This window comes from Pipistrellus hanaki, assembly GCF_964339955.1.
Source record: "Pipistrellus hanaki genome assembly, chromosome: 1".
Taxonomy (NCBI): Eukaryota; Metazoa; Chordata; class Mammalia; order Chiroptera; family Vespertilionidae; genus Pipistrellus; species Pipistrellus hanaki.
This window is the reverse complement of record NC_140503.1, coordinates 184,545,955-184,690,133: the sequence shown is the minus strand read 5'-3', so window position 1 is coordinate 184,690,133 and position 144,179 is coordinate 184,545,955. Positions and strand designations below refer to the sequence as shown.

The following is a 144,179-nucleotide window of genomic DNA, read 5'->3' as shown; positions in this document are numbered from 1 at the left end:
TAATCCCATGACCTATTATTTAGTTTAAAAATGTCTTAGAATTTGTTACTCAATTTTCCTTTTTCCATTTGGTAAATTTTCCTCTTACAAAACGAATTCATACTATCACACACTGCCTCTTTAATAAATATTTGTCTATATGTATTTAAGAAAAAGTAAATTCTGAAAATAGAAGATAAATTATTAAAAAAAAAAAAAGGGTGTTTAGTACAGTTAGATCCTATCACTGAGTCCCCGTTCCTTGAAAAGCACTTACAATTTGCATAAAATAAGTAAATGAGTAGAGTATATTTTCTACTAAAAGCTAAACTATGATAGAATATAGTTATTCTTTTGTGCCTGACAAACATAAGGTTTTTTCTCCTCATATTCACGAAGCACCACATTTTTCATCTAATAAAGTGAAAGTTTGCCGAAACTGGATTGTTTCAATGGATAGAGCGTCGGTCTGCAGACTGAAAGGTCCCAGGTTCAATTCTGGTCAAGGGCATGTACCTTGGTTGCGGGCACATCCCCAGTCGGGGGTGTGCAGGAGGCAGTTAATCGATGTCTCTTTCTCATCGATGTTTCTAACTCTCTATCCTTCTCCCTTCCTCTCTGTAAAAAAATCAATAAAATATATAAAATATATAAAAAAAATAAATAAATTAAGTGAAAGTTCTGGTAAAATGCAAATAGAGTTAGAAGGAATTAAATAATGAAGGAATACATTTAAGTATAGTGAATATTTTAGTGACACACTACTTCCAAGTTTGCAAACATTCCCTCAGTGAACTAGAAACCCCATTCTCTGACCACAATTTATTGACTCAAGGTATATGCATTGGACCCAACTTTGTTCAAGCGTATTTTTCCTGTGATTAGATACTGGAATAGCTGCTAATGAGCTCTGCCCCCCCCCCCCCACTGTTTCTTTATTCCTAAAATTCTAAGCTATTTTAATAACTTTTCCACTTACCTTAACAGTTTAGTTTCATTTGCTTTTATTTTACATAGAAAGTAATGCTAATTGACATCTGATAGCATAATTTACATTGGTCTGGATGCTAAAGTTGAACTTAACAACGTAAAAATAGTTAAAAGATACATGATCAGGAAACACATAAAACATTCACAGGCAGCGGAGATAATGAACTAAAACATACATCTATGAACGAAGAACAAAAGGTGATAAATATGTAGAGAGGAGAAAAACGATCCAGGTTACAACTGAGAATCAATCCCGAAGACAGCCGTGTTTAATTAAATAAGAAGTGGTAATTAATGTTAAAAAAGAAAAATGAATCTGGAGTGGAGTAAAATCTGAGTAGGCAGAGTGAATGCACTGTGATAGGAGAAAAACAGTGAAAGTAGTTAAACACATTTGCTATATATAAATTCATTAAAAGGATAAAAATTTTAGAAGATTATAGATAGAAAAGTAGTTACATAAGAACCAAATTCAGTTTAGGTTTTTTATAAGTAAAAGAGAGGAGTCTTGATGGAATAATAGAAGAAATTTTTAAGAAATCATATGCAATTTTATAACATTTTCAGATGCTTAGGAATCACATAAATTTTAAAAGATGATTCCATAAAAGTATACTAAAACTATGTGGAAATTAATAAAAATTAATGATTCTGAAATAAATACTAAACATTCTACTTATGTACACATACACTTGTAACATTGGGTAATAACTAAAATACAATAAATAAATAAATAAATACCACTGATAAATGTAATTGTAAAGATTCTTATAAGATAGTAACCTTATAGATGTAATTTTTCTTCCTTAGTTGATTTAATATAGAATTGCATAAAACAGTAATTAAGTTAAAATGATGGGCACATACTTAGGTGGGTGTAGAAACAATTAATGAGAGGGCAGGGCGGGGAGAGGATGAGCTCCCGACTCCGCCCCACAGGGCGGAGTTATCCTTAGCCCTCACCCAACCAATCAGGGTTAGCCGAGGCAGTGACATCACCACCAACCGGAGTAAAACCCCTGGATTGGGTGAAATTTGCGCTCTCTTCCTCCACGCTGCCGGCGTGAGTGGGAAGAGCCCATGCTAGCATGGAGAAGGCTCTTTTGTTTATTGCATCGGACTCGGCTCCCTGGTGGTAGTTAATTGCAGTAACTAGATGCCTAGAATATGGCAGGCTAAACTGTATTATATGTGTTAAGAATAAGCAGTAATGAACAAAGATCTCAAGGATTAATTTATTCTCATTTGTCAGATGAAAAAGTATGTAATGCTTACACTTAAAAAAACTTATTTTAACTCAGTGATGCAGTATTTTTTTGAAGTCAGTCTTTCTGAAGTAATGTTTAATGTAACATGTGAAACTTGTATATTTGATCTGTTTTGTTTTACTTTGCATTGTAAGTTTGAATTTGGGATTGTACCTGCATCTTGTTTTTTGTTTAAACTGTGGGAATCATTTTTGGTTTCAGTCATGTGCGTCTACTTGATAGGTTTAAGTAGACTTCATCACAAAGGTTTATAATTTATTTAGAATTGTGTGAAAACAATTATTTGTATGATTTAACCCCCCGAGACTGCTTGGATAATTTTCACCGATGTTCTGCGGGGGGGAATAGAGGGGGCTTAGAAATGCAGATAAATCTGTATCTGTAGGAAAAATGTGGCATTTTAAATTTCAAGCGGCTGGAGGCCTGGGAACAGGTGCTGGACCTGCTCCCTCCTCCCTTGCCTTTTCTTTAAAATTTGAGGAATGGTTATGTATTTTTAGAAGATAAGATTTTTATAAAAGTTATAAAGAGAATGTCCTGACAGGTTAGCTAGGAGAGGCAAGCCTGTTAGTTTCCTGATGGGCATTGGGGCACCTTATTTAGTCTTGAGAGGGCCAATAGGACTCATACATCAGCCCAGGAAGCCACCGGACAAACTGCCTGTTTTCCTTGGACATCAAGAAGGACTGTGGTCCTCGGAAGGAACACGTACTGGGGGAATGCAGCTGTTGAACTGGTCCAAAGTGGAACAATGGGCCTTTGAGGAGCTAAAGAAGGCTCTCATCTCAACAGCTGCCCTAGCCCTTCCACCTCTACGTGAGTGAGGTAAGAGGCATTGCCAAAGGGGTTCTCACTCAGACTCTAGGTCCCTGGAAGAGACCTGTTGCCTATCTGTCTAAGAGACTGAACCCTGTGGCAGCAGGGTGGCCAGCGTGCTTCCAGGCAGTGGCCACCACAACATTGCTGGTGAAAGAGGCAGATAAGCAGACTCTGGGCCAGGAGCTAACCTGGATGGGCCAGGCTTTTCTCCTGGACCAGCCCTGTGTCTGGATTCATAAGACTCTGGCCATCAACCCTGCCAGTCTGCTTCCAGATGATGATGGAGGAACCCTTTCATGACTGCACAGAGGTAACAGACGACAAGGTACTGTTCACAGATGGGAGTAGTTACGTTCAGGATGGGACCTGATATGCAGGGGCAGTGGTAGTCACCCTGGACCACACCATTTGGGCACAGCTCCAGAACTTTTGGCCTTAATCCAGGCCCTTTGATGGAGACACTGTGCCATCCACAGAGAAAAGAGGGTTACCAACTGCAACCGGAAGGAATCGGCTGAACAGAAGCAAACCCCTGACAGACCAGATGAGTGGTGGACCCTCCAGATGACAAGACTGTTGGTCCCAGAGGCTCTAGGTTAGAGTTGCCCAGTGACACCAAGTTACCCACTTAAGTGTCACCAAGACTTCTGAACTTCTGTGAGGCAGAGTTGCTAGAAGTACTGTCTGTGCACAGGTAAATGCTAAGCAAGGTAAGGGGGTCCCCCTGGGAATTCGGGTCCTAGGGAACTTCCCCAGGAGAGCATTGGTAGGTGGATTTCAGAGATTAGACCACCAGCATTAAGGTCTAGTTTTTGTAGACACTTCAGATTAGGTTGAAGTATACCCCACTAAGACAAAATCTACCTCTATAGTAGTCAAGAGATTACTCCAGGAGATTATACCTAGAGTCAGCTGCCAGTATCAGATAACAGCCCCACCTTGGTAGCTAAGGTATCTCAGAGTATAGCTCTAGCCTTAGGACAGGAAAGTGAGACTCTGGAAAAAGGGTTTAACTAAATGTGTCCTAGAATCGGTGAAAATTGGACCAACCCCCTGTCCTTTGCCCTCTTGAGGGCCAGGTGTACCCCTTACTGGGACAAGTTTCCTCTTTTTTGGGAGGGGATCATGTATGGTAACCATTCCCTTGCTCAAGTCCTTACAGGCTCTGCAGTTTGCTTGTTCCAGATGCACTGCCAGTGCCCACCGCAGACCCTGTAGCCCCAGAACTCAATGTGGGTAAAGAAATTCACTGCCCAAGGACTCAAAGGGACACTGCACTGTTATCCTGAGCACACCCACTGCTGTTGAAGTAAATGGCACCCAGACCTGTCTACATGACTCCCAGCTCCTGCATGGCCTGGATCCTGGCAACTACAGGCCAGGAGGAGAACTGATGCCTGCAGGAGAGGAACTGGATTTCAGTGAGGACAATACTGATGGGAACTGTGGTACTAAGGGTCTGGGTAACTGTATTTGTTGTTTATGCTGAAAGGAAGTAGGCTGAGTCAATGATTTGACTAGGCACATTAGACAAGGGGGGAATGAGAGGGCAGGGTGGGGCGAAGATGAGCTCCCGACTCCGCCCCACAGGGCGGAGTTATCCCTAGCCCTCACCCAACCAATCAGGGTTAGCCGAGGCAGTGACATCACCACCGACTGGAGTAAAATCCCTGGACTTTACGCTCTCTTCCACCATGCTGCCTAAGTGAGTGGGAGGAGCCCATGCTAGCATGGAGAAGGCTCTTTTGTTTATTGCATCGGACTCGGCTCCCTGGTGGTCCTTGGGGGTCACCAAGTCTGGGCATAACATTAACATGATAAGAAAAAATTTGAGGCATCTGTCCTGGCACCCACCACAATTGGTGGTGCCCCAGGGGCTCCAGAAAAACGGAAGTTACAATACAAGTTACCCAGAAGTCTCACAGATATGTTATCTTAGTGAAAAGAAAATCCCTATTTGTAACAAACTGCTGTTTGGAATTTTCTGCTGTTATTCTTAGATAAAATATTGCTTTCTAGTCTGCATTAGCCTGTTTGAAGAATGATGATAAAATTTGCTGTCTGACCTTGCAGGTCAAGACTAGGTATGCCCATAAATTTATCTGTGTTTGTTTTCAAGGACAGCAGCAAGATAACCACTAATTGCACAGAGAGCTGGCTCCTTTATAAAAAGGGAAGCTCTGCTTGTACCTTTGCTTAGAATTTGAACTCATTTTCTCTAAGCCCATCGCGAGATGAATAAACTAGGTCTCTCCAAACTCTCCTTCTGCATTGTTTGATTGTTCGGGAACTCTGCAACATTAGAGGAAAAAAGGCAAATGGGCTCAGTAAAGAAAATCTAAGTTGATCTTTGTCAGGGAAAATATCAGCCTAGGACATGACTACCCACTATAACCTGTTTGTAGTTTAAATATTTAATTTTCAAACCATCTTTTGTGGTCATTTTAGGTCTCTGAGTTTGCAAGACTGCCACACAGACCTCCCCTGAGCTTGTCAGGTTAGCGTGTGGCTCTTTTCGTCCACATACATGAATATTCAGAAGCTGATAAACTTGACCCAAGTTCTAACTTCAATACTTCTTTGAATATATTTTTATAATCCACAGAATTATTTTTTATTAGAGACGTACATTTGAGCAACGCTTTGGGTATAAAATTCTAGGTTCATTGATATTTATTTCCTTTAATGCTTCACACGATCTGCCCCACAGTCTTCTGGCATATGTTCCCCTTGAAAAGAGAAGACTTTGAAAAGTTTGATGACAGCTGTGTTCAGATTGATGGACTACATTTAAGACAGCACAAGAAGCTGCAAGGCGACAGTTATGGAGAACAAGTGGGGATGGACTTTCTGTGAGCGCTTACCCTGCCATGTCCTTAAAGAAGAGATTTCAAAGAATGCTACAAGTTGTTGGAGGGATGTCAGTGAAATGAAGATGAGGTCCAGAACTGAGGAATTCAGTGATGAGAGTACAAGAAGACAAATACTTAACTATGTTTTTTATGAATATAGTGAAACAGGAAATTTTAGGGGTGAAGAAAATAGGTTTTAGGAAATTTGGGAAATTAAGGGACCATGGAAGAGACACAGGGCTGCAGAGCAGCAGAAGGTATATTTCCATAGAATAGGGGAGCTGAAAAGCTGCAACAGGTACATTTCCATAGAATGAGGGAGCTGGGAACAGCAAAAGGTCTATATTTACAAAATAAAGAGGAGGAAGCCCTTCATCCAGAAGGAGAAGAAGAAAGCCCAAAGGGAATAGGAAAACAATAAGGAAGTAGACCTGTGAGCCTACAGTTCCTATAGCAGCCCAGTCCAAGGGAATAGTGACCAATCAGAGGGGATAGCAAGGCACCAGGATCTGCAACCTTTTAAGCCACAGGGAAAAGGAACTCAATGGGACCCTTTCCCCCTTCCCATTTGGGAGTCCATTCTGTGGGACCCTTCCCCCTCCCTACGTGGGAGTCTGTACTTGTTATTTAATAAATTTCCACTTCTGCTATACCATCTTCTGTCCATGGATTCATTCTTCGACTCTGGCAGACAAAGAATCTAAGTTCCAGTTCAAAAATTCCCTTTTAATAGCATTTATTGTATTTTTTTTACTAGCTATGTTGCTTTCCCCCCCTTCTCCCTTAACTCTTCTACATCAATTTCCCAATTAGAAATTAGAGCTTTTTTGAGGGAAAAAGACTAAAAATAGAAGTGTTTTGTTAATAACTCTTATTTTCTGCAATATTTCCTGACTTTCCTAAGGCAATCATACAGAGTTAGCTTCCTGATTAAATCAGAGGAAGAAAAAGAGAAATATGAATTAAAAGTTATAGAATTTAATATCTTAAAGTAACATTCCCTCTGATAATAATCAACAATTATTGTCTTATTACTTAAAGACTATCTTTGAGCAGATAATTTTAATCCATAGGGTAGTGACATGAATTGAAAAAGAAGAAGTTATCAGGTTAAATGTATGATACAGTGTTCACTGGAATTAAGAGTAAATTGTTGCAAATTAAATGATATGGATGGTATTAAAAATGGTTAAGGATTTTAATGAGTGAACATTAGATGCAATACATTTAGGGTAATTCATAGGAAGGTATCCTTTAAATCCATAATAATATGTTTAATTCTATACTACAGGCAGCTGAGAGGCATTGTAAAAATGTTTGTTAAAAATGACTAAAGTGTTAAAAGACTGTTATTAAAAATGTATTATTATTATGTTTAGAGCAGATCTTAGAGTCAGCTCCTTTAAAAATAAAAATAAAAGAAATCTAAACTAAAAAAAATAAGGTAATAAAAAAAGAACCCATGTGATAGGAGGATTTTTAAAAATAGTACATAGCTATCAAGGAGATAGTGACACTGCCCTTGTTAGATAGTTAAGTATTCTCATTGTTCTGGCACAGATACCAGGGATCTTGGTTAGACCCATCAAATGACTGAGGAGGTGGAAAGAGAGCAGACAGCCTCAAATCGTGACCTACAAACTTGGGAAGCTCACACCCTCCCCGCATCAGCAAGATGAAGAGAACAGGTTGCGAAGGGCCAGCGAGCCCTATCATTTTTGTCATAGCAATTGTCACTGCAAAGATAACTCTGGATGGGATGACTCAGAATGCTCATCATTTAATCACAAGCAAAGCTAGGAACCACTTAGAAAGAAAGCTACAGGCAATTTTTCTTTCTGAGAGAACTTTGCAGGAGAATAGAGACATCCTTCAGTTGCATAACCTACTCTGAAAGTGTTAATACCAGGCAAAGCTCTTAATGTTATGCCATCATTGTAATACTTCAGGATTAACAATGAGTTCATAAACCCAATTTGATATTTGGAACATTTTTAATGGAATTTACTTTTAAGAGCCAGCTTAATGATATGATAAAGGCTGAAACATTCAGAAGGGAAATGACATTGTTTTTCATTTTTTGTCAGTAAAGTTCTTTAGTCTTTGTTACTAAATGAAACAATAGCAATCACCAGGAAATTGAAATTATTAACTGATCATTGTTAGCAAAATAATTTTAGGCTACTCTCATTTGCTTATTATTCTATATAATAAAAAGCTAAATGCAAAGAGACCAAATGGCAGGACAACCAGAACAACCAAACATCTGGTTGCTATGATGTGTGCTGACCACCAGGGGGTGTGTGTGGAACAATGCAGGCATCAGCCATGGTGGGATGATGGAGCAGGTCAGAGGAGTGCCAGACCAAGGTGGGCGATGGTCACTGCCATCAGGGTGAGCCTCTGGTGGTTACTGAAAATTATTTGTTCCTACATGCCATGGTCCCACCCAGCACTTGCACTTACTGCTGGTGCTGGCCCTGCTCACACCCACTGCCAACACTAGAGCTGCTGCTTGCACCCACTGCTGGTGCCCAATGCCAGTCCCAATCACTCTGTGCCATCAGCAGGTGCAATCAGTGGCTGCCGGTCCTGATCACCCCTGAGGGCTTCTCCACCTCCCCCCTGCTCCTGAGGGGTGATCAGGGCAGCAGCCTCTGCTTGCACCCACTGCTGGCACCAGCCCCAATAGCTCAACTCCTTTAGTGGGTATGAACGGGGTCGGCACCATCAGCATGTGGAGTGGATATGGCGGGAATGGGGCTGCTGGTAGACAAGGGACTGGAGGCGACAGGGGACTGGGTGACATGGTGGGAGAGGCCGTGTGGAGGCACAGAGGATGGGCTGAGACCCGCCCCTATGCCTATCATAGCCTCGAGGCCCATAGTTCCTTTCAAGGTGCACAAATTCATGCCTGGGCCCCTAGTATTTAGACAAAATTCTGACCCAAGATAAGTTTACAGAACTGATCTCACTTTTCAAATATCTCTGATATAGGCTCATTATATAATATTAAGAAGTAAATAACATAACTGACTCCTCTTTGTACCATTTCTATGGATGACAATAGGCTTATTACTCCCTACTCCCGTTAAGTACATACCTTCCAGATGATAGTCTCCAGTGTCCTAATAGGTTACCACTTGAACTTATTATATCAATGCCACATGTACCTAAAATGTGTGGTAGATCATTTCATGACAATATAAAAATAGTCATCTATGTGAATAATTGGGATGGTAAGTAACCTCCCTTCTTGTGTCAGTGTCATCATCTGTCAAATGGGCCTAACAATAGCACTATAATCAACTGTGAGCTTAAATTAGTTAACACAAGTAAAAAAACTTAAAATGTCTGAAACATAATACTCACTCAATAAATCAAAGACATAATGATTTTCATTATTGTAATTTGTAAAAAAACAAAACAAAAAATATGGGTTTTATTATTTTTAAAATTATATCCTTATTGAGTTCAGAGAGGAAGAGAGAGGGAAAGAGAGATAGAAACAGCAATGATGAGAGAGAGTCGTTGATCGGCTGCCTCCTGCACAGCCCACACTTGGGATCAAGCCAATAACCTGGTTTGTGCCCTGACTGGGAATTGAACCATGAACTCCTGGTTTATAGGTCAACAATCAATCACTGAGTCACTGAGTTGAGTGGGCAATATGTAGGTTTTATATCTCTGGGACAAGATTCCAGAATTTCAGATAATTGTGAGATTTTATATAGTATGTACCACAACCATTCATCTGCATTGAAGCAGATTATTTTAAAGGAGATTTATTTCTAAATATAAATATAATTCTACTTTGAGGTATGCACTATTAAGTATTAGTCAGAAGTTCAAAATAACGAGTGGAATTCAGAACCAAATATCAGAAATCACAGATTGTAAAAGTGACAGAAATTAGATCAGGAGAATGAAAACATTGGAGATTTTCCTGTGATGAACCCTTACAAAGGTTGGAAAACTTTTGATGGAAGCACATATTTAACTAGGTTGTGAGCCCTGGGTAACATGTTCCGGACTGTGCATGAGGAGATGTGAATTCTGGTCCTGACTCCCTTTCTTTATTGTAGCCCATGGACTGTGAATTCTGTTTTAGATGTTTCTTGGTGCTGATATACATGCCAAGACAGGCAGTGCAAGTGAAAGTGCTTTAAAAGGAAGGTTTCCCTGTCTCTCTAATATTTTCAGAACTCCTGCTTCTTTTACCCTTGCCACTACCTTCACGGTGGGGTTCAGGATCTGAAGGAGGGCCTATGCACAAATGAAAATGCTATGTAAGAAATATGAATTTAGAAGGCATTGGGGTCAGGAGGAGCCTCTTTCTTGAAGAGACACCTTTGAGACTGGGTCCTCTCTGGTTTTTATTCAGTTTTAGGTAAACATCTTACCCTCTAGCAATGCATACAGGCATATCAAAGGTAAAGTTTAGTTAACAGTTAAAGGATTATTAGGTTTGGAAATTGCCTTCAGCCACCATTATCTCAACAATCAGTGCTTAGCTTAAGCTCTGCTAATGCCTATGGTCCATTGGCTTCTGTTCCTAGGTGCACTGATGGTATTGGCCAGCGGTGGATCCCTCAACCCTCTTTTCAGATACTGCAAAAAAAAAAAAAAAAGCTTTATTAATATTTATAAAAAGAATCACTATGTCCTTATCAATGGTGATGTTTTGTAGTGGCAATATTAAGTGAAACCTGTTTTGTTTGCTTAACAATTTTTAATATGACAAATACAGAGGTTATTCTGACAAATTATACAATATAAATATCACATTCCATGTTATATGCAATGTAAAAATTTGGCATTTGTTAAGTGCATAAAATCAACTTATATCTCTAGAATGATAAAACTTCAGGATAGAAAATAAATTTGGGAATGGGGAGTGACTAGACTAATGTCATTTCAAAATTAGATCTTTGATATATTATTTATCCATGAAAGCATTAGAAATTTATTAAGTGCCTGCTAAATGTCAGCCATTGTTTTAAATATAGTCAATAGAATAGTGAACTAGACAAAGTCTTGTTCTCTGGATGTGTTCTAAACTTTTATTAATAAACTAGAGGCCTGGTTCACAAAATTCATACACTCAAAGGTGCAGGGCATCCCTCAGCCCGGCCTCCACCCTCTTGTAGTCGGGGAACCCTAGTGGATGTCTGACTGATGGCTTAGTTGAGGAGCAGGCCTAAGCCATAATTTGGACATCCTTAATACTGCCACAGAGGCAGGAGAGTCTCCTGCCACCATCACTATGCTCACCAGCTGTGTGTGTAGCTTCTTGCTGAGCGGCATTCCCCTGGTGGGATTTGACCAAAACCAGCTCTCTGACATCCCCTTACGGGTCCCAGATTGTGAGAAGGTGCATGCCAGGCCAAGGGACCCCACTGGTGCACGATCAGGCAGGGAGAGACACAGGAGGTTGGCCAGCTGGATGGGACCTGGGGAGGACTCCAAGGTTTGTCTGGGCCCTTGCTTAGTCCCTATCAACTGGACCCCAGCAGCAAGCTAACCTACCAGTTGGAGTATCTTCCCCCTGGTGGTCAGTGCACATCATAGTGACTGGTCAACTGGTTGACTGTCCCTGGTGATCAGTGCATGTCATAGTCAGCAGTTGAGTGGCCTTAGCATATCATTAGTATATTACTCTTTGATTGGTTGAATGGCCAATCAATTGACCAGACACTTAGCATATTATGCTTTTATTATAGGATAACTTAGCATTTTCAGTGGGATGAATAGATAGTAAGGAAGCTTCCTGTGACATAACTGCTGAGTAAGGGCAGGTGTAATGGTACATTTCCAGATGGAAGTCTCCAGGATTCCCACTGAACTGCTTTAAGTGATGAAGAAGTTGTTGATTCAGCAGCTCAACAATGCCTTCCTGTGTGATGTCACCACTATTGACTTTATCCTTCCTTAGTAGCAACATGTCTTGTGACAGCTTAGTTTTCACATTGAGGATAAGTATTGAAACAAACATAGCTTATTTTCAAATCTAATGAGCTATAGTGCTAATACCATTTGTTTATAATTGTTAATAACCAGTTGGCAGCATATATTTATATTATATGTTAATTTGCACAAGTTAACAAGGTATAGTTCCATACTTATATAAAGTATAGTTGAAATAGATAATATTATAATTAATAACATTTATTGTGGTACCTTTATGTGGAACATACAATGTTTGTACTCTGTATGTGTTTGTGTGCATGTAATTTTACTTAATCCCTACAACAACCTTGCTATATATAATGGAATTGAGGTGTGAAATGTTTTATTATATGTATTCAAGTCCCATGATTAAAACTAGAATGACTGCCTGGCCAATGTGGTTTGGCGATTGAGTATTGACCTATAAACCACGAGGTTGTGGTTCCACTCTGGGTCAGGACACATACCCAGGATGCAGGCTGGGTCCTCAGTGGGAGGCTTGTAGGAGGCAGCTAATCAATGATTCTCTCTCCCATTGATGCTTCTATCTCTCTCTTCCTCTCCCTTCCTTTCTGAAATCAATATATATACATATATATATGGAATAACTATTCAATTTCAATGTGATGCAAAGACCATGTAATAAAATAAAAATGCATAGACTTCCCATAGATAGAGAGTGGGAGAAATTTTGTTTTGTCTTCTAAGATCTAACTTCATATTTTTTATCAGTTATTCCTGTCTAAGTAATTGTGTGTCATGTCTACAAGGTACCCTCAAAAAAACATTTGACAATAAATATAAAATGCATGCTTGACAACAGCCAAAGTAAATCCATCAAAGAAAGAAAATTAAAATAAAACCACCTCTTCTTAAAAAATAGATTTTTAAAGAAAAAGATATTTGTTACAATTGCCTTATTTATTTTGCCATACAATGTGGTCAATGACTAGAAAATGCATGCTAGAAATGATTACTTTTTGTCATGCCTCAAGGTTAAGTGTTGTCAATAGTTCTCTGCTTTATTTTTCAAGATCGTGTTTTCTGCTAGCAGTAAAAGAAAAAAAAATTAATAGAGAACAGCTTCACTTCCTTCCTTCTTTTAAGTTTACAGTAAATAATTTAGCATGATTCCCTATGGCATACACTGTTGGCAATGTAATAATCCAGAGGAAAACTGTTGATTCATGGGTCTGCGGATACATTACTCTGTGTTTAATTTCAATAAAAGTAATAGTGTACGCCAGATGCTGTGAGGCAGAAAACCTTTCCAAAAACCAATGAAGGAGAGAATGTTTGTAATGATTTCCCTTGACAGGCCATGTTGGAACATCTGAAAAGTTTACAAGAAAAATAGGAATCCAGGATAGACCCTGACCTGGAAAAATTCCAAAAATTCATGTTGAATGGATTGCAATGCACTATAAATAGATCATGACTAAATATTGAGCAAGGAGCTATTCCTAGGAAGTAAACAGTGCATATCAGTAAGCACTGCAGAGAGCATACGTTACTATACCTCTATAAATGGAACTTTTAAAACAAGGGCTATTAAAGAGTGCATATTTAAAAAAATGAATATGTTACATAATGATTATTTTAACCTCTCTAAGTACATTCCTAATTAATTTTTTTCTTTCAAAAAATAAATTTATGAAAACACAAAAGAAAGGCTTTTACATTGGGTCAATACATTTGATTTTTCAGGAATCAAAAAATACAATATTAGCTCAGCTGGCATTGCTCAGTGGTTGAGTGTCGAACTATGAACCAGGAGGTCACAGTCCGATTCTCTGTCAGGCACATGCCCAGATTGTGGGCTCAATCCTGGGGCATAAAGAGGCAGCCAAACAATGATTCTCTCTCACCATGGATGTTTCTATCCCTCTCCATTCCTCGCTGAAATGAATAAAAATATAATTTAAAAAAGAGAAAAATGAACATTAATTTGCTCATTTAAAATATGGCTAAACCCTTAAATTTCTGTTTGATTTTTTCAGGGTGGGTTGAGACCCGGGAAAAGGAACAAAGAACAAATCTTTTATATTTTAATATCTTACTTCAATATACAAGCAGTAAACAAAGTATATCATAGTTATTTAAATATGTTAAATATTCATTTTGAAATTATTCAAAAGCTGATTTTATGACGAAAATTATTAATCCAACTATGAAAAAAAGAGAAACAAGGCACTAGTCACTTATTTTGATTAGGTGCCCTTTTCTCAAAAAAGGAGTCTCCAATCAGTAGTGACTTTAATATTAACAATAATCAACATTCAACTGAATTTCCTAATTTTAGATACTCATCAAATTATTTCTATTATTAACTAAAACTAAGAAGTCAATTGAAAACTATCTTTAAAAGATATATTTTGATCACTGTTATTTTAAAAGAGCAGTTAAAACAGGAAAGAATCTACAGTTGGCTAAAATTTAATAAAATACTTGAAAACAGTATTGGAGGGCAATTTTCCATTCATAGAGAGAGTTAACATTTCAATTGTTTTATATTTAAATAGCATATTAACAAATAAAATAGGATGACTAGATATAAATGGATACAACTCACTGGATATCTTTTGTAGGTGCTAAAACGTTTTGTAATTGTAAATCTGCACTTGATGTCACTGCAAAAAGTAATTATTTAAAGATTTGGAAAATTCTTCTTATCAGTGATAGGAATGCTTTGTCCAAATTCCTATGCAAAGCTTTCAGGTTTAAATCCTGTGTACTAGCACACCCACTGCTTCCTGCTTATCAAGTTTATTCTTTTTTTGTGAATGCTGTGTATAACAGGACTGGAATTTAAGGAGATTTCTGTGGTGGAGATAAACTGATAATTTTCTTTTATTTTGTTCATGGCATGGCACCAACGGAGATGTTTCTCCTAACCTATTTACTCAAAGAAATACAGCTTTCTGGGGAAGATAATGCCAAGTTGCGATATGAAGGACGAATTAGACTGGGTGAAATGGACGTGTGTTAGAAAGTGAGGATAACAGGGGGAAGGGTGTTTCTGAAATAAGGTGTGTTGAGGTCAGTAAGATATATAAAACACACAAACATTATTAAGTATAAAATGTAAAGTATAATAAACGCTAAAGTACAATCAAACAGCATTTTGCATAACTTATTTTAAAAACAGGAATATGCTTATACACAGGATTAAGTTGCAGTTTAGGGCACTCCATGAGCAGGACAGCTGTTGAAAGTGGAAGAACAAGACTGGAAAACCAGCCACAGACAACAGCAGAAGCCTCACAACTTTTAATAATCCAGGTGAGAGTTTGAAATTAAGCAGTTAGGATTGGATTGGAAAGAGATAGAAGCCTTTGTAATAGTATATGTATATACTAGCTACCGTATTTTTCGGACCATAAGACGCACCGGACCATAAGACGCACCAGTTTTTAGAGAAGGGAAATGAAGAAAAAAAGATTCTGAAACAAATAGTGTCCTAAAATATTTTATGTGCATTAAAACCGAACATCACAGTCATAAACACATGTAATCAACCCTGTAAAGTAAACAGCAGCATTTAGAACCATTTTAGAGCCGGGCAAGCACACAGAGACCACACAGAGCCGGGCAAGTAAAAAAACTTTTTTTTTAAAGTATATGTGTAGGCTATATTTGGACCATAAGACGCAGGGACTTTTTCCCTCCACTTCTGGGGGGGAAAAGTGCGTCTTATGGTCCGAAAAATACGGGGTATATATATATATATATATATATATATATATATATATATATATATCCTATATAATAAAAGGCTAATATGCAAATTGACCAAACGGCAGAACGACGGGTCACTATGATGTGCACTGACCACCAAGGTGCAGACTCTCAATGCAGTAGCTGCCCCCTGGTGGTCAGCCAGAAGCCAGGTTCAAGGCTGGAGAGCTCAGTGGTGGTGGAGGGAGCCTCTCCTGCCTCCATGGAAGTCAGACATCACCCTGGGGCTCCCAGACTGCAAGAGGGCACAGGCCAGCCTGAGGGATCCCCTTCAAGTACATAATTTCATGCACTGGGCCTCTAATCTACACTAATAAAAGAGGAATATGCAAATTACTGTCACTCCGCTACACTACCAACCAATCAGAGTGAGTATGTAAATTAACCTGAAACCGTGGCGGTAGCTCCGCCCCCCCTGCTCAGGGCCCGTGGTGGGGGTAAGAGAAGTTGGGTGCCTGCGCTTGAGGCTGGCTGCAGCCCCGGAGATGGAGAAACTGCCTGCCCCATGATCCCAGGCCACAGACAACAGCAGAAGCCTCACATCCACCTGCCCCACATCATGGGGGAGACTGAGAAACAAGGCCTCAGTGCCTGAATCTGGGTGTAGCCCAGGAGATGAAGAAGCTGCCTGCCCCGTGATCCCTGGCTGCAGACAGCTGGAAAAGTCACCCACACTGCATCCCAGGGAAGATGGAAAAGCCACCTGCCTATGGTCCAGGCGCCAGCACCTGAGGCTGGCTATGACCTGGTAGATGGAGAAGCTGCCCACCCCACAGTCCTGGGCACAAGCACCTGCAGCTGGTTGTGGCCCTGGAGACAGAGAAGCAGCCCATCCCTTGGTCCTTGGAGACAGCACTTGCGGCTGCAGCCCAGGTGAAGCTACCTGCCCACCATCCCCTGCTGCTGCAGCTGGCCTGGGTGCCTACAGCTGACTAGAGGTAGGGAAGCCTGGATCCCAGGTACCTGTGGTCCGCTGGAGGAGGGAATCCTGGATCCTGGATGCAGGGCTGAGGCAGAGGTGGTTAGGGGCAATCAAACCAGCAGGAGAGCAGTTGGGACAATCAGGCTGGCAGGCAGAAGAAGTTAGAGGCAATCAAGCAGGCAGGTGAGTGGTTAGGAGCCAGTAGTTCTGGATTGTGAGAGGGATGTCTGATTGTCGGTTATCCCCTGAGATGGGGATTGGAGAGGGTGCAGGCTGGGCTGAGGGACACCCTTAGCCCCTACCCCTATGCATCAATTTCATGCACTGGGCCACTAATATATATATATAATCAGTAGCAGTTGTGGATTATTTTTACCTCTGTGAAATGTATTCCAGAATAAGAATGGTACCCAATTCTTAATTTGCACAGTTAGATAGTGACAAGTAAATATAGGTGAAAGAGTAGAAATACAATTATTTAATTGCATGGAAAATGTAATTATTTACTAACATTTAGTAATATATGCAGCAAAAAGAAGACATGTTTCTTTGACTTATGGAGTCAGAATTACACTTTTCTAGGCACATTAGGTATAATTTTTTGAGTGATCATATTCTATACTGAATAAAAAGAAACATAATACTAAACCTCAGAAGAAACAATACATTTTCATACACTTACTCTTTTAAGTGTATTGTGTTTGTGCTTATAGCACTGTATTTTTCCTTTTTAATTAAATACAATATATTATATTTATTAATTTCTTTATGCTGTCTTAAAACAATTTAACATATATCACAGAGGTATTCTTAAATGGTAGCAGAGAATAAGCAATAAAAAAAGAAAATTTAAATAAACTAGGCAAAGAAATTTGGAGAAAATTAGAATTATGCCTAGGTATTTCTGTTTCCCAGGTTCTAACTTTTTTCCAACCCAATCAAGAATTTTTTCCAACTTATATTTTGTTATTTTCCCAAATTGGGTCTTTTACTTGTTTGTATAAGTTGGCACTGCTTTTGACTAACAACACTGCTGGGAAGAAGATATTTGAAGACATTTTTATAGCTTACCTCAAAGCACCTTGAATTATGAGGACTTTCTTATCAAATTTGTTAAGTATTCTGAAGTAATCTCACCAGGGAATGCAGTCTTTTTGTTCTCAAAATATTCAATTTTGTCTCTATAAAGGAACATCCTTAGTAAGCACTTGATCTCACTGCCATTGATTGCCATGGAATTTGAAAGTTATTTTTTATGAGATACTTTGGTCCTCCCATACCATATCCATATCCCAAATAAAGAAAACATCCTTTTAGGTCTTCCACACATCAAGGCAACTAAGGAGCTATAAAAAAAAGAAGGTGTTCTAGGAGATATGTAGGTGCACCTTTAGAACGTCAGACATCATTCTCCAGGTCGCAATGTCACAATGACATTAAGCAATTTGTCCAAGGTCACACATTGTCATATCAAATAATGAAACTCATACTCAGCCTTTTTTCTTCTAGAGCTCAAATTCTTACCATTATACTGGCTGCCTTGAGTTTATTATGTGTAACATTATTTTCATGAGCAGCATAAAAATTAATGGGGTTAAAATATATTATTTGAAAACACTAACCATCGTGTCATCCTCTTAAAGATTAACATTGATCACTATGCTAATATACAAAAAGCCAGGGCCATCACAACCTAGACAACTGGACAGGTGACCAAACACAGGCTGCATGGGCAACAAGGCTGGCAAGGGGGTTGATGAGGGACAACCAAATGACTGAACAGCAAGCTGCTTGGGGTGACCAGGTCGGCAGGGGCGTTAGTGAGAGATGACCAAATGCCTGAACAGCAGGCTGTGTGGGGTGACCAAATGCCAAGGCCAGCAGGGGCAACAGTTGTGGACAACCAGGCCTGCAGTGGGGGACAATCGGGGGTGACTAGGCCTGAAAGGGGGGGGGGCAGTAAAGGATGACCATGTCAGCTGGGGGGCAGTTGGGGGCAACCAGGTTAGTGGGGGGTGGAGGGAGCAGTTAGGGGTGATCAGGCTGACAGGCAGAGGCAGTTAGGCATGATCAGACTGGTGGTGGGGGGGAGTTAGGGGCAATCAGGCAGGTAGGCAGGTGAGCAATTAGGAGCCAGCAGTCCCCAATTGTGAGAAGGATTTCTGACTGATGGTTTAGGCCCAGTCTCGGGGATTGGGCCTAAACTGGCAGTTGGACATCCAATGAGGGGTCCCAGATTGGAGAGGGTGCAGGCTGGGCTGAGGGCTCCCCTCCCCTGTGCACAAATTTTATGCACCAGGCCTCTAGTTGTATTATAACCTAGCAATCTCTGAGGATACCACTTGTCTTGTGACTGTCCTTAGGCATAGATTTTTCCATTTCCTCTTCCTTCATGCTACTGGACCAGTATTTGGATCAGCTTCTTCCTTCTCCAGTCTTGCTTCTAGGTCATTCTTCCTCCATTTTCTATAAAAATACAGGTTAAGTTTTATCAATAGTGTATATACCACCTCACATGCCTAACTTTTTTAGTCATTTACTGATTTGGGGGGCAATTTTTATGAATTCAGCATTTAGAAAAGTAATATTTTGTCTGTCTGATTTCAGCCACCTGTGGTCATTCTTTGGTATTGGTCACTACATAATCACTGCAGCCTTCAAAAGTGGAATTTTAAACATCCCATTCTCTACCCCTAACATGCCACCTCACTCTCTTTATACATCAACTCCTATAATATAACCCTTTGAATATATAGTATGTTTAATGTATCATATTATTTCTCTTTTCCATGCCTGTATTCTCACTTCCTATTTGTAAAACTTCATGGACATTACCTGGAAAAATCCAAATCTTAATATATCCTACACTTGTGTGCCTAAGTCTACACAATACTGACAGTGATTGGAGAAAAATTGCAACCATACTGGTCAGTCTTATTTAAAAAATCTATTTGGATTGATTTCAGAGAGAAAAGGAGAGAGAGAAAATCATAATGATGTGAGAATAATTGATTAACTGCCTCCTGCATGCCCCCTAGTAGGGAGTTGAGCCCACAACCTCTGAGCATGTGCCCTGACTGAGAACCAAACCATGATGTCCAGGTTCATTGATTGAGGCTCAAACACTGAGCCACACCAGCTGGGCTGATCAGTCTTATTTTAAAATCATGATATTCAACTTCACATAATCCCTAATTGTATAACTAGTCCTACCTTTTTCACTCTCTAACTTCTCTTGGAGTTTTAAAACTATTGTTTAATACTATGACACTCAGCTGATGGTCTTGCTTTTTGTCACTTTAAAATTTATAAATGTAATTAGAATGTAACCTATAAGAACAACTGCCCCATCTGCTTTTATCCCCGCCTGTATAGTCTGCCTTCATTTACCAACTGAATAAGGTAATATTGTGCCCGTCATCCACCAATCTCTCCACTTGGGCACTGGAGGCCGTTTCTCCGTGCCTGTTTAGGGGGATAGCTTTAGCAATTCTCTGCTGACCCCATGATCAAATTTTCAGTGTTTAAATCATTCCCATAAGCATAAAAACATTCTGAAAATTCTTCTCAAAACACAAACCTCTTTTTATTCCATATACACATTCAGCTACTGCCCAATTTCTCTTTCCCTTATAGCAAAATTTCTTCAAAGGCTATATATGGCTTCTCATGCCAAATCCTCTCTTGCCTCCTTTCTGAAACATATAACTTTGCAAAAGAGCTCTTTTCAAGGATAAAAATGGGCCCAGCTGGCATGGTTAAGTGGTTCAGCATCCACCTATGAACCAGGAGGTCATGGTTTGACTTCAGATCAGGGTACAGGCCCAGGTTATGGGCTCTATCCTCAGGGTGGGGGCATGCAGGAGGCAGGCAATCAATGATTCTCTCTCATCATTGATGTTTCTATCTCTCTCTCCCTTTTCCTTTCTCTCTGAAATAAATAAAAATATATTTGAAAAAATTAAAATGATCCCAAGTTGATCAATACAATGGCAAATTCAAAGGTGCACTAAATGTGCTCAATTTGTAGGAGTTAGCCTCTTCCTCTTCTTTGATGCTCTTTTTCTTTGTCTCCTTTTTATTTTTAAATTAACTACCAGGATCTACTGATATTACTCTTATCTATTTTTCTCAGTTTTAGATACTGGTTTCTGACCTCTAACTTTGGAATATTCCAGGCACTAGTGCTGGGATCTCCCCATATGTGTCTACACTGAGTAATTAAGAGTACTCACCGCAGATGATGATAGTGTCCAGACAAAAGCCTTTTTATTTTTTTTATTTTTTTAAATATATTTTATTGATTTTTTACAGAGAGGAAGAGAGAGAGATAGAGATCTAGAAACATCAATGAGAGAGAGACATCAATCAGCTGCCTCCTGCACACCCCCTACTGGGGATGTGCCCGCAATCAATGTACATACTCTTGACCGGAATCAAACCTGGGACCTTTCAGTCCTCAAACCGACGCTCTATCCACTGAGCCAAACTGGTTTTGGTGACAAAAGCCTTTTAAATACTGTCTATATACTGAAAATGTCCAGATATAGATCTCAAATCCAGAGGTCTACCTTTGAGGTTCAAACTCAAATATTTAACTACTGTCTACGTGGACTTAAATATTTTCTGCACATTTTAAGCACATGTCCAAAATGAAAACCTGCTCTCCTCTTCATGTCTTCATTTCAGTAAATAACTCTTTCCAGTTGCATCCAATTGTCAGCATACCCAATAGGCATTCCCCTGAAAATATATCCCATCTCACCGAACCTGGTTTGGCTTGGTGGATAGAGTGTTGGTCTGCAGACCGAAAGTCCTAAGTTTGATTCTGGTCAAGGGCAAGTACCTTATTGCGGGCACATCCCCAGTAGGAGGTGTGCAGGAGGCAGTTGATCGATGTTTCTCTCTCATCGATGTTTCTAACTATTCCTTCCCCTTCCTCTCTGGGAAAAATTATATATATATATATATATATATATATATATATATATATATCTCCCATCTGCAGCACAAGTGTCCATCAGTAGATGAATGGATAAAAAACTATGGTACATTTAAACAATGGAATCCTACTCTATTGTAAAAAGAAATAAAAATTTACTGTTTGTGACAGCATGGGTGACCTGGAGAATATTATGCTAAGCAAAATTAGCCAGTCAGAGAATGACAAGTATCACACAATCTCACTCATTTGTGGAATCTAATGAACAAAAAGAAACTGATGAACAACAAAGATCCAGACAATAGTATATTCAAGAGGAGAGGCAGGTGTAGGGTGGAGGGGGTCAGTGGAAAAAAAAAACAACAACAAGTGGGACATCTGTAATACTTTCAACAATAAAAAAGAATAATTAAAAAAAAAACACCTGAGAACATCTGTTTTGTTACATCAGCAATAAACAAATCTACCTTTCACAGTGATCTTTTTGAAAACACTGACTGTTATAAAATAGGAGAGGTGACACTGCACAGCAGGGAAATGAAACTTCTCTCACTAATTAAATGTAATGCAAGGCAACCACATATCCATTTTTTTTTCAACCCTTAATAATACAATGCACTTGTCAGGCACTTTACCAGGCGATGTGGTTGCAACAATAATATAAACATGCTAAATACTTGCAAAAACATATGGTTTTCTGAGATATTTGTACCAGAGTAGGAAGCAATTTTAACCCAAAATGATCTATATTATAAAAACTGATAGTATAGCAATACACATAGAAGCAATCGACATTTTCAGGAGGAAATGACTTTCAAGTTGCCATGTAGAAAAAAACCATAATGTTAGTATGCTAAAAATGAGGAAGGAAATAAGACACCTGTACTGAAAGTGAAGGTGTCCCCCAAAATAAAGTTTTTGAACATGCATGTAGCTTAGGAGACAAGGACTTTTGAGAGATTAATGTAAAGAGTAAGCGGGACTCTTATGTGTTCCCCAAACTATTTTAGATTTGTGTTTTACCCTGGGAGCAATGATCTGCCTCTTACGGATTAAGTAATGGAATGATGTTATTAAGTTTGTATTTATAAAACACTAGAGCCCCAGTGCATGTTTTCTTGCACTGGGAGAGGGTGGTTCCTCAGCCCGGCCTGCACCCTCTTGCAGTCCCAGAACACTTGAAGAATGTCTACCTGCTGGCTTAGCAGACATCCCTCAGGGGTCTTAGTGCTGCCACGAGGTGGAAGAGCCTCCCACCAAAGCTGCTGTGCTCACCAGCTGTGAGCCCAGCTTCTGGCTGAGCGGTGCTCCCCCTAAGGGAGCTCCCCCTTGGGGGGGCGAGGGGGCAACTCCTGTATTCAGCGTCTGCCCACTGGTGGCCAGTGCACATCATTGCGACCGGTTGTTCCACCGTTCACTTGATTTGCATATTAGCCTTTTATTATATAGGATTGTTCTGGCTGTCATGTACACATTAACCTTCAACCCATTTTCCCTTGGAATATTAGGCAAAAAGCATATAATATTTTGCTAAATGACTAAAATAATATGTTTATTAATCATCTCCTGTGTTTTGTCCCTGTCACTGTAGCCACAGCCTGGAACAAAGCTGGCATGGCCCATGCCCTTGTAAGTTACTGCATTTGATAAGATATTCTAAAAGATGTCCACCCTGCTGCTGTAAAATGGTAAGTCTCTTTCACAAAAATGATAGCAAAAACAGAGAGAATCATCACCAGCTGATTGATCTATCTTACAGTTTGTTTCTTTTTTAACTTAAATGTAAGAAAGCAAAGTAATGCATCCCAGTTATATGCCTTTGCATTGAACCCATGTTTCTGGGCATATTAAATATAAACCCACATAAAATGTTAACACAAACCAAATACCATTTATGCATCCATGTTGGGCATGCTGAACAACATCTCCTTCCAGACACACTTCAAATGTCAAACACCTCTGGAATAATAATTCATGAGACAGAATAGTGTTATGATCTCCTGTAAATATCGGGAGCTCAAAAATATCATTAGAGTACATAGGTGACTTTCAGCAAGCTAGTATTTGATGTGATTCAGGTAAATAATTTAGTCTTTTTATAACAAATAACCAATCATGTGCCATGTATATTAGGAGTGCCTATATAGCAATGAACAAATAAAAATGATTGGAGATACATCTCTGTTTTATAAATAGCTATCTTCAATTTCAGACTGCTATGAAATAATTAAAACTCTGTAGGTCTTTACAGATATGACCAAAAATACAAAGTGATATTGGACAATTATTAACTTGTGTTATAAACTGTTTTTACACTTAAAGGGGACCCTTAATAAGTGGCAAGAATATGGATATTAAGTAACCTTATTAAACAATTGCTGTGTAATGATGCTGGCATGTGAAACATCTCCCATAAGCCAAACTGCATTTATCACTTTTTAAAAGGAGCCAGCGATGATGCTCTTTGATTTATAAATTAGCATTGATGGATTTGGAAAGCATAATAAATAAGGTGGACTCATAAAGAGAAACTATGTTAAATTTTACACTTAATTACACACATTGTACTGTATCACCTACCTTTAAAATGGTACCGTTCTGTCTTGTATTCAGTATCACGGGAGAAGTGTTTATCTTGTGTGACAATTCAAGTCACTAGAATGACCTACTTATAATGTTCAATATACACTCCCAGAGGCACAGGCGCTTGCTTATCAGCTGACCTGTTCTAAGAAGGACTAAATGTACCTCTCTGGGATCTGCCCATCTTTTTTGTTTGTTTTTCTAAAACTTTTATTTCCATTTTGACATTGCCCTTACTGAATGCTAGTGTCTAATTCTTTCCTTGATATTCCAGAAAACTACACGTCACTTTTCTGGCCTCAATAACACTAATAAAATGTGAGCATTTTGAGGACACAGAGTGTAGGTTATTGCTCACAGTGTTGTCGCTAGCACCAAGGTGAATAATGCATGTTTATTACTATCTTAATTGTATCAGTGAGATAAACTGTATTATAATAGTAATTACTGTCCTTAAAATACTCACCAGCTATCTTGTAACAGAGGAAAAAGGACACAGCAAAGTAGGTCACCCACATTTGATTGGTCAGAAGAAATCACATGGCTATTTCTGAATTTAACATGGTATAGATATATTACTTCCTTACCAAGAGGGGCCTTACAAGCAGCAAATCAAAGTAGCTGATTGACAGTGATGCAGTCTACTACAATGATTGATAATGTTATTTTTTAGAGCCTCAATTGGGAAAAAAAATACATGGGGTTGTGGCTCACAAATACTGTTTGGTTTTTGGTCTGCTTGATGTACCTTTCCCAATGTCTTCTTTCATTTCTGTTAGTAAATCTTATTGAGTTTGTGTGTTTATCGTGGAAATATCCTCTACATGTTTTATTGCATTTTTCTTAGATGTTTATTTATATATTTTTTTGCTTTTGTAATTTAATTTTTGAAACTTTTCATTTGTTATTTGCTTTCAGGTAGAAATTAAATTTGTTTTCACATACTGACATAGTGTTCAGACACCTTGTTAATGCATTAGTTAGTTCTGATTTTTATATGTAGATCAGTTATAACATTTCAACATTCAAAATTACAAACAATGAAAGTAATATATTTTTCAAATTCTTACATTATTTATTTTTCTTGTTTTACAGTAAGAGATAGAACTTTGATTGGATGTCAAACAAAAATGGTGATAGCACCTACTCTTAACACACTCACAAGATGAAATGGGTAGTCTTTATCATGACGTATGATATCATTAGTCATCATCTAAATATATCTTTTCTGCTTCTCTTTGACAAGAGTTTCATTTATTTTTAAAACAAGAGAGGATTTTCTCCCCTCAATGACAGGTTCATATAAATTGTCTCTTTAATTCTGCTAATATTTTAAGCTACAGCATTCATGGAGAACAGAAGCATGTTACACTGTTCCCTGTGTATACTGCTGGATCAGATTAATACAAGTTATAAAGGTATTTTGAGATTTCATTCATTGGTGAGACTTATCATGTCCATTTGTCATATATTCCTAGGAATATTTTTACACCTGAATAAGTTAGTGTCATAAAACAAATTGAAGGGCATTGTTCTTTCTGTATTCTCTGAAAGGATTTGGTTAATTTTTGTATTTTAAAAAACAATATGTATTTTAATTAAATATATAGTAGAATGCAGTCATGTTGACACCAAAGTCTGGAATTATTTTTTTGTGTATGTGTAAAAACTTGGAATTATAGCTCAGATTTCTTTGATAGTGTATTGTGTTGAATAGACAAAGAGATATAGCCATCCTAGAACCCGTGAATGCAATCTTAGAGATAAGTTCTTTACTGATGTAATTAAGTTAAGGATCTTGAGATAATTCTGGATTTTTGTGAGAGGGATAAATCAAATGACAACTCCTCTTATAAGATAAACACAGAGGGAAGACAGATGGAGACCAGAAGGCTGCCTGCAAATGGGGGCAGCGATTGGAGTCTTGCAGCCTGTATCCAAGGAACATCTGTACCAACTGGAAGGTGGAAGAGGTAAGAAAGAATTCTACCCAAGAGTCTTATGAGGGAGTGTTGCCCTACTAACACCTTAGTGGATTCTGGAATTCAGAACAGTGAGAAAATAAACTACTGTTGTTTAAGCCACTATGTTTGTGGCAATTTGTTATGGCAGCCATAATACATCAATATGAATAAATACAGAAGTCTTTATATTTTCTATTTCAACTGATATCAGTTTTAGTGAATTTTCTTTTCTATGTGATACCACATAGAGTGTACTGTTTAGCACATTTATATGCACTAGCTCATTTGCTCTTCAGTTCAAATAGTTTAAATGAATATGGTAAGTAATACCATAATTCCTGCTAGAGAGTACAGGGGACTGAAATCCAATAAGGCTAAGTAACAGGACCATGGGGATCAGTCAGGCAACAAAGTGTATGATAGTTATGGTCCCCATGATTTCAAATACAATACCTTTCCTACCATATTGTGTAACTGAAATATATATACACATTTGAATCATATATGAGTGTTTATCCCAATAAATGCCAGCAGTATGGGAGAGCAGCAGGTCATCCACAAAAATCTGTTCTGCACCCCACCATAAACCAGCTGCTTATATTGGGTAGAAGGACAAAGATTACATTGTGAAGTAGGCAAAAGTGTATGCCAAATGGACAGTTTACAGGTAATGTGGGCTGGAGATTTGCAAAGGCCTGTGGGTATGCAAAGGCTGGCAATATGAAAAGGGCTGGGGGTCTTCAAAGGACTGGTATATTTGGTTCTTAATCTTCCCAGGATAATAGGTGGCTTCAGGATAAGGAGGATGGACCACTTTTGCAGGTGTGCTCCTAGGTCCCATGTGCAACTCCCAGCCAGGTTAGAAAGTGACAGAGCATGTGTGGGGGACACTCTGTGCTGTTCACCAGATCTTTAGCCCCAGTGCAGCCATCCTGCTGGCTACTGTGAGGGTTTGTAACTGAAATATTTTAATGGCTGTAATGTTTCAGGAGACAATTCTGAATGAATGGATTTTTATTGCATAAAAATTGTGTATAAGAAAAATTGCTTTTTATGCAGTACTCCTCAGCAACTAATTATATACATTTCACCTACCACTTTTCTCTGTAGCAGAAGTATCTGTTGCAAAACATCAGAAATTCTCATATACAAGATGTATTTTTCTTAATAAAATGTGTGCAGCTGCATAAAATCTTACCCTGTAGAGATTTCTGAATTAATGGCATAATAGCAGATATTAAAAGCTATGTTGGTGAGCCCTGAAGTCTCTCAGAAAGTTGTTTGTTCAGAGTTCAACATTCTTTTGTCAAAGAAGCTAATTTGGTGGAATACAGAAAAATGCAAGCAGCATCTTACATTGTGTTTTATCTTGTTCTTATAATTTCTTATATTATACCATATCGTACTATTCTGTCACAAAATATATGAGTGTGTGTATGTGTATTTGTTGCAATTCAACATTAATACTCTCTCATCTGATCTAATAAAGAGGGAATGTGTTAATTGATTGCCCTGCCTTCAAAGATGGTGGCACCCACAGCCAATAAGGTGGGAATATGCTAATTGACTACCACACCCTCATAGATGACAGTGCCCACAGGCACAAGATGGTGACACCCAGTGCTCTCAGGCCCCAGCTGCCCAGGACTGGCCCAAGGCTCAGATACCCAGGGCTAGCTGAGGCTTGCACTGCCAGCAGTGGCAGCAGCAGAGATGAGATGGGGCGTTGCCTTCCCCTCATTGCCAAGTTGCCTCCCACCCCTGAGGGCTCCCAGACTGTGAGAGGGGGCAGGCCGCATTGAGGGACCCCCCTCCAGTGCATGAATTTTCATGTACTGGGTTTATAGTATTTTTATAAGAATATAACGGAAGAGTATTTAATAAAATGTATTATTGTGATAGCAATCTATATGCTAAAAATCAAATCAGCAGCTACATATGAATTTGAAGAATCCCTTATATAGCATTAAGTTAATCATGAAGGGTTGTATGTGAATCAATCATCTAATAATAGTTAGAAAGAGGCTAGGCTTTAAATTCTCGCAAGAACAAGGCCTGGACATTGGTAGAAAATAGCATAAAGAGTATGTGGCAGCCTCGCTGGTTTCACTCAGTGGTTAGAGCATTGGCCTGTGGACTAAAGGGTCCTGGGTTTGATTCCAGTCAAGGGCTCATGCCTCATTAACTGGTTCGACCTCCTGAAGAGGCATGCAGGAGGCAGCCAATCAATTATTCTCTCTCATCATTGATGTTCCTCTTTCTCCCTCTTCCCTCCTTTCTGAAAAATTAAAATTTTTTTAAATGTGTGGCATATTTTATCAATAAACAATGTTTCATAAAGAGTAGCCCAAAGTTATTTTTTTGAAAAAAAAAATACACCTTGAAATCAGATTTTTAAAATGAAGTAGTTTGAGTTTGGTGTGCCAATAAATATATGTAATAATATACCAAAACATAAGCAATATGTAGAATTAAATGCAACAGAAAAAAAGATATGAAAGCATCAAAAACAGTAATGAATCTAGTTCTAATACTATATGAGTGCTGGATCTTCATTGAGTGCATAATAAATCACAAACTTTAGTTAAAAGGCATACATAAACACTTGAAAATAAAAATAGAAATTATGTTTATCTGTTTCAATACAAAGGTTCATAAAAGTATCATAGAATTAAGGTTCATAAAAGTATCATAAAAGTATCATAGATACTTGAAACATATATAATTTTATTAACCAACATAACCAGAATATATTTAATTAAAAACAATTTAAAGATAATTTATAAACTAATAATATTGATAAAATGCATATAATAGATAATATAGGAACAAATATTATTTAAATTTGGCATTCTTAGAGAGTAAAAATGCTTTCAGAACTCATGGGAAACACGTGATACCTTCTTCTATGACAGTAGACTTTCTATGGAGAAAGCACAAGTAAAAGTAGATTCTTATTCATTTTCTTTACAGCAATCAGTTCCTTATGAATTAAAACAAATGCTTTAGAGCCTTTTAAACAATTAATGAAGTAAAGAAACATATCTACTGATATTTGTTAAACAGCATTTAAAAACAGATAAAATTATGCATATGTATATAAACAATTTATAATGCTTTAAAAAAATTCTCTACAAAATTACAAAAACAAAATCAGCCCTAGCTTGTGTTCCTCAGTGGATAGAGCATTAGCCTGTGGACTGAAGGGTCCAGGGTTCAATTCTGGTCAAGGGCACATACCTCTGTTACAGGCTAGAACCCTGGCTGTGGTGCATGTGGGAGACAACCAATTGATGAGTCCTCTCACATTGATGTTTCTTTCTCTCTATCTCTCCCCTTTTCTTCCACTCTTTCTAAAAATCAATTGAAAAATATCATTGGGTCCTAGCTAGTTTTGCTCAGTGGATAGAGCATCTGCATGCAGACTGAAGGATCCCAGGTTCGATTCTAGTCAATGGCACATGCCTGGGTTGCAGGCTCAATCCCCAGTATAGGAGGGAGCTGACCAATGACTTTCTCATCACTGATGTTTCTATCTCTTTCTCCCTCTTCCTTCCTTTCTGAAATCAATAAAAATGTATTTTAAAAATAAATAAATAAATGGCTTATTTATTTAAAAAAGAAAATAGAAAAATATCATTGGATGAGGATTAACACCAAAAAAAAGTCACATCACATAGGAAGAAATATTTGTGATGCATATAATTGACAAATGTATCTAGATATTTAAGGCCGAAAATAAATAGGCAAAAATACCATAAACCATACATATAATCAACATCTAAAAAAATTTGCAAAGCAACTCCTGAAAGATAAATACACATATGCAAATACAAATGCTTAATCTCAGTTCTAATAAAGAAATGGAAGAAAGACATTTCCTACAAAATCACAGAAACAAAAACAAAATCTGAAGGAGCGAAGTTAACATAAAAATGTTTCAGATGATATTGCTGTTTCTTGGATTTATGTTTTATTCTAAATAACAGTGAGCAATGAAACTAATAGATTGGCAAAATAAATAAATAAATAAAGTGTCCAATAACATTAATAGTGTGAGGATATATAGATTGTTCTAACAAATTAGACACCAATTTGATAATATTACCTAATAAGAGACAAACATGTAAATTGACCGTACCTGTGCTATGCCCATAGCCAATCAGAGTGAGTATGCAAATTAGAAGGACAAAGATTATGGCCACATAGCTGCTCCATGTGTGGAATAGCCAGGTGGGTCAAGGCGCCTGCTATGAGAGGGAGGGCAGGGGGTGAAGGGATCTATAGGAGTGGAATGCCACAGTGAAGACAAGACTGCTGACTCCAAAGTCTGCAGCAAAGACGAAGATGGCAGACTCTGGCCAGAGAAAGGCCTGGGTCCCTGGTGCTAGATGAAAACTGGTGCTGGAAGCCAAGGGAAGGAAGGCCTATTACATGAATATCTTTGTGCAATGGACCTCTAGTATATGATAAAACTGAAATTATTGTTCCACAGGTCAAAGGTTTTTTTTTTAGGTATTACCTTTAAAATAATATTTAAACCATTTCTGAGGAAATGGCAATGTGTCACAAAATATTTTAAAATAATTTTAGATAATCTTATGTCTATTCATAAGATTGTTGCTGGAATATATTTGTTTCCTATAGTTTAGTAATAAAAATCTTATACTCTGAAATTAAATGTCTCAGTTTAAATGTAAGCTTTAATCTTTGCTCATTTAACATTTTTATACTAATTTCTTCATCTTCAAAATAATACTATTTTGTTAGTATATTTATTATACCTATGCTAAAGATTGGTTTTTAGCAGTTAGTAAAATTATCCATGTAATGGGCTTCTCACAAGGGTTAGCATATAGTGATTGCTAAAGTTTGAATTCAGTCATTATTATTACTGTTCTTTTAATTTTCAAATATATTCTAAGTTTGTGCTAGCACTGGTGACATAGATCTTACCCTCACTATAATTCTTATTCTTATCTTCCAGGATAAACACAGAAATTAATGAACAATTGAAGGATGTGATGAGTGCTAGGATAGAGAATTATAGGATGCTTCAGGAACATACACAATGTGGACAAATTCTTGATCTGAGAAAGTTTTATGTCTAATTTGACACTTAAAAGATGAATAAAAATTCATGGTAAAAGGATAGGTAAACTCTTTCACAGAGAGGGTACATTAAATAAAAAGGCTGTATGATGAAAGACCACATAACAGTGAAAGACTGAAGAAGTTTAGCATTTTATGAATGTAGAGAGGAAGGGAGAAAATAGGCAGAGATGAGACTAAAAGGAAATCAGAGGCTACAACAAGAGGGATAGCGAAAGCCTTTTAGTATTGTGAATTGATCACAAGATCACTGAAACAACATCCAAGCTGTTTACTAGGCTGTTGAATATGGTCAGTTTTACATCATAAAGATGATTTGGATTTTGAATTGAGACTGGGTTTGTGAAAACACGTCTTCAGGCCAGGAGACTAGTTTGAAGCTGATAAAGGAAGGTAGCTGTTTTTGAGAGAGAAAAGGAAGGAAGACTAAAAAAGACTTGTGGTTGACCTTGAGGATATAACAGAAGATGAAATTAAGGATAGTGCCTGAAATTCTGACTGGGACAATGAATAAGTTTAGGATTATTGCTTTTTAAAATAAAATAGTTTTGTTAGTATATTTATTATTTTACACTAATAAAGTCAGTTATTCTGTATTTGTAATAGAATATTCTGGGTTTTTAAAAAAATATATTTTATTGATTTCTACAGAGAGGAAGGGAGAGGGACAGAGAGCTAGAAACATCGATGAGAGAGCTTCATCGATCAGCTGCCTCTTGCACACCCCCTACTGAGGATGTGCCCGCAACCAAGGTACATGCCCTTGACCGGAATCGAACCCAGGACCTTTTGGTCCCCAAGCCCACGCTCTATCCATTGAGCCAAACCGGTTTCGGCTGTAATGGAATATTCTATATATCAATATATTCTGCAATTATTCTGTATATGTAACAACAATCCACCTCCTGCTATTCATGCATTCCTTATGGCTAGAGTGTGTATTGGACCTAATGACTAAACTCTAAAGAGTAGAATTTGGCAAAACCTTAGATGTCACTTTAAGAGGCACCAAGCAAAGCCAGGCCCAGAAGCCTGATTTACCGAAACTTTGAGATAATGATTGCTTGTTAGTTTAAAGTAAATTTGGGCCTAATATGTTACATAATAGAAATACACCATAGAGACACAGATTATAAAATACTGATAAAAGGAAAGTCCAGCCGTAACTGGCTTGGCTCAGTGAATAGAGCATTGGCCTGCAGACTGAAAGGTCCCTGGTTTGATTCCAGGCAAGGGCATGTAACTTGGTTGTGGTCACATCCCCAGTAAGGGGTGTGCAGGAGGCAGCTGATTGATGTTTTTCTCTCATCAATGTTTCTGACTCTCTGTCCCGCTCTCTTCCTCTCTGTAAAAATCAATAAAATATATTTAAAAAAAATTTAATTAAAAAAAAAGGAAAGTCCGTAAGTAGCAGCTAAATCACAAATGAAATAATATAAATATATTTATTTTAAGGGAAGATACTTGAATCTTCAGAATTACAGGGCCTACAAAATGTCATGAAAGAAGGGGAAAGACACATATGTAGTCACACGTTAGCATATGACCTCCTTATTGGCTGTGGGTGCCACTATCTTTGCGACAGCATGAGGGTCAATTGGCATATTCCCTCTTTATTAGATAGGATTGGCAACCAATAGGTTTAAGAAAAAGCTCAATTCTTCATAATGTTCAAATCATGAAAGTTTTTGCATTTTATTGATATACTCATAAGCCTATAATATCTTCCCTCTCTTACTTCACCTGGTATAATTTTTGTAATTCAGTTTTAATTTATGGGTTGACTCCATAAAACAACAGAAAAGACCCAGAAATATCTAGCCTCTGCAGAATATCCATGGACTATTTTTTTATTGCAGATGGCTTGATGATAGTCTATAACTAAGACTTTAGTTTACTGGCTTCAAAGTGACCAAGGCTGATAGATCTATGTTTATGTGCAAACTTGTGTGGATGTGAGCTCTTTTCCATATAATGACTTACATGTGTGTTATTGTTTTTGAAGACTTGGAACCCTTTGGAGCTCATATTCCTATCGTTCGGTAGCAAAGCTGCGGGAAGTCTCTGGTATGACAGAGCTCAACAGGCAGTGAGGAAAAACAATAAGTTAATGAAATGAGAACCAACCGAGGAAAAAAAAAAGTTCATCTGTAATGACTTGAGAATATTTAAGGCCCACAGTACAAGTTTCCCAATGGATATCTTCTCAGTAACAGGAGTTCATTTGTTAGTTCAAGAAATAAAAATGTGTCTATACCTGATCTGTAGCTGGCCAGCAACCACATGACATTCTTGGTGCATTTAAGTAAAGCAAACTGCATTAATTTGCCATTGTTATAGTAACAAATTACTATGAACATATTGTGTTAGAAGATCAACAAATTTCTTATATTTCTGGGGGTCTGATATTCAAAATTAATTTAATTGGGTTTAGGTTAATATGTTGGCATGACTAGTTCTGACTGGAGGCTCTAGATAAGAAAGTTTCCTTATTCTTTTCAACTTCAAGAAGCCTCCAGAGGCCAACTTCTAGATGCACATAGAGGTCACACCCCTTGACCTATGACCCTTTCTTTGCATCACTCCAACTTCTTGCTTTAGTTATTCCATTCCCTATCACTCTGATCTCCTGTCTCTCTTCATTGAGGAGCCTCATGATTATACCAAGCCTACCCAGATAATGCAGAATAATTGCTCCATCTCAAGGTTTTTAACATAATATACCAAAGGTTCCATGAATACCCTTTAGGAAGATATTTTTCAGATTACCAAGTCCACAATTATGAATGATTTTACTGCTCTTATTTAAAATTTAAAAAAGCTTGCAATATAATTCGTTGCTAATAGTATGAACTTAAAGAATTCAGGTATGGTTTTAGTGAGTGTATTTATTGGTATAATAATTTTTATTTACAATTTAAAAAATATAGGAAAGTTGAACACATGCATATATTATGACCCAACAGTTTAATTCCCAGTTGCATATTCTATTACAGCTCTTGAACAATGTGCACCAAGAGAAATTCACATAACTTCTCATAGCATAACAGTGAAACAACTTGAACTAAAAGCCTTTTAACTATCATAGACAAATAAATTTTAGTCAACTCACAAGATGAAATACTGCCAACTCTGAGAATGAATAAACTACTACTGCATTAGGCAACATGGACTAATCTTAGAAGTATTGTATAAACCAAAAAAAAGTGGATAAAGATGATTATTTCTGAAAAGATCAAAAGCAAACAATACTAAGCATCTTTTTTGTTTTTTTGTTAGGCATTCGTAAAAATGTGGTAAGTTATTTTAAAAATACTGGAATTAAAAAATTAGGGTTTTTTGCGGAATAGGCATGTTGTCAGATGTGAGGAGTGTTATAAAAGAGGAGTAAGGGGTTTTCTTCAATGGTGTGAGCAATTTAGGTGAATATTGCACAAATATACATATGTGTTGCCTACAGCCACTAGCTACCTCTAGCCATTTAAAATCAGAGTCCTGGTCATACTAAGCATATTTAAGTGTTGAATAGCTACATGATGCTAGTTGGACCAAACTGATACAGAACATTGCCATAAATGCAGAAAGTTATATTAGATGACACCATGTGCTGTGTAGCTTATGTGTCCATTAAATAGATTTTTCTACATCATGTATGATATAAATCTTTTTAAATTAGCTATCTTTTAGCCTGGTAATCCATTTATTTGCATCTAATTTGAAGAAATACTATGAAGCACAGACATTTCTGCACAAACATGATAACTGCAACATTATTTATGTAAAAATAAAAACCTAAGTATCTAATCATAGGAAAATGTAAGGCAATTATGGAACTTCAAAACATCATAATTTGGCCCAGCCAGTGTGGCTAAATGGTTGAGCATCGACCTATAAACCAGGAGGTCATGGTTCAATTCACATATAGGGCACATGCCCAAGTTGTAGATTGGACCTCCAGCAGGGTGTATCAATGATGTTTCTATCTTCCTCTCTGAAACCAATAAAAATATATTGTAAAAATCATAATTTGTAGTAAATAAAAAAATCTATTTAATGACTTGAGAAAACTTCTGAAATAAGTCCTAAGTTTAAAATAAGGATACAGAAAAAAATGATTTGTTGTATTCTCAACTATGAAAAACAGAATAAAAAGCAAGTTGGGAGAAAAAAACAGCAACACAAATTATATTAATAACATGAAAACAAACAACATCATATTGCTTTGGATGTTTCAATTGCTTTATGTAAATTCAACACTGTAATTCTCACAAGAACACAATTTCATAGTTACCATTTTTATCTCATTTTTACAGATAATGAATATGAAGCATAGATGAATTATAAAACTTGCCTGAGGTCACAGAGTTGACAAGTGTCAGAGCTGGAATAAAAATTCAGTAATTTTGGCAATTAACCTCAAAACGTGCTGCTATTTTGTAATGCATGTGTGTGTGTGTGTGTGTGTGTGTGTGTGTTTTTAAATTTTGCTTTTAGGTGTGTGTGTGTGTGTGTGTGTGTGTGTGTGTGTTTAAATTTTGCTTTTAGGTGTGTGTGTGTGTGTGTGCATTAATGTGCATGCACATGAAACATGTGGCTGCATGTAGTTGATGCTGTCTACACAATTAATTTAGGGGGGAAATATATAAGATTACATAACAGTTTATTTTTGATTATTATTTTGATAGTATCCAATTTTTTACCATTATAAGGAGCACTGTTATGAAAACTCCTATACATGAATTTGGAGGTCACATGTTTGCATTTTGTTCAGTATAATCCTGGAGTAAAATTCCGAGTTTGTAGGGTATGCATATGCCCAGCTTTAATAGACAGTGACAGATGGAAGTGCTACAGGAGTAATAATGGTTAAAATGCTACCGACATTTAATGATAGTTGCAGTTGCTCTACATTTCACTAAAAATTGGTATTGCTCTGTTTTAATTTGTATTTCCCTGCACCCAATAAAACTGAGTGTCTTCTCATATATTTATTGGTCATTTGGGTATTCTTGTTTAAGAATTGCCTGAGAAGACTTTGCCTTTTTCAGTGTCTTTGATATGCATTGGTAGAAATTCTATATGCATATATGCTGGATATATATTTTTCATCATTTAAATTAGTACATATGTCTTCTATAATACTTTATACCTTGCCTTTTTTTCTCTCTGTGTGTTATATTTTGATAAACAAAAGTTCTTACTAAAATATCATCTAAATCATAATTTTTAAAAGAGACCTTTGTCTCCTTCATGGTCAACAATTTATATCTTCATATTTTTTTTCAAAGAGTTTTCTTGTTTCTTTTTCACTTTTAGATTTGAAATTAATCTGGAAAAAACACACCCTTTCCCCCTTCATAATGCAAACTCTATTGATAGCAAATACTCTCAGTTATCATTTATTTGAAAATGTCTTTGTCTTACATTCATTGTAAAAAGATGTCTTTACTGGCCCTCAGCTCCTAGGATGGCAGTTATATTTTTTGTGATTTAATTTATTATTTCATCAATTTAATGATTCATTTCATGTTTTCCTGGTTTTATGTTTCAGGAAAATAAACCATTTCTTACTCTTCTAATTTTTGCACCCAAAATATGTTTTTTCTCTGGTTGCTTCTAAGATTTCTACTTTGTCCCTGTTCTTCAAGAGTTTGACCAGGTTATACATAGATATGGCTTTATTTGTATTTATTTTTCATGGGGTTTGCTGAGCTTTCTGAATCTGTGCTTTGATGTATGTCTGTTTTATGTTTAGAAACATCTCAGACCTGATAACTTCAAATATTACTCTTACCCTAATCTCCTTTTGTTTTCTGAAACTCTCATTACACATCACTTACATTTCAATGTGCCCCAATTTCTTTTTATATGCTTGCTTTGTGTTACCTTCCTACCTATTTCTCTGCTACATTTTAGATATTTTCTATTGATGCGAATTCCAGGTTACTAAATCTGTATGGTATAGGGTCTAATCTGCATAATGAACACAAATATGCACCTACCAGTTTCTCCTTTAAGCAATTAATTGTTGTTCCACATGTCTACAGACAAGTAGTACCATCAGTACCTGCAGGCCTGACCCAGCTGCAAAGAGCTGCCCTCCTACAGAGAACACCTTTCCTGGGCAGCCTGTAACCAATGCCCGAGGAGGGGGCTACAATGTTTCCCCGAAAATAAGACATCCTCCGAAAATAAGACCTAGCGCATGGAAAGATAAGACATCCCCTGAAAATAAGACCTAGCGCAACTTTGGGAGAAAAAATTAATATAAGACACTGTCTTATTTTCGGGGAAATAGGGTATGTTCCCGGATGAGACTATTGTGCTCCAGGCTTCCCCACTGATTTCAACTCTTTGCAAGGCCTGCATGGCAAATCGCTTTGTCACTGTTGCCAATTCTGCTTCTCCCGCTCCATTCCACAGGTGTGGATGCCTCATACATACTCTTTCTACAAATCACTCTCTGAGCAGCTTATTTATTCAAAATCAATCTATGAGCAGTTATATTTGGTGTTCAGAGAAAGCATATTCTAGTGATGGTTTGGAGATGGATTATTTACTGCCAACTTGGCAATAGGGACTACATCATTAACAGTGGATGGAACCCGGGAAGCCCCTGGAATAATAAAGCATTCCAATGGTTAAAAGCCACTAGTGGTAAACCATAATGGCACACACTAAGGTAGAAAATGCACCAGTAGGAGAATCATTGGCTGCTTGAGAAGTAAAAGGTGAAGAATAACTATGCACACAATGATGTTTGAATTGATATTAGTAGATATTAACACTCTGCAAAAGATCATGAAAACTAGAAGACAATAACAGTCTATGGAAAGCCAAGGAAAGAAGCCAGAAGGCTTTTCCACCAGGTTAGAAAGAGATCCTGTCTTCCGCAATAGGTCAGAGCTAAGCACCAGTCCCAGGACTTACTACAGGGGTGGTATTACACAGAAGGTTAAACATGCAACCAAAGTGAGCTCTCTCTTTGGGCCAGGGTCTCTTTAGCGGTAAAAATGGGACTCTGACATTTGGAATGGAACATCTGGCCAATTTTGGAAAACATCTTAACCCATACACATCTCTTTTAACCTTTGACCCTAGGAAAATGGCCCATTTCTTCCTATTAAAAGCTAGCACACCCAATGTTCTTTAAGACAGTCCAGAGGCCTCTGACACGCATGGCAGCATGTACTTCTCTCAGGATGTACCCATCACTCCCCTCCAAGATACGGATCTATAACTATGGTTAATTAACAACACAACCCAACCAAGATCATTCAGAACTTGATAAGGGAGGAAAAGAGAGTATCCTCAAAAGAGCTGAGGAATTAACCAGAGTATATTCTCTGAAGTCCTGAGACAGCATATGTATGAATAGCTTCCAAAGATTTTTGAACAAGGGGATAGAACATAAGTTTGGATAGGAGAGAGCTTATTGATTTGGGAATACTACATTGAAATACATTTTAGCACCATGATGAGAGCTTCAGAAGATGGTTGAACTAGCCGCTAGAATGACTCCTAGAAAGTATGAAGAGAAATGAGCCTGTTGAGCACAGGCAAAATATCAGAATTACTATGTCAGATAAGAGAGGAAGAGATTAAAAAAGGCTTCAGGACATGGTCCTACTGGAGTATGTATATAACACATTATGTTTCACGGTTAAGGCTCAAAATTCACCAACACCATAAAGAATTGTGAGATACCCTGGACATTTACTGAAACAGTAATGAACAGCTGCCTTGGGTCAAAACTGAAGGTAAGAGAAGTTGTTGCATGACTAGACTTACTACTAACAATAGAGAAGACAGGACCCTGAACAACAGAAAACAGGTGGTAGTACTCAAATGCCAGCACCACGCGTACACAATAGTCATGTGTCATGGGATCAAATGGCAATCCAAGCAAAACGGACCCACAGAGATGGTTAATACCAGATGGTGTCACAGAGGCCAGCCAACAAGAGTACTGCTCAGCTTTTGCCATCAGAAGAAAACAAGGACCAATGACCAGGAGACGAAGGACCATTATCCCAGTTAAAGAGTCACACCCCTTGCCCAGGTTTTAGGTGCGAGCCAGTTTTCAGACCAGAAGTCCCTGTGCTACAGAAGAGGTTGGAATTCCCAGCAAGCCTGCTGGGTGGCTTTTTACATGACTGTATGCAGTGGTCAAAATCCATAGAATTGTACACCTGAAAAAGGTGCATTTTACTGTGTATAAAACACATTATAATGAAACTTTATTCCCTACCCCATGAGAGCAATCTTTTAAAATTGCTCAGTGGCTACTCATTACTTTTGATTTGCTCATTTGCATTCTTTGCACACTGCTTTCCCTCTTTTAGTTAATCTTGTAACATTCTTTGTCTGTGCTCACGGTTCCTGTCACCCTGGCCCTTCAAAGGGCCTGGCCTTCCCCACAGGGTTTATGTATTGCTGATTCACTCCTAATGGCCTATAGCAGCAATTTAAGCATCGCATACTTTAAAGTAGTCTTTCCTAACCTCCAAAATGTGAACAAATTTCTTTGTTATAAGGTTTCAGTGAATCATACATCTTTCATATAGAGCATTTACTGTGGCATATACTAAAATATTCACAAGTATGATTGCATTTATTGATGCTTTTCTTCCAAGGTAACCTATAAAATTATTTAGTGCAGGGGTTCATTTGCTTCTCAATACCTTTTCATCTCCAGAACTTAGCATCTTATCCAGCACATACTATATGTTGAATAAATATGGCTCAAATTTCAGAAAAAAACATAGATTTTCATCTGATGATTTTCTATTTTCATTTAAAAAAGGTTTTGGGAATTATTTATTCTTTTATATATGTTCCTGTGAATATTTTAATGGTGTCAAATTTACTGGGAACTCCTATATCTTGCTATGTTAATCCATCAGTAAAAAAGGGATTTTTAAAGTAAATTGATCTGCAATAACCAAAAATTCCCTGCTTGTACTTACTTCACAAGAATCATAGGGTCAAATGAAATATTAAGTTGGCATCTAATCTACCTTGAGTCTTAAAGCACAATCAAATATAAAGTAAGTCGTTGCAACTTGAACTATTGGGTCGGCAGCTAAGTAATTGCGGATTTTTTAAAGAAAATCAAAGACAATTTTTTCATGGAACTAAATAACTTTATTCTTTAATGTATTGCCCATTTTGATCAATGACCTTTTGCCATCTTTCAGGCAGCATCATAATCCCACGTTCAAAAAACTTCTGTTTTTTATTAGCAAAAAACTGAATCAGGTACGATTTGACATCATCATCATTATTGAAATTTTTACCATTCAAGGAGTTTTGTAAAGATCGAAACAAAAAGTAATCAGATGGTGCAAGGTCTGGACTATATGGTGGATGTGGCAAAACATCCCAACCAAGCTCCATTAATTTTTGCCGAGTGACCAAAGATGTGTGTGGCCTTGCATTGTCATGATGGAATACAACACCTTTTCGATTTGTCAATTCGGGCCACTTTTCTTCAACTGCATTGTTTAATTTCATTAGTTGTTCAATGTAGACATCAGAATTGATCGTTCGGTTGGGTGGTAAGAGTTCAAAGTAGACAATTCCTTTGTAATCCCACCAAACTGATAACAAAACCTTCTTTTGATGAATATCAGCTTTTGATGTTGTTTGAGTTGGTTCACCTGGCCTGCTCCACGATCTTTTCCGCTTGATATTGTTGTAAACAACCCATTTTTCATCGCCAGTTATCAGTCGTTTTAAAAATGGATCATTTTCATTACGTTTCTTTAGCAAATCGCAGCTGCTAATGCGTTGCATTAACTGTGATTCTTTCAGTTCGTGAGGAACCCATGTATCGAGTTTTTGAACATAGCCAAGTTGTTTTAAGTGATTTTCAATGCATGTATGTGATACATGAAGCTTCTCTGCAATCTCACGTGTTGTACTGTGACAGTCCGAATTGATTATTGCTTTGATTAGGGCGTCATCAACTTCAACTGGACAACCAGAGCGTCTTTCATCTTTGAGTGAAAAATTACCAGAACGAAATTTGGCAAACCAATTTTGACACTGCCGTTCTTTTAAGGCTTCGTCACCATAAACAGCACATAACTTTTTATGAGCTTGTGATGCGTTTTTCCCTTGCGGAAATAAAAAAGCAAAATATGACGAAAATGTTCCTTTTGATTTTCCATTTTTCAACGAACGCCAAATAAAAACTACAAAACAGATCAAAAAACTTTTTTTACTGATTAACAGCTGAATAGCCAACTATCAAATACAAAATGTGTTTTACATTTGTACTATGTCTGCAAACCTAAAAATTCAACTGAAGCCATATATGTGTGAAACCCGCAATTACTTAGTTGCCGACCCAATATTTATGAAATCCAGCCACTTTAGATGTAGAATAATTGTTATTTTAAAATCTTTATAGAATTAGCTATGGCCAACCTAGGTATAGTTCAGGGAATCAGTGTTTCCCAAAGTGTGGTACGCGTACCCCCAGGGGTACGGGAAGAGTTTGGTGGGGGTACGCGTTGCACCGGAGTTTGGTGGGGATATGCACTGCACCGTGCTTAGCTGCACCTAATTCTACGTTCTCATGAGTACGAGGGGTACTCAGCGTTACGAAAATTATAGAAGGGTACACATATGTCAAAAGTTTGGGAAACACTGGTAGATAAACAAAACACTAAACGACAATTTCTGAAAACATTCACCATTGTCTATGTTTTTAGATCCTTCATTTGGTTTAAGCTGATTTCATCTTCTATGTTTCTCATAGCACAAAACCTAGATGTTTCAAACTGTTATCTGCTCCATCCCATGGATTTTTTTAATGTCCATTGTTATCTTTATACCTGCAAATGTGGGTGTGTTTATATTTTGACAAATAAAATGTTCATATTTTATTGTCATAGAAACCTTAAGTAATTCTTATCAATAAAAAAGGAAATTGATAAAAGGCAAAATGAAAATATACATCACAGTGACTTAATGATTATCAAAATTTATGTGTAGTAATCTGGCTTTAAGTTACTGAATTGTTCATGAGTAATCACCAATAAATGAGACTAGAAATGTGTGTGATACAAAATTTATGTTCAAAGTGCTGAGATGAAACAAGCTTCCTTTTAAAATTTAAAATTTCTTTCATGGTGGGTATCATATAAATCAAGTTTTATATGTGATATATATATGCCTCAGGGGGGGGAGAAAAGACAATACATAAGTAATAATTTGTGTCATTATCCCCTGGGTACCATCTTACTCTCTGATTTCCTGTGCTCACAGCGTGATAGATATATAAATTCTACATGTAGACTAAGAAAGAATAAATCTTTAACTTAGAGGTTGAGCAGATGACTAAGGAAATAACCAGGCATGTCTTTCACATATCAAAACCTCTCTCCAATGTTTATTTAGAAAGAAAATTAAATTATAGGGTAATATGCTTCTTAAGCACATGTAGATCTCTGGATCAATAGTCAACATATTAAGTCTTTTTTTTTTTTCCTCTCATTACTATTATTCAACACATTTCAAATTGTTACCTTGAATTGTTAGATTCAATTGTTTATGATAAAGTGATGAATTCAAATTAGTTGAGATAATTACTTTCTTATAACAAGATGTCAAAATAAATGAGTTTCCATTCTAACATTACCACCAGGGTATGTTGCACAGTACACAAATTTTTTAAGAAGGCTGACTTGCAAACTTCCATCTACATCTACAACCTCAAAGAGCTAGATTTTAACGTCATTATTAAAGGGAACTTTGCTGGGTCTCTATATTCACAATAGCTAGCATAATAAAGGTTTAATAATTACTTTTTATATTAATCAGTAAAAACGACAGAGTAACAACTGGCATAACCAAAAGTGTGACTGAATGAAAAACTTAATAACTAAAGAAAAACAAAAGCTGCATTGAAAAGTAACACAAGTTACGGAAGGATTATGAAATTTTTTAGCAATTCCGTAACTTAAAATCCCTTTGGCAAAACATGAGTTTTGAACAAAATGTGTCAAAGAAAAAATTATCTAATGTTAATCATCCCCAAACAAGCGAAAGATTCTGAATTATTTCTTGAATCTAGGATAAATATTCTAGCAATTTGATTTGATAATTAAAGGAAAAATAAAAACAGAAATATGGAAATTTGGAAAAATTCAGGATACAGTGTCTTGGATTAAAGTATCACTCACTATTATTCTATCTATCCAGCTGCCATCTTTCCATCTGTTCAGGTAGTCACACATATAACATAAATGAAGAAGAAAGCAAAATCATATGATGCTTGTCTCTGGGAAATGAGATTAGTTATTATTTATTTCATTATAGTATTGACTATTTTTCAAGGTATATAAAATTAAAGTGTATTGCTTTAGAATCATAAGAAGTGCTCACAGTTTTCTCACATAAAAGAAGTCAATAACAACATTTAAAAATCAGATTATTTTTATAATATAGAAAAAAGTAGGCATATGCTGAAGGGATAAACAACCCCAGGAAGAGTTGACAAAAGAAGAATCAAAATCCCATAAAATTTGACTAAAAAGTCATATTTCATCTTATTATCATAAATGAATCAGCAGTGACATATTCTTTTCTAAACTAGGAACATAAACATTTTCCAAGGTAAGCATGCAAAAGGAAATTGTGATATGAGCACCAAAACTTGTCATAGCTCACAGACAAAGTTTGATATGGGGAGATAAGATAGAAATGTATCTTATTCAACCACAATTTCATGTGTTTAAATATTTTCAACCTGTGTTTATGCCTCACACAAAGACAAGAAGTGTAGCTGAGTGTGTCTGGTTCAGGGTGCCTCACAAGGTTGTGAGATAGCTATTGTGTAGGACTACAGTTTCTGAAGATTTGACTGGGATGAAAAATCTACTCCAATCTCACTCACCTGGATATTGTCAGGGGACTTGAGAGTCATCATGTGAGCCTATTCACTGGGCTTACAGCAACATGGGAACTGGGTCTCCTCAGAGATAGTGACCTAAGAAAGAAAAAGAGAGTACATATAATAGAAACAGATGTCACAGTGTCTTTCATAACCTTAATAGAGGCCTGGCGCACATATTCATGTACTGGCAGGGTCCCTTAGCCTGATCTGTGGGGATTGGGCCAAAACCAGCTCTCTGACATCCCCTGAGGGGGTCCCAGATTTTGAGAGGGTGCAGGTCAGGCTGAGGGGGCCCACTAGTGCACAATTGGAACTGGGGATGGACCATAGAAGGGCTCCAGGGCATGTCTGGCCCATCTTGCCCAGTCCTGATCAGCCAGACCCCAGCAGCAAGCTAACCTACCAGTCGAAGCATTTGCCCCCTGGTGGTCAGTGTGCATAATAGTGACTATTCCAATGGTCAAACGAATGGTCAGACACTTAGCATATTAGGCTTTATTATATAGGATCTTTGAGATGACATACTATCACTTCTACAAAAGTTTACTGGTCACCCAGATCCACCCTGATACAATGAGGGAAGGGATCACACAGGGTCTGAAATACAAAATGCAGGATCATCAGGACTATTTGGAGGCTGGCTACCTCACTGCTCAGTGTTTGCTCCTTGTGTCCCTGCTTATGTTAAAAATCAGATGTAATTTAAGAGGTGGGGAGTCAATGGGGAGATAAGGATACATATGTAATACCTTTATCAATAAAGAAAAAGTTTAAAAATATTGAATTTTTAAAAATCAGTTGCAATTTAAAATGCTAAGCATGTCTTTTCTTATGACTTTGTAGAATGTATAAGACTCATTTCATGATGAGTTTGGGATGTGTGGTCATTTGTTGTCCCAAGGTCAGTCAAGCCGTCTCTATCAGGAACAAGTAGTATATCAGGAGTTGACTTACTAAAGCACTGAATTTTCTGCAGCAGATGTATTGCACTTGCTTCAGAATCCTAATGTTTTCAATTATGATTATCCAATTAATCTTGTCTTGCAATCTATATAATGTCTGTTTTCACCACTGAAACCACCAAAGCTAACATATCTGCCAGATTCCATGGTCCAAAGGGCCTAGCGGCTTGCATCACAGCCTAGACCTGCTACAGAACAACTTTATCCTCTGCTGCACTCACAGCTTTTGTAAGGCCATTATATAGGCCAGAAGATCTATCTCTAGGTTTGTGATATACTTTCTTCAGAGCTCACAGAGGCCTTCAGGAACTGAGCTTCTCTCCTTATGGTGGATGACACACAATGCAATGATCTGTCTTTTAATTTCGAGGAGATCTTCCAGTATGCCCCCTGACAACTTGCCCCCTAAATATGCTATGACTATATCTTCTACCATCGTATTTTTTGAGGGAAAATGTATTCAAGTTGTCTCCTTAGTTCATAGGTTTCCAGATTGAATGAAATATATATATTTGTGAGCTGAACTTAAAAAATAAATTGAGGATTGACAGAACCTGAACCTAAAAAGCCTTTGATAGGATTCTGTAATGAGATAGAACTTGTGTGGTCTGTGAGAGTGGATAAATTAATTTGCATGTAGGTAAGAGCATGCATCATTTTGGGGGGTCTGAAGGCAGACTTTAGTGGTCAGGGTTTAACATGGCCCCTGCCTAAATCTTTTGTGTAGTCCCTTGTCACATTAAATAAGGCTAACCTGTTCAACTACTAGGATATTGTACAAATGATGATATGTGTATTTTGAGGCTAGGCCATTGATAACAGTGTGTGTTTTTCCCCCTTACCCTTTTAAATGTGAAACCTCCTGCCCACAGCCAGAGAGGAACTGAAGCCTTATGCCAATTGCCACAGGAGTGACCCATTTTTGTTGCAGATCCTTCAATCCCAGTCAGGCCTTCATAAGATAGTAACTCTGGCCAGCATCCTAACTGTAACCTTTTGAGAGATGCTGAGACAGAACAATGCAGCTATTACACTTCTGAATTCCTGATCCACAAATCTTGAAAACAATACACTTGCTGTTTAAAGCTGCTAAGTTGTTCAACATCAGTAGTTAACTAATAGAGCCACCTAAACCCAGCCTGGAAAGGAAATCAATAGACTTTACATTCAGATGGACAATCTGTAATGCTTGGCAGCGCATCTAATTCTGAGAGTGATCTAGAATTCAGCAAGTGTCACTATATATCAATATATATTGATTGAAGACTCTCCAAGTAAGTTTATAAGCTATGTGATCTACTGCCATTATATGTTAATTAAATCAGATCTAAAGTCAGAATTGTTTTCTTGAGAGATCCCCCTCCTCCCACCCCTTCCATGGAATAGAGATAAGCAATAAAGTTGCTTTTTATACATAGAATTTCTAGGAACTAAACATGAAGAGTAAGTTGAATTTCAAAGTTTCCTCTTTCTTTCTTTCTTCCTTTCTTCCTCCAGGACAGAGAGAGAGAAAAGGAAAATTAACTCTCCAAACAACTGGATGTGAAAAATATAGGCTTAGACTTTAAGGCCAACTTAAAAAAAAAATTTTTTTTTAATCACGCCTACTAGCAATGCCATGTATACTACTGAAATACCATTAATTTTTTACAAATGTTCAGTGGAAAATTAATTTGAACATGTAATTATGCAGATTCTTTCATACTGGTGAGAATATTGCTACATCATGTAATGGAGTCACAAAGTATTATAATTTTTTATAGACAGATCCCTGAAGGTGAGTTCAAATCTTTCAAAATTTCTTTGTAGGTTAAATCTGTACCTTGTATTCTTATTTTCTTTCTTTACAAAATGACACACATCATTAAAAAAAAAAAGACTTCTATCTTTTGTTTAAAGGCAAAGAAATTATATAACTAAAATTTAATGCAAAACTGTTTGGGAAAGATTGGGGATTTTTAAATAAGCATTATCAGCAGGCCCAGAACACAGTAGAGAGTCATCTGTTGTTTGTTTACATTTATACAACTAAAGCTCAAGTTTCCCACCTTTCCCTCATTTTCAGTTGAAGCAACAAAACACGAGAGAAGAACACATATGACCTATAACCGACACATTCCAAAACAATGAGCTAGCCCATCTGTGTGATGAGGGTTAGGACTTCAACGTATCTTTCTGGTGGACACACTTCAGTCCATAATAAGCACTCTACTTTTATTTTTTTCTGTTAAAGAAAAATAATTTAACCTGCAAATATATATATATATATATATATATATATATATATATCCACAAGACTGAACGACCAAACAACCAAACTTTCAACCAGTTGCTATGACATGCACTGAACACGAGAGGGAAGACGCTAGATGCAGGAGCTGTCCCCTGGTGGTCAGTGTACTCCCACAGTGGAGTGACAAGCTTACTGAGCCGTGGCAGTGGCAGGCCAAAAGGGCCGGGATAAGTAGGAGCAACATGGTGCCCAGCCGCGGATGGGGCTCCTCCCTGGCTGCCTGCCACTTCACAAACTACTACATCCCATAGGGGTCCTGGTTTGTGAGAGAGTACAGTCCAAGATGAGCAACCCTACCTGGGCATGAATTTGTGCACCAGGCCTCTAGTAAGTCATATATTTGCACTATATAATAGGTCCCTTCTCACGATAGCACCAACAGCTAGCTGTGATTTGTGAAAGAACATAATTTATGGTTATATCTAACAGTAAGAATATACAAATTGGGGTGCATATGTGAATTTGAAATAATTTTATTTAATTATTTCACTTTTATGTAAAACGAAGTCTTCTAAAATTTCACAAGTCACTCTTCTTACTGCCTAGGCCCAGACTAGAGATGAAGTAGGTGTAACTTAAATAATGTTAAAACATGTTTTGAAGACCATAATTTAACAATATGAAGACATTATTACTTTTCCTAAATAACATTTAATGTGGATGGCATACTTAGTAAATTGCCACAATCTATACTAATAATAGCCTAGGTGGTCATCCCGCCATCACAAAAAGGCTGTGTGTGCAGTGGGTGTGACAAATCATAAACTTATATATAGCAACCTCACCATGCAGAAAGACAATAAATGAGTGCTTCTGCCCTTTTACATGAGTTTAGTGATGAAGTCTTATCTCTCCTTCCTGTCCAGTGATAATGTAAAGCAAGGTTTAGTCTACAGCAGGAATGAGATTAAATGATTTGTCCAATACTCCATAACATGATTCTGTCAAAGTTTCCAGTTTTCTTATCAAGGTTGTCTTTATAATAATTCTTCCAATATTCTATTTACTTCCTGCCAGACTTGTCATAATTCAACAGGGATATATTGCCTACAAGGTAAATATAGAATTTGACATAAATAAAATCATTCGAAGCAATTGACCTTTCACTTTACTTCAAATACCATCCTGTCTCTTTCCTAGTACTCTGAAAAACATGGATTATCAAGCACAGGATTATTACATATGAGTAAAGTCTCAACCAGAGAACCTGAGGTTTAGTTCTGAGTTTTCCTCAACTAAGTACCTATGTAACATTAAACAAATCATGCAACTTTATGGATTTTTATTTTTTAAGTGTTACCTATAGACATTGATCAATAATCTCTAGAATTTCATTAAGTACCAACATTCTTTGTTAAGGGGAATGTTGATTTACGTAAGGGAATAAAAAAAAAAAACTTTGGGGATGATGGACATATTATTTTAATTGTTATGATGGTTTCACGGTGTTTCTTTTTGTTTTGATTGGGAAATTATGTTCAGAGACTGATTTGTGTTTGGCAGCCATTTATTAACACTAGAGGCCCAGAGCATGAAAATTCATGCACTGGAGGGAGGTCCTTCAGCCTGGCCTGGCCCCTCTCACAGTCTTGGAGCCCTCAGGGGTGGAAGACGACCTGGCATTTAGGGGAAGGTGATGCCCCATCACACTTCTGCTGTTGCCACTGCCGGCAGTGCAAGCCTCGGCCGGCCCTGGTTACCTGTGCCTTGGGCTGGCCCTAGGCAGCTGGGCGTCTAAGGGGACTGGGGTAATCCAGAGGCAGGTGTGTGGGGCGGGCCTGGCCTTGTCACATGCCTATTGCCCTGGCAGGACTAAGGGGACTGGATGCCGCCATCTTGTGGCTGTGGGTGCCACCATATTTGAGGGTGGACAGTCAATTAGCATATTCCCACTTTATTGGCAGTGGGCTCCACCATTTTTGCGACAGCATGAGGGTCAATTAGCATATCCTCTGTTTATTAGATAAGATTGGTTTTAAGAATATCCTACTACATAGGATAATGTCTCTTAAGCCAAATTAATAACATGCTCCAAACAAATGACAGATTAATCACACTATTTTTTCAGGCAAGGAGAGATGAAAGGAACAAATTCAAAATGTAGGTTTAGGTGCACTTTTTCAATGTGTTTGATTTCTCAGGAGACTTGTCTTTACCAACCCCGAGCTGATTTTCAGCTGCCAGTGCATAAAGAAGTCCATTGTTGCTAGAGCACACGTTGCTAGGGAACAAAGGTGCTGGTGTAGTGGGCAGGCTAAGCAGCTGGGAGGATTAACTCTCCAGGGATTTTTGCCTGGCTTGCAATTGCCTACAAGGGGTGCCTCCCCAAAGCAGAAACAGATGCCCCTTCTCTTTCTGTGACTGCAGCATAAGTCCAGATTAGGAGCAAGTGTCTCAAGATCTTCCAAGAGCTGTTTATGTTAGCAAAGCATCACCTTGTCCAGACAAAAATTTGAATAGTTCTCACCATCTCTCAGGACTTATAGTCTAAATGCCCCATTGCCATAGTTACGTCTTCACATATTATTCATAAACTGACAGCGGGGCCTCAAGGCAGATGAGTTGCTGAGTGCTTATCAAAGGCAACAGAGGAGATGAGATCCTGATACAACTTACTTCATTCTTATATCAGAACAACTGCTCTTCCATAAATAACTTTTTTGTTTTTGTCACAAACAAGTAAATCAAATTTAAAAATACACACACACACACACACACACACACACACATATATATATATATATATATATATATATATATATATATTTTTTTTTTTTCATTGATTTCAGAGAGGAAGGGAGAATAGGAGAGAGAGAGATAGAAACATCAATGATGAGAGAGAATCATTGATTGGCTGACTCCTGCACACCTTCCTACTAGGGATGGAACCCAGAACGCAGGCATGTGCCCTTGACTGGAATTGATCCCCCGACCTTTCAAGTCCGCAGGCTGATGATGCTCTATCCACTGAGCAAAACCAGCAATGGATAAAATTTTTACTTACATCATATGCAAGTAGATTTGAAACAAAATTAAATCAACACTCAGCACACAGGAATATACATATGCCAAACACTATTACATTGTACATTTTAAACATTATGTGATTTGTTGTGCACACATTAGGCTTCATTGAAACTGTTTTTTAAAAAGACTTAAAGGGGCATGCTACCCTGTTTCCCCGAAAATAAGAGTGTCTTATATTAATTTTTTCTCCCAAAGTTGCGCTAGCTCTTATTTTCAGGGGATGTCTTATCTTTCCATGTGCTAGGTCTTATTTTCGGAGGATGTCTTATTTTCGGGGAAACACTGTATTAATGAATAGTTAGCACACCCTCAACCTGCCTGTATTCAATGCTGAGGCAATGCTTTAAGGAATGTGTTTCTGAGAGGGCCACGGGAACCATGGAGAAAGCTCATTCTGATGGTAGGAGGCTTTATTACAGACTGAGCCCAGCTCCTTAATAGTTACAGAGGTGATGGAATCCAGAAACCATAGAGGTGAAGTGGTAGCAGTTAATTATCAAAAGAAATACAGGTGTAAGGAGAGGTGAAGGTGGTAGCAACTAGGAAGTTCTCACTGACAGAAACATATTGTAATAGTTAAAAGAAAAGCACATGTACATATGGTAGCCCTCTCAAAAGACCATACTCATCGGCAGCCAGGCAATGTAGAATCAAATACCATTTTGAGTAAGGAGAAGGGAGTAGGGTCTGGGTTTCAAAGAAAAAGACAATTCAAAGAAAGATAAAAGAGTAAATGTTTGATATGCAAATATTTGCCATGCCATGTAGATAAGTCTTTCTGATATAAAGAGTTATTTCTGGTAATAGCTCTCTTCTTGGTACAGATCCCTACTTAAATTCTTTTTTTTTTAATAGATTTTTTTGCAGAGAGGAAGGGAGAGGCACAGAGAGTTAGAAACATTGATGAGAGAGAACATCAATCAGCTGCCTCCTGCACACCCCGACTGGGGAAGTGCCCACAAACCAAGGTACATACCATTGACCGGAATCAAACCTGGGACCCTTGAGTCCGTAGGCCAAAGCTCTATCCACTGAGCCAATTGATTAGGGATAATTAAATTCTTTTAGGCTGTGAAAGGGGAGGTAAAAAGCTCTCTCTGAGTCTGGCTCGGGTTGATTGTCTTCAGCTTAAAATCATCCACATGCCAAAGTGGCACATTCTGAGGTAAGGAATTCTGCTGCTCGTCAGCTAGTTAGGCGACTGGGGAAAGCACCATGATAGAAACACTAAACAACAATTAGACAGAATGACTTTGCCAATGAATATAATCCAGTTTATGTCCCTGGCCGCTCCAAGGCCCGCACAATGGGCCCTAGAAGCCATGGTGGCAGAGTTGGAGTAAGGCATAAATCCAACAATATATAAGACACATAACCATAGCAACTGATCCATGTACTTTCCCTACTGAATGTCCAACCTGACAGCCAGAGACACCAATGTGGCACCATCCATCAGAGAAGCAAACTATTACTCTGTAGCAAATTGATTGCATTTTTTTCCATCTACCTTGGAAGGGACAGTGATTTAATTTTGGCAAAAACTGGCTTTTTCTTTTCTTTCCAATAAGGCCTCAGACAGCACCACTCTTTGAGAATTACAGAATGTTTAATGCAATGACATGGAATTAATACCTTAGAACAATGAACCCACCTTACAACAAGGGTTACGTAGTGTGGGGCACAGTTCTATATGGGATCCATTGTTTTGACCATATATCTCATCACCAGAAACCTTGGGAGTGATAAAGTGATAAAACGGCTGTTGAAAGGTACACATTATATGACTTGACACAACGTTGTGACCCCATGCCCTAGAATGTTAAAGCACCTTAAATTAATGTTATATTGTCCTATTTCTGCAATAAATAGAATGAATGGTCCAGAAACCACAGGTAGAAATGCAAGGGAATCTGCTTACCATCACTCCAGGGATCCACTTGGAGAATTTTTAATGCCTGTCTCCAAAACCCTATCAGTTTAGAGGTTCTTGTCCTTAGAAGGAAGTGCTTCTACTAGGGGGAATAGTTAATTACCTTAAATTTTGAACTATTGCAACTGGTTTGTCACTTTAGTGTTTTGATATCAGAGGCAAAAGGCAGGGAGAGAAGCCCCTTTCCTAGAAGATGCAATTTACCCATTTCTTTAGGAAAACTTAGGCCAGGCCTCATGTGCAACGGAGAGAGATCAGCTTAAACTTGGCAACAGGTGATCCATCAAGGTCACCTTGGCACTCCCTTGACCTCCTATTTTAATATTAAATACACAAATACCACACCTTGGAAATCAGGCATGTGGCTGACTACTTATTATATAGAAGTGTAAGTTAATAAATTTGTATTTCTTTAAGCCAACAAGCTTGTGGTGATTTGTTACTGCATCAATAGTAAACTAATATACCACCTATTTCTAATTTATTCTGTAGAGATACTATTTTTTGATGTTTTTAAAGTGTCTGTGTTGTTTATGCTACCTAGGTGATGGCTGAATAATTTTATTTTAGTATAAAAAAGCAGTGACAATGTATTCTGTGACTCTTAACTGCATACCTATGAAAAGTATCAGCATCTAGGATAAGGATCATTGTTAGTAAAAAATCCTTTCCTTTTCCTTTTTTTTTATTTTTTAAATTACAACTTTGCTTATGACACAAAATGAAACAATTATGTTTACTTTAGCAATGATCTCCCTTTAGATCAAAATATTATAGTTATTGCTAAAATTTGCCCAGCAGCTTTGGCAAACCTCTACTATGTGGCTTAGCAACCACACTTCCAGATATTTATCCATGATACACAAATGTATATGTTCATTAAAAGGCATGTATAAGCATGTTAATAGCAATTATTTTTAAATAATAGCTTAAAAATGGAAATAAACCAAATGTGAAACCAATGGATACTGAATAAACAAATTGTATTGTATTCATATAATGCATTTCAGCAAAAAAAAAGGGGGGGTGGAAAGCACTTAGTACTCTTGCAACAAAATAGGTGAAACTAAAAAAGTAATTTGTTGAGCAAAACCTCACACACTTACATAAATGTATACATACAAGCAAAGATATACTGTTACTTAATATATATTAAATAACAGTATATGTTATTTATATATAACATATATATAAATAACACACACATATATAAGTAAATAACAGTATATATATTGGTTTCTATTTTATATATATAATATATATATATTATATATATAAAATAGAAAACAAAAAAATTGATGGTATAAATTAAGTGATTTCCTAAATGAAGAAGAGGTATATTGAAAAGTAGGGTGAGGGAACTTTTTGATTTGATTGAAATGTTCTATATTTGTTTGGGTAATGATTACACCATTACAATGGTATATAAAATAGCTGAATTTTGTGGCACTGAGTGATTAAGACAATGAATTTTATTATATGTAAATTTTACTCCTCTTAAAATGATAAGTCTTGGGGACAGTGACTGGTAGAAGTCAAAGAATAGAGATTGAGGGACAGATAATATTGTTCATCTTGGTTGGTAAGGGTTACACTATGTGTTACTTTGTGAAAGTCTTTTTGTTTGTTTACTTTTGTACCATTTTCTATACATGTGTTACATCTCAACATATTCTCTTAAAAAGTTAAAAAAATAAAATGTAGCCAGATGGTAACTAGAGATATTTTTTTAAATATTAAAATGTCTTGAAATAAAATGTAGACTCCTATTGTACAATTAAAAAGAATTTTAAAATAGTTACACATTTATAATAGGTACCTTAATCAATGATCTAAGACTTCGGTTTTCATTGCAATGACAATATTTTAAGAAATAGTAAAAAGACACATAAACACCAAGATTCAGATTTCTCGTGTGTTATAAAGAAAGATTGTAGAATGAACTGGTATGAATAATTATAGGATTGGTAAGGTCAAATGAGATCACACATATAAAAATTGTTAGAAAATTGTAATGCACAATGTAAAGTAAGGTCTTTCTCATCAATGAAAATGGAAAGATTCTTGTTTAACAGGGAAGATCATCAAATTTCCACCCAACACCACTCAAGACTGTCAGTGAAAATAGCACTAGCCATGCTGGCCTATTTCCCATTCATCTGAGAAAAAGGAGGATTTGGGGTTCTGGGTATAGACTGAAACCAATGTGCAAATTAGACTGACATTGAGTATTGGGCCTCCTAGAAACAGTAACAGCTGACAGCCAAATCATATCTGTCTACTGAAATTAGTCTTACCCAGAGTCTGTGATTAGGGACAAGGCTTTCTCTCAAATCACTGACTCTCTTACACTCTCACATTTTATTCTTATATATGTAAATTACTATTCATCATCACTACTTTTTATCACTATTATCATTCACAGAATACCTCATTTTACAGATGCTTTTCATGGATTACATCATTTCATTTGCATAATTTCATCCAGGGTGACAATAATTAATTTTTCTTAAATTTGTCTTATCCATTAGAGTTAGACTGACTCAATGTTGTTACCAATGACATTTTGGGATGGATAATTGTTGGGGAGGCAAGTATCCTGTGGTTGTAGACTGACTAGCAGCATCTGTAGCCTGACTCACTGGATGTTAGTTGCATTTTACCCAGTTTGTGACAAGCAGTAATGTTGTCACATTATTGCTAAATGTCTCCAGAGTAGAGAGGATGCAAATTAACATCTCACCCTTCGCCTTAGGAACTACTGATATTCATCAAAGTAACCACAACCTACTGCCAATTAGGTTTTATGAAAAGTCCATTTTACTTTTAGTCAAAAGATCTGGGCTTGATTCCCGACTTTGAAATTACAGAAGTTGAGTCACCAGGACAAATTATATAATTAGGTCCTAACTTCATTTGACTATAAAGTGATAATAAGAAATAAACATATCATACCTTTCATGATTGACTGTTACTTTTCAGTCTTAATATAAAAATTTCTTCACATGCTTTCATTCTACTACTTAAAGTAAACATTTACTTATAACTTTAAAATAAATCACAATATTTATTCTCTTTTTGAAACATTGCCCAATAACAATACACTTGTTTATTTCTTTGCTTGTTCACTTGCTATGTTAACATCAAACTCACTATAATGTTAACTCCATGGTAACCGCTTTTTGTCCAGTGTCTCCTTATAAACGAAAAGGTAGCTACATGGGAAAATGCTCAATATATATATTTAGTGTGTAATGGTTTATTGCAGTAATTTATGAGAAAGCACCAGAATAGTTCTTACTGCATTGCTGCTGTTCACTAAATTACATTTCCTTCTTCTCTTGTGTTATAAAGAAACACGTGTTCCAAAAACTATTTCTCTGTTTCAGGACCATTACGTTACAATCTGGAATAGGATATATGTTCGTCAGAATAATGGCTCCCTGAAGAGACCCATATTCTTATCCTCGGAACCAGTGAAAATATCCCCATGCATAGCAAAAGAGACTTTGCCGATGTGATTAAATTAAGGGCCTTGAAGTGGGAAGATTATCATAGATTATTTGCATCAATCAAATCTCACCACAAGGACCATTAAGAAAAAAAAAAAAGAGGACAGCAGAAATGAACCCCCAGACATATGGCAACATGGGAGGAGCTCAATCCAAAATTTCTGGCTCTGAAAATGTCGGAAGGGGCCAGTAGCAAAGAGCGTGGGTGACCTTGAGAAGCAGGCGAGGCAAGAGAATGTCTTCTCTTAGTGACAAGCCGTTCAGCTTGATTTTGTCCCACTGAGAGCCATTTTGGACTTCTGACCTCCAGAACTGCCACAATATAAATGCGTGTTACTTCAAGATGCCCAAACTGTGACAATGTGTTGTAGCAGTGAGAGAAAACGAATAGAAGAAGATACCCTGCATATATGTTTGGTTAGCTTTAACTTTTCTCTCCTGCCCTTTAACAGAAAACATATATTTCTTTATTTATAACCTACTTGGATAGACTATTTTACCCATTTAAGTCAATAAATATAATTGAGCAACTGTTATGTACCCTCATTCACTAATCACAGAGAATATCAAATATATACGACGGCCCTTTGTGTTTACACATTTTGACTGGGTGAAAAGAAAGAGGGACAGGAATAGGCACTAAAAGAGATAAGCACTGTCAGATACAATAACAGAAATGTGCTTAAAGCTCCATAGGGGCTTGTAACTCCTGTCTGGGACATTCTTTTAGAGAAAATAGATACAGACTGGCTCTCCTTTTAGTACATCCTTCTCAAGCTCATTGAAAAGCTGAGCAAAATCTATTCATAGAATTTTAAATTGACTCACACCATACAAGGAAAAGAAACATCTCTTTTCAAGAGACATTAAACCTACTTTCCTTAATAGAGAAACCAAGATTAAAAGAGGTGGGAAATGATGAGAATGACCTTTTTATTCTTAATCACACAAATAAATCAGTGCACTGCTGATGAATTCATTAATTTTGATTAAACACAGAAGTCATTTGAATTAATTCAGTAATCACCATCAAGAAGAGATGCTTTAGAGCTTGATATTGAGTCGTCCCTCTAATTTGCACTTTGACCCAGTCTCAAGGAAATCACAAGATCTTCAAGTGAGCAGATTTTATACCAGGAAGCATCAAGTTATGGAGTTGAACAAAAAAGACCTGTAGATTATAATGAGGCCATGACCTGCCCCAATAATGATAGCATCAAGGTTAGCCTAGTTTATGACAGGACTAGGGGTTTCTTATTGCAGTTAACAGGGAGAGAAAGAGACAGAAACATCAATGATGAGAGAGAATCATTGATAGGCTGCTTCCTGCATGCCTCCCCAGTGGGATTGAGCGCACAACTGGGTATGTACCCTTAACTTGGAATCAAACTGTGACCTACTGGTTTACAGATAGATGCTCAACCGTTGAACCACTGGCTGAGCTAATATATTATATTCTTAATTAGAATTAGAATTAATTCAAAATAAAGTATTAAAATATTGGGTAAAACTCTTGAATAAGATGTAAAAGGTTAAATGAAATCTAGAAAAAAGAAAAATTATATTTAAGAAAATATAACTTTAATTTAAAAAATATAAGCCTATAGTAAAAAGGAGAAATATCTTAAAATAGAATTAAGCAAAAAGAGAACTAATGACATGGAAAGTCTATTCAAAGACATTTCTTGGAGTGCAAAGCATAAAGTCAAAAAGGTTGAAAGTATAAAATAAAAGATAAATGACAAAGGATAGTATGAGCTTTAATACACTTAAAAGCATAATCCCAGAATAATAGAATACAGAGACTGTGAAAAAGGCAATATTTGAAGGGAGATGTTTCCATAAATGAAGCTAGATTTCAATTTATAGTTTCAGGAAGTACAATAAGCTCCAAAAAAGTACAAATAAAATTAAATCCATTGTAAGTCACATAGTAATACAACTATAGAATGCAAAATCAAAGATATCTTAAGATCAAGAATGTATAAACAGTTTACCCATAAATAAGTCAATGAAAAAATTAATAGCAACAGTGAAAGCTAGACGATAGTAGGATAATATCATCATAAGTTTGAAAGAGAAGATAATTCTAACATTAAACATTAAAATTCTGAAGTGATCTGTTGATTAGGTATAAATCACTTAATCCTTGAAAAAAAAGGAGAATGAGAGAAAATTAAGTGAGTTTTGACCTCAGATATGCTACTAGTCTTTTTTTCCTGTTCATAACAGACATCTTGATCTTGCCTGAGTCCTAGAATATAAGTTGTTAGTTTTTTTTGGTATACTGAATTTTCCCAATTTATATATATTTAACCTTAAATCTTCCTTCAAAATAGATATCAGAATTTTCTCTATTATTCTAGTCCATCCTCTTTATTTTTTTAATTTTTAATTTTTAAAAATATATTTTATTGATTTTTTTTTACAGAGAGAAAGAGAGAGGGATAGAGAGTTAGAAACATTGATGACAGAGAAACATTGATCAGCTGCCTCCTGCACACCCCCGATTGGGGATGTGCCCGCAACCAAAGTACATGCCTTTGAATGGGCCCTTTCAGTTCACAGGCTAACGCCCTGTCTACTGAACCAAATTTGTTTCAGTTCCATCCTCTTTTAAAAGGTGACAAGTAGAACATATTTGGTTAATTTTTGGCATAAGAGATCATACTTTTTCAATGTAGACTAAGCTTCTTCAGAAATAGAGAAATGATTCATAGAGTTTTATGGACATATTTCTGTAGATAAGAACTACAAAAACACTACCAAAGAATGTCAAAGAAATAAACATGACTACTTGTACACAGTGTCCTTTTTATTTAACATAATGACACATAAAGTTTTAATGCTATAATATTTCTCAGTTAGCTCTTTCCTAGTTTCTCAAATTTGTCCTAAGATTTGCCTTTAGCAAACACACGTAATTTCTAGTATATATATATTTCATAATGACTTTTCCAATTTGAAGGAAAAAAACATTTTTTCTTGGAATTTTTAAGTAGCCTTTTTAAAGTATCTCCTGTTCTAAAAGTTATTTCAATAAAGAAACATAATGATAAAAAGTAAAACTATGTAAACTACATTTTAACAATGAATTATATATTCACAAAAATGAAAGCTTCCAAATTAGCTAACGTTAGCAAATTAAGCGTATTTTTCCTATCAGTCAGCAATGAAATTTCAAACCTCTTAGTAAGATTTTACTATACACAGAATAAGTTTCAGTAATAATATTTTACCAGAATGTGCTTTGAGCTCAAGATCACAAGATCTCTGGCCTTTAAAGAGCTCAAATATCTGAGACAATTGAACATATGACGCCTTAGAATGCGCACAGATAGAGCCCTGTGGATGCAGTGTGCCCAGGCTGCCTTCCTCTTAAGGTGGCCTGTCTCCCTCTTGTTCGGCAAGATGATTGACACAGATGACACAACTGCAATTTCCCCCTTTAAATTGGATTTATACAGAAAGACTTTTTTCTATTCCCCAACAGAGATATTGCCAAGTAGCAAGCATGGAAATATTTTCCTTACACAGTTCAAGATAAAGACTAAAGATCACATTATACATTATTTTTCCCTTTTAAAAATAGCCTAGTGAGAATAGATAATGGCTTTAGTCTGTCATGCTCTGACATATTTTAATTCTATCTTTTCAACTGACACATTTTAATTATATTTGCACACAGATGAGAGAAGAAAATAGCAAATGCCCAAAGAATCTCCTTTAGCTAGGTTTATGGAATTTTCAACACTCACTACCCACATAACCCTTCTTCAGAAAAATGGCCAAATATAAAATTTAGCTATAAACTTACTGATAGCCATAACAAAAAGCAAATGAATGTCATACATTTCTCATTAGGGAAATTAAATTGCTGGGGAAACATCTTTTTAATAGGACTTTAATTTAATTTTCTTGTTGTCATTAACATTTTTAGAAATGATTTTTATTGATTTTTATTTAGGGAGAGAAGAAGGGAGAGGGAGAGACAGAAACATAGATGTGAGAGTTAAACATGTATTGGCTATCTGCTGTATGCCCCTCCCCGCTCAGGGGATTGAGCTTCACAGACTGGGCATACGTCCTGTCTGGGAATCGAACCTGCAACCTTTAGGAACATGGAACAATACCCAACCAACTGAGCCACACTGTCCAGGGCATGGGGATATTTTCTTATGCTCCTTTTGTAAGAATTTTTTTTTCCTCAGTAGGTTATAGAACTGTTTGCTCTGTAAAGAAAACTGTGTAGATTGACATTTTTCTATAAAAGCTACACATTTGTGGAGAGTTAAAAAAATAAGAGTTTAAAACACAGTATCAAAATATGTAACACATGAGGGTGTTTTGGGGTTTAAAATTATTTTGACAAGTGATCTGGAGCAGTTTTATCTTTGACATTCCAATTAAAATATTTGTAAGGACTGAGGAAAAATGTGAATAAAAATGACTATGGCACTGAAAACTAAGAAAAATAGATAACGAGTAAACATGACAAAAGGAAAGCAGGACTTTAATTTTAATATTCACTGAAATAGGATTTAAGGCAAAAAAAATTGTCTGTGAAACAAGGATCACTTTACATTAATAAATGTTACAATCCAAAATGAAGACATAATGGTCATGGTCATTTATACACTAATAGCAGAGTAGTTATCTTTGGCACACGCTATCAATCTGTTAGATCAAGTACATTTAAAAACTCAGTTAAGTCTTGTTTTAAAGGATTCAGATAAAAATTTAAATGAAAGAAAGCATACATGGCATATGTACTATTTTTAAATAGTTGAAGGATGAGATATGAAATCTGAATGGCCTTTGTACAGTTGAAGTACAGAGTGAGATAAAGACAGAGTTCTTCAGTTGTTGAAGATCTTATTAGAGGCTTTAATTTGACTATATAGACACTTAGCAGGAAAATTGACATTTGAGGGACATTCACGCAGAGCTACATAGGGTGGATAAAAGAAGACAAAGGGGTAAAGAAAATAAAAAAGATTCTATGGCAGTGTTGCTTTAATGAATAGTGAAGGCCGATACTGGGTTATAGAATATCTGGAAGTTACTGTAAAGAAATCAATGATAGGTTGCCATGGACTACAGAAGAGTATGCAGAAAGTATTATAATCAATGGGAAATTGAGATAAAATTTTGGTTCATAATTAGACTATCTATACTAGGGGTTCCCATCAATCAGAGAAGGGGCCAAAATCTAAAATCCAGCCTAAATCGCGGGCCGAATGGTTTACTGAATAGTCATAAACTGACAATGTCATAAACTGACAGCGAAGTGCAGTGATGACAGTGTGGTGTGGGCCACATTGCAAGGCCTGGAGGGCTGGATTTGGCCCGCGGGCCTTGTGTTTGACACATGTGATTTATACTAATAAAAAGAGAAACATGCAAATAGACCATCACTTTGCAATGCCCACCAGCTAATCAGGAGTGAGTATGCAAATTAATCCAAGAAAGATGGGGGCAGCCCTGGCCACAAGCCACTCTGGGCAGCTCCCATGCAGGTATGGAGTGGCCAGGCAGGGTGGGATGCCTGCTATGAGGGGGAGGGCTGGGGGCAGAGGGATCTACAGGAATGGCACTCCAGCTGGAGCAAAGCCTGAAGTCTTGGCTTGAGCATAAGCCTGGGTCCTAGGTGCTGGAGGAAAACTGGAGCCAGCAGCCAGGGGAAGGAAGGCCTATTGCACAAATCTTCATGCAACAGGCCTCTAGTCTATGTATATAAAAGCCTAAGCAACCATTACTACCGTTATGGCCAGAATGACTGGAATAACAAGAACAACTGGTCGACCAGTCACTGTGATGCACACTGACTGACCACCAGGGGGCAGGTGCTCAATGAAGGAGCTGCCTCCTGGTGGTCAGTGCACTCCCATAGAGGGAGCGCCACTCAGCCAGAAGCCAGGTTCATGGCTAGCAAGCATATCGGCGGTGGCGGGAGCCTCTCCCACCTCCACAGCAGCATTAAGGAGCAGCAAGTGTTGAGAGGTGAGCAGCAAGCAGCAGGAGCCACTCCCACCTCCGTGGCAGCACTAAGAAGAGCTGAGCACCAACCACCATGCCAAGCTGGGTGACACTAGGCCTGGCTAAAGCTCCTCCCCTGCTGCCTGCTGCTTCGTGCACTGCTACATCCCTCCAGGGATGTTGTTCTGCCAGTTTTGGCTTGCTTCTCCCAGGCATGGGCCAAAACCACCAGTTCAACATCCCCTGAGGGGTCCCGTAGTCCAGGCTGACACACCCCAAACGGTGCATCAATCCATGCACTGGGCCTCTAGTTTTATTATAATCAGCTCCAGCCAGCCTCAGTTCTGATATCTACAGATCCTGAAACATCTATGTCTGATTGATATTTCCATTCGAAATTATGCAAAAATGAGAAATGAATCTGGCTAGTAAATTCTTCAGAGTCCAGTTTATTTGGCTGTTAGAAAACCACATTATGCACAATGAAAAGCAATTCTTATAACTTGCCATTGCTATTTTTCACCAATTATCCTGTGGGCATAGACTGAAATTTATGTATTTATTCTAAATAAAAACATGAGATATGAGATGTTATTTTAATTATTTTAAACTATGAATTACTAATTCTTATGCAAGCAAAAGCAAATATTCATGTAAGTAAAATTAATTTATTTGATGAATTAAAACTTCTTTTTGTGTTCTTGGATAATATTGTCTTACATAGTTTTTTTCAAGTAGTTAAAATTTTTTTATAAGGAAAAATAAACAAGTGTGAAAGACACAATTTTCTGTCCTTGTGTTTAAAAACAAATCAGTTTCCAATATAATAAAGTAAATTATGTGTATAAATGTTCTTGACTATAATTTTTCTCCAATCACTTACAAAATATTTTTTTAAAGATTTACATAATGACTAAAAAGATAACTCTAGCTGTATGTGAGCTGTGTTCCTGGTTTTATTTTGTTGACTTTATTTGACTTTATTTTTCGGTTACTGAAACTGAGCACCTTGATATTCAGGACAAGCAGCCAACTTGCTTTTAATTTGATATGCTGATAACCCCTAAAATAAACACACAGGAAAACGGCCCATTATCAAATGATCTGACAAAAGCATTGATTTAAAAATGTTACTTGTACCTATTCAAGAAAGAAGCATGTATCCAGGTACTATGACACGATAAACAGGTTTAAACCAAAAGACACAAAGAATCGTTGTTTTTAATGGCTAAAAGTCATTTACTTCTAAGAATTTTTCAGACAATGTACTAAGTTCATTTCAGTTATTTCCACATTGATTTTTCATAACAATCACATTAAAGTAGTGCTATTATAACAGCCATTTTACAGATAAGTAAAATGGAATTCAGAGGGCTTAAGTAAATGGCCCATAGTGGCACATGATCAGTTCAGGTGGAGCCAGAATTCAAACTAAGTTTACTCCTGAGTCTGTATAGATACTTAATGCCAAAACGGGAAATCACAGATCCATCCAACGAATTATTAAACCAATAGCAGCATTGGAATACCAAAAAGGTATGCTTATACAATGGTAAATATGGCTTTGGGATGTACTATGTTTACAGTGATAGTAGTAGATACTGGCCATCAGCCATTCTTCTCAAGCTGACATACCTAATACAAGTAAACCAGTAAGTACTTGATCCAATTCCATTTTTTAGACTTGATTTCATGTGAGATTATTCAGAAGCATTGTATTAAAATTTGATAATATCTAAAATGGCTTAAATTGCTAACCTTGTGAGCAGAAACAAACAACCTATTGCACAGTCATAAGACTCTACATTCACACTCTTTAAACCGAAGTAAGAAAATCTGTTCTTTGTTTCACACATCACTTATATTTGTAAGTTAAGTAAGAGGACAGTTATTATATTTGCACATATATATGTACAAAGAATATTCACTGCATACCAATTCTAATAAATGAGTAATTGACAAAATAAGATATAATTAGATTGGAAGGTATAGAAAGCAAAATATTTGCAAACAGCAAAATTATTTGTTGAGGGGTTACGTTGTTTTAGACTTTCCATTTTGGAAATATTAAATATGTTTCCTTACTAAAAACCCACTTTTCTCTGTAGTAACATGACAATACCGCACACCATTTGTTCTTGTAATTTGCACTCGGTAATTATTTATCTGTTGTCTACTATATGCAGCATAGACATTTATCTCACAATATTCAGCTGTGCAAGATAATAAGGCCAGCTATTTTTGTAATTTTGTAATAAAACAATGATATTTACTAATGTGGATCATGAAGACTTCTGTTTCTACAGAAATAAAAATGATAGGAATTCGGGATGCCAAGACACACATCTCCAAAAGGAGAAGCATTATTAAAGGTCAATCAATCTCCAAAAAGCAGCCAAAAAAAAAAAAAAATTTAGGTGTGTACCACCTGCCAGAGTCCAATGATCCCAGGGTGCAGTGCTGGCTGACTGCTTTAATGCAGTCATGAAGAAGAAACAGTGAGGAGAGAGAACCAAGCCCCCAAAATGAAATGTAGTTGGTCATCTTTTAGTGAAGAGAGAGGCAGGTCACATGCAAGTATTTAAAATGACAAGATAATTAAGATGGAAATAGGTATTTGTTTCATTCATTTTGAGCAAATGTAGATCAAATACTAAAGTAAAAGTCAAATTCTCCCACTAATAAAATGTGAGGCAAGAATTATTTGTATCTGATCATTATAAATTTCCTCTTTTGGGTAAGAGTTTAAAAAGAGGATGGAGAAGAAGAAAAAAGCCAGGAACTAATTCTCCAGAATTTCCTCACACGTAATGAGAAATAAAACTTTTAATCTACAATAAACTAAGAAAGAAAAATAGGGGAAGAAAAAAAAAATAGAAAATTCTCCTAAATCTATGTAGTACACTGAGATTTATTTAAATCTCAGTGTACTACATAGATTTTGTTTTCCTAAAAGGAAATCACTGAGATTTATTTAAATCTCAGTGATTTCCTTTTAGGAAAACAAAATATTTTACCAATTTCACACGTTCTATTGATTGGCTACTGATTTATTGCTTTCAAACATGTGATTTATAGTAATAGGCTATCATAAAATATGCCTAAAAGTCAGGTTACCAAAATAAATTCTAATCTTGTACACTAAGAAAATATGTTCATGTTTTATTTATTGACCAGAGGCCCAGTGCATGAAGTTTGTACAAGGTAGGCCCTCCTTTCCCTGGCTCCCAACACCAGCTTCCCTCTGGCACCTGGAACTTGGGCTTCCCTCCCAGCCCTGGCTTCGTCCAGAATGTTGTCCGGAAGGATATCCAGAAGGACTTTGGGTCTAGTTACACTTTTATTATTATAGAGGCCCGGTGCACACAATTCATTCATGAGGGGCAATTCTTTTTGGCATTGACATGTTGAAAGATGATGTGAAGAACCTGACACCATGCCTGATGAGTAGCATGTCCAGTTCTGTGAGATTTGATGGTTGTGGAAACAGCTGCATGATGGCTCTTTTAACTTCCTCCCACAAATGCTCAATTCGATTGAGATCTGGGGATTGTGGGGGCCACCTAAGCAAGGTAAAGTCTCCCTCATGTTCTTGAAACCACTCCTGCACAATACGAGCACTGTGGCATGGTGCATTGTCTTGTTGGAAGAAGCCATCTCCATTGGGATATGCCAACATCATGAAAGGATGAACTTGATCAGCAGTGATACTTAGGTATGTTGTACTATTCAGACCTTGTTACACATGAAATAAAGGGCCCAGATTATGCCAGGAAAACATGACCCAAATCATAACTTTGCCCACACCAGCTTGAAGGGTTGTACTCATACATCTGGGGTGCAGGCTTTCATGCTGTTTCCACGAAATTCTCACTCTGCCATCTGCATGATGCAACTGGAAATGTGATTCATTTGACCACATGACTTTTTTGCAATGCTTGACTTTCCAATCGTTGTGTTCCTGTGCAAATTGGAGATGTTTTATCTTGGTAGCAGCAGACAGCAAAGGTGTTCAAACAGGCCCTCTGCTTCCATATCACATATGCTGCAGTGTACGGCTAATTTTCCTATAAATGTCAGGTGGTCATAGTAATTGGGCCACTCAGTGTGTGTGTGTGTGTGTGTGTGTGTGTGTGTGTGTGTGTGTGTTTAGGCCAGCAGGGGAGAGAAGTTAGGGATATATATATATATATATATATATATATATATATATTCTGTAAATAATATATTTTTTATTTCAGAGATAAATGAAGAGGAAGAGAGAAATAAAAACATCAATGATGAGATTCATTGACCAGCTGCTGCCCCCTACATGTCTCATCCACCCTCAACTATTGAACCATGTCCACCAGTCAAAACTTCAGCTTTTTATATGATACTAGAAGTTGGGTGCACAAAATTTGTGCATGAGTCCCTCACCCTGCCTTGAACTCTCTTGGGGGATATTTGACTGCTGGTTTAGGCCAGGGACCACTGGCTCCTAACAACTTGCCTGCCTGCCTGATTGTACCTAACCCCTCTCCATGACTCACTAATCAACCTAACTGCTCACATGTCTGTCTAATCGCCCCTAATGCCTTCCTGATGGCCCCTAACTGCTCGCCTATCAGCCTGATCCCCCTAACTTCTCTCCCCTGCTGGCCTAATGGCCCCTAACTGCCTCTGCCTTGGCCCGGCTACCATGGCTTTGTCAGAAAGGACATCCAGAAGGTCATCCAGAAGATACCCTGTCTAATTACCATATTACCCTTAATAGTATAGATTTAACTTTGAATCATTTAACTTTATTGCAGATGTATTTTCATTTCTGAAATTCAGGTGCACATCATTCTCCTAATGTTCATGCTTATAGTAGCTTTCATATCTTACAGAGAGGCCATGTATGTAGACAAATGTTTTTTCAGTGTAATAAACTATGCATGAGGCAGCTGTTGCTCACTGACCTCCTGCTATCTTTTTCACTCCTACTGACACCTTCATCTCTCAAAATACATGCAAAACAGTAGCAAAAATAGCATGTGAATTTTGCCATTTGCCTTTTGGAGGTTGGATTTATATTCCTGACCTGCTTTACATTTAAAATAATTTATACATACAAACTAATCTTTCTCTCTCTCATGCTACTGCACATCTTAGCATTATAATGGCCAGATGATTTGCAGGATTTTCAGCAGACCTGGGAATAAGGGGATAATAACTTCGTTCAATTAAATTCAAAAATAGATCCCAAGAACCTGCATATCATAATTGTTGAACCTGTTAGATGTGTAATTATTTTGACCTGCTGCACCAAATAGCATCCCACCAGTCCACTTGATTATGTATTATTACATGCCAATTTTTAGAGTGTGGTCCCACTGTCCTGTTAATGCATTTCTCAGAACCATAAAAAGCCTTAATATATGCTGACTGTTAATGAATCAACAGAATGGTTTCCATGGCAGCCTAGCTTCTAAAGCAAACCTTGTAAATACGTCTTTGGAAAATGTTTACTGGTATGCACTGCAACGTGTTTAAAATTTTTGACACACTGTCTATGATGTGAGAAGGAGTGGAAGAATTTATTTATTTGAGATTTAAATAAAGGCTCTATTTCCAAATGGTTAGATTTTATTCATGGTTGAGTAGATGATTTGCAACTATATCAGACAGAGGCTTTATAAAATATTTGTGTAATATACCATCTTACTCTGAATAAAAAATTAGTTCATATTTTTGTGGGATTGGGTTTATGAAGTAATTAATTTTGTGGAGGATAAAATTGACCATTATTCAAATTATATTTCTATTTATTTATCAACCCCTGATCTTCCTGGCACCTTTGGTTTTCGTATGGCAATCAGGGGAAGATATTGCAGAATGCCTTATTTTCTTTTCACAGCAAGAGTATGAGTTATATATATTCTTGTCATCCATTTTATGAAAACTAGTTTCTAGCTGGAGTACACACAAAATCATGTATTTGATATTAACTATTTCTTAAGTTATGTTATGGTAGTACCAAGACTTGTGCTATGATAATTGGTATGTCTTCCAGGTGAATGTTAAGTGCATGCATACATTAAATTTTCATAAAACCAGCTGTTCACCCTCATTCTTCTCTCCAGCCAGGCTTAGCAAAAGCACTTGGACTATGAAGAGGAACAAAAGTACATTATTTTGGCTTCTTACCCAGACTACAGAGTTAATTCTGGGCTAATTCAAGCTTCTGCAGGAAATCCGTAAGAATTTTCTAGATTGAACCACTTTTAGTCTTACTTATGTTTCAGCAAATCTATTTCACTAAAGAGTGAATATTAATACATTTATTTAATAAAATCATTACTGCTATGAATTTATAGCAAAATTCATTGTAGAGATAACTTATAGATTAATACTAAAATATCCCATCAACTCCTATGTATTCCATTTGACTCATTCCATTATTCATATTAAACTGAGGAATGAGCATCCTTAATATTCAGATAGTAATGCTTCATAAGACACAACACAGTGTTGAACCTGGCTATTTGAAGAGATCAATGTGATTGCCAAAATCTAATATAGCCCAGAATTAACTCTGTAGCTTTCTCTACATCAGCTTTCTTACATTCATACTAAAAAGAAATAAAAAAGTATCAGACTTTACTTGACTTTCATGATCCATTATCCTTATAGTGACCAAGTAGAAAATAACTTGAATGACCAAAGTAAGATAAGTATTGAGGTGGGTAATTTTATCTAATAATAATTTGTGAACAGTCTTTAACTCACTCAAAATATTCAGTTTAATTGAAGGAAAAATCCCATTAAATTTATTTTCTGCACCCTAATTTTTCACATGCAATTATCCTCTTATTTCCTTCTTAGAATCTTAACAAAAAAATTATAAAATCAGGGTGAGGGGAGCATCAGGTTGTGAGAGCATGTAAACGCAGCTGTGCTCTGATTCTCTATTTGGTATTGGGTTCCTCATATCTGTATGCTAAAGAATTATGACAAATGCTACGATAACTAAATTGATGACATTCGATCTCTTCACTTCTTTGATAACTCTTACTGCTAAGAATGGAGAATATAAGCTGTGTTTAAGCATTTTGCAGTATTGTTTAAGACAGACATATCATCAAGAATCTGTATATGTTTAAGGTTCTTTTATTTCTATTATTTGCATTATAAACTACTTACAAACTATAAACTTGGGAAACATTTCATTGTTACATTTCTTAAAGTAATGTTAGTTTCTTAGAATGACAAAGAACTGTATATTTGCCGAAGCCGGTTTGGCTCAGTGGATAGAGCGTCGGCCTGCAGACTGAAAGGTTCCAGGTTTGATTCTGGTCTAGGGCATGTACCTTGGTTGCGGGCACATCCCCAGCAGGGGGTGTGCAAGAGGCAGCTGATTGATGATCCTATCTCATCAATGTTTCTGACTCTCTATCCATCCCTCTCTTTTTCTCTCTGTGAAAAATCAATAAAATATATTTTAAAAAAAGAACTGTATATTCACATCTACCCATGTATAAAATAGTAAATGTTATTATAGGTGATGAGTACTAATGAAAAGACCAATTGTGACCAGTGCTGCGTCAGAAATGATTGCCAAAGGGAAGGGAGTAGGGGAATGTAGAAGAGGGAAAGCAGGGAGAAATGGTGATCGAAAGAAACTTGGAAATATCCATTCAGTTTCTTACTTTGATTGTCTCTTTAAAGTACTACCTCAAAGTTTGATTGATTTCTATCAATTTTTAACTTATAGTAACTTGAGGATTTGCAAATAAAGAAGAATCACATAAAACGCATCACGTGCTCACAGGATTGGTACAGGTTACTAATCCAGCCCTATGAAACCTTCATTGAGGTTTCTTAAATTTTCAACAAGTTGTATTTCATACAGGAAATTGGTTCAAAGTTAAGAATGATTTTTTAAGAACATAGAAGTATATTTTATGCACAACAGACCAGAAAACATCTTAATCTGCCAACAGTGATAATTACCAGTATATGATCGGGAACCTGTTATTAGCTATAAACCCTGGAGTAATATTTCAGTTAATAAAGAACAACCATAGGACATCAGCACAATGAGGCTCATATTTCAATAGAGCAGTAAAGCATGCAACATGCATAGATTCTAAGAAATTATAGTGTCAACAATCATCTATTTTATGAGTGACAGTGATAGAAGTATTACCTTTTCTGTTTTATGTGTCAGGGAGATCCCTGTAGTAAAACATTATTCTCAATTCCATATCTATGCATGTAAAAATTCTCTTTGTATAGAAAATTTCCAAAGAAACCGTAAGATCTAAGCATTTCTGCACTTATTTATGTCTTCAAGTGATATTGGTAGGTTAGACAAGCATGATTTCCTTCGCAGGAAAAGTTCTGCAATCCTTCAAATAGCAGGCTTACTGAAGTAGACAGGGATCCAAATCTCATTATACATTCCTCAGCCTGTCATTTAAGGACATGATGTGTACTGGGCTATAGTTCCCCAGGGCGTCTCTTCAGTTTTTCATTTAAAATAATTCAATTCACTCCAAAGCAATTTAATATGTATTTATTAAATTTTTAACAAGTTTTAATGGCAATTTGTCTGACACTGCTCAAGTTGGGTTCTCTTGAGCCTATTATTGAGCAAGAACAAATGATGCAAAGGGTACATAGGGATAAGGATAGATGTGAACAGAAGTAACTCCCTGGTACCTCACAAGGTCCTCAAGGATACAGAGTGGAAACCAGCCAGGTACCGAGGCCACATCAGTATTCAGTCTCAGAGATCTCCCTACAGATATCTGAGGCAGCCCCGAAATAACTACTTTCCATTTTTTATTTCTACCATATGCGGGTTTCCACCATTTAGAAAAAAAAAATGCTTCTAAGTTGCTGGTGAATTTATAGCAATATGGCAGAGTAAAAACTTCAGTTGCAGAATTTACAAAATTCTGGATTCAGTCCCAAATTAGCCACATTTGTTCACTGTAATCTTGTGGTAGATTTCTTAGGGCATTGTCGCACTTTCAGATTGGTGGTTTTTGTGTGTGTGTGTGTGTGTGTGTGTGTGTGTGTGTGTTTAAGTCTATCTTTATTGTTAAAAGTATTTAAGTTGTCCTCTTTTTGTTCCCCATTGTTCTTCACCTCACTCCCATCTCCCCTAGGTCTTCACTGCATTATGGTCTGTTTCCATGGGTTATGCATACTAGTATAAGCATAGAAATTCTTTGGTTATCACTAAGTTACATGCATTAAATCCTCTGTCTTTTTGATAGCTCATTTCTTTTTATCACTCAGTAGTATTCATTCAATTAATATACCACAGTTTATCCACACACTCATTGGGGTATATCTTGCTTACTTCCTGCTTGGGGAAATTATGAATAAAACCGCTATAAACACTCACAAGTAGTCTTTTTTGTGGAGACACATTTTTAAGTCCTTTGGATAAATACCTCAGGAGCATATATATAATTGTTTTTTAAAGAGGAATGGAGAGGGACAGAGAGTTAGAAACATTGATGAGAGAGAAGCATCGCTCAGCTGCTTCCTGCAAACCACACCTTGGGAATATGACTGCAATCAAGGGAATATGCCCTTGACCAGAATTGAACCTGGGAACCTTGAGTCTGAAGGCTCTCTCTATCCACTGAGCCAAACCAGTCGGGGCCCAGTGAGCACTTTTGAATCACATGCTAAGAATATGTATTGCTTTCTAAGGAACTGCCAAACTGTCTTCTAAAGTGGCCATATCAGTTTGCGTTTCTACAGGAATGAGTGTGAATTTCTGTTGTTACATATCTTTGCCAGGTTGCGGAATGTCGGAACATCATTACACATGCTCATTTGCCATCTGTGTTTCTTAATAGGGGAGGTGTATGTCCAAATATTCTCCCAGTTTTTAGTTGGATTGTTGGTTTTTGCATTGTTGAATATTAAGAGTTCTTTGTAGCCTGGCTGGCATGGCTCAGTAGTTGAGCATTGTCCTATGAACCAGGAGGTTACAGTTCAATTCCAGGTCAGGGCACATGCACGGGTTGTGGGCCAGATCCCTGTGTGGGGCGTGCAGAAGGCAGCCCATCAGTGATTGTCTCTCATCATTGATGTTTCTATTTCTCTCTCCTTTTCCCTTCCTGTCCGAAAGAAATAAAAATATATCCAAAAATAAAAAGAGAGTTCTTCGTATATTTTGGAAACAAGTTTTTATTTAACCAGATATGTGCTTTGCAAAAGATACACCCTCCCTCCAATTCTGTGGCTTATCATTTTATTCCCTTATCAGAATTGTTCCCACAGCAAAAGTTTTCACTTTAATAAAGTCCACTTATTTCTTTCATTGATCTTGCTTTTGGTGTTTTATCAAAAACACATTGCTAAATATTGGTTCACCTAGATTTCTCCTCTTTCAGAAATGTTTACATTGCTACCAGCAGTGCATGAGCGTTTGCTTTTCTCCACATCCTTTCCGGAACTGGTTATTTCTTGCTTTATTGCTTTCCATGTCTGGACAGGGAACACCTAGCCTGGGTTTATGGAAGACAGAATAGTAGGAAGCCTAATTTCCTATTTCTATGCATGAATATCTAGATCTTGTTCTACAATTGTACCTCACATAGGACCCTTGCATATCTTTGCATATATTTGCATTAAAAATAGTGTCCAACATGGATAGATATAGATAGACTAGAGGCCTAGTGCACAAAATCTTGCACTCGGGGGGTTGAGGGGAGTAAGGGGGCCTTCAGCCTGGATTGCGAGAGGGTCCAGGCCAGGCTGAAGGACCCCATTGGTGCATGATCGGGGCTGGGGAGGGGTGCAGGAGGTTGGCTAGCTGGGGAGGGACCAAGAGAGGGCTCTGGTGCATGCCTGTCCCATCTAGCTCAGCCCCAATTGGCCGGACCCCAGCAACAAGCTAATCTACTGGTGAAAGCATGTTCCCCCTGGTGGTCAGTGTATGTTATTGCAACAGGTCGACCAGTTAATTGTCTGCCTCCTGGTGGTCAGTGCACATCATAGCGAGCAGTTGAGTGGCCTTAGCATATTATGCTTTGATTGGTTGAATATGTGACCAGACAACCAGACCTTTAGCATATTAGGCTTTTATTAAATAGGATGGATAGATATAGATAGATAGATAAATAGATAGATAGATAGATAGATAGATAGATAGATAGACGGTAAAGATAGAAAGATCTATCTATATCCTATTTCCCCTAATGTCATTTTACCCAGATCTACTTAACTGATTAAGTTCTATACATCCTAGGAGACTCAGAATAAAAACTTACTATCTCATGGGCATTGCAATATATTCTAGAAACCTTCACTGTTACCCTTCTGACCCTGACACTGCCTCATTACTTCAACTGATGTTTGCAAAGCTCTATAATATTTTTTCATACATTTAAAACATTATCTTTATCTCTGTTTTACACTCTTCCCCACCAGAGTAATAGCTTTTTAATGACAATATTAAAAGGGACAGGCACCAAATAAGTACTCGATTTTTTGAAGTATAATACTTTTTCCAACACATGCTACTCTCTACACTGAGTCATCTATTATGTTCACATCTGTTTTAGTACTTTCTTATATATAACTTTTTATTATCATCTAAACATTTTATATTTTAGTCTTTTTAAAAAATATATTTTTATTGATTTCAGAGAGGAAGGGAAAGGGGGAGAGAGAAAGAAACATCAATGATAAGAGAGAATCCATTGATCAGCCACCTCCTGCATGCCAATCACTGGGGATTGAGCCCCTGATGCAGGCATGTGCCCCTAACTGGAATCAAACCTGAAACTTAGGACCCTTCTATCCACTAAGCAAAACAAGCCAAGGCTATATTTTAGTCTTTTATACAATAAGAATACAAGCTCTTGAGGTCAGGAATTTAACTCTTACTAGTATGTTCCACACAGGTGTTCAGTGTGTAAATATTAATGGGAAAACTTTCAATTATTTCATATATATATATGAAATATATGAAAACCATATATATATATATATATATATATATATATATATATATATATATATATGGTTTAAATTAAAAAAAAATATTGCATTATAAAAAGGGAAATGAGCTATCTATGTAATCAATTACATGAACCAAGCATAAATATAGACATATTAAGTAGCTTTTAATTTTTGGAATTTTTTTGTTTTGTTTTAAATCTCATGGACTAGTTGTGTGTTTGATAACTAGAGAAGGAAGCAGGTTGATTAAAGGAGTGAATTTGATGTAGTAGATTAGTGTATGATTTTTCTCTTTATTCCTTCCTTGTTATAGAATTACATCCGACTCTCTTTCCAAGTGATGTTGCAGCCATTCCCCCAAGAGCAGGCAGGATACTGTTCCTCCTGCAATTGCTGTCGGACTTGCACCTATCTGAAGGCAGTCCCACAGCTTGGGTAATGGAGATTTTATCCTTTATTGCCAACTAGACACACATCACTTCAAATTTTCTGTCCCCTTTTCAAAGGCATGCTTCAATGATTTTTTTTCTCCATCTCATACAGTATTGTGTGTGTGTTGCTCTTTATTTGATCATATCAAGCGATATACAAACACTAAACCTGTTAATTTGAAAAAAAGATAAAAGGGATTTAAAAGTCTTACACTACTAATTTACAGAAAATGAAACCCCATGAATAAAATGATATAAAAAGACAATTCCTCTAATAAATAAAAATAACACATTCAGCCCACAGTGATATACCCTCAAGCAGAATGACATAGATACATATCAAGGGTTGAGTTTTAGGTGACAAAGCAGTAAGCAGCATGAACTTGTGGGAATGAAAACTGGCACAACTATTTTGTAGAGCACTTTAATAGGATGTAGCAAATTTTACGAGCATTTGAAGCATGACCCAACAAATCCGCTCCACATCCAAACATACAAACGGGTTCAAAATAGATTTTTTTCAGAATGTTAATGGCAGAATTGTTTATAGAAGTAGAGAGTTTGAAATATTCTATGTGTTTCTAATGAGAACAGTTAAGTAATATGCATTTAATATATACTATAGAATGATATGTGGCAGTAGCAGTTTGAAACAATGAATAAATAAAAATTTAGACTAATGTAGACAGATCTTTAAAATATAGTGTCAAGTGAAAAGTTAACATGGAAAACAATCTAGTGCATAATGCAATGTATATATATAGAGAGAAGCAGCATACACACAATCAGGTTAAAACTTACAGATTCTAGAGCCAGATAATATATCTGGGTATAACTTCCTGCTAGCTGTGTGACCTTGGAAAAATCACATAACCTCTCTGTGCCTCAGTTTCCTCAGTTGTAAACACAGGCAATACTACTGCTTACATCAAAACATTGTTGTCAGATTTAAATGAGTTACTATGTAAAACACTTTTAAGAGCGCTTGACTCATATTAAGAGCTACATAATTCTATAAATATTATTTATTTAAAAATGCATTCAAAACATATACATACATCCCAAATACATATATTTTTAAGAAGACCTATGTATTTTTCTGATGATATATACAAGTAAGAACATGTGTAAGGGCAGGAAATCTGTAAAAAATAAAATGTGGAGAATAAATAAAAGATAATATAAAATATGAGAGAGGACTTGCAAAAACTGATGGCAGTCTAATGAATGGAAGAGCATGATAAACAAAACTATCCTCAGTGGAGATTGAATCTAATCTAAAATTAGTCTATTTATCTTATGCACTGATTTAACTTCAACTGTGTCCAGGCTTTTTCAGGACAACCTGGTACAATTCCTTGGAATTCAATTTTTGCACAAATCTTTAGCAGCAAAATTCACATTAGATTATGTGTATAGAAAATGGTATCTTAAAACCTTATAGGAAATCATATAAAGAGACTCCATCAGAACTCAGTGTTCCTCAATCTCACCGCAACAATATGTACACACAAACTTGTGATTGAAAATAAATTATTTTCTGGTTTGTATAAAAGGAAAGGGAAATTGAGTTTGCCCTGCTGGAGTGTCAACCTCTACTATTTTTTTAATAGCTTTATCCCTCACACATAGGAGCACGCCTGACGTTTAGCCGATTCTCAATTATTTGTTTAGTTAATCAACCTATATTATAACCAGATATATTCACTCCTCTCTCGTGGGTGAATTTTCCTTGCATATTTAAGATCTAGCTCTCTCGCAGTAAGTACTTCACCAATAATATACGTAATCATAGTGATTGATGATCCCTTTCTTTCCATGCCTGCGCTGAGTTGCTCAATTAATGAAGCCTGACAGGTGCAGATGCTGCTGCTCTCTGTCCCAGGGCCCAGGAAAATGACCCAAGGGCATATTAGAAGCCTTTGGATGCAGTAGGCAGAGCCAGCATCTTGTTTTCTGTTTTAAGCCCATTGTCTAAATGAATTAAGTGAGGCCCCAGGCCTGGACTGTGTTGCTCCCCACCCCTCCTCTCTTCAATGTGTGTGAAGTCAGTGTAGCAGGAGTTCTGCAATAGCATTTTGATTTTGCCCTGATTTCATCCTGAATTTGTTAGGAGGTATAACAGCTTGTTGAACCCTCATCCACTTCTTTTTCATGATTCAGAAGACCCGACTCACTATGACCTCGGGGGGACTCAATATTGCCACCCCCTCACTGGTACGTAGAGACTCCTATGACGGGCGCCACCTCCCAGACCAGTGTCCTCAGACAGTCAGTGGATGTAAATCACACCAAAGCTCACTGCATGTCTGTGGGGCAGGGTTCTTGTTCCTTGTCCTGTCAGTTTCTCACATCTCGGCCAGGTCAATTCCCAAGCCACTTTCTGCTTCCTGCAGGCCTGACTTCCCATACGGATTTGTGATTGGACATCTGCATGCTGACATGACAAATTGTGTAAACATGTTTGCTGAAGTTTTCTTTTCAATTATCCAAGAGGAGCAGTACCAACAGAACTCTGGTTAATTAAAAGAGAACATATGTCAACGGATATGTTTATGTCTTGATCTATAATTTTAACAAGCAGCTTTTTTTATCCCCAGTATCTGAAGGAGATAAAACTTCAGAGATTCTTCCCATTAAAAGTAACTTCAATGATATATAGAAAAAAATGTTGTTTTGTACTATGTAAAATATGTCAATATTCATAGTATCTTTATCTTCCTATACATTTATTAAAATTTTTGAAAAATGGTTTTGAAATTTTCTCATGGCATAAATTTGATTTAGTAATTAAATATACCGCATAATCCTTCAAAATATATCAGTTAATAATTGTGGAATGATAGCAATGATGAAAATAAGATAGTAATAATAGGTTTTAATACTTAAATATTATATCTTAGGATCAATAGAAAGTATCTTAATTCTCTCACGGTAGAGAGTAGCACCACAAACCACACTGAGTTGCTACGAGAATTGAATTTGGCACATATTAAGTGCTCAACACATGTTACATATGATTAACAATATATACTCTGTTGCTATACAATCCTATCTAATAAAAGATAATATGCAAATTAACCATCACTCCATCACAAAGATGGCAGTGTCCATAGCCATAATATGGCAACACCCAGTCCTCTCAGCCATGTTGGAGTCTCCCAGTCCTAGCGGGGTGGCTCCTGAGAGCAGGCAGCATGAGCAGCCTGGCAGAATGCTTGCTTCATGGCCGTGGTGATGAGGCCAGCATTCCTCGCCTGGCCATGGAGGGCCTTTGGGCAGTGGGAGTGGAGCAGCCAGGCCCCACAGCTACTGGTGCAAATATTTATGCACAGGGCTATAGTGTAAAATAAAATATTCAGCATAGCTTTAGATTAAAATATCGAAGCAAAACTCTGTAAAGTAAGGGTAACTGTATTCAGGGATTACATTATTGATAAAAGTAGAGGAGATATTTTTAGCTTCCTATGGGTTTTCCTTGAAGCTGGCTGGTCTAAATAGTTCTTTTATCTTTAAAGACACTAATTAGGGCTTTAGAGTTGACATTTCATAACAAGATCTCCTGACATCTCCTGTGGTGGAGATTACTGCTGCTCAGAAAACACAATGCCCATCGTGTTATGCCAGGGAGGAAAACAGCGAGACACACCCTTCCCCATGTTGGATGGGTTAATGCAGTTAGCTCCTTTATTCAAAACCAAGGTCAGCATTTCAGTAAGTAAGACAGACTTGTGTTAGTGTTTGTTTTTCTATGACTTTGACAGCTATAAGTAGTCTCTTGTGTATTGACATTAGTTACATAGCCTTGTTTTGTGCACACAAATTGAAGGTTTGTTTTATGCACCCCTTGTTTATTTAACGTATATTGTGAATTATTCTGCCACCATAATATCTACGAAATCATACTGTTTGCTGTTTACAGAGCACTTGTTATCTCAAGATTAAAAATTCGTTCTCAGGCAACTCCTGGGAAGTAGGAACATTTCTATGGAATAGTACACCCTATATTTATAAATGACATTTCAAAAAATACGTAGTCCTTTTGAATTCCATTCTTGAGAGAATAAACGTTAAATGGAAATTCAACAGGTTATTTGAATGGTTTTAGTTTCACTTTATCAAAGCCACATCTGTATGTCTAGTTGGAGTGCATGGTGAATTTAGAAGAGATTATTTTGTTCAGATCCCCAGTATTTAATACAAGACTTTTGCTTTTCCATAGTCATTTCAATTGTTGCTGTCATACAAATGCTTAGCGATTGTATATTGAGACTAATAGAGAATAGAGAGAGCTCTGAATTGGGAACTTTAAGTGCATTTACCTTATATATTAATATACAGTCATCTAGGTTGGTGAAACAACATAGTTCACTACTCAAAAAAAGTTAGATTTTTTTTTTTTTAGTAATATCAAGAAAAGTAACAAGTTGTAAAACAAAGCAAACTTCTTTCAAAATAATTACATTTTATAATTAATTTAGATCAAACTGCCAAAGAGCATAGATTCTGCTGTCACATCATCTGTGTAATAATTCTTTTTTTTAAATATTTTTTTATTGATTTCAGAGAGGACGGGAGAGGAAGAAAGATAGAAACATCAATGATGAGAGTGATTCATTGGTTGGCTGCCTTTTACATGCCCCCCACTGGGGATGAAGCCCACAACCTTGGCATGTGCCCTTGACTGAAATTGAACCCTGGACCCTTTAGTCAGCAGCCCTACACTCTATCCACTGAGCCAAATCACCTGGGGATGGTTTAGTATTCTAACTGCCACTGAAAATTGTTTAAGTTCCCTGAGCATTAGGTTCCATGTATCTAAAATATGGATAATAACAGAAGCCGATTGGATAGGCATTTATGAAGATTAAGTGTGTTAATATAGTTAAAGCATAAGGAAGACTGATAGTATGCAATAAACACTTAAAACATTCTTAATTTTCTTAATATAAAAATTCAATATAAAGAACAAAGTAAGATACATGTTTGTAATAAGTATGGTTATACCATTTTTTCATAAATATATTAGAAATAATTAAAATAGATCAACAGGGAAAAGACATAAATAGATCATTTAAGAAGAAGGACATGTTATTTAGGAGAAGGGTAAACTTCATTGATAAACAAAATAATATCTACTAAAAAATTGAAATATATCTTTAATGTTTTAAATTTGCATGGATAATGGGCAAATATAAGAATTTTAGAGGCCTGGTGCACTAAATCTGTGCACTCATGGGGTCCCTCAGCCCACCTGCACCCTCTTGCAGCCTGCAAGCCCTTGGGGGGTGTCCAATTGCTGGCGTAGGTCTGCTTCCCAGGGGAGTGAGCCTAAGCTGGCAGTCAGACAGCCTTAGCATCCATGGCAGGCAGGAGAGTCTCCCATCATCACTAACTGTGCTCACCAGCCCTAAGACCAGTTCAGGGCATCTGGTTGAATAGCGCTCCCCCTGTGGGAGCACACTGACCAGCAGGGGACAGATCCACCATCAAGCATCTGCCCCCTGGTGGTCAGTACATGCATAGTGACCAATTGTTGCACCCTTTGGTCAATTTGCATATTAACCTTTTATTAAATAGAATTATGCCAGAAATTCATACTTAAAGGACATTTTTGCATAATGCTATTGGTAGTGTAAATTTGTATAAGCATTTTGAAAATGAATTTTGCAATATCTATAACTGAGTATTAAAATTATCCTATTATTTGACCTAAAAATTACATTTTTAGATTTTTCTTTTAGGCTAAAAAGCTTTAGGCAAAATTATACTACAACATACCCTGTAATTGTAAATGTTTGGAAAAAATATGAAAGTACAAAATTAACTATTAAGTATGTTAATTTAATTTTAATTATCAAAATACATTTTGTAAAATAGAACATACACTATGCTTAAGTTTAATTTTTAATTTAAAATTCAATGTAGGATATGTGATATGATCACAGTTATGTAAAACAAGCAAAAAAGTACACATAGTTAAAAGGCTGAAAGAAATACATCAAAATATAATTAAAGGCTATTGTAGATAAATAAAAATGTATATATTACTTATATATTTCTAAATGTCTTATGTTTTATAAGTTGAGAAAATACTTATATAAAATAAAAATATACTTATAAAATAAAATAAAAATTCAGAAACTTTTAAATATTGCCTCTGTTTAAAAAAAATATATTTTATTTTGATTTCAGAGAGGAAGGGAGAGGGGAAGAGAGCTATAAACATCAATGATGAGAAAGAATCATCAATCAGCTGCTTTGTGCACACCCCACACTGGGGATGGAGCCCATAACCTGGGTATATGCCTTGACCTGGAATTGAACCATGACCTCCTGGTTTATAGATTGACCACTGAACCACCCAGGCCAAGCCTAAAATATTTTCAAACAAAAGAATAATTCATAAATATTTATGTTACTAAAAAAAAAAACACACATTGAAATAAAGTCAATGCTAGAAGAAATATTCAGATTTCATTGTAATTTTGTATATTTCTAACGATAAAATATAACACCAAAATATCACTTCACTGATTGAAAAACGCTTTGTATTCAATTTTATCAGTCACCATGGATTCCATGTAAATATATTAATTTTAACTTTATTTATTTATTCAATTATTTTTTTCCATTTATTTTATAGAGCATGAAGTTGAAGTTAAGAATAGTAATATGATTTGCCTTTGGTAACTTTGTAAAGCTGGAACCATGGGGTATTTGACATTTAATGCAGGTGTCTTACTGTATACTCTGCAGAGTACCTCTCCTCTCTTATTTGTGGGAATTGAAGGGACAAACAACCGGTAAAATTATCCAAGTAGCTTTGTTATTTATTTAACAAGTGTTTATTGAGCCTAACTTGCACTAGATTGTGTGATAAATACTGATACTAAAAAGCAATTCATTCCTAAATCTATAAATCTTGAAGTGATTAGGGTGACAATCATATAAACAAATATGGAAAATGTCATCTTGGAACTATGTCACAAATACATCCAAGAAAACTCATCTTGGAAGGGTGTGCCAAGTGCAATAAAATAATCTGCTAATTATGTATTTACTTAAAAATCCTAGCAACCAAATAAATTCAAGGACAAGTGAGAGATCTTCCTTACAGTAGGATGCTAACTAATAATTATCAAAATAACAATGGAGATAGAAAAATCACTATTCCACAAGAAACATAAAAATAAATTTAGGCAAGAATAATCTCTTCAAGAGTGTTTTAGTCTACATTACCTGTGCCTTAATACTTTATAAATGAATAATAATTGTAATTTTAACCTACACAAATTTAAAAGAATAAGGTTTTATAGAAAAGTTTAATAAAAGTGTAAATAGAATGTTGATTGTTTTCTTTTTCCCAAAAAGAAACTATTTTTTAATTAGTGGTGTGACAGAAAGAATCCTTAGCGACATTTTGACCCATTATCTAAGTTCGGTTATTTTTTCTCCATCTCTCTCTCTAATCTTCACAGTCATTAACTCTTTTCTTGATGAATTCTAATGTACCATATGTTCTTTTCCAATTTTCTTTTTTGTATCATTTCAGCAAACTGCAGCTAACATCAAAGTATAAGGCTGATTGTTTTATCTACACACTTTATATTATTTCTTTTCTATAGTTGTTTTGTTTACATATTGTATTACTGACCATCTATCGTATGGTACTTTATAGATACTTTAACTATTTAAAAATTTTATTGAGAAAAACTGGCAATGTTGATGGAGGCAAAAAAAAAAAAAGAAAAGCTGAGTCCAATGTATGTGTTTGTTTGTTTGCTTGCTTTCAAGTTTTTTGGTGGCTTATGAAAGAAATCATACTTAGGTTGCATTCAATTGGAATAAGAATGAACACAAAACAAGATTCCTCAAGCACTCTGTGATTATCACAGGCGGGTTGATTATTTATATTTTTTTCCGTTTATTAGATAAATCTAAGTTTGTTTCCTGGGAGGAAGAAAACAGGGTAAGAATGGGGGGAGAAAAGGGGGAGGGGTCAGGTGCTTGTATGCTTCCCAGAAAGAAAGCACCTACTATTTTAGTCTCGTTTCATTAGTTACTGCTCTCTTTGATCCTGAGGACGATTTGGCTTCATTTTATTACTTTGTTAAGTTACTTTAGAGAGTATGTTTAATGTGTGGTATCTCAGTAATTTAGAAATAAGGTATTGTTCTAAAACAGTATCATTTGAAATATCCACGACATTTATAATGTTTTTCATTGAGATTCACCATTCCTAGTGTTGCTGTAACTTGATTGCCCATTTATTTTGCTTTTTTGTTTGTTTGTTTGTTTGTTTTTTGTTAATTCTCATCTGAGGATATCTCCATTGATTTTTAGAGAGTAGAAAGGAAGGGGAGAGACAGAGAGAGAAACATCAATGTGAGAGAAACACATGGATTGGTTGCCACTCCGACCAGGGCCTGGGATCGATCCTACAACTGAGGTTACATGCCCTTCACCAGAATTGAACCCGGGTCTGGGACCCTTCAGTCCATGGGCTGACACTCTATCCACTGAACCAAATGGTAGGGGCATTTATTTCGCTTTTTATAGAGGTAACCCATTTGTCTTATTCTTCTTAAGATCAAGCCATGAAAAAAGAAACCACACATTCACATGTTCACGTGCAACACACACACACACGCACACACACACACACACACACACACACACTAGTCAGGCTAATCTAAGTTCAAGTCTTACTCTGCCATTTACCAACAGCATGTCCTAAAAAAATAATTCTCTTCTCCAAATCTTTAGTACCTCATTTAAAAATTACAACATAGGGAGACTGCAGGAATTAAATGAAATAATGTATCAAGTATTGTCACTATTGAAGCACATGTTGACAATGAATTTTCTTCTCTGACATGGCTCTATTTCCTCACCTTGCCCCTGTCCCTAGCCAGGAATTTTTCAATAGCAGAACTGTAGCATCCTAAAGTTATTTAATATGCTTTTCAAGCTGATTGTGAATACAATGAAATTTTCTTGTGGAAAATGAGATTACAGGGGGAGACGGTGTAAGATTAAAGGATTCAACTTGATATTGGTTTTTATAAATTGCAAAAACACTATGTATGAAAACTCTTAGTACACGCTCTCGTTACTTTACTTGGTTTGCAATTTCTTTAGTAATGTTAAAATTGCCTGAAGAAAATAATTTATAAATTCTCTTCTGAAACTTATTTTTCTTGAAATATTAAAAGTATACTTGTATATGAGCACATCTATATTACTGAAGTTCCTGAGCTAACAATATTGTTTGAAATTGTCCTGCTATGATTTGTCATATGGTACATGCAGCCTGCGGAAATGCAAATGTAGCTTCGGGGAAGACTCCGTGAAGCTACAGCCTTGTGATCTCTGTGAAGTATTGCTGATCACAACCCTCCTACATTATCATTTCAAAAGATCTTGGCAATAAGCAGCCAGCAATATTCTGTGTCAGCCATTGGCACTGTGATTGCTGAATCCGATTTGCTAGAATTTTATGTAAGATGCATTACCAACACCATTAAAATGTATTGCCTATACCTATGCAGCAGGTCTATAGTTTTCTCAGTTCTCCTTTTTATTTTTCAGATTTTGAAATAACATTTTTTTGATAAGTCAAATTGAAACTCTTTCAAAGCTTATTTCTAGTGTATTTCTTGAAATGTAAGATAATTCCTTTTTATATTTCTCTGGATCCAGTGTCTTGCTCCTTGATTTATACTGTTGTTATAATAGGGAAAACTTTCTCATCAATCACATATGTTCCATGCTGGCTTGTTACCATTGTGTAACTGTACAAAGTATTCTCAGATGTCTCAAGTCTTTCTCTATTTCATGTTTTATCTTCCTTACATTTCCAACTTTGATTGCACAAGCTATCTTTTTTAATTCTCACCTCTTTTAACAGTGATTTTTCTCTTTTACTTTTTAATTGTTTACCTGTTTTTAGCAATTCAACTCATGTAGGTTGTTTTTCTTTTCTAGTTTTTCTTGCATTTGAATGAGTTTTAAGTCACCCCATTTCCACTTTTCTAATCAATACTGATTGTATTAAATGTTGCCTATTTTTCTGATTAAGTATATATTGTGCCCCACACTTTAAAATACATTTTTGTACAATTGTTGCATTGTGATTATGATATAATTATGATTGTTTTCTTTTGAATCATTATTTCAATGATTCTCTTAAATAATAGCTATTGGCTTCCTCTTCTGTGGTGTCTAATTCAGGCCTTTGACTTTCTGAGATTCACAACAAACAGGAAAGACAATCAATATGTATAAATATATTTATAGAAGTTACTAATATATAAGTGCTACAAAGTGAATAAGTGGGGCTCAGATCTGTTAGATATGGAGGTCACAGAATAATTGTGGAGGTTCCATGTTTAGAGAGGAGTCAGAGGATGCCTCCTTAGGCTACATAAAAACTTAGATCTAAAATAGAGAAAGAAAGGACCAACCAATCAAATTGCAGGGGAAAGAATAGTCTAAGGAGAAATAATAAGTGCCAAGGTTCTTAGTTGTGAATACCTGAGAGTCTTTGTCTTGAAGAGGCACTAGACAAACTTGTAGATGTTGGCAAGGCCTGTTACTGCAGGACTTTCTAGGAAATGAGTAACTGAACTAATTTAAATTAACAAACAAACGTCAAACTTCTATGAAAGTTAGAAGTATAGATTTAATTTAAGAGTTCAGTAGAAATAATGAAGACGTCATTCTCTAGCTCACAGTGGAGATAGACAGAAATAAATCCTGAAAGTAGAAACAACGGGTATGTAGCAGATACATGTTTTCCCAGAAAATAGAAACATATATTTAAATACCTTACCAACCCACCAGTCTGAAGTAGACGGCTTCAGAAATTGTATATTTAGGTAATGTACTTGGTTTAGAAGGCATTTAAATTAAAGGATGAGTATATATCCCTACGTTCGTGTAGTTCACATTTATTCAGAATAATTGAAGGATGCTATAATAGGCATATATAGGTGATAGTATTATTACCACTAAAGAATCCTGAGTCCCTTCACTCAGAGTTCTGTAACTTCTAAAGAAGAAAAGTTGCAACAGTTACTATTACTGCTTAAAGTACCCCAAAAGCTACTGCATGAAATAATAATGTTAATATGCTCACACTGTTTGTAGATTGACTTTGGGTTGTGCATACACTATGCAATATATAGATGATGTCTCACAAAATTGCACCCTTGAAACAAAATTTAATTAACCGATGTCATCCCAATCAATTTACTTTAAAAATGAATCTTGATATGGCACAATGGGAATGGCTTGTCTTAACCCTACCGCATCTGGGTCTTCAGCAGGAAAAGAGTAGAGGGCTAGAAATGATTCAATGCCTGAGGACTGAAGTTTTCTGGTCTCATCTTCAGTCCCAGGTTGAGTAGTTTTGCTACTGGTTGTCAGCTGGGACTTTAGCTATTCGAATAGCTAGAAACCAGCATATGATTTCTCCATGCAGTTTCACTGGTTGGCCTCTAATAGGCTTATTCACAGCATACAGGCTAGGTTACAGGACCGAGTACCCCAAGAGAGCCAGGCAAAGGTTGTATTACCCCCTAGGCTCTAACATTGGGTTGCTCACACTATCTTCACCAGAATCACAAGCTAGCCCCTTTTAGAGGAATAACGTTAAGTCCTACTTCTTAACTGGAAGAAGGTCAAAATCAAATTGTAAAAAGATCACGTCTGTTGGGAAATGCTGCATCCATTTCTGGAAAACACAATCAACTATGCAACTGATTCAATAAATAATGGAACTCTGGAATTACGATTTGATTCACATACTTTCAAAGAGCCAGTCATATCTTTACTTCATTGAAATGTATCTCTTTAAATGTTATTTTAATTTTCATCTGGATCGTTTAAGGAACGCAGGTCATGGTTGAAAACGACACCATTTAAAGACGATTAGAAACATACATTTTTCCAAGATAGCAGAAAAACATTTCAACTTACTAACTTTTCCTATCATGAATCACAAAATGAATCAGCTTTACAGTAGGCAGTCAGCACTGCTCAATAAGCTAATCAATGAACTAAGGCTTGAGCATATGCTATAACATTCCCCTAAGATATTTTAAGCCCAACAAAATAGTTCTAGCAGATGCGCACCAAATATTTTTAATGCAACAATAAGATCCATAACAGAAATACTTTTTTGCAAACCCTTTGGATTCTTGACTGTCTACTTTCATTGCTGTTCAACTAATCTGTCAGGTTATATTAAAGAATAGATCTGAAAAAAATTGAGAATCCTATAATATGATTGCTATTTCAAAGTTATGTATTATTGGCAAAGGTTACAAAATTGATGAAAATATTGAATTATAACTTCCATGTAGATTGACACCAATGCATTCTTCATCTACCATATGCTCACTACTAGAGATTAAGAAACAGAAGGTGTATGAGATTCACATTCAACTAGGCGTACATGTCTGCCAGTAATAATTTGCTACAGGGAAGTCATGCAACTATTATTTTCTTCTCTTTGCTTCTTTTAATGTTTGCAATAAGCCTGCACAGTGCCTTAAAGAATAGAATGTTACTGTTTTTAAAACTATAAATACATGAAAATTTGGAGTCCAAGGCTTATATGGGAAATTGGCAATGACATAATAACCCTTATTGTTCCTATACATTGACTTTTGCACCTCCAGGTCTTAGATCTGAATTCCAGAAAGAGGGGGAAGGCCAAAAGCTGACAGGTCTCAAGACCTATTGCAGTATAGGTCCTAGTATAGGTCGTAAGAAGAAAAAGAAAAGCTTGCTAGAAAGAATACCCAGTTACTTTCGTACGTCTAATTAATGAGAATTTAATCAAATTTAATCAAATTTAATCAGGTTGAAATTATAAGAAAGATTTGGAAGACAGATATTTATTTTCTTCTTTTGCTTCTATAGTAGAAATAGACCAGGGGATAAAGGGACTACAAATAGATATATACATTTTTAAGCACCTTCTTCAGTGTCTGCTGAACATCCTAGAGTCAGTGCATTTATTATCCTCCATATTTTACCATTGAGACAAATAAAGGTTGGGGATGGTTAAGTAGATCCCCCAATGCCATATAGACCTAAGCAAAAAGCTGGGCATCTGAATTCAGAGTCACATTGTCTTTCTTTCTTTCTTTCTTTCTTTCTTTCTTTCTTTCTTTCTTTCTTTCTTTCTTTCTTTCTTTTTAAAATATTTTTGTTGATTTTTTACAGAGATAAAGAGAGAGGGATAGAGACTTAGAAACATCCATGTGAGAGAATCATCGATCAGCTGCCTCCTGCACACCTCCTCCTGGGGATGTGCCCGCAACCAAGGTACGTGCCCTTGACCGGAATCAAACGCAGGACCTTTCAGTCTGCAGGCTGACACTCTATCCATTGAGCCAAACCGGTTTTGGCCAGAGTCACATTTTCAACTGCTCTAAAATGCTTTGTATTATGGCCTTGGGTCAAAAGTCATTATTTCAAGAAATCTCCCTTTCATGTGCTTTGCCATTCCCATAAACATCAGAGGCCAATATAAACAGTTTGGGTGCATCTAAGAGATGCTAACTTTACATAAAAGTTATCTTTGATAAATCTTTTGAAGTATATATATTAGCTCCAAGTTTTAAATTAAAAACAAAACAAAATACCAAGGCTTCTAAATTTAAGTAATTTATCTACAGCCACCCCAAAATAAGGGAGAGCTAGGATTTGATTCCAATTCTGCATAATTTTAAAACTTTCTCCCTCATTTTTGCTATACAAAGCTTGTAATTTTCATAACTATAATGGTTATTCCTCATGCCATCCTTCTATGCTCAGTCTGCAAAGAAGACTGTAGAGGTAATTACAGTAGATCCTTGAACAACACAAGGGCTAGAGGCTTCAATCACCACATAGTTGAAATCTGCATATAACTTTTTATTTTATTTCTTTATTGATTAAGGTATTATATATGTGTTCTTATCCCTCCCACCACTTCCACTGATGCCCTCACCTTCCTGGTCTCTGTGTTCATTGGTTATGCTTATATGCATGCATACAAGTCCTTTGGTTGATCTCTCCCCTTTACACCTACTCTTCCTTCATCCCCTCTGAGGTTTGAAGGTCTGATTGATGCTTCTCTGTCTCTGGGTCTGTTTTTGTTCATCAGATTATATTATTCATTATATTTCATAAATGAGTGATCATATGATATTTATTTTAATCTGACTGGCTTATTTAACTTAGTATAATGCTCTCCAATTCCATCCATGCAGTTGCAAATGGTAAGAATTCTTTTTTTTTTTTTATCACAGTGTAGTATTCCATTGTGTAGATGTACCACAGTTTTTTATATAACTTTTACCTTTCCCAACACTTAGCCTTCCTTCAACCTCTTTCTCCCAACTCCCCACCCCCACCTTCCTCTGAAATACATCAATATGTTCCACGCTTCTATGTCTCTGCATCTATTTGTTCATCAGTTTATTTTGTTCAGTATCCATGGAAGGGCCATTTAGATATTTATAATATCACTAGAGGCCCGTTGCATGAAGATTATTACAATATGCCTTCCTTCCCCTGGCTGTTGACACTGGTTTTCCTCCAGCACCTGGGACCCAGGTCTTCGCTCTGGCTGCCACCTTCCATATTTGCTCCAGCCAGAGCCTTCAGTCTTCGCTCTGTGTGCCACTCCTGTAGCTCCCTTTGCCCAGTACCCTCCCCCTCATAACAGGCATCCTGCCCCGCATCTGCATGCATGTTGCCCAAAGGCTTTAAGTGGCTGGGGGGCAGGGCCATAAACATCTTTTTGGGTTAATTTGCATACTCACTACTGATTGGCTGGTGGGTGTCATGAAGTGATTTTCAATTTGCATATTTCTCTTTTATTAGTGTAGTTTAGCAGGCCATACAAAATTATCAACCTAAAAATTAGCCTGCTGCAATTGGTCAAACATTTAATTAACTCACCCCTAATGCCTTGGCTGGGGCCAGAGCAAATGATTTTGCAGACATGATACAGACATTTCCCACCCCTGCTGTGGTGAGAATATATTTTCCTATCTTCATTACTCATCCTTGAAGAGATAAAGTAAGGGAAGATGGGAGAGATTAGTTGTGCAGTAAAAATATTCAAAATTTTTCATATATGCCAAAGACCCAGAGTTTATGTTATAAACGAAATTTATAGGCAAAGAAGTTGAACTTGCGATATGGTATGTTGTATAAATCACCCTTGCTCTCTGCTGTCTTCTTATTTGTCAGATTGAATTGCTTACTATTGGTCACTCTTATGCCATAGGTTTTGCTACTTGCCAGCTGAGATTATCAATATAAAAATGCTTGTATTGTTCAGCAATATGCTAATATTAATGATTACTATTAATGCAAAGTGAGGTTTTCATTGTTTAAAATTTTTTTAAGTCAGAATAAATAATTAAAATTTTAGCATAGTAATTTGAAGGTGAAAAGCTAAAAAATCAAAATTAAAATTCTAAATCTTAGTGTTAATGTAAGAACATTGTAGCAGTATATTTAATTTAGTGTTCAGAAACTTGGTTATGTAAATATTGATTATCATTTCAAAAGTTACCTATTGCATAGTATTATCTTAAAGAGCTTTCCTGTATTATTCAGTGTGAAATTTTTAACAAACTATGTTTTGTGACTATTTGAAATGTAAATTTTGAAAAGTAAAATGCATATACTGAGATGCAGAGGGAAAGTACATGAGCAATGTGCAAGGCAAATTAAATATTTATCCCAATAAAATTACTCAGAAAGCCCTGCTCAGATTTTAATACTGTAAAAAATTTTAAAAACAATATTTTATATTGAAACAAACAAGTTTAATGAAGAAACATACTTTAGGCTGTCTCAAGGGGAAGAATATTAAAATATTTTAAAATTTGCATTTATTACTATTTTTGCTTAAAGTGCATGTCCATGTTAATGTTCATTTATAAAACATTTATAATAATCTTTGTACTATGTCCCTTTGTTTTAGTCTTTTTTTTCTCCACTGACCCCCTCTACCCTGCCCCGCCCCTCCAAGGTTTTCACCAGACTATTGTCTTTGTCCATGGGCTATTGCACATGTGTCAAACACAAGGCTCGCGGGCCAAATCCAGCCCGCCAGGCCTTGCAATGTGGCCCGCACTGCGCTGTCATCACTGCACTCCGCTGTCAGTTTATGACATTGTCAGTTTATGACTGTTCAGTAAACCATTCGGCCCGCGATTGAGGCTGGATTTTAGATTTTGGCCCCTTCTCTGATTGAGTTCGACACCCCTAGGCTATTGCTATCCTACCTAATAAAAGAGTTATATGAAAATTAACCATCACTCTGCTACACCTACCAGTCACACCCACCAGCCAATCAGAGCAAGTATGCAAATAAACCCAACCAAGATGGCAACAGCCACAGAGAGAAGGAGGGAGGCTTGGGTTTCCAAGGCAATGGAGGAAACCAAACTTTCCGCCTGCCTTTGCTGGCCTAAACCTCCACTCAAGGCTACAAAGTTTCAATTATAAAAGGTAAACAAATCCAAACAGAAATAGTGGTAGTCAGGAAGCTGGAAAGAATGGGAAGCTGGGTTGTCCTTGGCAATGGAGAAAGCAAAGTTTTCCACACACCTTGGCTGGACCAAGCCTCCACTTAAAGCTACAAATTTCAATTATAGAAGATACATAAATTCCAACAGAAATGGCTGCCGACCATGGAGTAAGCAGGAGGCTTCGCCCCACAAAGTTCCAATTGTAGAAGATAAATAAATTCCAAATACCAGGGCCTCCACTTGGGTCACCAGGGGGTGTAACTGGCCTGCAAACCACCATAAGCCCCTTGCCCAGGCAGCCCAATGTCCCAAGAGAACCCCTAACCTGATCTGGGACATTCTTCAGGGCAATCCAGCTGGCCCCACCCATGCACCAGGCCTCTATCCTATCTAATAAAAGAGTAATATGTAGATTGATCATCACTCCAACATACAAGATGGCTGCCCCCTGTGGTCAAAGATCCTGCCTCCATATGGACAGAAGATGGCCACCACAAGATGGTCAGCAGGGGAGGGCAGTTGAGAGGGACCAGGCCTGCAAGGGAGGGCAGTTGGAGGTGATCAACCCTGCAGAGGAGGGCAGTTAGGGGTGACCAGGCCAGCAAAGGAGGAAAGTTGGGAGCAAACAGGCTGGCAGGGGAGCAGTTAGACATCAATTAGGCTGGCATGGGAGTGGTTAGGGGGTGATCAGGCTGGCAGGCAGAAGCAGTTAGGGGCAATCAGGAAGGCAGGCAGGCGAACAGTTGGGAGCCAACAATCCTGGATTGTGTGAGGGATCCAAGATTGGAGAGGGTGCAGGCTGGGGAGGAAACCCCACCAATGCACAAATTTTGTGCACTGGACCTCTAGTATGCATATAATTTCCCTGGTTAATTTCTCCCCTCCCAATCCCCTCTGAAATTCATCAGTCTGTTCTATGCTTCTATGTCTCTAGATATATTTTGTTTATCAGTTTATTTTGTTCACTAGATTCCATATATAAGTGATATCATGATTATCACAAATATGCAAATTAAATGACAAAGAGATATAACCTCACACCTGTCAAAATGGCTATCCTCAACAAATGATAAGTGAGGATGTGGAGAAAAGGGAACTTTAGTATAGTGTTGGTAGTGCAACCATTGTAGAAACAGTATAGAGTTTCCTCAAAATATTAAAAATGGAATTCCCATTTGACCCAGCAATCTTACTTCTAGGAATATATCCTAAGAAACCTGAAACACCAATCAGAAAGAATATGTGTACTCCTATGTTCATAGCAATGCAATTTTATCATTGCTAAGTGCCCATAAGGAGATGAATTGATAAAACAATTGTGTTACATTTACACAATGTGATATATTTACACCTCTGTAAAAAAAGGAATTCTTACCATTTGCAGCAGCATGGAAAGTGCCAGAAAGTAAATATTTAGGCTTGATTTCTGTTGCACCTACTCAGCTCTAACATTATAGTGCGGAAGCAGCTAGACATATGCAAGTGAAACGGTGCCTTTGTTCTGATAACCACAGCTGTGGCCATACGGTATCAATTCTCTTTCTAAAAAAGTTAATACTTAGCTTTTTCTGTCTGGCTTACTTTGCTTAGCATGATATAAAAAAATCCACCCACATTGTAAAAAATGGCAGCATTTCATCTTATGGCTGAGTAGTACTCCATAATATATATGTACCACACCATCTTTATCCAATCATCTATCAAAGGGTACTTTGGTTATTTCCATTTTTCGGCCACCGTGAATAATACTTCCATGAACAATCTTTGTGAATAAATGTTTTCAAATTTTTCTGGTAAATATTGAGCAGAAGGGCTTCTGGGTCAAATGGTAACTATGTTCTTAATTTTTTCGAGGAGATTCCATACTGTTTTCCATGGTGTCTGTACCAGTCTACATTCCCACCAGCAGTGAGTAAAGGTTCCTTTTTCCTAACATCTCCAACACTTGTTATTACATGTATTGTTGATAATAGCCATTCTAACAAGTGTGAGCTGGTATGATTTCACTCATATGAGGGATATAAAACTGAAAGCAACAAATAAACACAGAAGAAAAACAAACAAAAACTGATAGACACCGATAACAGTATGGTGATTACCAGAGGGAAAGGTGTGAAAGGTAGTTCATTATATTTAAATGTTAAAGATGATATGCTGAGACAAGAATTGACATTGGGTGGTGGGCACATAATACAATACGGAGATGTGCCATTGAACTCTACACGTTAAACCTATATAGTTTTATGAACCAATGTCCTCCCAATAAAATTAATTTTTAAAAGTCAATATTGTATTATATTTTATTGGACAGCAGGGATAAATTTTCAGAACACTTTAAGTACATGTTTAAAATGTTTGAGCTAAAATTAAGTTTATATTGCAAATAAGGTGATAACGATTATGCTCTTACTGAATAATGTAGCGTTTCTGTGCTTTACACAGAATTGAGTAGGTTGTTTATTTAGCCCTAAATTTATATTTTGTGAAGGAAACCTATTCTACCATTGGAATATGAAGAATCCCTTTGTCATCAGAGTACTTTGGTGTAATTGAAAGAGAATGATCTTAACAGCTAAAGGGACTTTAATTTCCAGTTACAGCTATATGAGCATAAAGAATGCACCTAATATACTGTGTCTTGGTTTATCCAACTGTTAAATAGGCACTTTTGCTTTGAAGAGTAAATTATTAATATACTAGAGTCTTGCTGCATGAAATTCATGTACTTGAGGGGTTCCCTCAGCCTGAACTGTGCCCTCTCACAGTCCAGGAGCATGCAGGGAATGGGCTTATGCTATCAGTCGGACATCCTTATCACTGCTGCACTCACCAGCCATGAGCACTGCTTCTGGCTGAGCAGCACTTCCCCTTTTGGAGCGCACTGACCACCAGGGGGTAACTCCTACATTGAGCGCCTGCCCCCTGGTGGTCAGTGCACAACATAACGACTGGTTGTTCTGCCAGTTGGTCAATTTGCATCCCCTTTTATTATATGGGATGATGCAGTTAAAGTTCCAGTAACATGGCAGGTGCTCAAGAAACATTAACTCTCCCTCCATATTCTTCAGCTTTCTATGAAAACAGCATTGGACTTGAAAGAAACACATTTTTCTGATAGTGTGCTTTGGTGGCAGAGAAGGGAGACCTAAAAGGTGGAGGAAGAAGACAGCCTTGATCCTTATTTTCTGATTCTTAATTTTCCTTCACTAACTTTGTTGAAATGAAATCAGATGTCTTCATAATGCAGGAGATTTGGAATGGCCTGAGTATTAATCCTGGCTGATATATAGTGCCCTCAGCAACTCACCTGGGGAAGAGTATCTGACAGTTTAAATTAGGATAAAACCATAGATTATGAGAAATGCATAGTCTTCGCAGTGAAAATCATTCATAAACTTAACTATCTTTGCCCAACCTTCTATAGTTCAATTTATGTTCAGAACTATCTGACAAAAACAAATTCTACATTTATTTTTATAATTGGAAAATTGTGAAATAACTGATCAAAAGTCTAATGCTAAAATGATGATTATATACTAAGAATAAAAGAACATATCTGTGTGAAACTATTAAAAGACAATTTAAGAGAGCATAACCCTTTATTTCATAACAAGTCACTGAATTTATTTTGTACTTATAATCATGAAATTACAGAACACTTTGAACATTTGAGATAACTTTGTCACATTTACAAAATGCTCCTAGAAGGATGAGGCAGAAGCGGACCACATACCCATTGCAATAACAAGCCATAGAACTTTATTCTATGAAGCATCTATGTAAATTCAGTGAACACAAACAACTGTTATTACAGTGATTTATTAAGACCCAAAATATATCCATTTAGGTGAACCATTTCTTAAAAGTCTGTTGGTTAGCCCTTTCTCCTCAACTGCATTGTAGATTCTTCTTAGCCATTCACAGACTCAAAGGTTGGATATATATTTCATCGCCCAACAATAAAAATGTATTTATTTTGAGACAAATATTTCAAAAATAGTTTGAGTCAGAAATCAAATCCTGGATTTGTCTGGTTCCACAGCAGCCCATTTCTATTCACAGTTCTGTTTCTTCCCTCTCTTTGTCTAAACACACCCTTCACCCCTCAGTTAGAAAGAAAAAAAAAAATATTTTAAGAAAAAGACCTTTAATAAGTAACATTACTTAAAAAAAATAAGAACTGCCTTATGATTTTACTTTAGGATATTATTTTTTTCTTTATCTCTAATGTGGGAAAATCTAACATCAATAGAAAAAAAATAAGCATTTGATTAACAATACTCAAAGTAACATCCAAGATTGTAATTATATCCAGAATTTCCTCGCTGTGGTCTAGTGTCTAGTATACATAGATGTGTACAATACAGGACCTCCTCTCCCCTCAGACACTCCAGGTTACTCTGTTAAAATTCTCTATTGATCACAGCTTCATGTCATTTATACTTTCTTATTCAGGGGTGGTCTTTCCTCCTTCTCCATTGAACTCTATCACCAGAGTACTGACCTTCATCCTCTCTTAACCTCATATGGAGCTTCCTAACCAGCTTTTCTTACTCCAAACCTCACACACTGATAAAATGAAACTTCTGCAGTATCTCTGTGGCTATTTTGTACTTAGGCATCTTCATGAACTCTTCAAATGTCTGGTATTACCCAACGTCCTCAAGATCATATTCTTGTCTCTCTACCATAGGCCTCTTTCTAGCATCATCTTTGATCATCTCCATACAAGTCTTAACCTCCAATAAACCTTAACCTTAAAATAAAATTTTTATTTAAGCCCATGCTTCTGTTTCTTTATCCAAGCTGTTTACTCAACTGGAAAGTGTGAGCTCTGTTAACTTCACCTATTGACATATTGATTCCTGAGCTCCCATCTCTAAACACATATCCTCCAAGAAACTTTCCCTACGATCTCTTCCTTAAATTGTAAAATCATCTGATTACATGTTCCTTGAGAGTTCATCTTTATATATTCCCTACTGTATCTATGTATCTTATACATAAAAAAACAATTACATAATATCTGAATTAGGTTATGTCACTTTCAAAATGCAAACACAAACACGGCAGAACTGACCTTACATTTCTAGAGCAATATGGCCAATAGTGTTTGGAAACTCCATTTGGAAAGGTATTTTGCTTTGTTTTTGTATTCTTTTGTTTTTATAGAGACTTAGAAAGGATTCTGTGATGTTGCAGTGTCTTCTCAAGGGCTTCCTAGCAATGAAAAACGGTGATGATCAATAGAAATATTATACAAGTATGCCTGGACTTTGGGTTGTATGACATTGAGGAGTGACATGAATTTGATGATGTAAAGTAAAACGCTATTAGCTTGGTCAAAAATTATTTTCTTCATGTTTTGGGTGAGATAAATGCTCAATCATTAAACACCCATTATATCACTTCAACTCTAGCACTATCATGCATGAAATAATCGCAAATGTGGTATTTTGCTACAGGAAATTTAGTGAGTCAAAACAGTCACTGGTATAAAACTTCAATAATTTTATATGTATGTGTTCATTTATTATGTGATTATTAAATTTCCTTCTATATAATCAACATACAAGATGCAAGTACTCTTAACTATTTTTTTTTAATGCTAAATCATTGGCAAGCATGCTGCCCTCATTTTGGCCTTGCTCTTAAGCAAATATATAGCATATTTTATGGCTATATATTGATGTCAGAATATGGGAACACATTAAAGAAAAAAAGAAAGTCTGGTGTTTGCCCATTTATTTACACAAATTTACTTTGCTTTAAATTAGAGTTCATCCATTTAAAAAAAAAAACTCCTCTATAAAATATATCTTTAACTTAAAACAAATCCAATAAATTGCAGAATTCCTATTTAAAATAAAACTTTGTATTTAGACGGATTTACTAAGGAATGTGTCCCTTTCTTTAGTAAATCCCCAGATAATCTTGTGACTTTTGTTTGTTTGTTCGTTCTTTTCAGAAACTATTTGGTATTTTAGGAATTAATTTCAAGTGAGCCTAAGTTTATCTATGCAGTTGAAGAATAAAGTATTATCATGTAATTGCAAATCCAAGAGAATAAAGGTGGCAATATTCCTTCTCAGAATGTATAGATCCTGGTCACTGTTTTATATGGTAGTCCATATGAATTAACTTTTCCCCAAATGATTCTAGATCCTTCTGCTCATTATTCTTCCCACCCTCAGTTTCCAATTTTTTTAGGCTGGTGTTAAAAACATTTAAAGTAGCTAAAGAACACAAATTCCAGAATACAATAAAAAAGATTCTTAAACAATTATCTCTCAAATGGCAAAACATTTTAAAGAGAAAAGAATAAGAATTCCATTGCAGTTCCTTTGAAAATAAGCTCTACACGATTTCTTGTGAAAGGAATTGAATTGCACTTTTGACTTTTTATTCTCACTTTTAGGAACAGGATATGTATACCTCTGTTTCTGATGTACGGGTTTACATAAAACTGCACAAAGTACCACTGGCCTTGAAAACAAAGTGGTTGTTTGATGGTATGTACAATGAACGGATATAGAAAAACATCTTTTACTATTTTTATCAATTTTATTTCCTCTTGTAAATATTGCCAACATTCAAAGCCAGGTTCATGGAACACCAATGAGAAAATCAAAGCTACTTATACTAAGCATGTTTAAGTATTTTAAAATATAATCATGCTCAGACAGACTTGGAAAAAACAATCCCAGAATTAACTTTGCCACCATGATAATGAGCAAGTTGGAGCCAAAAAAACTGTATTCCCTTTGAAAATGCATTTCAAATGAATGGCTATCATACATTTGAATGAAGTGTTCTATTCTTCATGGGTACTTTTTTATTTAACTCTAAATTAATGTTCACCTTAAGGATATCTGTAAACACTGGATGTTATACAAATGAATGCATGAATAACTTGTAAATGGTTATATTACATGGCCAAAGTTTAATTTGGCTCTCCATTCAAAACAAGCAGTGTCGGTGGATATTTGGGCATTATTGTTCAATTTATGCTTTTTTTTTTTTTTCCAGAAGTAAATAAGCATAGTAAACATTCAAACATATCTGGGGAGCACACAATGACATACATTTAGATTTTTAATAACTATACTCTAAAAACATAAGTATAACATGACTGACCCTTACTCATGTATTTATTAACCATGTGAAGGAGGCATTGTATTAAAAACTAGAATGTCAACTGTACAGGCGATAGCTTCATCCACTTAACAAGATAGGCCTTTATCAAAACACTTCATCCTGATAGTTGCTCTTGGCAATGGAAAGAATTCTTAACTTTTATCTCCAAGACCACTCTGGAGATTTTCTAGAAAATTCGGTGATAATGAATGAATACAGGTTTTTCATAAACAATTGATATGCCAAACTAGTTACAATATTATAAAGATTAAAGCCTACGGTTAACTCCCTCTTAACAAAAGACATGTTTGGAAGCTATTAACCAGCAGGCTTTACATTAGAGTGAAACGTTCTTTGCTCCTGTGTCTAGTAATTGAGAGCCTCCACACTCAAGCTCCTTAGAGGTGCTTCTAACAGTACTCCACCTGTAACCTGGCTTTTGGGCCTGCTACCATCTCCTAGAAGAGAAGATTATAGAGAATCATAACAAATTTGTAAAACTGGCAGTGTCCAAATTTAGGAGATGGGAAAGGCAATATATGAAAATTCCTAAAACAGTGTTTCCAAAACTTTTCTAGTCTGAAAAATGATAGTAGTTCATATTTAAGACCATGCCCTCAATATGAACTGTTGCTCAATTTGCTAGGTAATAATTCTTTAACCACAAAGCACAGTTCCGCAGTGTTTTTGTTAATTTAGGGAATGTAACATTTGCAGAGCATACAAAAAAAAAAAATCAATTCTTTCTCCATTTAATTCCAGGGTTGGGAGAGCTAAATATTTCAGTGTTAATTCCTTTTACTACATGAATGCTAAGAAACAGAGCATAAAATGATTGAAGGTAACACTCTTATATTTTTTACCTTGTATTTTAAAAAGATGACTTTGGTGGTTCCCATCCTAGTTTGTAAATTATCAAAAAATTCTATATAATCTTATTAACGAATGTCACCTCAATAAATTTAAGTTAAAAAAAAAACCCAACACAATAAATGTAACTAGAGTTTTATTTAATACTGTGTCAGGAAATAGACTTCACTAAAACAGATAAAAAAATGGCCTTTTAATTATGTAAAATGGGAATGTTGTTATTTAATTAATAAAGAATTTATAAATAAGTTAATTTCTTCCTTGGAGTCAAACATCTTGAAAACAAATCCCAGGAAATCATGGTTTTATGTGTGTTTTTTTTTTTTTTTTTTTAAAGCCACCTCTATTCCAAATAGGGCTTACAAATAAAAAGAAAGAAAAAAAATTAACAATATTTTTTAGGTGAAAAATTACTACGTAAATATCAGGCATTAGAATAGGCTCACTCATATATAGATTGTATTTAAATAAATTATGTATTAAAATTATTATATCTTTAAAATATGAATCCAGGAACATAGTCCAAAAATCCTAATGTGATTTAAGAAATATAAATAAAATTTAAGTAAAAATATATGAGTATTTTAATAGACCGCATTTTACAAATAATCTGTGTTACACAAATTTAAGTAACTTAATATGCAAATTGCTACTTTACCTACCTATGAAAGTCTTAAAATGATGACAATGATATTCACATTTTGGTCATCAGTTCCTCTGAATTTTAAATTTAAACTTCATTTTACTGAAATACAATAGATTATATTGGATTTAGTCAAATTTCTTATGCTCTTTCTTAGCAAGTAGAACTTATAAGTAAAGATAGGCAACCCAATAAACCAGATTGAACAGAGCAAAGGCTGTTGGGAAAAATATCCGGGAGTAGGAGTCCATTTTGGCAATGCGGATGTGGATCCGTCCCTTCCTCCAGGACCCCGTCTTGCAGTCTTCGAAGCAGCAGAAGAAGCTGGTACAGTCTTTGCCCTCCAGACACTGGTACCCGCGATCGTCTTCTCCGTGTGGCAGAGAGATGCTGTTCATCGGGATCAGCGTGGATCCAGGGTGGAGTCCAGGAGATATCTGTAGAATAACAAATGACAAAGAGAGGAGCATTATAAAAAAGACCAATCTGTCCCAGCAAGGCAAACTCTAAAAGAATGCAGTGAAAATAATCTTGGTTTGAAAAAAATCAAAAGAGGACCCATGGACACGGCAATAGGGTGGGAGGGACCGGCAGGGGGTGGGTAGGGGTTCCTCGGAGGGGGTAAAGGAAGGGAGGGAAAATGGAAGACATCTGTAACACTGTCCACAATAAAACATAGATATAGTATTTAAAGCGTAAAAAGAAAAAAAGAGTATTCAATTTGAGTGAGTTTTTATGTTATTTACTTTGTACACAACTTAATATTATTTTACATCTCAAAGAATTTGCACAAAAACCCCTCAGAGATGAAATATATGCTTTATCTTTTAAAGATGATCCACTAAAATATTAACCATAACTGTAATTCTAAACAAACGATATTTCTATGATATTTTACTCTGAAACATTTACAATGCCATAAATGTCTACTTGCTATTTATTATATTATGCAAGTTATTTATTTTAGTAATATTGAGAAAAATAGCAAAGATGACATTTTGATAAACAAGGTTTGAGAAACTGAGCGAATTAAAAAAAAAAAATATATATATATATATATAATGGGGTTATAGTAGTGGATAAGCCCCAGGCATCAAACTTTATGGAAAGAATGGGCAGGAGATAAAAACTCAGGAGTTCAAACTTTGTCTCATTTTTACCAATGTAGCTATTCACAAAACGGAAATTGTATCAGCATCTAATTTTTTTATAGCTGTGATGAGTATATTTCAGAATTTATGTAAAACGATCAGGCTTCATCTTTCCCATCTTACTATTATTGTCAGGATTATTTGGGATACATGTCAAGTTAACTTTTCTGAATAAAAAGTAACAGGATCTGAATAATAATTAAATAATAAAATATTTTTAAATATAAAAATTAAGCAATCCAGGACACTATGATACATTAAAACAATCTCTTTGGAGTCAGACCGGCTTGGGCGGAAGTCCTAGTTCTGCCAGCAGAGCTGTGTGTGACCTTGAACAGGAAGTGTGACTGTTCTTATGCCTCTGTTGCCTTCTGCTGTACAAGTTACAATGACAACACATGGGCCTATTTGGTGATAAGATGGGATAATGTACATAAAGCACCAAGCAAACCATTGGAAACATAGCAAGCATTCAGCTGCCGATAGGCAATACGTATTGTTGGTATCGTTGCTGCTCATATTGATTCCTGAACAGCATCTATATAAAAGCCTATGTGACCATTACAACAGAATGACTGGAAGGACCAGAACGACCGATCCTATGATGTGCACTGACCACCAGGGGGCAGATGCTCAATGCAGGAGCTGACACCAACCCATAGGCCCTGATCTCTAGATTGGGCCTGACAGCCAACCTTCTAGTCCCTCCCCCCAGCCAGCAGGCCCCTATAACCCAATTGGGGCCAGGCCCCCCCGGGCTGGGACAGAAAACCGGCGTGGATGGTGGCAGACATAGCCCCTTCCCCAGGGGGACTGAGGGCCGGCTCCCTCCTTGGGGCTGGTGGCCGACTTCCTGGATCCCTCCCTAGAGCCAGCAGGCCTTAATAGGCCTGCAGCCCGCCTGCCACAGTGAAGGTTGGCCCCCCCCCTCCTCCAGAAGGCCTGATCTCCCTGATGGGGCCAAGCCACAGGCTGGGATGGGGAACTGGAGGTGGTTGGCAGCAACCAACCTCCCTTGGCGCCTGGATGGAAGGCTTTGAAATCTTGCCGGCTACCTGGGGGCAGAGATGAGGAGGATGAAGTTCAGTGAGAATGCAGGGTGTCCGCTCTCTCTCACTCCCCCTACCACCCTCTCCTGGGACACCAGGGCTCGCCCACCGGGGAAGCCCTTGTGCTCAGGTGCCAGGCACCACAAAAAGTCCACCCACACTCGTGTGGTCTCTTCCAGGTGAGCAGGGCTGCAGCCACTGAGATCACAGGGGCCAATTGGGCTCCCCATGGGTTTGTACAGGAGTCGGTCTGCGAGGCTGGCCAGGAGAGAGCATGCTGATCGCCTGGCTTCCATATGGTGTAGCTGGGCGGCCTAGAAGCCCATGCTGTGCCCTGGCCTGTGGTGTCCAGCCACGCTCACCACATCTCCACACGGGGACTCGGGCACCGTGTCTCAGGTGGAGTGGGACACGGGTGGCACGGGGACCCAGGTGCTGCTCTGGGCCAGAGGTCAGCTGGGACCTGCCCTTCCAGGCCAGATGCTCACACTTTGATCACTTGCCAGGCCTAGGGACCGCACCCATGCACAAATTTCCTGCACCGGGCCTCTAGTATATCATAATTGTGTATAAAGTATGTTAAAACAAGTAAGAGCAAAATAACTACAAAAACCCAAATCTTATATATATAAAAAAAAGATGATCAAAAAACATTATTAATGTTTTTTTATTGAATAAAATGGCAATTAAAATATGAATGGAGTTTTAGTAATACTTATTCTTTCAAAACTTCTGCATGTTTAGGGTTTATTTTAAGATGAGATTTTTACAGCTTATTATAATCAGTGGTTGTGTTGTCTAAACAGCAAGTACAATGCTGCCATTATTAAAATTGTTTTAACCTTATCTAAATTCTTTCTAATGAAAATGTCCATATATTTTTAGTCTTAAATCTCAAATAAATATTTCACAAAGCTATGACAAATAAATATTGTATGGGAAGATTTTAAAAGTGAAAACCAAAACCTTATAACTTCTTAAAATGTGAATTTACATTGAAATCCATTTTATTTCTAAAGAGGAACATAGACTCCAAACCACTAAATTATAAAAATTCAGTGTATGCAAACAGAAGCAAATAATCACATTTTGTGATATTTTAAAAAGATAAATGCATCAGGCAAGTCATAATATTCATATTAAAAACAAAATGTGCAGCCTGGAGATAAGGAGAAATGCCCTCAATACAAATAAATTCATGACTTCACCAGCTTAGATGTATCATAAAAAGCAGAGACAGTGTTTATTAAATGTTAATGAGAGATGTTTTCAGATGGATACTGGGGATACTTTATGAGACTCCTAAATTTTAGTGGAGCACTAAAATGATGTAAAAACCGGAAACATTTGTATTCATTTCCCTGTCACTTAATACTTAGTTCAAATGCTCACCAGAGTGAAAAGTGATTAAAATACAAGTTTGTTATTTGGGAATTTCAAGGTTATATGGTATAAAACACATTTCATATATCACTCAGAACTGCCATAAGTGGAAATATAGTGTGTCTGTCAGAAAATATTGATTGTATATGAAAGGGATGACTAAACACTAAAGTGCACACAGATAGAGAAAAATCTCAAGTGAGTCACTTAAAAAATGGATTAATCTCTAGTGTCAAAATCATGGAGGCCTCATATGGCAGTGACACCTTATACTGACAATTTTCTTGTTTCTTGCTGTCCCACAAAAACACCCAAAATTCAGAAATTGAAAGAAACTACACTTTAATGATTGATTAATGTGAATAGAAATAGACATTATAAGTGCTGAAAAAATAGTCTAAGAGCTGATGCAATATCAATAAAATGAATATTTTGACTGGCAGATCTGTCAACCAAAAACTCCTGAAAGATTACTCTGAAGAACACCAACATTCCAAACCTTATTTATCTAAACTGCAACTATATTATCCAGCTTGTAACTCTTCAAATAGATATCCTCTTCCTCCACCCCCCAAATAGCAAGGATTGAAAAAAATAAAAAATAAATCTGTTTAAGTGATAAAAAAAGAAATAACAAAATTAAATAAAATTTACTCTTACTTTGAATGATAAAGTTTTGAGAACATACCTTTTTTTGTTATTTTGAAAATCACTAAGAATATAGCTGAATGTGACTTTTTGAAAAATGGATTACATTCTTATTACATATGCATTATTATCTGGTTGTATATTAAATATTATATTACATATATTAGTAACTTGGTTAAATATACAAAATATATTTTAAGTACCAAGACATACTTCTATCAATGAAATATTATTAAATAGTAAATAAAAAAAATATGTACAAATTATATATATATCTTATATGTATGCACATGATATAATTATTACATCATATGTTAAGATCATTAATTATATGTTATCACATATTAGTAATATGAATAGAATATATTATTAGGTAATGTTATTAATATTATATAATAGTGACTAATATTACTGTTATTAAATTTTTTATTTAAAAAGTTGTATTTGAAAATGCTAACCTAAGCATACATTTTCTCCTCTCACAAAATCAGGCAGAAATTCAAAATTTACAAAATGCACTTCAGTGTTAAAACCACATAAAGGTGAGTCTCGGTGATGCTGAGCTGCCCATCAGCATGACAGAATTTGTGATGAGTTTATAAAAGGCAAAGAACAGATGGAAATAGGCCAGTGGATAAAATTGACTCAAAGAAGCCGCATTTCAGAAAGGGCTCAGGAAACAAGAACAGGATGTGGGATTTGTTCTGTCCATCAGAGTTTCAGAGTGTGGGAGTTGTTTTGTCCATCAACACTGACTTTAGGCAGGAAGAATGGAAATGACAAACAGGACCACAATATGGCCTAATGTTCTACATGTCCATCCCCAGAAGAGCTACTGCACATTTCTTAGTCAGAGTTCCACTGTGTTGGAGCATGAGATCAAGATATTTCAATAAAGCATATCCTTTAAATTATATTTTAGTTATGCACATCATAGAAAATATTCTGTGTCTGAAACCATATTTGAAATTAGTCGTTTAACTACTAATTCCCTTGGAGTATCTATTTACTTTTCACTTTTACATTGGACTGTCATTTGTATTGCACTTTATTATCTGGCATTTACATATCTAATGTGTTTTTTCAACAATAGATTTAAAGATCCTGAAAGCAGAGAATACATTCTATCATTTTTCTCTCCGAAGTGTCTTGTTCATGGCTGGTGAAATAAATCTCTATCATTTTACATTTTAATCAAATTGAGAGATTACCAGTAAGTTCTGTCCTCTAATGGGTATAACAAGCCACTGGTGTGAGTATAAGATAGTTTCCTGAGATTTCTAATCATCTATAGGCTGAGTGTTCTGATTTCATAATGAACTATTCTTCAGCTGGCAATGATTAGTTTACTACAATTGTATTCCTGTGACCTTTACCTGATTCAAAATAATGTTAATTACATGCTCCCACATAGTTAACTTTTTAGTTTTTTGTGTTTTCTTTTGTTTTGTTTTTTTTTTTTTTTTGGGGGGGGGTAATATGTTGACACAAAGATACACAAATCTTGTTTTTAATGAGTAGAAATAAAAACATAATGATATATATTGGATGGGAATATGGACCAAATTAAAATGTCTTTGACGTTCACAATTAAAATTAAAGAAGAAAAGAAAAAGATATGTTGAAAGGAGAGAAGAAGAACTTAAGAAAGAAAGGATAGAGTAAAGAAGGAAGGAAGGGAGGCAGGGAGGGAGAGAGAAAGGAAGAAAGAAAAGAAGGAGGGAAGGAGGAAATGACAGATGGAGGGAGGGAAGAAGGACAGACTAATATATCAAATGGCTATTAAAGTAGAAAGCACCCTAATTGATTTATGTTTTTCTAAGAAGGTTCATTGAAGCCAAAAATCTATTGTGTTAAAGTATCATCTGTTTATAATGAAAATAAATTGGGGTACTCTGGGATCCTCAGTTAAGTAGTCATAGATAGGTCAACAAAGGGGATTTTCAGTTTTGCTCAATAACAGACCTTTCAGTGACTCTAGTCAAAGTTCTTGGTCCTGGTCTGACTATTGTCATAGTAATTTAAGGTTAAAAAAGGGGGAAATACTGTATTTTAAATTACTCAGAATTTTTAGCTTATAAAAAAAACATAGTTAGATGGAAGGGAAGTGAAAGAAGGAGGGGGGAGAAAGGAAGAAGAAGGAAGAGGGGGAGAGAAAGACAAGATAGATAGATGAGAGAGAGAGAGAGAGAGAGAGAGAGAGAGAGAGAGAGAGAGAGAGAGGATTTCTCTGTCTAGGTTGTGCATTTGATTACGGTGGCTGAAACAGGAGAAAATCAGATACACGAAGCTCTTAGGACATTTGAGAAAAGAGCAAGCAGAGGTCTATTCTTTATAAAAGTGTACTCATATTGATTTATCTGATTAGCAAGAATATATGACTGAACCAGACAGGGAGTCAGATTTCATTACTGATCTCAGTTTTTCACCCAAAGTGACATTTACTATCGAAAGAGCTCATGAATCACAGAAAGAAGAGAATATAGAACTTGCTTATGGATAGCTCTAAAGAAAATAATTTTGGAACCCAGGTAGTCAATTATAATAGGTCAAATATAACTTTTATCTGGCTTTGAAATACAGTGCTTCAAAGGGATCATTCAATTTTTAATGTGTTACACCTATTTTTTTCCTTATTGATTAAGGTATTACATATGTGTCCTCATTTAATTTTTATTCCTTATTTTTCCATCTTTAGTACTTTGTTTCTTGGGCCTTATGCTAAATTTTGAATTCTCAGCATGTATATTTTGTATTAAATAACTATTCTAAAGCAGTGCTTAGAACAAGGGTGACTTTAATAAATATTTGTTGAATGAATGATTAAATAAACATCATAATAGTACAGTTTACCCTCCAGTTTGTAGCTTCCTGAGTAAATGTGACATGCAGTGTCATTGAGAGTGCATGATATAGGATCAGAGTGATTAGCTGCAGCCACTTATTGGTTGAGTGTCCTTAGATGCTATAAAAATAACACCTACATTATATTCTGAGAATGAAATTAGAGAATGCAAGTGAGATTGTACACTAAAAGTAAAATTTCAAGGAAGTACCTGAACATAGCTATGGATGAATGTACGATGAAATGGAAAATCCAGAAAAGGATGATTGGCTTTGATTCAAGGAAAATAATAGAAAACCTGCATTTTTCCTTTCCTAAAATTTAGCAGATCAATATTAACATTGACATCATTGTCCTTTGACAATTTGTCCACTTAGGGGCTATGGTATGTGCTATGCATAAATTAAAACAATGTTAACTTGAGACACTCATAGGCTAATTCTACAATGTAAGTTCTCAAATGTGTACCGCAAGTTAATCCACTCTGCTTTCTAGGAATATTGTAGGGATCTGAAAACAAATTCACAAAGATCTGTGCCTTAGATTATAACATGAAAAGTAAAATATAATTTATAAGTATGGCAAAGCTTTTTAAAGAAACTAATGAAAAGGGGGAGGGAGAAATATCATTGAATCCTAGAATTTACAAGTATAGGAGCAAAGATGGAAAACTCTATGCCTCACTGTATAAACACTGTGGTAAGCTTATCATGGCTATTTTATACCGTTGCCAGTTATTTGGGTATTTTGGAACAAATCCACATTGGAAACATTTTCTGCAGTCAGCAATGAAGTGCCTTTTAAAATTAATATTGGAGAAAGGAATCTTTACTTTCCGAGTTCTCTGAGAAAAGGTAATAAGGGTCACAAACTTGAGTTCTGGCACTAAAAAAAGACCTGGGTGTGAGTCACTTCCTGTGGCTTTCCTTGTGCAAATTACTGAACTTGTACTCATAGGAGCATAATGAAATCACACATGTAAAACACTCAGAGGAACAGCTGACGTGAGCATTGTTAGATATCGCTTTAAGGTTTTAAAATGGCCATTATCACAAGAAATGATAGTCAATCACCCAACACTTGAGTATCTTAGAATCAATTATATCAACTTGATGTGACATAAGTTAGGATGTAAAAAAACAGTCATTACAAAGGTGATAGGGAAGAGGGAGTGATAGAATATAAACATGCAGGATCCAAAAATAAAAAATAAAAACAACAACAACAAAAAAAAAACCTGTATGGCTATGACTTTCAAACACAGCCAAATACCAATGTTAAGGAGGGATCTTTGTCTCTAAAAGGTAAATTAATTTTGTGGGCCACCTGTTTTTCAAATTCTAAACACGAACGTAGGATCTCTTTAAAGAATGATCTCAATCAATTTTTTAGGTATAAGAACCTAGCACTTGGAAACATTCACAGCACACAAAACCGGTCTTTACAAAGGTGATCCAAGCGTCTCCTCTAAGAGGAAATATACTAGTAAATCCACTTTCCTGGATGGGCCCTGTGAGGTACTCCAGTTTCATTTGATTTTTGTTTGTATTTTGTCTAAGGAAGTATAACATGAGCATTCAAACAGCACCTCTAATATTAAATTGCCATTCATAAAATAAGGATTTTTAACATACCGAGGCCTTGTGTCTTAGCTTTCTGTCTCTAGCAGCCCTTGCTCTTTCGTTGCTGGTAAAATAATGCAAGGTGCCATATTCCATCAAGGCTGCAAAAACAAAAATGAAACACACAGAAACAAAGAGATCCATCGCCGTCACGTAGGAAACCTTAGGTAAGGACTTCCTGGCAATGGTACTCAGCGTGGTCATGGTCAGCACGGTGGTAATGCCTGCGGAGGGAGGGAGACAGTAGAAGATGAAAAATAACCTAACAAGCCATTTTCATCCTTTCTCCTGATTTCGCAATATTGTGAGCAGCAATAAACAATGGACACAAAAGGGTATGATTACTGTGATTGGCAGGGGGGAAAAAATACTGGTAACCATAGCTACGTTCTGTTCAAAGTGTTCTCCTGTCTGTGTTTTAGTCATCTCCATTCCGTGGACTGCAAGTACTTGACTCCCTGTACCCATCCTTCCTTTGCTCTGTAGTAACAGAGGATTCCATTTTTAAATGTCACAAGGCTGCCTATAAACCCCATCATGCCAAAAGGAATTTATTTGTTCTTAAAAGGGATATTTAGACTATAGACTTTAAATCTCTCTTCCTTTCTAATATCAGCATTATAAAGCTATAACTTTTTCCAGGCTGGGATGGCTAAATGGATTGAGTGTTGTCCCATGGACAAAGAGGCCTGGGTTTGATTCCCAGGTCAGAGCGCATGCCTTAGTTACAGGTTGGATTTCTAGGAGGGGGCATGCAGAAGGTAGCCATTCCATGTGTCTCTCTCATCGATGTTTTTATCTCTTTCTCCTTCTCCTTCCCTCTCTCTTAAAAATAAAAACGTATTTAAAGCTATAATTTCCCTTTAAGCAATACTTTACCTGTGTCTTGCAAATATTTATATATATTACATATCTATGAAACTTATTTTGAAATATTTTCTACTTTCTCTTTTGATCCAAGGGTTATCTAAAAGGCTATGCCTTAATTTCTAAATATATGAGGGCATGGTTATCCATCTTATTTTTAGAATTTTTTTTTAATTTACTTCTATTTTGGTCAGAAAATATACTCTGGAAAATTTTGGTCTTTTGAATTCTATTGCATTATTAAGCAGATTCATTAATGTTTTCTCCATGGCTTTCCTGCTCAAAAATCCTATAATAATCTCCTACCACATTTGGAATAAAAACCAAAACGTCCTTAGAAAAACCTACTAAATTTTATGTAATCTAACCACTGCCCACCCTCTCCAATCTCTCCCCCGCCCCCGCCTCCCCCACTTATCAGTCAGCTCTGGCCACAGTTATCTTTCTGGACACCAGTCATGGCATGGTGAAGAAGATCCACTTCAGAACCTTCTGTTCTCCCGGCCTGCACCATCTTTCTGCCAGTAATCCGCCAGGCTAGCTCCACGCTTCCCCAAGTCCCTGCTACCTCCTCCGAGAGGTCCGGCCTGACCACCAGACAAAAGAGCAAACGTTATGTCTATCACCTCTAGTGCTGTTCTCTAGCCATTTCTCTTTCTCTTTGCTTTCTCTTTATAACCTTTAGCACTCATTGACATTTTTTCTATGCTTTTCATATCTGTACATTAACTCTATATGCCACCAAAATGTAAGTGCCATAGACATGAGGATTTTATAAATATTGTTCACTGTTAATACTAAAGCACCTAGAACACTGCCTCTTTTATCAAAAGCATTTGATACAAGTTTATAAAAATGAAATCCTATATAATAAAGAGCTAATCAGACTGGATGGTGAAATCACCTTCTGGGCGGCCTTCCAGAATGACCAGTGGGCGGGGCTATGTGGCTGGGAGGAGGTAGATGGGCTGCAAGGGCTGAGACCTCTTGCACAAATTTTATGCATCGAGCCTCTAGCATTGAATAAGTGAGCTCAGGGAATTTTCCTTCAAATGTAAAAAACTTTATATTCCAACTACATAGAATCCATAACTATAAGATATCCTTCAATTTAGATCTATCACTTCTCTTTACTAATATAAAAAATATTAATTCATGCAAAAAAATTCCACAATTGGCTACTCTCTTTCATGAAACTGTGGGCTTCAGACAAACCCAATAGTATAATTAATTTATTCAAATCATTTTTAGATATTATAAATACAATAATAATGCTAAAAACAAAAATATAATATTTAAGTTATATTCAAAGCAGCATATTAAAAAAATCATTTCTTTTTTCTTGACATGAAATGTAATTTGAAATTATAATTATTTTAAAAACAAAACAAATCTCAGGTATGAGTGCACTTTATCCACTAGCTATGCCTACACTTCTGCTTAGATTCCCAGAGGAAATGCATTTCCAAACACAGAGCTGGATGCCTCAGGCTTTACCTTGCTACTTTTATGAGATTTGCATTTTACTGTATTTATGAGTAAAGTTATTCACTGCTATCTATCATAGAAACAAAATGCAAACCTCTTTGCTGTTGAAAAGAGCAAAAGCTCTAACTTTCTTTATAAGACACAATTTTCAGCAATGTGATTCACTTCCTGCACTATTGTATTCTTGGGAATTGATCAGTGAGCGGTCTTTGTATATTAATGCATGAATTTAAGGCATCATCTATAATAATAAAAGCATAATATGTTAATTATACTGGACATCCTTCTGGATGACCTTCCGGACGAAGCCAGGGCTGAGAGGGAAGCCCGGGTCCTGGCTGCCAGAGGAAAGCTGGTGTTGGTAGCTGGGGGAAGGAAGGCCTTCTTACTCTTGCATGAATTTCCTGCACCAGGCCTCTAGTTTTTTAAACAAATGTATAGCAATTAGAAAAATTTTCTTATATGATGGTTATTGTAATGGGTTGCTAAAGAATGAAAATAAAAGTCTATTATATCAAGTGTGAATTACAAATTACATTTTAAAGTAGTGTTATATTACAGGAAATTCTCAGAAGTATTCACAGACTATGTCCACAGTCTATAGATTACCAAAGCCTATAAGATAATTGTTTCTGATCTGGCCAGTGTTGCCAAGTGGCTAGAGCATTGGCCTGTACACCAGAGGGTCACAGTTTCATTCCTGGTCAAGGGCATGTGCTTGGGTTGCAGGTTCCATCCCTGGCCCTGATCAGGGCTCATGTAGTACACATCAATATTTCTCTCTCTATCTCTCCCCAGCCTCCCTCCAACTTTCTCTAAAAATTAATGGGGGAAAAAATATCATTGGGTGAGGATTAATAACAACAAAAAGATTCTTATTCCTCTCAGCAACCTGCCCTTCAGAACAGTTGACTATTCATTAGCACCATTGTAAGAGTAAGGCGCTTCAAAGTCTTCTTAACACACACTAGTCAGTAAATGTTGGCTGTTAGTGATCCAGCTAAAAAAGAAAATAAAATCTTGAAAAGTGATTGAAATTGCTGACTAAATTAAACTCAGGGATTATGTATGATTTTTATGTATATTAATTCTTGCAGTGTATGCATGCTTTCCCTGGCTTCTAGTAATAGAAACAATGAAAATATTTTCTGAAGTTCTAAGTTCTTTGCATTTCTATTTCATTTTGTTTTTCGTGTATGCATTTCAACATTATATTACAATAGAGTAACTTCATTTTTGCTTGATTGCAGTGTAGAGAAATATTCTAATATATTCAACAATAAAGTTTATCACATTAAAATATTTATAAAAGTCCCATGACACTTCATGGGACTTATAGCATAATATGACATGTCATACCCAGTGAGGTTCTCGCAGGTACTGCATCTTTATTGATCCAGAAAGACACCCAAGAAAGAACAACTGTCAGAATGCATGGGATGTAGGTCTGAATAGTGAAATATCCCATTCGTCTGCTCAGGTCAAAAAAAATCGTCATGATCATATAATCCCCTGAAAGAAAGGAAAAAAAAGTTTTATCATGGTTATAAGATAAGTACAAAAGTATATATTCCAACCCATAAGTTGAAATACAAATGCTATTTCACCAATTTTGTGTTTCTTTCTTACCAGACATCGTGTGATAAACTTGGGTTGAGTTCCGCAACCCTACAAATGCAAACTGATATAATCTCCAAAATTTAGGATCAGCCACTTCTACAGAAGTTTTTTTCCACTTATAGACAATTTCATCTTTAGGGTATCCATCTAGATAACATGTTAAAATAAAATACATAAATTAGCAAGATCCAAATATGTTACAGTTGCCATACCAACATTATCCAAAGACAAATTTTTTTGAAATTCTTCTTCACTGTTCTACTATATTATATGCCAAAAATACCCCATAAAATGTACGTGTATATTTTAAAGAATAATGACAATTCATGTAACTCCACATAAATTAGGAAATAGAAACCTGCTAGTATCCAGGAAATCTCATATGACAACCCCAATATAGCATTTTCTCTCCCACCTGGAGGTAAACACCAACCTTCTTTCTAGGGTAATTCTTTAATTTTTTGTAGTTGTTATAGATATTTTGGTATGCATTTCTAAAAAATAGTTTATTTTTTGAATTCTATTTGATTGCTACTTTATTAAATGTATTATATATTTTACTTCTTTTAATATATTTATGCAGTGGATTTTTTTTTTTTTTTTTTTTTTTTTTTTTTTTTTTTTTTTTTTGCTTTTTGCAGAAGATTTTTTGTATAGTGATTTTGTATCCTGCAACTTTACTGTATTTACTTATTGTTTCTAATAGTTTTTTTGGTGGAGTCTTTAGTGTTTTCTATATATAGAATCATGTTTTTCACAAAAAGTGACAGTTATACTTCTTCCTTCCTTATTTGGATGCCTTTTTTTTTTTTTTCTTTCTCTTGTCTATTGCTCTTGTTAAGACTTCCAGTACTATCTATATATATAAAAGGCTAATACGAAAAGTGTTTGACAGGGAGACTGGGAGTTGGATCACTTGCTATGAGGTGCACTGACAACCAGGGGGCAGTGGGGAATGAAGGAAGGCCCCAGCTGGCAGCCGTCAGCTGGGAAGGAAGACCCCGGCCAGCAGCCAAAAAGTCCCAATCGGCCCTGATTGCCTGCCAGGCTTAGGGACCCTACCTGTGCACGAATATTGTGCACTGAGCCTCTCTGTTGAATAAGAGTGGTCAGAGTGGGCATCCTTGTCTTTGCTTAATCTTAGAGGAAGCACTTTCAGTTTTTCACAATTGATTATGATATTAGCTGGGGGTTTCTCATATATTGCCTTTATTATGTTAAGGCACTTTTCCTCTATGCTCATTTTATTGAGTGTTTTAATCATAAATGGATATTACATCTTAGTAAATGCATTTTATGTATTTATTTGATAAAGTCATATGATTTTTAATATTTTGTTAATGTGATGTATTATATTGATTGACTTGCATATGCTAAAACATCATTGTGCCTCTAGAATGAATTCCACTTAATCATGATGTATTCACTGTTGAAAGTATTGTATTCCATTTGATAATATTTTATTTAGGATTTTTGCATCTGCATTCATCAGGGATATTGATCTATAGTTTTCTTTCTTGTGTTACCCTTGGCGATTTTTGGTATCAGCATTATGTTGCCTCATAAAATGTTAAGAAGTATTGCCTCTTCATCATTGTCTTTGGAAAACTTTGAGCAGGATAGGTATCAAATCTTTTTGAATGTTTGGTAGAATTCACTGGTGAAGCCATATGATCCTGGACTTTTATATTTTGGGAGGTTTTTGATGGTTGTTTTAATTTTCTCTCTGTTGACCAGTCTATTTAGATTTTCCAATTCTTCATGATTCAGTCTAGAAAAATATATTTCTAGGAATTTTCCATTTCTCTTAAGTTAATGAATTTGGTGGGATACAGACTTTCATAATGTTCTAGTATGAACCTTTGTACATCTGTGATGTCTGTGGTAACTTTTCTTTCATTTCCAGTTTATTTATATGAGTTTTTCGTCATTTTTCCTTAGTGAGTCACCCAAGGGTTTATCAATTTTATTAATCATTTCAAAGAACCAGATCTTTGTGTTGTTTGTGTATGTGTGTGTGTGTGTGTGTGTGTGTAGTCCTTTTGTTCTTTATTTTAGTTTGGCTCTAATTTTCACTATTTCCTTGATTCTGTTAATTTTGGGTCATTTTTGTCCTTCATTTTCTAGTTCTTTCAGGTTTTTTACTTGAGATTTCTCTTGTTTCTTGAGCTAGGCCTGTAATGATATAAGCTGCCCTCTTATTACTGCTTTCACTACATCCCAGAAGTTTTGATAAGTTGTTTTGTCATTCTCATTAGTCTCTATATATCTGTTGATTTATGAAATCATTATGTATTTTTTCACTTACAGCTTGAAAATTCTAGTGGACAGGAATGCTCATCCATAGGAAAGTTATGAAGCTGAAGATAACATTCTGCATTAATGGTCAACCTATTTAGGTGGAAAAAATAAATATTAAAAATGAGACATAATTTCAAGTATTGAAATTATTTTCTCTAATTATCAAGCACAATTTTGGCCTACAATAATGAACTTTGATATACTAGGAAATAATGATTCTATAATCTTGAAGTCTTGTGTGGCAATATTATAACAGTCATAAATGAGTTACGTAGATAATTCTAACATTTTCCTCTCTAGCCAACTAAGCTACCTCTGCACCCATTTAGTCTAATGTTTTTTAACTATTAAAAATTTGTGCTTCAGGAGATCAATACACATACATATGGGCTTGTGCATGTGCACACACACAATTAACAGAGTGTACATGGTTAAGTATGATAGGTTTTCCTCTTAATTTATCATGAACATCTTTCCATTATGGATTATCCTTAAGAAGTAAATATGTTCATGACAATGAATTTAGATAAACCCGAATCTTACACATCAGCATTCATTTAATCTTTTATTAAGGGATTTTTTTTACTACATTATAAAAATCATTATGTTACTGTGAGCATAAATAAGAGTTTTCTGTTTTCTATTTTACCATGCTAAATTTTAATGTATAAACAGAGCATCATAGTTCTTACTTACCCTGCAATTTTAAAAAGGGGAAAGTCATGAGTTGACCAAATATTAGTATGAAAAATAAGTTAGAGCAATGACACTTTTTAAAACAGTACCACCTTAAAGTATATAGGACTCGTCCATCATTCCAAATTCGAAGCAGACGATTAGGAGTCGTTATCCAATGAGCATCAGATTTTCTTGAGTTTCTGAAGAAAGTGTCAGGAATCCAAATTTTCCCAACCATATTGCTGTTAAGTACAAGCACTTTCATTGTACTATTGAATTTTAAACGCCTATCATACCAGCTTTGGGCAAAAATAATATCAATTGTGTATTCCTGAAAGACAAAAAGAAGAATAATGATGTGTAATAGAAAAGCCACTCTTTTACATGTTTTCTTTAGATGTTTGAATCTTTATATTAAAAAGGTTTCTTTAGCCGAAACCGGTTTGGCTCAGTGGATAGAGCTTCGGCCTGTGGACTGAAAGGTCCCAGGTTCTATTCCAGTCAAGGGTGTGTACCTTGGTTGTGGGTACATCCCCAGTAGGAGGTGTGCAGGAGGCAGCTGATCAATGTTTCTCTCTCATTGATGTTTCTAGTTCTCTATCCCTCTTCCTTCCTCTTTGTAAAAAAATTGATAAAATATATTTGTTTTAAAAAGTGACACTTGATAACTACCTAATCTAGAGGCTGGGTTTAGTAAGCAGCTGTGAATTTTTCTAGTAGCAGCTGACAGGATCTTCTCTAGAATACCTGTTTATAAAAGTGCTAACCACTGTTGAAAGAGCTATGATTTCCAAAGGGTCACACTCTCCCAAACACAGAATATTGAGGACATCTAAAAACTTTTCTATACAAAATTATCCCCTCAATCCAGGATCAAGAAGAGAAAGATGTCTTGATAATCTGTCCTTCCCAAATCCATAACAGAAGTTAATAATTACAAGGTCTTTTAAAGTACTAATTCTTAATAAGTGTCTGACTAAGATGAGAAGGTCATTACAGTTTGTGCCATTTGATATCTAACCGAAAATACAATTTTGTTTACTAGTTTGTATTAGTGTAATTTCCAGAACATGATTAAACTTTTCTTGTACTTCATGTTCCCAGTTAGAGATTATAATAAGCTGCATACTAAATAAGCAAAATAAACATGAAAAGAAAATTCCATTTACCCAGAACCAGTGCAATAGCCTCTAGGATAGACATTTGGAGATAAGGAACAAGGCTTTTAACATGTGAGAGCCAATGAACATTATGAAATTTACTTTGCTTCCTTGAAAGTTAGCTGAGAACACAGCATTACTAAGTAAAGATGAAGAAGTGAATCATTTTGATTTCTAACTCCATTAAGTCAAACAGTAATTGATGAAAGTGTATGTAGTGTAATCTTCCCATTACACTGTCTGTTTTCCAATTATGCATGGGTCTCATACTTAACTAGCTAATTCAATATTACTGTCTTTCTAGTAATGAAAGAAACTTCATATAAAATGCAGACCTGCTTAAGAAACTATGATAGGTGAATAATTTCATTACGGAATTTGGTTGATTGTGACCTGGTCTTCCCACCTGGAAATTAATCTCTCCCTAAACTATCTATTCACATGTCCAGATATTATGAGGGGCCAGTTAATGGTTAGCAGTAAATCAAACCTAATGGCTACAGACGTGTTGAGAAAAGGTACAAGTGTAGTTTGCAGGGAGGCGATGAAGTGTCAGTCTCGAGTCAAATGCAGTCTGGAGAAAGAATCTCTCTTCCTCAAGGGACCTCACTCAGTCCTTTCTCTTAAAGCTGTCATCTGATTGGATAATATCCACCTTCCTTAGAAAGGATAATCTGATTTACCTAAAGTCTAGTGATTTAAATGTTAGTTGCATCTAAAAAATGTCTTTACAGCAACATGCAGAATTTGTCAAGCCAAGCTTGATGTCAGAACCACCATGCAGGACAGGTCCATTCTACCACATTAGCATGCCCACAAATCTATAAAGACAAAATTGCAACTAACCTGGGTCTCTATCTTGAAAATAATTCAAAATAGACACCTCTAAAGTCTGACAAAGATGTATCTGAGGTCTCAGAGGTGTAAGTATGTATCCGAGGTCTCAGAGGTGTAAGTAGCATGACAGTTGTAATATAAAGAGCAAAAGGACTCAATAGTATAAAATATTCATAATATTATGGTATTTATAATAGTAAAGCTATCTCCATAGAGTTATTAAATTGGAAGTAACAATGCTGAATCCTGGATAACAATCTAGAATGTTTTTTTTTCTTTCACTTATATCAAATTTCTAACTCTCCCATATTGGACATAAATTGCTTCTATAATAAACAGATACATTATTTTAATGAATTTTTTTTCATAAAAACAGCATAAAGTCATCATTTGCAACTTGAAATATATTTGGGCTCATACACAGCTTTTTTCTTGGCCTTTGGCCATCTATATTGCTGTATTTTTCATTGTGTAGCCAGTCTCCCTGCTAGGTTTTAGCTTCTCTGAAGGAAGGAAGCAATATAATTTAGTGAAAATAACCACCTGTAACAATATATATAATAAACACATGTAAGGCAAACAAAAACCTGAAATAAGAAATATATTTTTATATAAAAAACTAATATCATTTTTATATTAAGAAGATCAGAGGTTAATTTAATTTCAAATTCTAAGATCTTTAATGCCATCTATATGGGTAAATGAGCATACTAAGTAAAGAGGAATAGAAATGAAAACAATACTATTCATTTATAATTCCTTATTTGATCTCTTGGTGTTCAATCAAAATGTACTTATATTTTTTATTGTTTTAAAGCCTGTGAAAAGAACTAGATTTAAGTCTCTAATGCCAAAGAAATATGTTAATGCAATATAAAAAAGTAACAAAATTAAAACTACGGTAATAAACCTCAAAGTATTGTACAAACCAAGAAAATGAAGTTTAAACTGCTAAATGTAAATTCTTTTTCCCCCCAATTATTTTAATTCATCAGGTCCAGAAAGATTAAACTCCTTCTCTTTCCCTCCATTAGCATATGCAGGTCAATTATCTAGATCGGGGAGGAAAAATCTCGTTTTTTATGGTTTTGCTAACTCACAATTTCTCAAATTAATATACCTATTAAGAGGTAACAGTTTCCTGTTAAAAGAGTAAAAGGAATAATCAGGATTGCTTTAATATGCACAAGCTATGCTTCAGATTCTATTTTCTTAAATCTAGAAGCTGAAATAACAAAACAAAAAAAAAAAGAGAGAGAGGGAAGGAACAAGAGGTACGAGCAGAGAAAAAGAGAGATAAACATATTAAACATTAGGACCCATTGCACAAATCATGCTGAAGACATGTGTTCCTTTAAAATGAAGAAATTCATGGGGGGAAAAACTAGTCTGTGAGCACCAGCTTCTCTATTTAGAATGTTTGAACACAGTTATATGTCTCAGGGGTTTATTATCAAAAAATGAGGTAGATATAACAAGAGAAAGCAAAAAAGACTTAAAAGTCCTTTCTCACCATATTTAAACAGATTATTAAACTATACACCTACCCCTCACAAACACACATTCAAGTTTGATACTTGGCCATCCCACTTGTATAACCACTCTCTTGTGCTTGCTTAATTAGACTCAAGTCTGCCTGCTTGATTGCACTCATATTCAAAGCTATTTTGTTCATTTGATGAAAACTGAATTTTAATTTTTTTGTATTGTTTAGTTAAAACAGTCTTCTATGTAAACTGCTCCTCATTAATCCCTAATACTTCTCTTTTAATAAACAGTATCAAACATTCTTAATTTTTCCTGTATGTACTTTAGTATCACCAGTTTTAATAACAGTTTAATTTAATTAGCCTTTAAAAAAATGATCACTGTTCCAGATCATACGTGTGTAATTATGTCACTGGGAAATGAATCTTCAGTACTATGAAACTTTTATATAGTCAGATCATCATAATTGGCTCTTGGTACTCATTTTTGTCAAATATCTCTGGAACACTAATACAGCCTTGAATCCTATTTTGGTTTATTTTAACAAGCATATATTTTTCTTTAATGAATTCATTAAAATGGAAAACAAAAGCCCAGAGCAAAAAATATACAATTCATGAAACTGTAGACTTCCATATGCTCTTACAGGCTTGTCTCCTCTAAGCATTGGTTAATTAAAAATGAATATTTTAAGGTTCTCCAAAAGAAAATTAACATTTCAGTTATATATTGTTTTATGAAATCTCATATTTGCATAATGTTAAATAATATGCACACAGATATTTAGAATGATTTGTCTTTACAATAATCAACTGGTTGTATAGGAGTTCCATTTAAACTAGAGCTAATATTAAAAATTTCATTGAAACTTTCTTTTTTCTTGGCTTATTTGCCACTGTTTTATCATAATTCTCTTGCCAACCTTGCTATTTTATTTACTACATCAGCCTCGTATTTTGTATAGATTCCTTAAATGTATATATTCCTTAAAGTCTGATACTCATTTCTTTTTTCTTTTTTTCTATTCTTTATAAGATTGTTTTCTCTGTGTCTCAGGATTTAGCTAATTACTGAAAGATATTGCTCCAGTGCTAACATTTCCCTGAGAGTTAGTTTCTAATTTCAGACTGTCAAATTCAACTTCTCCGCAGCCTATTCATATTCATTCGCTGTGAGGTTACAGAGAGGTCCTGCTGTGGCCACAATGCTCTCAGTCAGTACAGGCAGCTGTGAAAGTTCATGGCAATCATATGAACATCATATTGAGTAAGAAAGAAAAAAATAAAACCACACATAGCCTGACTATAATACCACGAGAATGAGCAGACACAGGCGCTTGTTAGGTATGATGACTGTGCAGATATAAAGGGGTTAAACCCTTGTAATAAAGAAACAATCTGACTGCTGTAATAACGAATACGTAAAGTAAAGGAGCAAACCAGCAAAATCTTAGAGAATTCTATTCAGATGGTGTGATGGGCTGAAGTGTATTGCCACAAAATTCATATGAAGCCCTAACCCTCAGTACCTCAGAATGTGAAGTACTTGGAGCTAAGTCTTTTAAGGGGGTTATTAAATTACAATAAGGTTGCCAAAACCGGTTTGGCTCAGTTGATAGAGCGTTGGCCTGTGGACTGAAAGGTCCTAGGTTCAATTCTGGTCAAGGACATATACCTTGGTTGCAGGCACATCCCCAGTAAGGAGTGTGCAGTAGGCAGCTGATCTATGTTTCTCTCTCATTGATGTTTCTAACTCTCTATCCCTCTCCCTTCATCTCTGTAAAAAATCAATAAAATATATTTTTAAAAATTACAATAAGGTTATTAGACTGGGCCCTAAGCAAATCTGACTGGTGTCCTTTTAGAAGATAAAATTCGAACACACAAAGAGACACCAGTGATGTGCTTGCAGAGAGAATAGCTCCTGTGAGAACACAGCAAGATGGTAGGCATCTGAAAACAAAGGAGAAAGGGTTTTTAAGAAACTAAACTTGCCACAATCTTGATTTGGGCTACTGTGTTTCAGAACTGGAGAAATAAATGTTGCCTGTCTGAGCCATCTAGTCTGTAGTGTGTTCCTTTGTTTGTTTGTTTGTTTGTTTGTTTGCTTTGGTGATTTTTGTTTGATTTTTGCTGTCTTCAAAGACTAGCAGAGATGAAAAAATCAAGGGAGATAAATATAAGACATTATTGAATCCACTGAATAGGTCCTAGTAAGTAATTTGACTCACATAAATGGGATTATTAGGGTTTGGGGCAGATCATTTTTAACCTATTTTTAAAAATTTCTATGGGTTCTATTGGAGGAGTTAAGTCTTTAAACCAGTAGTAAAATGCTATCCATTCAATTTATAAAGGTAAAACATAACTAACAGTCCAAGCTGGTTTGGCTCAGTGGATAGAGCATATGCCTGTGGATAAAAGGGTCCTGGGTTTGATTCCAGTCTGGGGCACAGGCCAGGTTGCAGGATCGATCCCCAGTAGGGGGCTTGCAGAAGGCAGCCAATGAATCATTCACTCTCATTATTGAGGTTTCTATCTCTCTCTTCTTCTCCTTTCCTCTGAAATCAGTAAAAATATATTTAAAAATCACATAAATAACACTCTTATCATTTTCCATCCTAAATGACCTTCCTTTAAATTTTCTCTTATTTTCTCTCATCTCTCCCATATCTACCACAATACTCATCAAATTCTCTTCTAAGTGAAGTATGTCAAAATCATAAAAGTACTACATTCCCACTATAGACCCATCAACACATGTTGCACGTCTATTCCTATAGTCCATGTTATGTCTTCAAGGACCTGTGACAAAAAGTGGGATATGAGACCAATTTTGAGGATGGAGGAGAGATGTAAAATTCAGTTGTTATTTCTTTTCTACCTTCACCATTCCATGGAATTTCATCTAGCAAAGTTAACCAGTATCATCTGACAGCCAACAGCCGTGGGCCCAACTTAATCCATTTTTCATTGGATTATCACTTACCTTGATAATTGATTATTAGTTCCTTCTTCTTCACACTCTTTAATTTTTCTGATTATATAATATCATCTGTTGCTGGTTCTTCTCCTACCCCTCTCATTTTTACGCATCCCTTTTTTTGCACCCCTCTTTCTTCCATCTGTATTTTATAGACATTGGTTTCATTTTAACATCTGGTTCTTAGATCTATGTCCTTCATTTTCATTTTCTCTTGGATCATTTCATGTAGTATTGAGGTTTTAAGTATTCTGTATTCTGCTTGTACCTCTTCCCTTCCCATTTACATCTGTATTCACTCACAACTCTTCCCTGACCAGCAGTCTCAAAATCCAAATGATTGCTGGACAGCTCTTCTGGCACATATCTATATTCCCTGTTTCAAATAGTAACTCTACCATCTGCAAAGTCTTCTCAGTTACATACCTTGGAGTCAGCCTATGCACAACAAATGAAACTCTAAAGTCTGTAAAGTTCATTCATCTAATATTTCTTAAATGGACTAGTGTCTTCTCCTGCTCAATTGCTACGACTCAAGGTAAGGCCTTCATGATCTATTATCCAGACTAATGCAATAACCTTCTAAGTGGTCACTCTAATGCTGGCTTAGCCCCTTACATCCATCTTCTATGCTTTTGTAAGAATTGCCTATTAAATACATAAATCTGTAGCCCTGGCTGGTGTGGCTCACTTGGTTGGAGCACCAACCTTTACACAGGAAGTTTGAAAATTCCATTCCCGGTTAGGACATAACTTAGGCTGTGGGTTCATTCCTGGTCTGAGCCCTTATGAAAGGCAACCAATCAATGTTTCTCCCCCGCTCTTCCTCTCCTTCCCTATCTCTCTCTCTCCCATCCTCTCACTCTAAAATTAATAAAAATATCCTTGAGTAAGGATTATATATACATACATATATGCCGTTCACCCCATGTATTACATATATCTGCCTATAATATGCTCATGATGAAAAGCTTCCAGTCATTTCTCTTATCCAAGGGGATATAATTCATATAATACACAAACTTCCTATTATGACTTACATGACCATCCTTAATAAAGCATCTAAACATTATTTTGATATAATGTCTTGCTTTTATGTTCCATATCAATTTTATGAACATTCTCCTGATCTTATCAGACTGCTTTAGTCCTCTATGACTCTGTTCATGCTCCATCCTCTATCAGTCAGTCTCTTTCCTTCTCCGACTCCTTTTCCCTCAGTCCTTGTGGTTTTCTTCTCCCAGATTTCTTCAGGAATCCACTCTTGATGGCTCAGGTGATAAGTTTTTGTTCCCTAGCATAGTTCCTACCAATGAAGTAAAGGGCTACGCATTCTTAGATATGGGGACATTTTAGCCCCAGTGGTTCATATCTGGCACATAGGAATTGGAGGTATTGCCCTCAACTGATTAAGAATTAATGATCAGAAATACTTGCATTTTCATTCCATTACTGGGGTATATCCCCAATAATTCCATGTGAGAGTTCTGTTTTTTAATGTTCATTACTCACCATATTTATGGGATCAACTGGTCCAATGCTGTTTACATAAACATCCGTCTCAATTACTGTGGGCCTCACTGCAAAACATCAAAGAAAACATGGTCAAGGACATGGCCACAGGTTTCCCGAAATAGAACTTAGTTATTAAGAATCTAAATGAGGATTACTATTTATTTTTAAAATAATAAAGCATCCCTCACTAGAAACAAAGAAACATAGCATTTTACAGAAACAGAAACACCTTTCAGTTTACAGGTTGATTTTACGATGTTTATTTTTAACTGAAAACATCCCACTGCACAACCTAAACATATTTTAAAATACCTAAATAATTTATTAAATCCAAGGAAGTGAATTCAATAAAAATCGCTAGATAATTTTCTCTATTAACAGCCATAGAATTTTAGAATTTGCATGGATTAAGGCGCCTAGTGTTTTCCTAACCCCTTCCCTCCCTTGTTGTTAACAATATTCTGTAGGTTGTTCATAATTGGCTCCAGTTTAAGGTAGATTTTTACTTAATTCCCACAAAGTATACGTTATGAATGTCACTATGAACTTCATGTTTATACATACCATTTGTGTTTTTTCAGTATGTCTTTAAGGCTTATATATAGTATTTTATATTCTATCAAAATGTGTAGCACAGGTCAGCATTACAAACATCTATCAAATGATATGATTCAAGAATATCCATAATCACGCCATATTTGATTATGATTTAGGCTTTCAACCTTTGCCAGGCATTTTTGGTTCCTATAATGAGATTTACTGTAATAATGATAATTTCTACTCATAATATTTTTTGTTTGCTATGAGAAACATTCTCACATAGTTTCTTTTATCCCTCTTTCCCCACAAAATGTGATATAAAATTTTTATTCCTATGACATATCAAATGCTTCTTGAGGAATATCTGTAAAAGTCTTACAAAGAAGACAAAAAGGAAATATAAAGAGAGTGCAAATGAAATAAAGCAGAAAAAAACAAAATAGTAGTATAAAAGTTTCTAAGGTAGCATGTTATTGGTAATATTTACTCACTTCTCCTTTCTAAATTTTGATTTCTCTCCCTGGCCTAGTATTTCCCACTCTTACCATTCTGATACTTTGTTCCCCCTGCAGGACGCTGCTCCCCCTCTAAATCCTGGCTGAGTTGCCTGTCTGAGTCTCTGTTCAGCCCTGTGTCTCCCTGTCTCTGTACCTTCCAGACTGGCTGCGCTCCCAGACTAGCGAGCTTCAGTGGGAAACCTGAAGCATTTTGAAACATAGTGCCTGTACAATTATATAACAGCATTTAATCTTACCCTCTGCAATTAAAAAGAACACACAACACTACACTTAGAAACCCATAACATTGAAATAGTTTGTTTTTCTTCAAGCAAAGAAACTATTTTATGGCATTCACATTTCTTAGCTAGAAAAATAAATGATTTGTTAGAAATAGTTTTAGAACAAAACTATAGGTTCATAGACCTATAAATGACAGTGCAATTTTATTTGCTATCCAACAGTTCGATTTCTTAAATAAAAGTAGCTCGTATGATTTATACAAGGTTTTATAATTTAACTAAGGCTAATGACTGCTGAGAGGAGGTGCTTTAACCACTTGCCATTTATTTTGACCAGCTATGAATTGCAGCCAATAACTATAATGTAATTAAGCAAATTAGAGCTAGATTTACAGACTGGTTCTTATGAAATTCAATTAATAATGAGGCAATAGGTTTATTAGTTTCACTCCTAAGTATATTCCTTACCATTTATAAGCAATTGAGTGCAACATACCAGTCTTACTTAATTAGGTATTTTCAGTTCATTTGATAAATCAACAAACACTGACTATCTGTTCTTTATTTCATGATACTAAGGACTAAATAGTTCTATGCCACGAAGTTAATGATTCCTGAGAACATTTTTTATATGTAGGGCATACTTTTCATAATTACAGTTAGAAAGTTTTAGATATGAGTGATATATCCTGGTTTTCTGATATCAAAAGAAATGTATTTAAACAATGTATTTACACTTGCATTGAAACTCCAAATATAGAGAATTAAATCTAGTGAAATATACTACGGTAATACTTCTTTACAGGAAACATTAATAAGAAAGAAATATGTACATTAAACAACATATAATGCTCATGAATTTGGTATGATAAAAATTTGATAAAGATTTCAATTTCCCTATAATTGGCCATATATTTAATGCAATCTCAAAAATAATATTTGCTGTTTTATATATTTTGTTTGTTTTAAGGATTTGGTGGGGGGATTTAGAAGTTAATTATGTTATAAAATTTACATATGAAGGCAAAGGACCTAGGATAGCAATCTTAAAGTAGAACAAGTAGTATTATTTATACTAAATACTAGAGGCCTGGTGCATGAATTTGTGCATGGGTGGGATCCCCCTGGCCAGGGGGAGGGGCCCTGGGAAGTTGAGGAACCGGCCCTGCCCCCAGGTTGAACTTCAGTTGAACTCCTGGTTGAGGGGACAATTTGCATATTACCCTTCTGTTTTATAGGTCTAGAGGCCCAGCAGACAGAATCATATGAGACCCAGATCTGCTGTGCCTGTGGGACCCCAGGGCATGCTGCCAGAGCCTCGGGCCCGGCCTTTGCGCCATGTGGAGCTGTGGGCCCCACCTCCACCACGCAGCTCTGACTGGTCGTTTGGTCATGATGCCATTAGGGCCTCACGACTTCAGGTCTTTTACAGTATAGGATAATATCAAGGATTATAATTCTACATTAATTAACACAGTGTGACTTTGGCACAAAATTTGAATTCCTATTTCTCAAATATTCCTTTTATAAAATGTCTCTCTAATCTTCAGATAGTTCCATTAAACTTTGCTGTTGCATCTTTCATTGTAGCAGTTGTAAAACAATTACATCAGAAATGTTTACGTGCCTTTATTCTCACATCAGACTATGAACCTCACAAACTAGTGCTGTTCCAATTAATACTCGTCACACCCAGCACTCTAACATGCATCCGACACTCAAGAGATAGATGATCTAAAATTAAAATAACATCAGTAAATATGGTTTTTATAGTCCCCCAGTCTCAGAAAGATAACTGAAAACTTACCTCCTATATCTGGGCGAAATTTATTGTCATAGCCTTGCAGCAATGAATTGAGAATTTGGGTTATATCTCCTTCATGAATCTTTGGGGCCAAGACCCAAGTTTTGTTTGCTGTTAAATCCTCATCATCTTCATCATCTGCTTTATCAACACTAAATAATTCCGAAAATAAAACGAATGATAGGAAGTTAAACAAATTGGGCATTTGAAAAAATAGTTCAAGATTATTACACTTTTGTTAGAGAATAGTAAGTAAGAGGGGGGGAAAGCATTAGAAATATTTTATATTCAGCAAGACGAGTATATTCATTATATGAACTCCACTAATATAATAACACTCAAATGTTAAAAATGTATTACAAGAAATGTAACATACAATATTAAAATGAAGTGATATTAAAATAATACAATGATTATTGGCCATTCCCACAATGGCCATTAAAGGACTTCAGTAGAAGTTATGCACTGAAAATGTGAATGCTGGCCCTAGATTTGTGCAGGACACAATCTGGACAGCTATAAGTGGTGACACTACATAACCAAACCCCAAAATAAAAATTAAAAGATAAATGAATACAGGTATAGTTGCAACATTAGATCAAATGTATAAAAATGCATGCATACAAAAGAAGAATAGAGGAAAGATGAGTGTAGAAAGGGTTGAAGTAAAAAGAAACAAGTATTGGACACATCTATGCTTATTCTTTTAAGTTAGAAGAACAGAGACATTTTTTTTCCAAAAACTTCATCAAAGGTTGTCATATTATCAGATGCAACATGGGTGACACCCTCCATGTATATTTGGGAGGCAAGTCTCTCAAATTTTAGACTGAGAAGTTAGAATTTAGGGACCAAATAGCCCACTGCCTTTATAATGCAAAGTAGAAAGCTGGAAACAACCTGAAACTAACCAAGCACAACCCTGAGAATCAAGCTCTAACTGTCCAATTAATGCTTCCTGCTAACAATGCAGCTTACTTCTGAACTGTGGTAGAAAATGAAATGATATAGATATTTATCTATAATTCATCATAAGTAACAAGCTACTCTTATTTTATTACCTGTAAGTAAATCCATCTTCGTTTGAAGAAGATAATATGGGACTTAACACACCCTACTTTAGTAAACCTTAGTCCTCCAGTGAAAACGGTCAAAACACTAAACCCTTATACTAGTAAAATCAGGTAACTTCATACTGTAATTGTTATTTACAAATATTTTAAAGATTGGCTTCTGTCCAATAGTGAATATGCAAGTTTGTGCTATCTTTAGTTAATCTTTCTACATTATCCATTCAGACCCATTTTGCTTTGGAGCTTAAACATCTGATCAAATGCAGCTCCCACACCATTTCGATTTTTTTAAAAAATTCCAGTTTTATTCAGATATAACTGACATAGAATATTGCATAAATTGAAGGTATATAACATAATGATATAATATATGTGCATATTGAAAAAAATGATTACCAAAATAAACTTAGTTAACATCCATCCTCTTCATCCTTAATGAGTACAAATTAGGATTAGAAATTGTAACTTAAGTTTACATTATTTGCTATTTCATTTGATCTTCACAATAAGTCTATACTGATAGTCATTATCAACAGATAATGGAGTGCATTATTATTCTCAATATTTCTCCTCTCCTTCCTCTCTGTCCTGTCAGAGAATTATGCTTTCCATTCCACTGACTTCTAACTTAGACATATGGCTTGAAATACTTCTTCTTACAAGAGGATTATACACCCCTGTCGCACTGAACTTGTGTGGCCCTGTGATTTGCTTTGACTGATAAAAAAAATGTGATATGTGTCACTACTGAGCAGGAGGCTTAATGCAATTTCACGATTCGCAATATATCTCTTGTCCTTCTACCAGAAGACTAGCCATGTTGACAGAGGCAACTCTATTACTTCATTCTAGGAGTGAAGGTAACATGGACAGAGCCACAGTTAACACACAACGAACATATAGACTAGACAAGAAATAAAAGAAAAAATTAGTGTTGTAAGCCACTGAGATTTGGAGGTAGTTTATTAATACAGTATACAATTTTTATTTCTATGTAAACTACTAGGGTGTATTTAGTTAACAGAATTTTGAAGTGCTCATTTATATTAATTATTGTGACATATTTAACTTCAAAAAATACATACTACTGGTACAGTAGTATGATTTCCTTTTACATATTTGTAGTTTTAACAGTATCAACATTCTAGTATTCCAGAAAGCACATGCTCATAGTGATTTATATTCCCCTTTTCCCAGCTAGAGGTAATATGAAAATTGACCTCATGATATTACAAAGCTATCTTTTCTCATTTTTGGCAGTAACAGGAAAAGATTTATTAAGGTTAACTTTTCCCCATCTTCCTTCAAAACTTTTAAAATTATCTTCAATCTGTATTAATTACTTTGAATATCATATTAGTATTAGTTTAGTGATTAAAGAGTACTTATCATAATTTCTAAAATAGTTCATATAACATATCTGACATCTCAATGTTCTTTCATAGACTGAAAGACTTTTGTAGCATTTATATATGTTGAGTGAATGAGTGTTCAAACCATTTTGGGAAAACAATTACAATTTTAAGTAATAGTCTGAGAAATTCTACACATGTTCGTGGAGTCCTTTTAAATAATTTGAATGCACATAATCTTATCATTTACATTTAAGTTTTTGAATACTTTAATTTACCAATTGCTTATTTTAAAGATTGATGTATTGTTGTTAGTATCTGCTACTGAATGCAGATAGTGCATTATTAAGAGCCAAACTGTGTACTAAGATCCTTCCACATGTTATGTAATTTACTGCGGAGTAACGTATTGAAGAAAATTTTAATATTTATATTTCAAAGATGTCAATGGGTTTATTGATTTCCAAGGATAAACACTATTAAATAATAGCCAGGATTTAAAACAATATTTAGTTTGAAGACTTGTTTCCTGTTTCCTTTGAAGTCTGCACAATATAATTTCATTTTATCTTTATTATACAGACCAGGGTGGTTGGATTTGGAGTTTTCTAATTCATAAACACATGCCTCAATGATGGTAAGTAATTGGAAGTGCATTAGGATTGAGCATGGGTAGGGTGCCTTGTCTCTGCCTTTGAGTTCCGAGAAATTAAAATAATAATCTCAAGGAATAACACACTCTCTCTGTTGAGAATGACTATCTAACATGTGTACGTATCCAATCTAATGCTGTAATTCACATGTGGAAAAAAATATATTATATGCTACAAATGTGGTAAGTGCTAAAATACAGAGACTAATAACATTACATTCATGATCTAGACTATCTTATTTTTTAATAAAGGAAAAACTAATAAGATGATACATAACTCATGAAATGGAGAGCAGTTTGGTGACCCAGGGGAAGGGGGAATGGAGGTAGAAGAGGACATAGAGGGGTTAAATGGTGGTGAAAAAAAATAAAATAAAATAAATAAATGATACAGAAAACCATCACATACAAAGATGCTTACCACTATTATCTGTGGCAAATCTTAAAGATTATGAGTATGTTTAAGTAAATTATGATTTATTCATATGATGCAATTAACATTATCTGAAAAATAACATGTAACACTCAATTTTTATTAAAACTAATTTATAAAATGGCTAAAGATTTAATGAAAAGCAGCCTATACACTAAGTATGCTACAATCATAGAAACATACAAAAATTTTTGGTATATTAATAGCGTACTATAAGCTTTCTGTATGATTTTGAAATACAAATATACAGCAATGAGTTAATTTGACATCCCTTCCTATCTTTTCCTATACACCACCAGATAGTGCTCTAAAATACCTTTCTAATCATAAAAAATAAATAATTTACTACAGCCTTTTATAGAGAGAAGCAGAGCTTTATAACCTGCCAAGAAATCGATAGTGGCAGCTCTGAAAATTTGCAACTCGATTCTCCTGCCAAGGGGACATAGCTGATTGACAGCCCCATCGCTAGTTCTCTGGAGTAGCCCTGTGTTTGCACCAAACCCCTAGCAAGCCAATCAATTAATGTAAATGATTTTTCATACATACGACAAACACGCATCGAGTTTTGCCCAGGATGGCCTGGTTTACACCTGTTTTTCCAGAATAATTAATAATAGCACCCTTTTCCACTGGCAAAGTGACCTAATTTGGATGATAAATTATACAGTCACCCTGAGTATAGTCCATATAAAAGTCCTGGTTCTGACTACAGGGAAAGGCTCTTCCATGAATCTGTTACGAAAAGGCAGATGTGCTGAAACCAGTTCGGCTCAGTGGATAGAGTGGCGGCTTGCGGACTGAAAGGTCCCGGGTTCGGTTCCGGTCAAGGGCATGTACGTTGGTTGTGGGCACATTCCAAGTGAGAGGGGAGGGGTGCAGGAGGCAGCTGATCTATGATTCTCTCTCACCGTTGTTTCTAACTTTCTATCCCTTTCTTTTCCTCTCTGTAAAAAAATCAATAAAATATATAAATAAAAGAAAAAAGAAAAGAAAAGGCAGATAATACTCCAAAGCCAGGTCTCTGTGAGCTATTAGTCATGGCAACTTAAATTGTGTTTATTTATGAACAGTAGGTCCTATAAGCATAGTAGGCAAGTGACAAGTTTCAGTAAAGAATGCCAGTTATTGTGTTTCGGTGGAGAAGATACCCTAAAGTCAAGACCTCTAAGTACCAGCTTTTAAAGAGTAAGTATAAGCATTGATTTTAGATCTGGAAGTCAAAGAAAATAGAAGTAAAATATGAAATTTAAGCCAAAACCGGTTTGGCTCAGTGGATAGAGCATTGGTCTGCAGATTGAAAGATCCCAGGTTCGATTCCAGTCAAGGGCATGTACCTTGATTGTGGCACATCCCCAGTGGGGGGTGTGCAAGAGGCAGCTGGTCAATGTTTCTAACTCTCTATCCCTCTTTTTTCCCCTCTGAAAAAATCAATAAAATATATAGTGGGGGAAAAAAGAAATTTAAGAAAAAAAGGTTTGTTATTTTCTTTTCACCTTTATATTGCATTTGTTAGATTCTTTTATATTATATAAACAATTCTTTGTAGGTTTGTAATGGTTTTATTACTTATAAAAGTTTATAGGAAAGTAAAATAACTAAAAAAAGTGATATATAACAGACTTATCAATTTGAACTTTCAGGGTTTTAGGGAGGTAAAATAATAGTCCGCTCGATGTGGTGATTATTTTATTAACACAAAGAAATATTGCTCCCATCATTTGACACACAGAGAGAGGAATGACTTGAAATTTAGGAGGGAAAAGAGAGCCAAGCCAAGAAAGTTAAGCAGCTGTTCTCTGCTATGTTTCCAATCTGTTCAGTGCTAACCTATACCAGTAAGTTGATCACATTGGATCTTCCTTTAAATTCTTTATTGTTTAAAGAATTATATATGTCTTCTTTTACCTGATTGACCTCTCCCCAGCCATTCCCACTGCCAAGCACATGCCCTCACCCCCCTACTGTCTGTGTCCCTGGGTTATGCTTATCTGCATGCATACAAGTCCTTTGGTTGCTCTCTTATTCCCCAGCTCCACTGCCTTCCCTCTGACGTTTGATGATCTATTTGAAGATGCTGTCTCTGGTTCTATTTTTGTTCATCAGTTTATGTTGTTCATTATATTCCACAAATGAGTGAGATCATGTGATATGTGACAGTTTTTCCAACTGTCTTGTTTCACTTAGCATAATGCTCTCCAGGCCCATCCATGCTGTTGCAAATGGTCAGAGTTCCTTCTTTTTTATTACAACAGTGTAGTATTCCATTGTGTAGATGTACCACAGTTTTACTATCCACTCATCTGCTGATGGGCACTTAGACTGTTTCCAAATCTTAGCTATTGTAAATTGTGCTGTTGTGGAATTCTCATTTCATATTGCATCTTTTTTTTAAGGAACATTTTTATTGATTTTAGAGATGGAGAGAGAGATAGAAACATCAATATGTCAATGAAAAGAAATTGAAAAGTGAATTGAAGAACATAACAGAAAAAAATAAAGATAAAAGAAATGTTTTGGCTATGAAACAATAACCTATCTAATAAAAGAGAAACATGCAAATTGACCATATCTCTACTATACCAATAAGCCACACCCACCAGCAAATCAGGAGTGGCTATGCAAATGAACCCAACCAAGATGGTGGTTAATTTGCATATCCAGGCACAGACAAAGAGTGAAGACAGTGTAGAAGGAAGACAGGGGCTGCAGAAGGGAGCAAAGCTGCAGAGTAGCAAGCAAGTGGGGTAGAGGAGGGGGCGGGGAAGGGAGGGAAGCAGGCAGAGTAGGCGGCAGAGAATGGAGGGAAGCAGGTGGGGTGGCAGAAAAGGCCGCAGGAAGCCCTATTCTTGCAGGAATCTTCCTGCAATGGACCTTAGTTGTTAATATATAATTCCCAAATTAGTTTACAAATTTAATGAAATTTTAATCACAATTCCATAGTTCATATACTATTTTAGGTTAAATTCAAGATACTTTACTAGAAGAATCAAGTTGAGGGGTTAAATAAATTATTGAAAAAAAGTTTTGTTAGATGAAATCAGTCAGAATGTGGCTCAGTGGCTGAGCATCAACCTATGAACCAGGAGGTCACAGTTCCATTCCTGGTCAGGGCACATGCCAAGTTTTGAGCTCAATCGCTCAGTGTGTGGCATGCAGGAGGCAGCTGATCAATGATTCTCTCTCATTATTGATGTGTCTATCTCTTTCTCCCACTCCATTACTCTCTCTGAAATAAATAAAAACACATGAAAAATGTGCTCTGCCAGAATACAAGAAAAACAAAGTTACTGTATTCTATGTCATATTGTAGTAATACAGAAGGAAATGACTGTGAACATAATCTAGCCCTCAAATTCAGATCCAAGTGATTTGAAAATTTACTATATGATAAAAGTAACTAGCCAATTTGAATATGAAAAAAAAATTATTCAATAAATTGTATTGAAATGGTTACTAAGCCACTTAGAGGAACATAAATTAGAGTCCTACTTATATAAGAAATTACAACTTATATAAGAAAAATCAAAATATAATAAATAAAGTATAAAACTATTAAGGAAGATATTGGGGGAAATTGACCTGTGGGGTAAGGAGGCTTTTCTGGGTAGCATGTATCCAAAATAAAAAAGAAAAAGAAAGATATAAAAATAAAAAATAACTTATGGATGACATGACTAGAAAAAGACTAGAAACACAGGATAGACTGAGACAAAGACATTTACAACATAATTGGTATATATTATTCACAGGAAGGAAAGGACAAAAAAATTGATAAAACAGTGCTAACATTTATTGTTACCTAGGGAAAATAAGTTCGTTAAAAACATGACAAATTTTAGCCATCACATTGGCAGAATATTAAAAGATTCATTACTTCAAGTATTGATGGTAATATGGATAAGTAGCATTTTTGCAACCTTAAAGAGAAAACTGAATTATTTTAAGGTAAGTAATTTGGAAATATTAGTGAAATATTGAAATTAAAGAGATGTACATAAGTACACAAAATGATGTGCTATAAAATAAAATGTATTATGAAATAATTTAATAAGTTATGATTCTTCTATAATATAGAATACCACATTGTTATTGAAATGTATGTAAAACTGATTTCTAGATTAGTATACTCATCAAGAAAGATATTTCTAATATTAAATATGTGCCAAAACAAGTGTTAGATTTCATTTACATAAAAATGTAAATATATAAATGTGCATACACATGCTGGTTGGTGATTGATCTTAAATATCACAGTAAATTTTAATAATAAAACAATATATTTTGCCAATTTTGGAGTATTGTTTTTGTTTTCTTTATTTACTTTGTCAGGCAGGCCTACTCCGTTCTTTTAAAAATGTTTAGCCCCCTGGCTCAGTGGGTTGAGTGTCAGCCCTTACACCAAGGGGTTACAGGTTTGGTTCCTGGTCAGGGCACATACTAGTAACTGGGTTGCATATGATCTCTGGTGGAGGGCATGTGAAGGCAGTCAACAGATGTTTATTTCTCTCTCCCTCTTTCTTCCTCTCTCTCTAAATATAAATAAAAATATTTTTAAAAATTTTTAGAAATTAGAAACCATGAGTCCAATGAAAAATCTTCAGGTAGTTGGTGAATATCCAAAGATTATAAATGTTCTTTTGGAACCATTTTCTTGTGTGTGTGTGTGTGTGTGTGTGTGTGTGTTTTGTTTGTTTGTTTGTTTTTGTTTTGTTTGTTTGTTTTTGTGTATATGTTTTGTTTTTTTGAGGATGGTAAAGAAACCTTAATTTTCATTATGGTCTTTAAAGAAATGACAACTGGATTGAAGGGCTTAGATGCATGCATATTAGCATAACCAATGGACACAGACACCTGGCAGTGGTGGCTTGCCCTGGGTGGGAATGGCTGGGGGCGGGGGGATTAATTGGGGAAAAGGAGACATATGTAAAACTTTAGACAATAAAATAATGAACATCAAATTCCCTACTGTTCCAATTTACATCCATAGAAATTGACAACATAAATTGGACTTAGAAACAATACAACTCTATGACATTCGCATTCTCTATTTATATGCTCTTCCACATCAGATAAATTCTACAGGTCGCTAAAAATTCCACAAAGTGGAGGCATAATATTAACATTTGTTACATTATAAAATTTATTAAAAGATGTTGAAATTAAATGATAGAAAGTAACGGGAATTAGATCCTCTAAATGTGGAAAGAGATACCTTTCCCCCTAAATCTTGGGGTCATAAAATTAGAGATAAAATATTTTCATTGACATAAGGATCTTTTTAGATTATTCACTTCAAAAAGGAAAAAATACAAACGAGTAGAGCAAAAACACTCTAGTTATTTCTAGTTATGACAGTTGGAAGTTTTTTCAAAACAAGTTCTAAGGAAATGGCAGAAACAAATGCACATTCATAAGCCACCTGCACAGAGCAACAAATTGGTTTAAAGAACACATGTCAGAATAACACAAATGTAATCCAGAAAGGGAAAAAAAAAAAAAAAAAAAAAGCTTTTTGCTAGTTGAATTTGGCTATTTTGTGGAATAAACCTTATTCAAGAAACTCTACTGCAGGTGTTGAAATTTTTATCTAATAATTAAATAATTCTAGAAGGACTGAGTGGTGAATGATGTCCTTGTATTTAAGCAATTCACAAATTGTACAACCATAAATGATGGTTTTAAAAAAATGTGGCCAAAGATTGAACTCTTTGGCTAGAGCCCCTGATTCTAGCAGGCTTGGAGAACCAAATCACACCCTGATCACACCAATATTAAAATACTTATAGCCTTTACTAAGATGTTACCATTCAATTGTCATATGTTAAATGACAAGAGTAAAGGCTCTCCTAGAAGGTATAGGTATAATTGTTTTCAAAAGAAACTACCAAATGTTGAGACTATACCTAGGCCACATAATAGCAACGCTATCTCTCTGCCTCTCTGTTCTTCAGTAGCATTGACCCAAAGTATCCCCCTGAAATCTGAGACGATTAAAGCTTTTCCCAGAGTTGCAATTCCCAGCCTCCTTGGTGTCCCCACTATAGTTCACCTAGAATTCCGAGAATTTATAGCATTTTATGCCTTTGCTTGTTTACATTAATGAATGTGTCTCAACATACACTTCTAGAGTTTGTGTCCACTGAAAGCAGAGGCTCTGTCCTCCTTGTCCTGTGTATCTAGCATATTTACCACCACATACATGTCCTCCATACACTGTACACACACTACAAGGGCAAGGCTTGTGTCCTGATTACCATTGTTTCTCAGGTCTCAGAACTCGGCACATAGTAGTCGCTACAGGAATGCTGAGGTGGACTAAGGGAAGAGGGGAAATTGGGGGACATCTGTAATACTGTCAACCAAAAAATAAATAAATAAATAAATAAATAAATAAATAAATAAATAAATAAAATTACAATTTTTAAAAAATTTTATTGAGTGAATTAATAGCTAAGAGTACTTCCTGAAACATAAGGCTTCGGTTGATAAAACTATTTGTGTACCGACAGAATTACCCTGTTTCCCTGAAAATAAGATAGTGTCTTATATTAATTTTTGCTCCCAAAGATGCGCTAGGTCTTATTTTCAGGGGATGTCTTATTTTTCCATGAAGAAGAATACGGTACACATTTATTGTTAAATGAAAATAAAGGAAATTTATTACCTGTATACGGTACAGTAGTAAGGTAGTTGTCAACACAAACCAGACAGACTGTGAATCCTACAGTATCAAGAATTTACTCATTTATTCAATGACAATCATGTCATCATCTTCTGGAACATCATCATAACAACCCAATTCCTGAATTTCCTGGTGAATTTCTTGTGACTCCATTTCTTTCAGAATCAGTGGACCAAATCTCTCATGTTTAGCCTGGGGGGCCTTATTTTGGGGGGAATGCCTTATATTTAACTCAGAAGGGAACTTGTAAGTAGGTCTTATTTTCGGAGGATGTCTTATTTTCGGGGAAACACAGTAGGTTCTGAGATACTTAAAAGTAGAAAAATGCCATATGTTGTCATTTGCTTCCCACGAAGTACAAGACTTCGAACAAGCTTTTGCTTGAATGAGCCTAGTGATAAGGCATCCTTGATTCTGTTACAGAGCATTTGATTTAAAAGAAAAATCCCTGCACACAGTGTTCACTACTTGGTTATGGTGTGTCTGTTTCACATAGACATAAGAAGAATAACTGATTTTACACAGCATCCTTAAAAATAAGTAGCCATCAGACTCCTCAACAAAACTTAGCTAGGTTCAAATTTCCTGCTTTTAACTCTTTATCTTATGTGTGTGTTTTTTTATAGGACAAGTACTCCAATTTGTTAGTGTTACCTAAATAATGAATCTAATACTATACATAATATGTCAATCATGTGATTGGTACACAGTAGACTTTTATACTTACTGTACTTCTATCGATTGCACTAGCCTCCCTTTCCTTTCTTTCCCTCCTCCTCTCCCTTCCTTTTAGTTTCCTTTATCCACAGTCATGTGTGTGTGTGTGTGTGTGTGTGTTTTTAAATTCTTTATTGATTAAGGTGTTACATATGTGTCCTTATTTCCCCATTATCCCTCTATCCCCCACACTCATGCCCTCACCCCCTGTTGTCTGTGTCCATTGGTTAGGCTTATATGCATGCATACAAGTGCTTTTGTTAATCTATCTCCCTTACCCCCACCCTTCCCTGCCTTCCCTCTGAGGTTTGATAGTTTGATCGATGTTTCTCTGTCTCTGGATCTGTTTTTGTTCATCAGTTTATGTTGTTCATTGTTTTTTGGTTGTTTTTTGGCTTACATAGCATATGTAATCTGAGAGTTGTGCTGGTTTAGACTGAATACTCTGGGCATAGAATACGTGGATTTGAGTCTTGAATTGAAAATTATCAGCAAGGTGATCTTTAGTGAATTTCTAAAAAATGTTGTGCTCTGTGTTCCCATCTGTAAAATGGGGAGAATGACAGCATGTCGGCTTCATTCTTCCTTCATATTTGATTGGTAACTTTGCTAAGTATAACCTTCAAGGCTGAGCATTCACCTTTAGATTTTTAGAGACATCTCCCCCGAGCCTTCTGGTATTGCTGAGAGACATCTCATAGCTCTCTAACTCTTTTTCCTTGATTGTGATCTTCTCCATCACCATTCTCTATCCCTAAAAACTCAGAATTTCCTGTTTATCTTATTTTGACTACAATCTGTTTTCTTTTGATGCCATAAGTCTAGGTTTTTGCAGTGAGTATAAGCTCTCTCTCTCTCCTTCTCCCTGTCACACATGAACTAAACTCATGTCTACTTCATTCACCACTGTAAACCTAGCATGATGCAGGTTTTCAATAAATATTTGTTGTAAAAGAATGAAAGATCTATTTTAAATCCAAAAGATATTAATGCACAAGAATCCAAGGACTTCACTTTATTGCACTTAAACCACTGTAACTAGGATAAATAATACTAGAATCAATGTGACTCTACAGAGTATCTGCTATTATGTTTTTTCAGTTAACATTTTCAGTGTTATGTTCTTTCCACATATGTTTTATCTTGGTCTTGAAACAATTTGGAAAGATATATGTCATTTTTATTTTTCACAAATGAGGACTCTCTGCCTCAAAGATTGGCCTGAAATCACCCTGGTGGGAAATGGTAGAGCTGAAACCAGAATTTATATAAAGTCTAGGGTTCTTTACTGGTACCATGCATATACTGAGTTATTCTCCTGAAGCCAGGACGTTCCATTTATGTCCACTTTGTCCTTTTCCCCCACAGTAGTGATTTGTGATATTTTGATAATATTGTCAATTTTTCAGTTTTCCACCCTGCTATTTTTTCTCTCCTTTCAGACTCCACCTTCACATATTATTTTCTTAGACAAGTTTCAACCACCTTTCTATAAGTGTACAATGTTACATTAATCTTCTCAATATTTGAATGAAAGGTCAAACAGTTTCTTGCATTAGTTAGTCAAGTGTGTCTCATAGTATAAAATAAAACAAAATGATGGCATGCCCAACAGACTCTATACATAGGTGATCTATCAACTATAGCATTTGAATTTTAGCTTCAAAAATCTTTTTCTCAGTCTTTTGAAAATTTGATTATCATGAAACATCATAGTTAGTTTTTTTGCCCTCAAGTTTGAGTGGTTATCATTAGTATCAGAAAATTAAGCAAATAATCTAGATGACTAAGAAAAAATTCATTGACAACCATCTCCATGTATTTAGTCTATATGCTATATGACTAAAATTACTTTGAAATTATATATGTTCTAAAGCGAGTGTATATGAATATTTTTATTTGGGCAACTGAATGCTACATTGTATATAATTGATTAATAAAATTGTCTTAAAAAATAAAAATAAAAACCTGTTATTTTCCTTGCACTCTCTCAAATATAGCTTCTTGTTCAAAGCTTACAATAAATTATTTTTTAAAACAGCTGATATATCAAAACACTTCTCAACTCTTTTAAAAATCTGATTATAAATAGAATATTCCCAACATTAAAAATAAGTTAAATCAAGCTTAAGAGATTTTAAGCAACTTGTCAAGATGCCTTATAGTCTCATGGAGAATGAAACGTTGGAACCATAACTATAGCTTCAGTTACAGCAATGAGACAGGTTTTCATAGTTTGGAAATATGAAAATCAATATACTGTCCCTCCTTTGTGCTCTTAATAGAAAGTAACAAGGAAATAAGCTCTTGTCTCTGCTAAGATATAAGAAATAACAGGCCCTAATTTGGTAAATCTCAAAATAGATGACTTTGATGATTTATTTTAGAAACCAGCATAAGACACAAAAATTCTTACACCCAGAACCACCTATGGTTAGTTTTGAAAAGGCTTCTCAAAAGACAAAGAAAGGGAGAAAATGCATAAATGTAACTGGTTTGTATACGATTACATCAGTTATCTCCAACTAAATATTATAAAGATGAAAAGTTCACCACACCATAACTACTTTTTAAAAAATGAAGACATGAACTCTCATAATTGAGGCCCTACGAGTTCATTATAACAACAAAATATAGTTTTATTTTTAGAACATTTGTCCACTGGCTAGAATAATTCAAATGATCTAGAGTACTAGGATAAAATGAGTCATTTTTAGATTTGAACAGCATAACACCTCTATCTGACTCACTAATGCAGATGGTATGAACAGCATAGGGAATTTCCTACTACAACTCCCGTTTTAAAAAGTACTGAGAAAAAGACAGTGAAACAACTATTGAGTTATTTTTATGTTTCAGCTCAAATCTTGGACATATTGCATGTGAAAAGTTAAGCAACCATAAACCATCTACTCCTGCCCTTCATTTCCTAGATGAAGAAACTCTCCAGAGGTTAAGGACTCTTGACATATAAAATCTTGTCTCTAAACTGCCAGAACCCATCTCTGTCCACTGCAACACACAACTTTTTAACAACTCCCAACTTTCTAAATTATGAGCAGCCAGAAGAGAATTCTGGGGCCAATTATGATGATCACCACATAAGTATTCTCAAACACAAAATTACTGTTTAAAACAACACATCTCTTTATGCCCTGAGCACTTGCCTGATAGGGTGTAAGGAAAACTTGCACTTCTAATGATAAAGGAGCACACAGGTTGTTATTTCAGAAAACCACTGGCTAAATCTGTTTTTATTTTTGAGAACACAGATTCATTTGTAATATTGTGCATGAGAGCCCTGACACCTATTTTATAAAAATATTTTCTGTAATTGTCCAATAATATATTCAAAGCAATAAGTCATAATGACAAAACTTATATACAAGGAATAATTAATCAACAAGTACATGTGTGTTCATGCAAAATATTTTAGTTTCTAAAGAAAAAAAGTATAAATAAACTAAAACAAAACAACAAAACAGCATTGAGTGTCAAACATTTTTCTGGTATGTCTGGTATTACTTAGCATAATTCAATCCATTCTATATTTTCAGAGAGAAAATAGTTATTCTATCTGCTGGTATTGACAAAACTATTCACTGTTGGTATATACTAAAATTAATCATAATAATAATTCATTTTAGCAATGATGCAAGTAGTCATAAAGGCATGTTTTCATCTGCATAGCAATTGTGTTTTATTCTTGAGGGTCACATCATACAACAATATAATTTTAAATGTAGATTTATATAAAACAAAATCACACAGCATACTCATTTATATAAAACAAAATTACACAGCATACTCATACTTGGACCTTTATAGGATCTATGTCCTAATCTATATATTTTAACTTCATGCATCAACTACTCCTATAGCTAGATACAATACCTCAGCAGTTTAAATTTTTTCCCCCCAGAATGATTTAAAAGTTTTATTGAAAGGTATTGCAACCCAAGCAGACCTATTAAATTGGAGGCTTGGGGTTGATATTCTCAGTCTCTCTCTGTCTTTCACACACACACACACACACACACACACACACACACATACACAGCCAGAACATCATTTATATCAGCATACAATTTTTTCATGTAGACATCCAATTAAAATAAAAATCTTTGTAATCTGGTTGAATAAAATATGCATATTTATTTCTAACATAAATATAACACGTGACACTGGTGGATTTTAGCCATATTTATTTATTTTGATGTAAAGCCCCCCCCCCCATAGCAAAAAAAAAAAAAAAAAGAGGGAGGGGTAAGGAAAACAAAAACATTTGCATATGGAAAAGCATCATACATACCATACTATGAAACTCCTCAGTTTCTAAAATAACCATATCTATAAAATGCGGAATCATTAGAAAGTTCATCAGTGTCATTTTTTTTTCACTACATTTAGCAGGAAACCCATTTCTCCTCCTCCTCCCCATCCCAGTAACTGAGTCTTGACTAGTTTTGACCACGTTTCCAGTCGAAAACAACTGGACTACTACCCTCCACGCTCCACACACAGGTTCATGCCCTTCTAATCTGAAAATGGGCAGACCTAACCAGAAAAGAAAATGATGGTAAAATATTGCACAGGTGCCTAGGGAAACGCCAATGACTTAGACTGGTTTGGGGAAAGAAAGAAAGAAAAAGCAAGAGAGAGGGGAGCAGGCGCGAAAGAATAGTTCTCTCAGTCCTTGCGTTCACTCACCAGCTTCCCAGATGCAGGGCCAGCAACAAGAACATCAGCCTCACGCCTCTACTTGGACTCCACAGACGGAAAGGGGAGAAGAGGAAAGCTTTCCAAGAACCCATTAGAATCGCTTTTTCTCCCCCTCAGCCTTCTTCCAGCCGGGACTTTCGCTCCCACCTTAGCCGCAGCCCAGGGCAGGAGCTCCAGAAGGCAAAGTGTGGGAAGGCGCTACACCTCCCCGCCAGGTAGGATGCGACTCCCAGCGGAATGGAGCCGGGTAGCCAATCGCACCGAGAGGATGCTGGCATAAATTATCTGCGGAGCGTGTGGGCCAATCAGCGGCCCCGGGAGGCGGGCCTCCCCCTACTAGAAACCGAGCCCAGTGGGGAAAAGGGCTCCGTCTTCCTAAAAGAAAAACAAACCTCCACTCCCTCCTCGCAGCCCTGGGAAGCAGGCATCGGAGTGGCCCCAGACAGATTTCCTCCCGGGCGGAAGGAGGGGTCCCTCTCCCTCCCCGCTGCCTCCTTCCTCTCCCGCGTCTGGATCCGGAATCTGTCTTCCGAGACCCGCGGGAAGATTGCAGAAAACCCCAATTGGTTTCCCCCAGGCTCGCGAAGGTTCTGCTAATTGCTGTTCATTATCCTTCCTTTGGGAGTGTAGGATGGGGTCTCCCTTTTGGAAGCAGCCCCAACGCCTGGCACAATGCCCGGCACACAGGAGTCCCTAAAATTCCGAATGAATGAATGAATGAATGAATGAATGAATGAATGAATGAACGGGCGTGCTCGATGCAATCCTGGTGATCGCGTTTCCTAACTCCTGTCCCTCTTCTGTAGGAGGGAGGTGATTTGCATGCTCCTCTCCCAGGGCACCAGACGAGGATACTAATGAATAATGCCAGGCACGAACTATCTCGTTTTATACTAAGAAAAAAAAAAAAAAGAAAAAAAGTAAACAAAAACCCGATTTTGGGAAAAGGTCCCAGGAGCCACAGGAGTGATAGACCTCGTGCATGGGTAACGTTGTTCTCTTGTCCCTCCCCAGTTGCCTTTGCATCGGCGGAGCTCCCGTGTTTGGTACCCAACTTCAGAGGCTCTGCTTCGAGTTTGCAGCAGAGCTCAACAGTTGCCAGGGCAACCGGAAAGCCTCTGGCAGCCTGAACCACTGTACAGGCAAAGGCAGCGATGGTGGTGGAAGCAGGCTCGCTGCCCAGCCATTTCTGCTTTTATGGCTTCCTAAATCCCTGCTTTCCCACACAGGGCAGCTCGGGGTTGGGTCTTTGATGGCCTCGTTAATCACCAGGCAACCACGTGGAGCTGGCCAGATTCAGGGGTGAGCTACCATTCACCGCATAGTTACCCGAGAGCATTTGTCTCCCCGCGCACAGTGCAAGGCAGAAGTAACAGTGTCTGCCCAAGCTTCTGAAATCACTTCCCTGGTTTGGCAGCAGCGACGTTACAGATATGTTCTCGCCCAGGATAACAGATGGTGCAATGCTGGGCTTTTCCTCCCTCTCTTTGATTGATTCTCCATCTTTTCATTCTCCTCTGAAAATAGGTATTGACTCCCCTCTGATTCTCCCACTAAACGTTAATTAGGCAGCATTATTCTCTTCCATAAAGCGCTTTAGTCAAGGCAGCGAATACCAGATAATTTATATAAGCAATAAAGTTCCATTATCATTGATTTTGGGGTGAATGAATCAGTTAAAGGCGATGCCAATAGAAATTTGTGTTGTTTTTCTTTCTATGTTTCCTGCTTCCATTAAGAATGCGCTTTGGGTAGCTAGTGCCACTGTTTTATTGGATGCACACACTAATTCACTGAGCTGAGTAACCTGGTGAACTAGGAATTAATTCACTGAAAGTATGTAGGGAATAACAATATTTAGTTAGTTTCAGTGTTTTGATAAATTTTTGCGTATATTAATGGCAGGATGATAGTGCATAATGTTGCACAATAGTAATAATGGTTCCTTCATCAAAAATATGTACTAAGGTTTTACCCTGGTTGTTTTATTTTATTTTATTATTTAAAAAAATATTTTATTGATTTTTTACAGAGAGTAAGAGAGAGGGATAGAGAGTTAGAAACATTGATGAGAGAGAATCACCAATCAGCTCCCTCTTGCACAACCCCTACTAGGGATGTGCCCGCAACCAAGGTACATGCCCTAGACCGGAATCGAACCCGGGACCTTTCAGTCCACAGGCTGAAGCTCTATCCACTGAGCCAAACCAGTTTCAGCTACTCTGATTATTTTTATATGTAATTGAAAGATATTGAGAATAGTTAAGAGAAGTTAATAGAGCGGAAAAGTGAAAGATATACCCCCTTCAGTAGTTACATGTTGCCTGCTTATTCATATAAGTGATAAAGAACTAGAGCAATTTTCAGCCTAGACTGGTTTGGCTCTGTGGATAGAGCATCAGCATGCGGACTGAAAGGTCCCGGGTTCGATTCCGGTATAGGGCATGTACCTTGGTTGCGGGCACATCCCCAGTAGGGGTTGTGCAAGAGGGAGCTGATCCATGACTCTCT

The 144,179-nt window shown here is 36.2% G+C and overlaps 1 protein-coding gene across 1 annotated transcript; it reads right to left on the bottom strand.

Moving 5' to 3' along the window:
* Positions 1-99,043: 99,043 nt before the first annotated feature.
* On the bottom strand, positions 99,044-141,807 carry GABRG1 (gamma-aminobutyric acid type A receptor subunit gamma1). The gene is made up of 9 exons (XM_084901057.1): positions 141,657-141,807; positions 126,038-126,186; positions 122,949-123,016; positions 115,080-115,300; positions 114,299-114,381; positions 112,000-112,137; positions 111,730-111,882; positions 108,028-108,239; positions 99,044-99,754 (listed from the first exon to the last, which is right to left on the bottom strand). Exons 1-9 carry the CDS (start codon positions 141,758-141,760, stop codon positions 99,485-99,487), a joined length of 1,398 nt encoding a protein of 465 aa, XP_084757183.1. The 5' UTR covers positions 141,761-141,807; the 3' UTR covers positions 99,044-99,484.
* Between the last annotated feature and the right edge of the window lie 2,372 nt (positions 141,808-144,179).

Coding starts and splice junctions, on each gene's coding strand:
- GABRG1 (XM_084901057.1), bottom strand. CDS start 141,760: ATGGGTTCTTGGAAAGCTTTCCTCTTCTCCCCTTTCCGTCTGTGGAGT. Junction 123,017..126,037: donor ATTTCGCCCAGATATAGGAG/GTAAGTTTTCAG, acceptor GATGTTTTGCAG/TGAGGCCCACAGTAATTGAG. Junction 111,883..111,999: donor AGTTTATCACACGATGTCTG/GTAAGAAAGAAA, acceptor CCTTTCTTTCAG/GGGATTATATGATCATGACG.